The sequence below is a fragment of the Glandiceps talaboti genome, chromosome 18 (assembly GCF_964340395.1).
Source record: "Glandiceps talaboti chromosome 18, keGlaTala1.1, whole genome shotgun sequence".
Lineage (NCBI taxonomy): Eukaryota > Metazoa > Hemichordata > Enteropneusta > Spengelidae > Glandiceps > Glandiceps talaboti.
In genome coordinates this window covers 4,310,537-4,454,715 of record NC_135566.1, presented here as the reverse complement: position 1 = coordinate 4,454,715, position 144,179 = coordinate 4,310,537, and the positions used below count along the sequence as shown (strand labels likewise).

The following is a 144,179-nucleotide window of genomic DNA, read 5'->3' as shown; positions in this document are numbered from 1 at the left end:
ACTCGACTATGAACACTCCGACATTCGCGATCCCCTACATACCCGGGATATGTACACTCGTTTCCACGGCAAATAATAAACAAAATTCAAACCGTCGTAACATCGCTAGTACGCATCAGAAAGTTTACATACTTTATGGTAAACATGATACCACTCTATACTTTGATTGTCATTTACGGCAATGTACCCTTTATGTAACACCAAGTTCAAGAATTTCGCGATGCACGCCACAGTGAGGTGAATTTCCATGGCTCTCAAGTTCGTTTGGTTTCTCAAAATATGACATTCAGATCTGGACAGAAACTTATTTTAACATTTACTTTTCTCATTTGCATTGTTATGATAATATGTTATTTTTTACGAATAAATGCACGCGTTCTGGCAGCAAACTCGCCCTTAGTATCGAAAGATTTATATTAAAACAAAGAGAGAATATTTTCAATTTTGATCGAAGAAAATATCGTATGGATTTATCTTGGCGAATTCTCCAGCAAGAATTTTCGGTAGAAAGCTGGTGATTTCACCTGGTTTGACCTGGTTTGAACGACGATCTCCCATGCATGCTTTCAGAAACAGAAACACGCGCGAGTATCGAACATTTCCCTCTGTCATTTACTTTAAAAACTTCAAGTTTTCCAAATAATTGTATAAAATTATCACAGTTAACTCCCATTGCAACAAAATATAATTGGGAGTCAACTTCTACAGAAAAATTCCAAACAGCTCTACAGCATCCATCAGTTTTAGCCAGAATCCCACAGTATTTATATATGAATTATAACACAGGTGATATTAATGATACTGCAAACAGTCTCAATGAATTTATATACAGTGCTGCTGATATGTCACTGAAAACTAACAATCTTAATAGGAAAATGAAGGAAAAATGGAATAAGAGAGATAAATTGTATGATAAACCCTGTTATATATTAAGACGAGAGGGAAGAGGGATGGGAAAGCTATTAGAAAAAATACCCTTCAGAACCATATGTTAAAAGTAGATATTTCCAGCTTAAAAAACAATATAAAAAATTACTTAAACACAAAAAAAAGATGTTATAAAGAGGACCTTCCAAATAAAATCACTGAGGTAGAAAGCAAACATCCATCACAGTTTTGGAGTACCATTAGAGAACTGAGGGCTAGTAACACATTGACTGTTGATGAGGATACTAGCAGTATTATAACCATCGAGGAATGGATCGATCATTTCTCAAGCCAAAATCTAGAGTACACTAATGAGCATATACTTGATGAAAAAATTAAGAGACTGAAAATATACTACACTAATCTAGAACTCAACAATACAATTTCCACTGAAGAAATTAACTTATCAATTAAACAACTTAAACAGAAAAAGTCTCCAGGACTGGATAAAATTCTTAATGAAATGATAATTAAGGGAAAATCAGTTCTCGTAAAACCTATTAAAAATTGTTTAATTGTATATTAAACTCTGGACAATTCCCTCATAGTTGGCAAATAACATAAAACCAATCTTTAAAAGTGGGGATAAAACTAACCCCAATATTAAACTATAGAGGGGTATAGCACTTTCTAGTTGCATGTCTAAATTATTTACATCTGTTATGAATAGCAGATTACATAACTATGTAGAAAAAAATAAAAATTATAAACCCATGTCAGACAGGCTTTAGACCAGGCCATAGAACAACAGATAATATGTTTACACTAAAAACAATTATTGATAAACACATTAATAAAGGTACTAGTCAAAATAAAAGTAAGCAGAAACGAGGAAATAAACTGTTTGCTGGCTTTTTTGACTTTAGAAAAGCTTTCAATAGTGTTTGACGGAGAGGACTTTATTATAAATTATTGAATAATAATATGAATGGTAAGTTTTATCACCTCATTAAAGACATGTATAATGATGTAAATTACACACTGAAATTAAATGATGGGTTTACAAGACAGTTTAAGTCAGGTAGGGGAGTCAGACAGGGATGTACTATGAGCCCTATACTCTTTAATATATTTGTAAATGACCTACCAGATATTTTTGATGAACACTGTACACCTGTGAAATTGAATAGGTCTTAACTGTTTAATGTATGCAGATAACCTAAATTTTGTCAGAAACAGCAGAAGGCCTCCAGAAGTGTTTTGACAAACTGTCACCTATTTCAATCAATGGAATCTTGAAGTCAACACTGACAAAACAAAAGTGCTTATTTTTAATAAACAAAACAGATTACTGAAGCATCAATATAATTTCTACTTAAATGATCTAGTCATCTAGATAGTTCATAATTAATTGAAAATTTAAACATTAAATTATGTAAGATGCTACTCCAAGTTAATCAATCAGCAAGTAACTTGGCTGTAAGAGGGGAACTTGACAGACATCCGCTGTCAAGTTTTGTCAATAAGATGATTATAAAGTACTGGAAAAGAGTCTGCACTAAAAAAGAAAACAGTCTTATACATGAGGATGTAATGTGTAACACAGATAATAAAACAACTTGGGCAACCAATATTCAGAAGATAAGTGGAATTGAAAACCCCAAGAACTTTGGAATAATAATTCTCCACAAACTTTACATAAATTAATAGATAAATGCGATTCAGAATATATATGGAAGTGGAAACAAGAAGTGAGAGCAGATAGGCTCTCTAACAGAGAGAACGATAAGCTGCGTACATATTGTAAATTTAAAACTGAATTTAAAATGGAAAAATATTTGCAGAATATTAAAAATCCAGAATATAGAAAATTTATATATAAAACCTATATAAAATAGACAAAATGTAACGTTCAACATCTATATAAGATAGACTAAATGTAACGTTCAACATCTATATAAGATAGACTAAATGTAACGTTCAACATCTATATAAAATAGACTAAATGTAACGTTCAACATCTATATAAGATAGACGAAATGTAACGTTCAACATCTATATAAGATAGACTAAATGTAACGTTCAACATCTATATAAAATAGACTATAAAATAGACTAAATGTCATGTTTAACATCTACATAAAATAGACTAAATGTAACGACAAGTGTATATTGAAACTGGTCAAGTTGGACGATAAAACCTTAAGAACCTGCCACCTACGGCAGCACTGCCATCTGACGTGCTTGTTAAAAATCCCATTCACAGTGGCACACAACCTGTATGGATTTTATTTGTTTTATATTACATTTCGACATGCTGATTTTTATTTTATTTTTTAATTATACATTGTATCTGGCATTTGTGAAGGGTTCTTGCCTTGAATTCAAATGTAATAATGTACAAAACTGAGTGAGCAACAGCGTCGTACACGTTAACTTCAGCCCCAACCCTTGGTACACCTTAAATAAATGTTTGCAACGCAATAATTCAAAAACTCTAAAACATGTGTAAAAGGTTTGTTTTCATTCTCTTCCTGTAGTGCAATAATTCATGTTGATAGTTTTTCCTTTGCAATTATTGAGTTACAAATACAGATTTGGTCTATGTTGTTTTAATTTATTTTTTTCAAGTAGAAAAATATCATCTGACATTTATTCAGCAGTTTTATATTACACACATGTATACAATACACTTATGTACAAAATCTAAAGTGGCCATACGGATGACAAATTTGTATTTGTTTTGGATTTTTTCATCCATAAAAAAAAACTCTACTATGTGTTCCTACTTGAAAAAAAAACATATATATACCAAGTTCTTGTTTGTAAATATAAATGGTGAAGGGTCTATGGTTTACAATTATTCGTTCCTGCCGAGTGCGTCGCGCAGAACATGCGCAATGGCCAAACGAGCGGACGTCATTAAATTAGTACACTTGCAATGATTCCTGCTTTTATTTTACAAACGATTTGGGTTATAAAACAGTACCTTGATAACTTATTCAAATTTTGAAACTTTGTAAAAAACCTCTACAGTACTTGACATGTGTTCAGCCATTTTTGGGGATTTCCTGCAAGGATTTATGGGAAAAACTCTAGTGATGACATCATTCCTACAAGGGTTTATGGGAACCTCTGCTGATGATCCTAATCTCTTTGTCGTGATACTATTTATATTTGAAATAAGAAATGAGTCTGACTGGACTTTTTACTGTTTATATTTGAACTAAGAAAGGAGTCTAACTGGACTTTTTACTGTTTATATTTGAACTAAGAAATGAGTCTAACTGGACTTTTTACTGTTTATATTTGAACTAAGAAATGAGTCTAACTGGACTTTTTACTGTTTATATTTGAACTAAGAAATGAGTCTAACTGGACTTTTTACTGTTTATATTTGAACTAAGAAATGAGTCTAACTGGACTTTTTACTGTTTATATATGAACTAAGAAAGGAGTCTAACTGGACTTTTTACTATTTATATTTGAACTAAGAAAGGAGTCTAACTGGACTTTTTACTGTTTATATTTGAACTAAGAAATGAGTCTAACTGGACTTTTTACTATTTATATTTGAACTAAGAAATGAGTCTAACTGGACTTTTTACTATTTATATTTGAACTAAGAAATGAGTCTAACTGGACTTTTCCTTTAAAGCATACACATTTACACGATCAGCTAAAATAATGGTAATTCAAGCAATTTAAGTAAAAGTAACAATATAGGTTTGATTTTTGTCCTGCCAGACGATGAAATGAGAAATGAAGCAATTTTTAGTTAAAACATTGTCGAGTCAGACGACGACCAGTTTCAGGTTTACTGGCTTCAAGTGTATGTTCCGGTAAGTAGTAAATATTCACATTAAACAAAACAAAAATAACTGCAATACATCTAGATCTGGAAAGCTCTGCTATCATTGTTTCATCAAGTGGCATCATTGTGACCTCTGACCTGATAAATTGATTAATGAAAGAGGAAGTAGGTCCGTTTTTCAAGTTCTGTTTGTGCATTCTCAAGTTTTTAACACCTCGAAATTTAGTCGCTTTTTAGCCTGCAGATGATATGATGAGTTATCCTATCCCAAATATACACCATGTCACGTGATCATCGCGGACACGTAATGATGTATCCCATTACAGAGAGCGCATGGAATATTTCAACGACTGTGAAAGATTCCGAAAATTAATATTATTTTTTAACATCGTCCTGTGTCAATTGTAACGAGTACGTCGGTTTTCGTGTATGCTTGAAGCTAATTCTAAATTCTATCGTCTTGCACGTTTCACTTGTAACTCGGGATTTTAACTCTCGCCATTGTATCTTTACGTTTAATAATTTACTGAGAAAGATGAAGAAAATAGTATAAACGAATACATTCAGTGTTTTTTTATTTTAAACCAGTTAGAAGTTAACACTTATTAGTCGAGAATAAGTTAGTACAGGTATACTAGCACTGTACTTTTTGCGATCTCCTCATAGTTGTTTAGTCGTACAATGGAAGTCAGTTGAGTACAAACAAATCATCAAACTCGATACAAATCTTGCTAACACCGCTACATTTTATCGTCTGGCCTGACAAAAATCTTACTAACACTACTATACCTCTTTTCAACATCTGGCGTACCAAAAATCTAACCAACATTGCTACATTTTATCGTTTGGCTCAACAAAAATCCTCCTAACTCTGCTTCATTTGAACAGCTAGGGTATCAAAAATCTTCGTGTTTATTTTTGGAAATTTCACAATCAGTGCTTCATTTCCACTGTACAGTTGCACTGTTATAGCTAGATTTCGGCAAAACTAAAAAAAAATAAGCTCCCTGTGTTTAAAAGCTATTTCTGCAAGACAGACAAGTTTCGACCTCGTCTTATACCACAACACCTGTTGATCCCAAAAGAGGTCTGAAAATGCTTTTTTTTACTGTTATTTGGGTCAACCAAAATATGGGTGCTAACAATCTAGATGCATAGTGCATACTGGATACAGAACGATTTTGTTGTGAGCCTACTTCTATAAAGAGATTTATGCACAATTTTGGGGGGGGGGGGGTTGTGGGCCTTTCGTTATTGGTTTTGTTTTTATACGATTATAAGATGTTATGATATCACATATAGGGTTTGGCAAACGATTACAGCTATCATTTATGGTGATTTGTATACATTAATACAGTAAGTTAATGTAACAAAAACAGTTTTGAAGGTGAGTGATATATTAGAGAACATGGTGGAGTCCTGAAAAGTCACTTTCGCATGTCATCCACAATAATGGTAGTTAAGGACGATTTGGTACTTGGGAGAACTTTAGGTGACTCGTGTGTATAGTAGAAACTGCAGTCTCGGATGCGTGCGCTAGATTTGGTGATTTATCGTGTCCGTAACATCATAGACCCTCCACCAGGGTCTATGGTAACATGTAGTGTCCATAACACAAAGTATATATACATAATCTCTCCATACTGAAGTCTTAATTGAGACTTACTTATCAGTTTATATCCTGAACTACCTAGGATTTACTTTTAAACATGTTACGGAACTTTCCATTTTGCTCCTTCAAAGTTTATAGAATAACATAACTGAAGCATTGATTGCGAAATAGCCGTTTGTGTGATGGTACCATTACCTTTAATAGCAAAGCGTCACCAATTCAGTACACTGTAATTATTACAAGGTATACTTTTTTAGGCATTTCAATAGATTGAAATGATAACAACTGAACTTCATTTCAGACAATATTAGGGGCGAAATCGGTAGTTCACTGTTGGATGAAATCTAAATTCTATTATTTTTGGGTGGAATTTTTATAGCCATTTTAGTTCTCAACCTACAAAAACGATTTTTCTTTTAGTAGATCTGTTTTATATGATGGGTGAATGGTTAGCGTGACCGGCTTGGAATCTACAGGTTGCAGGTTCGAGCCCCGTCGCTGTCTGCTGTTTGTTTCTGAGTGGCTAAAGTCCTTGGGCCAGATTTGAACCACGACTGTGTCAACCCAGCTGTATAATTGGGGACCTGGTAGGATGTAGGTTGCAATGTGAAGGCTTTAATCCTATGCGCTTAAATGGCTGCAATGGATTGTATGCTCCCCGGGGAGTTGAGGAAGACTAAAGGGCCGTTGTGCCGTTCTGATCCGAGCCAGGGGTAATAATTGTAAAGCGCTTTGAGCACGGCCTGTGAAAGCGCTATTATAAGAACCCAACATTATTATTATTATTTATATCCCTAAATACAAATATTTCTTTTAAAAATGTTCAAGTGAAAAATTGAAGAATTGTCGCTGTATGCGGGGCACTAAAGAATAGTACAGTGTCAACAAAAGCCTTAGAGCTATTCTCCTCTACATACTGGCTTTGCATTCATAGCACTACATACTACTACATATTAATTTGAAACTGATTGTGCTGGCTGAAACATTATTTTCAATTTTGGCCAAATTAGTTAGAAGTAGGTGGGGATGGGGGTGTGAGGCCTAACTAAAAGAATGTAGCTTTTTATCCTACATCGAACTATTTATCTCGCCCCTAAGACATCGCAGTATTAATACGATTTTTGTTGCGTTACACGACGATTACGCACCTGGCTTTTACCGTACGATAGGAACTACCATCCTGTTGCAACACTACAAGATTAGAAGTTGACAAACTGCCAGAAAAAACTTTAATACACCCGGTGTTGAAAAAAAATCTGACAACACTAATATTCCGCTTACATCCGGTATCCAAATTTAACAGATTTGTCGGCCAGAAGAAATACGAACGAAATAAAACTGTAATGAGCTAGTATTTCAATAACAACACCAAAAAATTATAGTTTTGTCGAAATTTGATATCCATCATTATCGCAAAAGGCACTAGCCCTTTAGTACAAATCCGCACTTTACATGTAATGCACGTCTCGCAGGGAAAGGTGACATCCAATAAGGGGATGTTAACTAGGAGAGAGAGCTCTAGAAGCGCACTCCGGGGTACATACCCTTTTCTCGACGATTTAAGCTTAAAAGATGACGTACTTCTTAAATTATTTCTTGATGAGCTTATTTGGCATCCCATCTTATCATTGTTTCCAATATCCGGGTAATGTTACCAAGTAAGCTTAAGTACCCAATGACGGGTTCTCGCAGCTGTTGATTTTCATAAATGTCAGGGCAAAAAAAAACACGACCCGATCTCAAAATAAACCTTGGAATAATTTCATTAAGGGTACAGGTGAAGAAAAATGTTGTATTGATTTTCATGTATTGAAACATAGAATGTGAAATTATCTTGCTATCTTGTATTTCTTGAGTGAATTTCCTGCAATTTTTTCGTTGACTTGTTTGTATGACTGTTTCGTTAAGTAAACTATGAATATATCGCGAAACAATTTCGTGCTTTTGCCGCACATTTTTATCGCAAAAGAAATCGCTAGTAACATTTTTACTCTGATCAAGTTTGTATCAGAGATAGTCACATTACAAAACTTTGGTATGTAGTCTGTACCAAAAACTATAATTCTGTTGAATCAGCTTTGACTTGTGTTACTTCCTTTTGCCACTTTTCTGTATCTCTTGTGCGTATGCGTTTTTGTTGTTATTATTATGTTATATTTTACAAAAAATAAAATACTATGAATATTATCAGCAACCCTAATCATTATTGTCAGTGCTTGGCTACTTTTACATTAACTTATCTTACCACCACAATTTTTTTTTTTTTGGGGGGGGATTTTTGTAATACAATATGGACATTTTTATATATAAGCTTACTTTAATGAACTTTCGGATAAAAATTGAAATATTATTATGACAAATTGATGAAAAAATTTTTTTTTTTAAATATTCAGCTAACTAACGGGAGAAACTTGGTTCTTCATTTTGTCCGTCAATCATCTTTCTGTGTGACTACTTTGCCGTACCCTCAAATGGCCCATTCTGTACTTCTAGAGTTACATATGAATTCCCTGCCATGGGCTCCACTGCTATCGTGTTCAAGTCAATGGAGTCTATACGGACAAAGAGAGCTCATCCCGCATCCTGGCTTTCTAATCGTTGACATTTCACCGCGTTTTATTTTCTTTCCTTGCGACAAATTTGCTCCAGGGTCAATTTTAATCAGCTTATTATGCACCAACAGGGATGGTTCTTGTCCTCTCTAAGATTAGAGAGTAGAAAACTGACTCTATTTTGACGGTTCCAGATTTGCGGTGATGCCAACTCAGTCGCGTGGATTTGCTGAAATCTCTTGTCAGTAGCTCTTCATCTTAAGTCTATTTGTTTATTAAGATATTGACAGGCGAATCATAATCGCTTTATGTGTATTTTACATCGACGCACACAGGCACCATCATGAAGAATGATTGAATAACCGTGCTATATGTTTTAGGGAAGATGTCGACGCTACGAAAAGTTGAAAAGAAAATTGTGTATTGAACATTGACGAAATTATGATTTTGTACTGTCGCATTTGACAGCGAGAGAGGGGGGGAAGGGAGGGATGAGGGGAGCGAGGGAGCGAAAGTAGGAAGGGAGGGAGGGGAGGGGAAGAGTTGTTGCTGAATCATTGGCAGATTGATTGATTGATTGTTTGTTTGATTGATTGATTGATTGATTGATTGATTGATTGATTGATTGATTGATTGATTGATTGATTGATTGATTAGCAGGGCGATATACAAACAAAGAGAAAGACAGACAGACAGACATTATCACATACATACATACATACATACATACATACATACATACATACATACATACATACATACATACATACATACATACATACATACATACATACATACATACATACATACATACATACATACATACATACATACATACATACATACATATACTCAATATTATTGCTGTATTGTTTCTTTGTCAAGGTAACTGAAATAAAACTCAACAATGGATTTATTTTAGAGAGAGTTAAATCTCGAGTCAAGTCTTGATAACGCCCGCAAACTTGATTTGAGAGTGATACTCCCTCTTGAAAGTGAATGAATGATCCAGTCACTGTCACACGGTTTAGAACTTCTGTGCGCTGCAGAACATGACTAAACTTTAACCCATGACTTTTGTCAAAAAAAATGAATCAGCATAGATCAGCATAACGCCGTCCTTGATATAATTAGTGTAACAATGCAGATATTTTTGTTAATTGGAATTTGCACCCAACACCACCTTTGCAGAAATATAAAATATATATATATATATATGCAACATATCATAAATACGTTGGAATTGGTGTAAACTCAGACCACTATATTGGTCTGAGGTGTAAATAAGTTTTCGTCTAATGTTATACGTTGTTTTTGAAAATTCATATGTAACTGTGCTTATATACTTCTATTGTTACAATTTTTCGTTTGCTGTTTTCAGTCGTGTCAGCGAAAGGACACTATGTGTCATCGTTTCATCTCGTTCTTGTTTTAAAGGTAGTGAACCTCACGCGATCTCTTGTTGTATCAAACTTCGCGAGAGTTGAAACCTACAGCCCATAGTTTAGCGAGAGACATTCGCCCTTTATTCCCGATTTTGAGTCAAGGAAAGAAAATACATTTCTTATTAACGAAGATGGTCATTCAACAGTCCACCCTTGGGACTGATGGCGCCAAATCTTTCGTGGATGCTTCGTCCCAAACGACTTTCTTGATAATAGAGTGTCGACCATTCAATAGAAGTCTCATTTCGTGATGTCATTGCCAGTCGATGAAAAGACCCCTTAAGTCAGTGACCGTTAACCCTTCAAAGGTTTCACTAAAAGACTTTTTATCATACACTGACGTCAGCTAGGTTTGTCACGATCACATTTAATGTGGAAATTGATATTTTCTCATTATCAATGGTCTTCCAAAGAGTCATTTGCATAGTCGTAAATTTTGATAAATGCCACGAGGACAATCGTTTTGACACTAAATTTGCAGTGGCGGTTGCAACGAATTCAGATACATCGAACGCCGTTTGTCTGTCATTTTAAAAAGATGTGTTCGCGGTTTACAAAAACCCGATGCGTATCCAGAGTGCACATACTTTTTTCCGAGTCCATAGACATTAATCTACGCTGTCCGGTATATCGAAGTAAATTTAATGCGCTGTATTATGAACACCAACTTTCAGGTTCAAAATCGTAGTACAGAAAACACTGCAAAATTAAACGTCAGAACCTACTGTTTTGTTTTGATGCTGTATTTTTATTTTCAACACCAAGAAAGATCTCTTACTTTTTGCATACTTCTCAAATAGAACATAAAAGTATGACAATTTATCAAAAATCTACTTTACTTTTCTACAGAGAAAAAAAAGCCCAGCTCCACAATTTTACAATTCAGTGACGAATTTTAGGGGGCGATTTTCGAAAGAAAAAAATGGCGGGAATGGTATTGCTAGATATAACTGGCCCTTTTTCACCATTTCATATCAATACTGCAGAAGCCAAATTTCTATGTTTAGATGCACTGGGGAAGAATATGTAAAATTATTCATATTTCTTTTTGGTCATATTTTGAGTAAGTGATGTAGATTTTTGTAACAATAGCTGCAATGTTTTTAATATTAATTTCCATGTTAGTATAATACTAGTAGTTTCTGTAATTTACGTTAAATCTTAATTTAAAGATTTTTGACAAAAAGTGAGTTACCACAACAGCAAATATTTTTTTTATGTGCACCTATTATTTCAGTTTTCTCTTTCGGACATTCTGGCGTCACAAAGTTATCAATTTTTTGAAAGTTTTTGACAAAGAGTAATCACAATATAAGACGTTTACTCTTGTTTGTCTTTCATTCCATTATCGAACTCAAAACCAGAGGATACAGAAATCCCACTTCTTCAATGCGAAGTAAGCTGAATACTTACAAATTACTTTGGCTAAATATTTACAATGTTGGAAAAAAATAAGGGCCCTAAGCCTAAAGAAAAAAATGTTTGGTTACCCGACCCCATCTAGTTTTTCACTGCCGACCCTAAACTTATGTTTACATATTCGAGAAAAAAATAATAAAATCGCGAAAATTGTGAAGTCTCGCAGAAATAGTGGATGCGGAAACTGACATCAACTTATAAAAAAATTAGAAAACTGATCTCCCTATCTGTAATGGCTGTATATCTGATGGGGAAAAAACCAATAACACAGAGACCGAAAACAACGGAAAACATAACTACCTAAACTTGACACTGACACATGAATAAAAAATATAATAAAATAAAATAAAATATCTACCTACCAACATATTCTAAAAATTGAGCGTAATTCAAACCACACGATTTTTTTATTAGTACTTATATCAAAATCCCATATTCTGAAATATAGCGTCGGTTTGTTCTAAGAATTGACAAAATGTAATAATATCAAAGTGCATTTCAGATATATTTCAAATCGCCTTGTTTTTGCTACTTATTCAGTGATCACAGAAGGTAAAAAAATCTACGAAACAAAATATTGTGCACCAACTGATGGTTTAAATCCGCGATAAACTTAACTCGCAGTTGTCTAACCTGAAAATCGAAACGCTACAACAAAGGTTACTTAGGTGGTCTACTTCTGTAAACCACATCGAAACTAAGATTGATCTTTGCAATGCCGTCACTTGTGAGCTCGAGTACTTCACGTCGACAATATTGTCTAAATAAAGCGTGTGAAAGCTCTCGCTTTACACCCACTACTATCGATGTCCGTGTGATGGCATTGTCGATGAGTTTTTATATTGGACCGTCAACTATATTAATAAATAAAAGCTTTATTAAGACAAGGTGGCTTGTGTCTAGCGTAGAATCGCTCCACAGTAATGCATCCTGACCAGGGCTAATTCCCACTTGACGACTTTCCAATCGCAGACAATGTTTTCGATCATCTTTCTAGCTGTACAGAGAAGTCAATTTAGACCTCCTAGTGCTCAATTATACAGACAGCCTGTGCTCGCCTGTGTTTTTTCTGACTGATTCTATGATTGATTGGGGGTTCAGGCATCCCATTCTCCGTAACTATGGGTCGAACGATAAGACATTAGCCTGGTAAAAAGTCAGAAATTAGAAAGACGGAAATTTACCTTCCACTCATGTTAAAAACATTTTCCCGCCTCTTGCCGTGTGTGTGTGTATGTGTGGGAGGCAAGCGGGTAAAGCAAATCAGGATAATTCGACAGTGTACATTTACCACCGTACTAATTAGTGTTAGCGGGAAACCGCTAAAAATATAAATCACCACACAAACACTTCGAGTACACATACAGCAAGATTATAGATCTGTTCCAACTTTTAATTTTACCTCTTCATTTTTAATACTCGCATATAACTTCTTGCAACTGCCTTGAGTCTATGTTCATGAGAGTCCCCCCCCCCCATCCCCACCATCTTAGTGCTACTAATACGACTGTGGACTACAGATTGTAGCTGTAATTCTTATAATCTAGGTCTGTGACTGATATTTCAAATATCACCCCGACAGACCGTTGGATATTTTCTGTACTTGGCATAACAGTTGTACGACACGACGCATTACTCCTAAACCATGCACAGACAAGAGCATTTAACATCCTAACATTTTTATAATTTGTGTTTTTCAACCAAGTAGTTCAACAGACCAAAAAGTTGAACATATTTGCAAGATAAAAGCCTTTCCTTTCGTTTTAAAGGTAATTCGGTTTTTAGTACAAACCGGGAAGTGAATTTTCTTTTGTTCAGAAATGTTCGATAAAAACGAAGTAAGGACGTAATTATATAGAAACTGACTTTGTCCATGAAAAAGTCACCATTTTCCCTCTAAATATATAGATATATTGGAGAATGTATTTTCACAAATAAATTAAGACACTTTGAGAAGTTTCTTAAAATGTACTGGTTGACAACAAAAGCGTTGTTACGAATGATGGAATTTTAAAATGATAAAAATCGATTGAGAAATAACGTGCGTTGTGATTTTCAACTTTTCAGAAGCTTGAGCAGGAATTGGTCTTTTTTGACTGACACTGGCTTATGTATATTCTGGTAGGACCTAGTAGGATAGAGGTTGCAATGTGAATACTTTTAATCCTATGCGCTTATGAAGGCTGCAATGGGTCGTATGCTCCCCAGGGAGTTGAGGAAGTATAAAGGGCCGTTGTGCCGCTATAGATCAGTACCAGGGGTAATAATTGTAAAGCGCTTTGAGCTGAGCACAGAGTGGGAAAGCGCTATATAAAAACCAACATTATTATTATTATTATTATGTAATATTATTTTATTATTGTATTCTCTCCTTTAGAATATAAAAAAAATCAAGTGAAACTTGACATAATGACCGTGACTATACAAAATGCAATACCATTTGTTGAAAATCAACTATCTTTGTTGTTAATGTTGTCATGGTATTTGCTCATTTTGAACACAAATATGAGCTCATTCTGTTTGGTTTAGCTAAAATACTAAACATTCGACACATTTTTGGCAAAACTGTACTTTGTGATTAACCCAACAATCTGTAAGTTACGTTGTATTAGTTTACAATCAGAAAAAAAACTCTGTGAACTGCAAACTTAAACCAAAAACTTCGCTCGAAAAATGAAACAGCGCGATGATTTAAAATGCCGTTTTCATGTCCCGGGGACATTTGTCTTACAGCGGAGGCGAAATATATAAGTCGTAATAGTATACTGTCATATGAAGAAAGGTCGAAAATCCATCGGGGTTAAGAACAAGTGTGAAGCTAACACGTATTTAAGGAAAATCTGTCCGAAAAATATTCTGCGTTGGAAAAACTTCTGTTATTGTATATGTCTACAGACATGTTAGATATTACAGAGAAGACACACCAATAATAGTATAATAACATTACAGTAATAATTATTGAAAAATACTCTATCATAATCACATTAAATCTTCGAGTCATGCACATCGTTATGAAAACACACTATTAGGTAAACAAATACACGCCAAAACAGCAATGGTTTCCTGCCAAATCACGGCCAATAAAGTGACAAGAGAAGGCATTAGGGAAAAATCGTTCATGAGTTATTATGAGTCTGTGCAATACTTTCAATACTTTCCGCGTTCACACTGCATAGTCGGGCGTTTTCCCCGAAGATATGACTGGGCGGTGGCGGTGATGCAAAAATGCGGTCTACACGGACTCGTAAAGTTAGTTCTGGACTGCGGGGCGGAATGAACCCAACTAATTTTCACACGATAACGGTCGTTAGACGTTGTCAAGTCGCCACGTCTCTCGGTACCTTGCAGTCAATGGTGACACATTTTCCGCATCCCGTTCGATTCTGTATGCCATTAATCAACAAGCAAATGTGAATACTGGTCGTCCTCTTTCAAATTTTATGAACTTAATTTTTATTTATTTTACTAAAAGTGTTAAACGACAGGCAAATTCTGGATATTTTTTCCACGAGGCCGAGATATCACGTGGAAAAGAGTCTCAAGCGATTGCAAAGGAGCAATATGAGTGAAAAACTATGAATAAAAATGATTTTTTGCAGACGTCGCATTACAAAGCTGTGAAAGTGTGACTGTTGGGAATCAGATTGATGAACAAAATGTTGTCGGCTGTCGACACACTGGTGAGAGCTCGTTTACGGCTTTCCTCATTCATACCTTAGAAAATTTGTCATATTTTGTCCTAAGTGTACAAATTCCTAGCATTTTGTGTGGTTGTATCTACGGCTTGCTATTTATTATACCTTGCTATCACTCTTAAATCAGAACGCGTGTGCTTTATCAAACAATTATGTGACTTCATTCACTACTTTCTGTGCAATATTCGTTACCTTGTTTTTGAAATGCACTTTTTTGAAATGCTAATTTCTTTGGTCGTTCTCATAAAAAATACCACAAAGCATGTATTACACTGTGAGACACAATAGCCACTACACTAAAATTAAACTGAAAAATCGAATATTTTACGGAAGAGTACACAACACTGTTCAACACTTAGTTTTCCTTTAATTTGCTGTTTTAGTTTTAAACTGACGCTACGTCGTTGATAACTCCATAACAACAAAGGCGGGACATTATTGGTCCCTGTATTTCCTGACTAAAACTCAATAGTTTCAACATCGGATTTCAAATACCTGCCCTAACCAAAGAAAGTGATGATAGGCCTAAATTTAAAAAAAAAACAAAAAAAACATATAAATAAAAATGTTGTCGGGAAATTCTTTTTTCCGGAGGGGGCGGTAACTGTCATTCGAGGTACGGGAATCTTAACCTGGAATAAGACTGAAATTATTCACACACACATGAGTGTTTTTATATCTCGATAATCCATCCATGCTCACACACAGAGTCAGGTTTGGAAGTTCCGTTGCACGTTTTGTGAATGTTTAGGAAGACATAGGGATAAACTACACTAAGATACTGAACAATATGATAACAATATATTCTACCATCTGCAGCAAGATGGTCGCTGTCCTCATGGTTGTCGTCTTCCACGATGAAACTCAGAAACCAATTTTTAATGTTCCAAACCTTTCAATTATTTTCCAAAATACGGAATCACGTGGTATCCGATCTCTCGACATCATGTTTCATATTACACCTATGTCACGGTTCAACTTATGATACAAATATTTCATCATAATAAATACTTACATATTTACACCAAATCGGACAAGTGAGTAGATAATTATTTATTGCACTTATTTACAATAAACACGATTTTGTGATAGATAGAGTGGTTTAACTGTTTGCCTCATATGCAGAGAGTACTTGTGAAAATCGCTCCACGTTTTCTTCGTTTCGAAATAATTTACTCGCGAAGAGGCGACAGTGTTAATGCCGGTTGGACTTCAGGTAATTAAGTTTTGTATAACTTCAGTTTTGAAATGTATTGGGGGGGGGGGGGGAGGGTTTGAAAATGTCAAATCTCTGAAAAGATAAAATTCAAAACTTTACTATTAAACATTGAGTAATATAAAGATAACGTCAGCTCTCTTTGTACGCACGTAGCTGTGACAAATGAGAATAGAAACCGTTATAATTGTCCGACATTGTTTTCCAAACAAGCAGTCGCCTGTTCGCGAACTTATATATAGTTTGGGTCAGTGTGTTGTTTTCCCACTAAAGTGATACCGCCCGACTTGAGTACAAATAAAAAAAATGGTGTATTTCCGATAACCCGACCGATCCTGGTTTAAGCCACCGACCCTAAACATTTGTATACATTCAAAAGCTTTAAGGTAAAATGGTAATAATCTACTTTTATTTCCATGTAAATTTTCTTGCCAATGTATCTTTGGTCAAATTGATTTTACACAGTACAGTCTGCATATTGTGTTCGTCCTTCATTTGTACTTCTTTTACATCTCAACAAACTGTCACAGAAGTATTGTGGCCAATTGTCTTAGTGTTAAAGTAATTTCTGTAAAACAATGGCATTAACTAAATTCCGACCTACCTAATCTGTATTCTGAAGTCATGTTTCCGGAACCAAAGATTGTATTTGCCTAATATATAGTTAAAACTCATAGCATCAGACTGTCATGTTTGTGTCATGTTTATGTTTATGTTTGTGTTTATTTGTTAAATAAAAATAATCCTTTCCATGATAATAACTAAGTTTCTCTGCCATCCTGATGGAAATGCAAATATCTGGTTGAACCTAAAATCATACAGTCGTCGAAAATCCTTACGTTTTGCCCGACTTAATGTAACTGTACTTCCTATTAGGTTACTGAGTGTTGATAAAACATGTATAAAATAAAATATATATAAGTAATTGTTTATCATTCATCATCAAACAAATTTAAGACGGAAATACATTCACATCTTGTATGTACTCTGAAGGAGTGTCATTCAGCAAGTGACATAGTCAACTAGAGCTGTTTGTTTAAGTTCTTTTACATAGCTATTGCCATGGAAACAATATCCCTCGCAGTTTTTATTCTCAACAGTGAACACCATTACAAATATATAATTCTGTAAAATGACGTTAGTTCATTTGGATGGAATAGTGCATATAACTTGAGAAACGACTCCAATTGTGCACTATATATATATAGGTGTAAATATCAAAGAGGGAGTAAATCACCACTTTGTTGTGGAGAAATTAGTCCTCCATAATCTTAGTCCACAGTTGTTTGAGCCTGTCTCACTAATTACAATTGGAACCATGACACATGAAACAAAACTTCGTCTGGTCTGGTTTGACAAAAACTTACTAGTAACATTGTAAAAAAAACTTACTAATATCGCAACATTATATCGTCTGGTTATACAAAAACCTTACTAACATTATTACATTTCATCCAATGGCTCCACAAAATATTAGTAAATACTGGACAAAAGTCTTACTTACTAACACTGTTACATTTTCTCTGCCTGATATGGTATTTCAAACTGTAGCAAGTGCGATAATTTGGCAAGTAAGTGATATAATGTAGCAATCTTAATACTAAGATCGTTATCAAGCAAGACCAAAACGTGTAGCAATGTTAGTAAGATTTCGTCGAGCCAGTCGAGGCCCTGTTTCAGGTGAAATGGTTTTAATGTATACATGATACAATTAAGTAGATATGGGTAACTTGTATTTCGATTGAAATGTGCCCTAATCTGTAAAAGTTGCAAGGTGAGGGTACAGCCAATTTATCGATAGTTATGTTTGCCGTGGATGACAGACACCGAGGGAAGAGTCACTGAGCGCTAGCGTCCTTACAAACTCACGTGTACTCGGTAGAACATGACATCGTTATAATGCGACAAGTAATATCTCTTCTACCCACTCACGTGTTTAAACGTACACATGATGTCCAAGTCACATTTCACTCCTAAAAATAAATTATACCTTTCTGACTGTGGTTCAACGATCGATATTCCACGATGGAGATGGTTTGTGTTGAAACCATGAATGTATGACAGATGATATAAACCTATACGTCATTAATGTACTAAGCACCTTAGGGTCTAGGATTGATTACTACAGAGGCAATTTCAGGCTTTTCGAGAAAATTTCGGTAAGCCTAATATAGATTCCTGGTCTATATTTTGAAATGGTCATGAAATAAAAAGGTGAGTCATTCACGTTATGGTTTTGAAATTATATCATATATACACACCACAAAACTTGTCATCAATATAACATGATATAATATTTTGGTTTTGAAAGACATTAAGTTTTAATAACAAAAACGGCCACAACAGATAGAAGACATACATATTTCAAAATGTGTTCAGCCAGTTAGAGTGCCAGTTAGAGTGAATGCAGTAGTTTCAATTTGTTACTCTTTTGGAAAAGCTAGACATGAAATTATTACCGATTTATAGTTTGAATTGTTTTGATCGAAATATCACACTTTTGTCGAAATGAATAACTTAGTCACAAAACCGACAGTAAATAAACGAATTTATAAGTTTTTTAGAGTATTCATATTGATCTTCCATTTTTATGAAATTATATGAAATTTTAAATAATGGTATTATACAGAAATGATTTCCTACCTCCAAACGGTTCTATAACTAAAAGCCATGACGAAAGAAATCACTTCTTTGTCGATCTAAGAACTCTGTTAATATTTTATGAAACTCTTTGCAAGATAAAATATGGCGATTCGTGAAAAGTGTGATTTCAGGACGCCATTGAAATAAGTCAACACATGATTGTTATTAGGATTTGTACGTACATTCACAACATATAATTGATATTGAAATAGCCTATGATAAACATCTATAATATAAACGAACAAATAAACCTCTACCAAACAGTCACTGTACCAGCATAACAGTTCTGATTTTGACATATATTCATGTTATCGACAAATATATTTTTTTTCTAAAGTTGTTTGTAAAGGCACTTCCAAGTAACTAAAGCTAACAAAGAGACTCATTTAACAAATTGTAATCAATTTTGACAAATGTGTTCAGTAATAATAGTGGTGGTCAACAATATTTAAAGTCGGTGCTGACACGTGATAGCAAATTTGTATGCTCAATGAATAATGCAAATATCAATATTTCAATAAAGCTAAAAAATCTTTTTAAGTTTTCATCTTTTTTCGATGATGATTGCAGGTTCTCTCTCTTCCCTCTCTCTGCCTCTCTCTATCTATCTTTTCCCCCCTCTCTCTCTCTCTCTCTCTCTCTCTCTCTCTCTCTCTCTCTCTCTCTCTCTCTCTCTCTCTCTCTCTCTCTCTCTCTCTCTCTCTCTCTGACAATTGATAAAATTAAAAAGTAATGTTGGAAAGCGTGCGTATTATTATTCTGACAACATTTACTTTCGCTTCACCCACTGCAATGTCTTCTGAACTCTAAACTACAGCCATCGGCCACACACATTTAAAACTGTTTAATAGAAACATTTTTTTTAAATTCAAAATAGAGATGGTGACTTGAGAGACGAGAATTAAGACAGCCCCCCCCCCACACACACACACACACACCGATGGTCCAATCGTCTGGTTAGTGTCTAGTCAAAATTCCGATCAAAATGCATTTGACACTGAAGGATGTGCATTGAACAAAAAATTGCATAATTACGTGGATTAATTCATCTATTTACTATTATAGCTAGTAATATGTAATAATAGTAATAATATTGGTTGAATTTATGTCTGCCTTATCGTCACACTACCGCATATCACCCTACCTCATATTTTGCTACAAAATATTTTTTTATTTGAATTGAGGGTTTTATATCCGATTGATATACGCAGGATATATTCAACTTTCGTAACTATTCAAGTCGGTATTGTTCCGACACTGCATATGGTTCGGACTTCCTAGATTGTAAGTGCACCTGAAGGACAGTGACCATGTGCTCTGGTGAGTTCGTTATTATCAGAGCCAGTTTGGCATTGTGTAAATTCAGTCTGTTGCGTACATTGTCAGTCGTCTGACCATTGTTTGAAGCGGTGCCTCTGAGTTGCCTTAAGGCGATGAACTCGGAATCGTGTTCAGCAGTCTCGGGGAAATGCAGTCAATCCATGAATGCTGTGTGCCGGAGGGCAGAACAGACTATCGCACTTTTATTTCATCTTTTCGTCATCTATTTCTTTAATATACAAACACAGAATTAAAGTTTTAATAAATAAATTCATATATATCTATTATGCAAAGTGTGGATTGGTTGTTTAGAGGAGACAACGTGAGATCATTTTGTAGATCGTTAGACACCGAGAAATTTACAAAACGGCAGAGAAGTTTGTGTACAAAGAGAATTTACAAGCGAAGAGCTTACAAGTGGTTTCAGCATAATTGGATTAACTTTACCCCTTTTCAGTCTTTTGTGTGAAGACATAAAACGTCGCCACTCCCCACACGAAAGTCGAACTAACTCCCATCGTCCAAAGGCACGGTTTGAGGAAACAAACAACAAACACGACAAAACACAAACGACACTTGGTCGCGTTTACATGCAGCTGATTGGCTGTGATGGGCTTTTACAGAAACAAGTGGAGTCTTCTACGTTTGACCGTGGCGCCCTGGTGTCGGAGAAAGGCGGAGAACAAATTGACACGGCTGTTTGTGATTTTAACTGGTATTACGTAGTTTTTCAAAAGAATTTTACTTTCGTTTATCTCACAGGACAGTATTCATTGTAAAAAATTGATCCGGCTTAGAGTTTCTAAAAAAAACGCAGTTCTTTTTACGTTGGTGGTAAATAGTGTGTCGCCGGGTTCAATCGTTACTTTTAAACTTATGGAACTAAGCGCTCTTTACGCACAATACGTGTTTTACCTTACCTTGTTAAAATAGAACTACCATTATTCAAATTATTTAGTTAGCCGTACATTAGTGACCGATATCAATTTTTGATGAGGTATCCAAATTAAGTTGGTACTACCAAGATATTATCACGGTCTAGCCTCGGGGAAGATACAACTGTCCTACGTACGGAAAGGGAAAAGAGTCCATATAACGCCCAACCTATGATCTATGGAGGAACTGCAATGTTATGACAGTCGGTTAGCAAAATATGTCAGAACAGGCATTAAATTGATGTAAACATGTCAGAAATGGCACAAACGTAATTAGCTACTAATATAACGATATTAATAGATAGTGGACCGGTTGATGACGGAGTCCGCACTTGTTATTCTGTGCTTAGTTCGTCTGTAAAGGTAGTGTTGGTGGTGGTGGTGGTGGTGGTGGTGGTGGTGGTGGTGGTGGTGGTGGTGGTGGTGGTGGTGGTATTTTCTAACACAATGAGACGAAAGTTGTCCAGAGCCTTTTGTCAGTCAGTGAGTGGTAAAAAAATGTCAAAGGGCTTGTAGTTGATTGCTCTTGATCTTTGGAATATATCGTTAATATACGTATTACTTAGATGTGTTGTAGTCACGATAGGATGCTTGTATGATTCGAGAAGTTGACTATCACATCAAAGCGTCACAAGGTTTATGTTTTTTGGGGGGGTGTTTTTTTAGGGGGGGGATATTGTTTTGAGGAACTGACGTTTCTAACGCGGGTGGAATACTAGTAATCTATCGCGCGTCCTACACCTCCACACTTTAAGAACCGTAAATGTTGTTAAAACAGGGAGGATTTTCGAGTTTTAGACCGTATGTGTACTGAAAGCGAGGGAACATTGTGATCTCTGAATCTAGATTGTGTAAGTGCTACTTTCTATGCCAGTGCACCTTAGGAGGACCCCCTATGTTGAAATTAATTCCATCGTCTGTAACAGTCAGTATCCGAAATCTGACTTTAACTCCAACCCTTTGTAATATTTAACAAACAAGACAAGAATTTAAGAACGTATTTGTAGACGGGAACTGGATTAAGCATAGGAAATCTAATATAAATTCATTTATTTGGAATTTGAAATATACCTTCATTATATTAACTTGAATACCCTTCTAGATACGCACAACGAAAAAAACAAAACAAAAACAAAACACAATAGACAATAAAGAACATCATTGTAGAATTTTAATGGTTTAGCTGCGAAGGTAAAATAAAAAATAGTCCTGTTTTGAGCAGGAGTATGTCATCTGAACTTATACAAATTTAATGTATGCAGTAGACAGCAGCCTGTAAGTGCCGCCCTCTGTCGCAGCACAGAAGCGATGGTGCTTGACAAGTGATTGACAGACTCCAATGCCAATTGCATTCCAAGTATAACACAAACAACAACATCGGTTGTCATCAAAGCTATCCTCTAAATAATAGCTCTTTAATTGATGAAAAGTATTTGTAAGAGTGGAGATGCTGTTTTGTTTTCAGTCCCAGAGTGGCAGTGGTGAACAAAACTGACAGACGTTCAGAGAGGCGGACGGACGTACATTTTTTTTACCGTGTACCTTCCCTTCACTGGACATCGGACATTAGAAGCAGTCACGGTGCAACCTTCATCTAAAGAAAAACTTCAATTATTTTCCGAAGTGAGAATTCGTCATTTGTGAGTTGTAGGGTAAAGATTGTCCAAATGATGTACGAAACGGAAGATGTTTTGAGTCACCGTGCTCGTGCTTTTAGTATAAATAGTATCGTGTCTCCTCCACGAGGTTTCGCGTACCATGGGCTTCAAATGCAGCAATGTGTTGGTACGGATCACCTGGCGTTTTCAGGTAAGTTTTACTCTTTTACTAGTATATCGACAGTTTTACGTTTCGTCTTGTCACTCAAAACAACATTGCAACTTTCCCAAATTTCGCTTTAAACAAACCCTTATTTTGTTCTGTATGCCTTCCACAGACCGCGGACGACACTTCGGCGACTTTCCAGGGCTACCGGGGCACGTGGATCACAAACCGCAGCACATGATGCCGGGGACGGCAGGTCCACCTCCGATACCGTCAGCAACGTCGCAAAATAAAGATATTAAAGTGACACTTGAAGGGAAGGAACTATGGGAGAAATTTCACAAGATTGGAACCGAAATGATCATAACCAAAGCCGGCAGGTAAGCGAACTTATCTTAGTCATTGTTTTCCCATTCACAGGAAAACAAAACAGAAATCGCGTATGTACAGATGTCATGTCACTGACTTGTCAATACCATGAATACCCAAAACATTTTTAAAGAGATTTCAGATTTTTCCCAAGATTTTCTTTCATGTTATAACTCCACTACACAGTGTGTTAACGCGTTTTTCTTTTTGAACATGCTTTGTTCAATTGAGTTTACGTTGAGTAATGCAATGTAAAGATTTATTCTGAAACTTCACCATACTTATCAAAAACGTCACTTCTTTCGATAATTATGAAAATTTTAATAGACTTAAAAAAACTATTTTAGGGGTAAATTTTGCCATCAAAAGTATATAAGCTTATGTTTATGTATAGTATACATGGATTTTAAAGTAAATAAATGAATAAATAAATAAGTAAATAAATGAATAAGTACAGATAGGATTACAACTTATGTAAATATTAAGGTGTTTTGTTTGTTTACTTGTTTGTTTGCTACTGTCGTGATAAAAAATGATATTTCTTCATTCGCGAGACTTTTTGAAGAAGTCTTGTCGTTCTGCAATGTGTATGCTACGTAGCCAGAACAAGAATTGTCAAAAAGGGGAAAGCAAGTTTCAAACGACTCCACATTAGGCACCGGTATTTCAAGACAAGAAAGCTAACAAATCGATGTTTTTATATAGGCGTTAACCATCATGTGTTGTGTCCATGTTCCGCTAAAATCAGAACCAATTTTGTAAATACGAAAAATTGAAAGACGAAACAGCAAAACGTTGAAAATAATCGCTTTAGGAAATCAATAGATCTGAAAGGTAGATGTAATTTTTTTTATTAAAACACGAACAGTAATGTCAATGGTACCTTTTGTTTCCAAGTGTTTTGAATTTGCCACCGCCTGAAGTTACCGCAGAGTGCACAGGGCTATGTTGGTCCTCTAAAAAAACAGTCAATTTTGTGAAAGGCGTTTAAAATCCCCCGATCTCTTTTTGTGAAGATGAGCTGAAGAACGTAAGGGGGTTGAGAATGTTGCATTTGATAGACTATGTGGCGCTATGTTAATGTTAGTAGGAACATTTTTCACACCGTTGATGGCTTGTTTTGCCCGCCACACTACGTCTGCATATGGCTTGCCACTGCTTAATGGTTCGTGCAAATGCAGACGGAGACGGAGATCATTTTTACTCGTTCAAAGGGGTATTTTCTGTTCTCTGTGTTAAAATTTTCAATGACGCTTATTCTCCGATTGTACTGTTGTCTTATATAATATTTTTCTCTCCCGAAATTCGCTGTCAAAACTTCGTCGATCTCTTTTTAGCAACAAAAATGGCGACCTCCCACCCCGTTTCGTCTTTTTTTTGCTCTTTTTAATTCACTTTTAAATTACAACATCTCAAAGTTGAAAACTTAGATAGGCAAGGTTGTGCTCTAGTCGTTTGAAAATTACAGAGCGTGGAGACGGGCCGAGTCGAGTTTCTGAATAACCCTCGTTGTCAATACAAGACCCACGACGTATCAGCGGAGTCTGTGTTAATACCGGGTAATTGGCGCTTTTTATTCGTTGCACCGCAGACAAGTAAGAAACCATTGTGAAGTCCGCCACCCAACTAAAAGTCCGCAATTTGGCAAAGTTCTCTCCGCTCCACTAACTTTTGTCATTGCTAGGAACAAATTGACAAATGCGTGGTAATAAAGGCCGAATAAAAACCGTAGAAAGAGCGGTGTAAACTGCTCAACCGGGCCACCTACTGTATACTCTGAAAACAATGGAGACACACTTGAGTTTTGTAAGGAATAGTGCGCGAACACGCCTCAGGCCAAATGTGGAACCGTGTAAAAATACTCGTTCCCTCGTTAACCATGTGTTACTACTGTAACATTAATTCGTACGTACCATATGCACTCGATGCAGGGTGATGTTAATTAATCATGACCCCCTTTTCGACGAGATGGAAACATTAGCTTGGAAAAGCCTGCTTTGCCAAAAGGTTCTTTAAATATAATCCCACTTATTACAAAATGACAAATGAAATTTTACAGCTCCGATATCATTGAAATTAATAGCTTATCGAATTTTTTTCGGCACCCGCACTGAGCACACAGCGATCGCACAGTTTTCTGTTTGTTTACAATATAAAATAAATTCTCCAGCAGAAAAAGTATGTTATTTAAATAAAAACTTATGAATGTTTTCCAACTAGAATTAGACAGATAGCTGACAGATTTTTTGCGCCCGAAAAAATGTGAAGGCGGGAAAAGATCGTTGCCAGTGAAAGTACTATCCGATGTGATGACACTGCACAAGCCCATCAATAAATATGGCCATAATGGGAATATGAAATACCCCAAGATGATGACAAATACTCTTGATAGTTCACACTCATATATCAACGTCAACGAAAGGAAACAACTCAAATCAAAGCTCGGCATATAGTTTAATGGCGTTTGGTTTGAAACGTTTCTGACAAGTTTCCGTTTTGCCCTTACTCTTGCCTACATTGTAATTGCCCTTACTTGAAACCTAACCAAGCTGTACACATGGTACTTGAACACTTCGAGTATTGAGTCAATTTGTACATAATACCCACTCGAATGGTTATTACATTGCAATTGTCATTGTAGAAATCTCCCGCTGGTGTAGTCTGCCATACTTGACTAGATATAGTTTGTATTTTGCGACACTCCTTAACTCCGTGAAGAATCAGTACCCACTTTAACATCAATAATCAATTGTTACTCAATATGTTTCCTGTTAGTTGGCATTTCTTTCACTAGTTCGTCGTTTTTTCTCTATATCCCTATTATATTCAGAAAGAAACGTCTCGGTGTAATTTCATTATTAATTATTCCTTTTCAAACATATTGATAACTCTGTTGAATATTTTAAGTATTGCATACGCAATGTGTTCATTTCCTTGTTATTAATATTAACTATTTTAGATGACATGTCTTACGGCGACTGATAGTCAATTGTCTGTTGGACTCAATCTCAAATTGAAGTACTATAAAGCAGAATTGGTATATTCATGCTGTTCATGATAGGCCTGTAGGGATACAGTTATCTACGATGTGACGAATTCGTACAATATTTTCTATTTTTAGTTTATGATTGAATGCGCTTTTGACGAAATCACAAATTTTACTCGGGTGAAATTTACTTCTAACGACATTAAAACAACTTCGCGGGAATGATGTCTAACCGGCACGTGTGTAATTTAACTAGTAAGAGATGTACTTTTTCCCATCCTCGTGTTTTCTGAATGATTTAATTTTTTTTCTTCTTATCGAAAGTCTGAATTTTCTACTAATAAATTAACTAATATACTTGGCAAACGCTCAGTTAGTTATTAGGATATCTGCATTTTAACTTTTTTTTTCAAAGGAAAGCCGTCGAGAAAAGCGACACATGGCATCGACACATATGAAATTCTCACCTCACTCATAATTTGACATTTGCATCCATTTCTAAAAGTTTACATATTCTTGAGTATTATTGACTTTCTGTGTTAGAATATGAACTTGACATTGCACTTGAGTACAGAGGTGGAGTATTTATCATGACTATGATCAGATAAACTGAAACAGAAAAGGACAAACCGCGTTCAATTTTCATGCAAAGCAAATAAGACAATGTTATAACAGATCCTAATCTTTTACGTGGCTTTTTGCGTTATTTATTTGTTGTTTTTTGAAAATGTTATTATTTATGAACCAGAAGTGTGATATCAGTCATGGAAGAGATTCATGTCTTCTGTGACAAAGTTGAACATATTTTTGGTCAAAAGTGTATATACCTATAGCAACCAACACGGGGGGGGGGGGGGTTATACGGCCTATACATTCACGTTAAAGGTCTCATTCGTCGGAGTGAATATGACAATTATTTCCTTGGAGGCGGGGGGGGGGGTGTAAAGTAGTTATACAAGTATGTGCCTTCTAATCATGTCAAGCCGTTTTTTTTGTCGAGTAGTGCCTAATCATCGCTTTTATCTCACATATCTACAGTAATGTAAACTAGTGGTTTGAGCTTCTATGTAAAAACCTGCCATAGTCCGAGTATATAGTGCATGGTCCTACTGAAACACGACGTGTTACTGACTTAATTCCCCATGTCGTCAGCCTTAGTCGTTTGGGGTTAGGATCAGAGTTAGCATTGGGGTTTAGGGGAAGATTTTGTATGTCATCGTTGTTCTGTCCATTCGTAGCACAATAACGTCACAAAATATGCAACTCTGTAATGTCTTCTTCAACAAAAGAGAGAAGCGTACGTAAAAAATCAACCGAAATTAAGCTTTAAAAAAATTTTCACGACAACAGTTGAGATATTTTACTTTTGGTGTAAAGAGGAAAGATATGTGTAACATTTTGTTTTAGCTTTGGTTTTTCGCATTTCTTTATCTATATCTTAACCATCGGACTTTAAAATGGCGCATTCCATATCAAACAACATAATAAGCGTGATTTATCAGTTTAAGACGTGTGCGTTAAAAAAAACCCACACACAACCGTACTTTAGTCGCACAGAAACGCCCCGCATTTTGATATTTTAAAACTTGTCAGCGAAAGAATGGATTCGTCACCCACAAGTGTACATCAAAATTGCCCCGAAGATTTCAAAACGCGGTAAAATTGATGAGAAATGTACCGAGGACAATAAGATAGGCGATTAACTATTGATGTAAATGTAATGTTAATTAAGAGCATCATCTTCAATTCATTCAAATCTTTATTCATCTACAAGCAATCCCCTAATTACCATTTCGTTGTCTGAGTGAAAACTGCAACCATAATTTTCCACGCACTACGGGGGGTGTAATCTACAGCATACAATACACTGTACCTAGCTACTACATACATGTATAATAATGCATTAAAGTTCGAAATTCGATATTGGTTTCTAATCAGAGAGTGGAATATGGGGAAGTATAGACAGATTGGGCACTCGAGTTCACGGCGTGCTCTTATTGTTAAAAAGGGCCATTTATACAATGATTGTGTCAACTGAAACGACCCCAAGGTAGTAGTCGTGGCCGTGACAAAATAACAGCAATGTTAATGCTAATACTCAGTGAATAAGTGCATTGTTGCTTATTAGTCTGTGTGAAAGATTGGCACGGGGATTTGTCAGGGGATGACTCGAGACCGCAGGATAAGCATAAAGATACATTTTCACGTATTAATTGTTACGAAGGGGGATCTACAGCTATGAAAAAGTACACATCCATATTCTGTGCAACTCTCGTAGTGTGGGCACTACACTGCATGTAGCCTTAGAGGACTCGCGACAGCAGGACAAGCGCACGGATACATTTTCATGTAGTGGGCTGGCTGTTAGTTACAAAGGCTGTCCATGCAGTGGTGGCAAGTACACCCGTATACTCTGTGCAGTTCACGAATTGAACAATAGCCTATGTCTAAGACAACTTGGCAACTCACAGTAGTGGTCACAGTACTCAGCTTTCAGGGGTAACAAGGCCTCTACCCTTTCCAAAAGTAGAATGAATATCAACTATATAAAAATAAAATCGACTCACCTCTACCAAACATATCCTTTTGTCTATAATCTTCACGCCAAACTGTGGCGATGTTATATTATCATTGCCAATTAATCGTGAAAGACGTGTAAACGTATATTCCAATGCCATCTTGTAACTGTTACAAGTACAGTAACACCACACCACTCCATGCCATACCACTTCAAATTAAATTAGAAATCTTCAAAGTTGAAATCTACCTTTTTAGCAAATTGATTTTTGTTACCAAGCAAGTGCTTTATGTAACCTCATCTCTATTTACTAAGGTTACGAAGTTTCGCATCTTGTGTGCTATGATTGGGCATCTGAATTTGAAGTTTTGCTTTGGTGTTTAGAATCATTGTTAGTTGTTTTTAAAAAGTTATGTTTTACTTTACATATATGTGATATTGCTACATACATACATACATACATACATACATACATACATACATACATACATACATACATACATACATACATACATACATACATACATACATACATACATACATACATACATACATACATACATACATATAAACTTCACGATCATATAACTTCCTAATTGGTCTTCAATGACAGTTATATCAGCAAAGTATTGACATCAACAACACAGTCACAATTACTGCAGTGGTTCAGACAATGAAATTGAAAGGAAATATTGACACCAAGAATAACAAGCATTACTGATAGCTGTCAAAATACAATGATACTCAATTATGATATCAACATATAGATCTCAATATATTGCATGACATGGCTTCAGAGAACGGTTTTATTTTCATAATCTTGCATTTCCATAATTGATTACTCAGAACATTTCAAGAATTCAGATTGTTTATTCGACACGAGTTTCTGTAAGGGTTTGAATGAAAGGTTCGTCACCTTTTTTTTATGGACCGAGAACAATTATTATTACGTTTTTGTTAATTCGACAATTTGATATTCCAGATTCTTTCTCTGTTGTCTTATGGTTTTTACCTTTCTTTATCTGTTTGCGTACGTTAACGATTTACATTTCAAAGCTATTTTTCAAAAGTTTACCTTGCTTCAGAATTGAGTATACTTAAAACCGTGGAATTACCTTATAGTAAAGCAAATCGACGATTTCACAGTTGTTTTTCAATAAAATTTTAGCGTTTGGGGAAAAAATGTCTTTGCGTGCCTTTGTTCATTTATCGTAAGATGTTAATAAAAATAAAGCAATGATTCTACAGAGATATATTGATAACAGCATTCCATTTAAACTTAGATGCCGGTACAACTTTGAACAATGTGTGTTAGTTTGACGATATCTCACAATATCGGAAATACAGTAGATAAATGTATCAACATGTTGTAAACCATGTCTATCTTGTGTGTTATGTTTGCTACTACAAATAAGTGTACACAAATTTGGTCATTTCGGAACAGTGTGGCTAGATTTGGATCTTGATAGCAACTTCGGGAATATATCATGACATTTGGCTGACTCTGCCTACTATCCGAACGATTTAATATATCGTCCAAAAGAGATTCGTTTCAAGAACACGGATAATTTGACTGCGGAAATGCGGCGTTATCTGAATGTGCATTTAGTCCAAGAAGACACACTGGATTGCGAAACTACTCCCCTGAAAGGATGTGTTATAAACACTGTATTAATTGTGATCTTGGACATGTAAATACCATCCATATTTCTATATTTTCATTAATTTTTAGGAACACTTTTCAAATTGGTTCGTTTCATACTTATTAATCACTCGGTAAACATCTTTGCCTAACACAACGTTCATAATACATGAATGAGGATAATTCGATTGCACGCATGTATTCCAAAATTACTAACGTTGTCTCATGTCTTACATTTTACTGATGTGGACTTTCAGTTTGGTCGTTTACCTTTCAGTAGCTAAATACATTTCTTTTTAAAAGATTTCTAAAATTCTGTATCTTAATTTCACTCCTCTGTTGCTAAATACTACTGAGTAAGTAAGTTTAGTCGTGCTATAGGATGGGAAAACTTGATAGAGGTGTGTACAGTCATTTCATCAAATTTTTATTTGAAGTGGCGATGGGGATGAGGATTGGGTATTATTTTAATGGCTTCCTACTTGAAAAATCAATGTGAAACAACATATGCCAAGTCCTTGTTTGTAAGATTGATAAATGTGTAAAATGTAAACTTTTTACACATTTTTGAGCTTTTTGCAATGTATTGAGTTACAGACACAGACTTGGTCTATGTTGTTTCACATTGATTTTTCAAGTAGGAAGCCATGATAAAATTGTTTTATAAATCCAAAATCAAAATAAACACCCAATCCCCACCCATATGGCCACTTAAATAGGGTACGCTCTGGGTCTTCTTTCTTCTCCCCCTTGAAAGTTAATTTTGCTTCCTATTGTCAATATCACTGTTATCAATGTTATTTCACTAGAACATTTTTACTTCATCTCTAACAACAGATACAGCTATCACAAAAAAGTCATGAATGATGAAAAATTACTTTATTTCCATTCTCGCAAGCCAGAGCTCATATTTCGTCGCTTCGGCAGCACGTCTTGGATGGTGCCGTAAAAGAGGCAGTGGTTTACGACGATGTTTATTTCGTGTTGAATTACTATTGTACTGTTGACCTCAGTCTAAGGTCACAGGTCAAAATTTTGTTTATTATGTTAATGTTGACTAGATTAGGTCTTGTTAGTATGCAAATCTGCTTATCAACTTGTATTATCTTAGTGAATTAATGAGTGATTTATTGATCAAAATGATTGACAATATTCTCACTGATTAATTTTATATCGATTGATTGATGGATGGATGGATGGATGGATGGATGGATGGATTGATGGATGGGTAGGCGGTTGGGTGGCTGGTTGGTTGATAAATAGATCGAGTGAGTGAGTGAGTGAGTGAGTGAGTGAGTGAGGAAGTGAATAAATATAAATCGTGTTTTGTAGTGGGTAAAATAATAGGTAATAAACGTATCTATAACAGCTATTTTTCACAGACCCAAACAATAATGATACAAACTTGCCCTAAAAATGAAAGGATGGTGAACTCTAACGATACGTTATTTCAGCATCAACACTACTGCAATGTATGAACTAAAAAAACATTCTTTTGTCAGGGTTTCTTTTAAAAATACGATGCGTGTCTAACAAATATCCATTTTTTTGTCGTTAAAATTCGATATTTGTTTAAGAAATGGCGGTCGTACCGAAGTCTGTTAATACCGCCATAATGGTACACATATATGAATGCAAACATATGGACGTTGACGGTCGCTTTAGGCGTTTAAGAGCCAATGTAATGATGTCGCCAACGAAATGAGCTGAAACAGATATGACATTCATTTAATGTATACCCAAAAGTTTCATCTTCTCTCTGCTTTAGTCTATATGGAGCTAGTCTGGTTTTTTTTGGCAAACTTTATATAATTTTGCCACGGGTATGAATCGTATCAATAATTTTACTAACTCTTTTTTTCATGCAGAAGCTCTTTTCAAATATACCAGGCGTTCATTCCTCTATATTTTTAAAGGACTTTTGACAATGTGTAGTTCTACGGTTTAGTTTACATTTGGTTTAATATTTCACAGGCGTATGTTCCCAACATTTCGTGCGAGCGTCACCGGACTTGACCCACACGCCAAGTATATTATGTTGATGGACATAGTTCCTGTGGATGACACCAGATACAAGTACCATAACTCGGAATGGGTGGTTACCGGCAAAGCAGAGCCGCATATGCCTGGAAGATTGTACATCCACCCGGACTCACCTGCAACGGGGGCGGTATGGATGAAACAGGTCGTGACCTTTCATAAAATGAAACTGACCAATAACAATCTGGATCAGCATGGTCACGTGAGTAAATTTTTCCTCTGTAAACCCTTACTAGTAACCGTGTGAGCGAGGTGCAAAATACTCCTGATTACCTTTTTATTGTGTTTTTTTCCTGAGTAGGACATATTTACCTTGTTCACTTTACCTGCTTGTTTGTATTATACGAAGCTTGTTTCATTTTTGGTATGTGGTTTGTAAAGGAAATTGGGACTGTTTCCTAACGCGCTGATAAAATTTAAAATATTTATCAAAACATTGCTTTGTTTTCATTGACTAAGATTATGTGTTGGTCGGGAATTGCTGATTTGTCTGTCTGTCATATTGAATTTGTTCTCAATTGGGGGTTTGTTCTTTTCTTTCGCAGAAGCAAAACTTTGATATTATTTCGATTCGACTCAGGGCCTCCCTTTGGACTCTAATCAATGTTCCCATTTAATCAACTTTGGCCGATGTCATATTCTCTGACTCCCATCTTTTTTCGACGTGTACTGACATGTTGACTCCAACAGTACACAAGCGGCTTAAGACTTCACAGAGGTTGAACACATAATCCGTATCATGAAACCTAAGGTTAGCATGTTCAGTTCTGAGCAGTGAATGTCTTGGACTCCCGCGGAGATCTCTTGGACTAAAGCTAGGCTTCACCGAGAAACCTCGACGGAGCCGCACTTATCCGCTTAGTTGATTCACAGTCGACTAATCGTACATAGAATTATTGCATATATTTGACATATATCCCCTTTTTTAAAACAGGCCCATGCAATTTCACAAATACTCAAAATGATATGAAATGAATTGTTGAAACGAACTTGTTGATTTGTGATAATGAAAATCAACACCTGTTGAAGAAACTATGGATGGTTTGTCGAAATCATACAACATTGATGACAATCGGTTTGTAGCAATGATTGATGTGTAGTAAAAAGTATTACAAATATAAATAGTCGTAAAAAGTTTTTTTTTTAAAAATTAAAAAAAAGACTGTCCATAGTATGATTCCTTCGGCAAATGTATTTTATTGAAACAAAGGTGGAGATATTAATCACATGACAGCACGTGCTTTTTCTGTCAGAATTTTTCACTGTCATACACATATAAGAGAAAAAATAACATTGATATGAAAAAAAAGACAATCCATCTCATTTAACCAATATTTTTTAGACGATCTCATCACTAACAACCCGTTCTGTGATGTGAGTTAAAAAAAATAAATAAATGGTGTTGCAAACATTTGCGTGTCAACTGGAAAAGTGTGAGAACGTTTTTTGGCGGTAAAAGTCTACCTTTTTGGCGGTAAAAGTCAACGTTAAAGTGTTACACGATATGAAGACTTGGGACATTGGTTGGAGCCTCAACTTGATATGTCACAAGTTGTTTTAGGTTCATCTAATAGCTTGTTGTCTGATGAAGCCATCAGGCCCGAGGATGGATTTACTGAAAACTTAAAATATTAATCAGTGCGAAAAGAAAACTAAAATTGTAAATGTGCATTTATCCCATCACACCCCACCCCACTCTAAAAAGGTCCGGCAAAGGTTTACAAAAGCTTAAGTGAACTTTCTAACGGGATGGAAGTAATAGATTTATAAAGAAGATTTAAAAAAGAAACATCATTTAAAATGCCTTTCTTGAATAATATATAAAGGTACGGACACTTTCATATGTTTAAACTGTAAAGCCGGACAACAAACCGTTTTTACACGACCGCCAAAAACACCAATCGTGTGGATTAGCCTCTGCAAATTTGACGAGCGAAAAGTTATTCTTGTTGCGACAACATGAATTCACTTTTTGTGACTTTACCTGTGGCTGCGAGCGGCGAACTGATATAGGTATCTTAACGTAACACGAGCAGTGCTTATTGGGCTCAGCTAAAGTCGCCTAAAGCCTTCCGACACGACACATCAACCACTATAGAGTTACACGAATACTGCATCAGATTTTTTTTTGAAAGTAACAAAACTAGATAAATGAATACTCACTTTGTTCTCATACAGGATCATTTAGCTACGACGGCAATTTTTTGAAGTGTAAATCGCTCGAATTATTTTGATGGTCATTTTTAATCAGTCAATTAAAAAAAATTAGGTTGCACTATTCAATTACAAAACTTACATAAAAGACAATGTTTTGTTTAATGGGCTTCTACCGACATGTCTTATCTTTGTGCAATGTTGACCAGATAAACCAACAAACAATATGTACACTTCATGTATTTTAGGACAAACATACACACTGACAAACGTTCACACACATACACACACACGCGCGCGCACGCACGCACGCACACACACACACACACACACACACACACATACATACATACATACATACCGCAGACAGACAGACGTGTACGTGTGTGTGTGTGTGTGTGTGTGTGTGTGTGTGTTTGTGTGTGTGTGTGTGTGTGTGTAATGAAAACATAGATAAAGGAAGAAGAACAAAATACAATGTACTAACAAAGTGACAAAGACGTTGCAAGAAACCAACATGAATGTCGTCAATATTAATTTAAACGCCATGACGAGTAGACCCCGCTGCGCCTTTGCCCTTTGATCGCAGATATGTTTCCCCCACAAAAATATTCCTTTGGAAGAAAATGACATAGAAGCCGATGTTTGTGAAGACACAGATATGAGTAATACGAGTTGACAAACGAGATACAAATTGAGAATTACAACAGTCCAGTTTCTGTGGCTAAATAGATCTCAATTTAAGTAGACACCCGCCGAAAACACGCCATTAGTCAGAAAAAAATGGTCGACTGATGACGTCACCATGTGACAGAACTTATAACATACGTGTGCGAGTTTGAACAACGCACACACACACATACATGTGTTATAGTATATATATATATATATATATATAAACTATTACGCTCTGCCACTGCGGTATAGAGCACTGTCTTAGCAGATTGATACTCACCGAGTTATATATATATATATATATAAATCAGCGAAAATTAGGTCCCTGTAGAACTACCAATTTCTCTTTTCGGTGAAATTGGAATCCTTACAAAATGTAGTATTCTAGAATACGTACGTGGCTAGGTGAACTGGGTTCTTTAAACAATTATAATTTAAATCGAAGATTAATATTACTCGGTTTTTTGAAACGCCAACAAAGTGTCCGTGTCAAAAACGTTAAAAACTAATAAGAAAAGGACGAAAAATATGCCATCGTTTCAATCAAGATCCCTAGAAGTTGTCGCTATTTTATCTATCCATACGTGAAAGGACAATGTCTATTCCGTTAGTCTGTTGGCATCAACGCTGTATGTATCGGTGCACAAGTTAAGTTAAAAGTTGTGTCGTTTGGCTCGACAAAAGTGCTTTTCGCGCCAAAACTGCCAGTCTTTCCAACCGGGTACTGTCAGTGAAGAAAATCGAGATAGCTGCTAAGTTGTCAGTCCAAGGTGATTTCGTGGGATGAAGCCGTCAATATCGACACCTTGCTGCCATTTTTAACGCTTCTTTAAAAGCACGTACACCAAAAACATGTCCACCATATTTTTTCACTCAGGGCTTTGAATATTTTTCTCTTTTCAATGGAGTCTATCATCATCGTCATAGCCTTTAGATAAAAGATTTTGTAAGTAAGATTTGACATCGAAAATATCTTAGTCTAGGACATGGCGGGGTCCTCCATATCGCAATATCAACAGTCACTGCTACATTTCAGCTATTTTTCGAATCATACAAGAATAGAGTTCGTAGATAGCCAGATTTTGAGTAGGTTAGATTTATCATCCGTTGTAATCTTCCAATCGTGATAGGTAAAGTTTCCGATCTTTAGCCAGGATACCTCGTCACTGCCCCTCTATCTGTCTCTCTGTGTCTTTCGCGCTGTGCATGTCTCCCTGTCTCTGTCCCTGTCTCTGTCTCACTGCGTCTGTCTGCCAGTCCGTCTCTGGGTGTGTCTGTTTCTTTCTGTGTCTCTACCTGTCTGTCTCTCCAGATGTGTCTGTTTCTCTCACCCCATCTATCTATGTGCATCTCTATGTCACTGTATCTGTCTTATGTCTCTGTCCCTCTCTTTCTCAGTCAGTCCGTCTGTCTGTCTGTCTGTCTGTCTGTCTGTCTGTCTGTCTGTCTGTCTGTCTGTCTGTCTGACTATCTTTCTCTATCCATCTATCGCTCTGACTCTCACATTCCCCTCCCTCGCTCTCTTCCTATCTCTTTGCCTATGGTTTGTCTTTTGTCTGACTTCAGACTACAAAAAAGTAACTTCTGTTATCACCCAGACATCGCTCCGATGCACTCCGAGCTGAATCATCAGAAAAGATAGAGCTAAGGGGATCAGAAACTATTTTGTCGTTCTCAACCAATTTTGGGGAACTAAGCGTCCGATACTTAAACGGGGACAGGCTGTTTTCGAGGAGATTAAGAATCGGTAATGTGCTGGTCGCAGGTGGCAGCAAGCTCAGCGACTAGATAGTAGCGGAGAGAGACTGCGTCTTCGAACCTATAAATCATTCTGCAGTGACTAGTAGTAATCTAAAATCAGAGAGCGCTGTCTTCTCGTACGATATGTCTTTTTAGTCTATTTCAGTTCGGCCTCTAATGCTTGCAGAAATCTGTCGCCTTGTCGTACATACTATCGATGCAAGGCTTCTGATAAAAACCAGTCGACTTGATTATTGATTTATATACCACCTCTTAGACGACCATTAGCAGCCCATTTCCACTGATTTTTACCGATAGAGAGTTCCAGGACATTTTTCCGCCCGAACGCGCTTGTGGCAGCCACTGCAGCAGGTCGCCATGAAGGGGACCCGTGGATTTGTTATGTAAAGGTGTCGAAACGGTGGCAGTCTTGGCTCCTATATAATTCTAACCACAGCAAGCCGTCCAACATACGGAATTCATGCCGTCTAAAGTGGGTGAAACTTCTCACACGTTGAACGGCATCTGCTTGCAGCAGATTGCAATAATGTATGTCTTCTTGACAAGTTAGTAGAATAAAAAGTGAGTGCGCTGCCGTGAAAATGTTGGATTCCAACCACTGACAACTGTTATCTAAGTTCGACACTCCTATGTTCTCACCACACCAACGTGATATTAACAGCCAATCTCTCCCCATCCCACCTCTATCCCCTCCCCACCTCTCCAGCCGCTCTGTGAATTTAAATATTAATGCACTTTTGAAGGTTAAACTTTCCCGTCTCTCTTTGGCCGATAAAATAGCATCAAACTCATAGCTTTGTTCATCACAGTCGTCCTGTCTCCAAATTTCGTCGTGTGTTTTTCCCTTTCCCCAATTATCCCAATTTTCCGTCACTAGAAGCATCAATTTCTTCCGTTTTGAACAGATGTTTACTTCTGTGGTCACTTATCAAGAATCGTCACACTAATTACACCATGTTAACTACACGGATAAGTACTTTTCCAAATTCAGTTAAAACGATATCTTTATTTTTAGTTTAAATGTAAAAAGCGTCAACGAACAAGTCCCGAGGATGTCTGTTTTTGTCGTCTGACGCGATTCTCAACCTGGCATGTGAATGACATTCATCTGTACACCAAGTCACTTTATCTGTCGCTATAGCTACAACATCCGCGGTCATCTCCTGCATCCGGCTGTCGTTGATGACGCGTCTACGATTTCACTATAATAAAATAGTCGGGCAATTGACCGATTTCCGTATTTAAAAATTTCATTCTATTACATTATAGAGGAGATGGGAGTCGTCTTTGAATAAACTCACAGTACCATTTCCGTTGCACATGTCTCTTTTATCACCAATGCGTGAGATTGTCGACAAACCTGACTCTCTCATTTACCGAGAAGGTGGCAATAGGCAAGACTTTGCGACACCGTGATTGTTGCAAGGCAAACAAAAAAAATCAATCTCCCATCATATAGACACTTCAACCTTTTGCATGGAATCTGAGTAGATTACAATACGCCGAGTAATTGAAACATTGTTCTAAGAAATGTTACCTAAGAAAAAAACACATCTGAAATGTTATCCAAGAAAATAACATGCCTTGTTGCCAAAATAACAGGATGTATCAGACGCTCCGAATCCTCAATAAAATAGTTTTTGAAAATAGCAAGCTGGGCGTCTTTTTATCCATTAATTAACAATGTAAAATCAAAATTAATAAAAAAAACTATCCTCTTTAACCCCCCCCCCCCCAAAAAAAAAAGAAAAGAAAAAAAGAAAAAATCATTTTGCAAGTGAAAAATGGGATCTCCCGCACTGGGATTTTTTGCGTCGATGCCGCTTTATATCGCCCCCCCCCCCTCCGACAAGCCAACATTGTTATCCGTCTGTACATTTTATGATCATTGTGTTCGTTTGTCCGTATTTAGTTTCATATAATCTAGTCACTGAGATGAGCGGTAACCAAGTCTCGTATCCGCGTCGCCCCTCGGCGCCCACATACTTATAACGATAAATCAGTCTTATGGTAACCCCGTCTATTTTTAATTTGACGTTTTAGCGTTCTCTTACCTCTGTCAGCAGTTGACAATATCTCAGATATACATTTGAAACACACAAACGAAGCATCCCCCACTCATTCAACTTATTTTTCTTCTTTAATTTCAAACGGCTTTGTTGGTGTGGATATTAAAAATTCAAACCATGTTACTTCTAAATTAATATAACATGCATGTTGTCATGCATTAATTATTTACTAACAACAGCAATTTTAATATTTTATTATGGCCAAGAAAATCTGCACTAAAGCCGTTACACTGTTTTTATGCATCTTTGAGTTTTCTATACATTTTAACAGCGTAATCCAATTTAAAGTCGTTTGTCTTGCCATTAAAACATCATTCAGTGATCTCAAGTGACATACACTGGTGTATCAGTTCTAACAAAGTCTAACGTCACCGGTAAAAAGTTAAGCCAAAAAATTAAAATATAGCTATGGAATTAAAATAAATCATATTTCGATCGTGGCTTGACATAAAATAGATATATCAGTGTGGATGAACTAACAATTTGCCATTTTCGCTTCGTACTTTTGATAATAACCAATGTTTTTGTAACAGTTGCTCATAACTACACATATTCGATGGATATGATGAATTGGAACGACTTCGTACATCGACTCAGGCGGTTTTTACAATATTTAATCTTAAATGTGCTTGATCATAACTCTGAACACTTATTGGGCTATATACCTGTTGAATGGTTTGTTAATAAAAGAAAAGAAAAGAAGAGAACAACATAATATTTAAGGGCTTACTGTCTGTGTGTAGGTCATGTTAGTTTGGTTAGGTTTTCAAACCATAACATATTGAATTATAGTTAGCAACTGGTATATATAAAAATTCACCAGGAATTTTTAAATAACATAACTTTAGTTACCAATAAAGTTGATAAACACCAAACTCTCAGTTTTCAAGTCTCTTTGTATGTACTCAAATACCTCTGTGATCATATATTGTGGACTCAGATTTGATTCTAAATAAAAATTGTAATGTGTTGTGGGTTTGCATCATTTCGCACTTTGAGTTTCAAAAGTTGGACCTCAGTTGCAAACCATGTCACTTAAATTAAATACCCCTGCCAAAATTACGCTATCTGTACAGGATTGAGAACAAATATAAATTATATGAAAAATGAAAAAAAAACGAAATATAAAAACTGTAAACAACATGAGTGTAACAATTTACCTCCCCTCACCCCCCGTGTCCCATCCCTATCCCCCTGTCAACAATCAATTCCTCTTCTAGTACAAAATCTTTTTTTTCTGCTGAGGTATCTTTGATATGCAAACGATTTTTATGAAGTAAGCATCCCGTGAACAAAAAAAATACATATTTAATGTACACACAGGCGTTTTCAAGGATGTTGCAATATTCATCATACAGACATAACTTTTTTTCTTCTCTCATCAGATCGTACTCAACTCCATGCATAAATATCAGCCAAGATTCCATATTGTACAGGCTAACGATGTCTTCAGCCTCCGATGGAATTCATTTAGTACTTACGCATTTCAAGAAACCCAGTTTATTGCTGTCACTGCCTACCAGAATGAAAAGGTAAGATTACAATTGACGGACGGACGGATGGACAGACAAATAGATAGACAAAACAGACAGACACACAGACAGACAGACAGACAGACAGACAGACAGACAGACAGACAGACAAACGGCTAGATAGACAGACAGACAGACAGACAGACAGATCGATAGATAGATAGATAGATAGATAGATAGATAGATAGATAGATAGATAGATAGATAGATAGACAGATAGACAGGGTGAGGAGGAAGGGAGACCGTGTGTGTGTGTGTGTGTGTGTGTGTGTGTGTGTGTGTGTGTGTGTGTGTGTGTGTATGTACGTGTGTGTTCTCGTTGTTCTTGTTAGGTTAAAATGGTTGACGTACTCAACCAGTTACTAAAATCTTCAGGTGATCTTTATTTGTATCAACGTTTCGACAATACACAAATTGCCTTCTTCAGGGTAAAAAAAATAGATCGTGTGGTGGTGTCTGTGGATGGTAGCCTGAATGTTCTTGTTGTTTTAACGCAAAGAGAATAAGACAAACACTTGAGGTTGTCGCGGTACTGTAAGGTTATTCAAAACTTTAGCCTTCGTATTCTTGTGCTTTCAAATCTTCGACTACTTGTGCGGGACTGGATGATAAATCATTATTGAACAGACTATAGACGGCTACAATAGTGAACAAGAAAGGAACACTCTCTCTTCCTTTGTTGGTGGTACGCCCCATCGCTATTGTTCTTCGTTAAGATGCGTGGCTTAAACGCTTAAAGCTATTGTCCAGAGTCGAACGATAGATCAATGAGCAGAGAACAATACCAACATCGCCCGTCGGGTTTATCACAGAACGAACGGTCAAAAAGTCAGTAACAAAACCCAAACACACAATCCACAATATACAGACAGCAACAATAGGTGTATCAACAGCCCGAGAACTCTTTTCACGACAAACCCAGTATGTGAAATCGGAACGTGTTAATGGCACAGTAGAATTACCAACACTATTGAAGTGGCCCGTTTTTACTCAGTAAAGAAAACTCCACGGATTATATCGATTGCTAAAAAGACCAATTAAAACTACACCAGTCCTCCGAAGAGCACTAGAATGGAAATATTAGATCACATAGTATACTTGTACCGGAATAACTTTAATATGAGTAATTCTATCGAAGCAATCGACAGTGTGTGATTATTACACAAAACACAAAATATATTGAAACACAAATACAATTGTCTGATTTTTTCGCCCAAGGAGTCCATCTTCACGATCCTCTCCCGCTCAATTGTTGGGCTTACAATTCAATTGATGACACTAGGCGAGGTTTAACTTCGATTGTGAAATATAGATAGAAAAGTAAAAACCTTTGAATTCGATTATTAATATGCAATATGTGAATCCTGCGAACATGTTATATTTCACTCCAACCAGCCGGTAACGCCTAATCAAATAAAGCCTGTATGATGAATTACTCATGAGCAACAAGTTATATTACGGGGTTTTATAGAACTGCATTGCTCATAGTACATGTATAATGAATAAATAAGTATGTAGCTCATAGGCCCAGAGCACTCAATTATTTGTTCGCATCGCTTCGGGTGGTAAATTCGGCTGCTCGGTGATGATTACCTAGCTCATTGTAATAAGCAAAGATATCACACATACTGTTGTTACTAATGTTTTAACGCTTGTACACATCTTAATAATAAAAAAAGATGCTCACATACAAGCTATCCCATTCCGTCTATTTTGAATCCATATACGTTCAAAGATTGGTGACATGTGGTAAATAGACTCACCATGGGAAATGGGGGACGGGAATCAAGTCACCATGTGTCTACTACTAGTAGTTGTACTGTGTATGATGGTGTGTACATTCACCTTGACTATATAATTCGAAAGCAACTGATTGTACAAGGACGGGATAAAATATGGCTGCGATGTGTAGCTTACACAAGAGCTTATATCTCAATTGTTAATAAGTCAGACAAGACGAATGTAACGATTCACACAATTCGAATGGCATAATTTTAAGCACAGTAACCTTCACAAAGCACGTGCATATTATGTATATTTTCCTGTTTTGATATTTGACTATTTTTTCAATAAAACTTCCATTTATCGTACTGATCATTTATGAATGTAAAGTATTACAGAGAATCCAGACTGGGCGAGATGATAGATAAATAACCTACACGTGTGCACCACCACATGGTCATATTACTCATTTTAATACATATTGAATAGTTAGGAAGGTAAAGTTATACGTTTATGATGAATGTTGATTTTGGATGGATGAGTTCCGCGTCAGTTCCGTTTATTTATTTACATTTGCAGGCGTTTCGTCGTTTGTATGACATGGGCCTACTACATCCAAACTATTCTGAACATCTCATTTTTATTAGACATATGCTCGCCCGATTAATATTTGAAATTGTCCTACAGCGCTGTAGTAGCAATGGAGGAAGACATGATACAATGTGATTTGTATGAACTACTATATCTAAATTACTAGCATTAGTGTAGGGGTTACATCGGGTTTTTCTACTTGAAGTTGCGCGGCAATGAATCTCAAATGCGCCTTGCAATCTATGCCTTTTTGTATGTTCGGCACATCGAAGTTAAGTTCCTTGGTTGTTTTTCCTTCGAGGTGGTGTGTAACGTTTAGTTCCCGTTTACTGCCCGTTTTGATATATAGCGTATGTGTGGAACGGGGGTAGTACTCCTGCAACACAGAATACTACGAATTGTTCAACATATATAATAAAAATATCCAACTATTGAGGAATTGTATTTACCATCGTTTAAATCTCCCCTTCGAACAAACTACCAGACAAACACGTTGGTGTTACAATTAGGTGTAACAACATAGGTTAGTCTGATGTATCAACACTCAAACATTCTAACTGATCGATGTTGAGTATCTTCATAACAAGACACTTGGGTCATTTACAATCAACAGAAATATAAGAAATTCATGTGCCATTAGTCTAATTTTCTGAGAATGTCATAATTATGTGGCATCAATGTATTATAAACATTGTTTCGTCATGTGTCGTGGCCTTGGCGGCACTTTCTCCGTGCTTGCAAATTTCAAGGAAAAAACAAACTATTGACAAACAAGTTCAACTGTGGGAGCAAAGCATTGTTATTGTGGTGTCTCTTTGGAGTGGAAGTCTTTTGTAAGACACAATAACATTGCAATATTCATGACATGTACCATTGGTGTCAGACTTTTCGCCTCCAAGTCTCTTAGCAGTGTTTTTGTCGCCAAATTACTGAGCGATATTTGAAGAAACTAAGTGGACGTATGTCGCCAATGTTTGCGTTGTGTCGCTTACCTGCGAGACGCCATTGTCTTTAAATTACACGAAAGAAAGGGACTGTTGGTTTTGTTCACTGTTATTGAGTGCAATGTTTGGCTAGTTAATTGTTGACCACTTCACAACAATGCTACGAAAAAGCACTTTCCATCTCTGTTAATGGACCAAGTTAAGCACACCCAGAGGCTCTCTTCTGTTTGCGAAATTCACCCCTCCCCCTCATATTTCCCGCCAAAATATATACGGTAAAAGTGTTAGTCAGCATAGATCTTATGGTTATACCAATATTCTTAATCCATTTTAAGAGATTTTTTGTTTTTGCCAAAAAAAATTATTAATCTTACTCTTCCTTTAAACAGTGATAGGTAATCCATGAGTGACTCGGCGGTACTACTGCTTGTCAGCCAACCGATCGAGCGACGCGGTAATACGTGAAACTACAAGATACTGTTGAAACTGTTTCACGTACATATTCGGCAGAATATTATTCGATTTTTTTATGTGTAATTTTTTTTTCTCTTCTGTTTCTAATTTAGATTACACAGTTGAAGATTGACAATAACCCGTTTGCCAAGGGATTTCGGGACAACGGACTCTCCAGAAGGTAAGATTCTCCGTCTTTGACAGAAAATTCCTGTAGGGCCAGTTTTCTTTATAATGATGGCTATTGTGTAGTTTATCTCATTTAACCCACACTGCATCGGAAAAAAACAATGCGATGTGTGAGATTGGTGCTAAATTTGAACCAGGACAAAATTCGAATCTATTCGATCAACCATTTTGTCGTTGTTTCTGAATTTCACCGACTGACTTAAACCAGAAAGATCATGATGCTCGTGTTTATGATTTCACGTCGGACAAAAGTTTGCCAACAACATTATGTGCCCGTTTATTTCGGAAAAAAACAGGAGGAAAAAAAACTCGGCAAACTATTTTACGGGTTATCTATGAAACGTTACAAAGGCTCTTGACATCTTTGTCAAACATGTATCCGACAATTTGTGTTCTATCATCTCTGAAGTCATTTTCCCACCCAGCAGACGTACGCTTGCTTTCGTTGCAAGTGTAAGGCAGAAAATCAGTGTCATGCAATTTATTAATATGAGCCTTAATTTCTATGTAATCACACGGCACTCCTACAAACACGTGCACATCACTTGCATGATTTAGAGTGATCACTTGTCCTTCTTTGGTTATTGACTGCTAGTATTTCTACTTCTCTTCTTGTATATGATTTACTATTAACCGTGTGAACACAAAGCGTGACATACGCAACAAGTCGAATACTGGCGCCATTTCAATAAAAAAAGGCCACAGAGTTTTGTTTTTGTTTTGTTTTTATTGCTCTATTGAGCTGAGAACAATTGTAATATCACCTGAATTGTTTGATATTGTTTTAGGCGCTATTTGTAATGGGATCAGAGTTCTGAGTTTATCTTCGCGCCCTTTGTTTGAATACTATACTAATAAACCATAAATAAACTAAACGGTAGAGTTGAGCACTGAAAGAATTCTGTCGAAAAAGGGGATAAGAATGCAGGGTTGATAAATTGCATTTCGTTGAACTCAGAACGAGGTGATTGTGGTCACTAAACGACGTATTTGAAACATGTAAATACTGATAAAAACACGTATGATATATGACGACTTTTCGTCATCCCCTGAAACTATCGAACACAACATCATAGAACACTTCAGTTTCCTTCGTCTGACGTAGATTTCATTTTTGACAGCAATTTCTACCAATAAAAACGCGCGCGCTTGTCAAATGTGGCTGTTCCTGTGAATATTGCTCCACCTTTTCATTACAATTTCTACAAATGAAATCGCGCGCGATAATAAAATTTATTGTGCGTGTGATATCAACTAAACCTTTTGACGATACTTTATGATAAAATTGCGCACATTTTGTCAAATATCGTATATGTTTGACGCTGACCCAACTCAAACGACGATTTCTATCATTCTAATAGCACACATTTATCAATTATTTAATTTGTATGTGTGATATTAACTCCACTTTTAGTTTATTCTATCAATAAACTTTGGCGGGCTTGTCAAATATTATTGTAAGCTTATGCGTTGGCTTATTGCCTGACTACAATAGCTATCGCTAAAATTGGGTGCGTTTGTCTGACATTTTTGTATGTGTGACATCGGCTCTACTTTTCACAATTCTATCCATGAAATCGCGCTCGTTCGTAATGAAAGGAATAAATATTACACCCTTCTCGACACAAAGTATGATGGGAAATGAAAGTGACGTGTGTTGAGATTAAATCGTGATAAAGTACACGGCGGAGTTTATTACTTTAATTTCCATTGAATTACTATCAACTCCTCAACTCTCGAGATAATTGAACGAGACTTTTTTTAAGGAGACATCGCTATTTCGTCCCTGTGAGAGTTGACACCTTCATAACAATTGACAAATTTGTCTCATGTTGTTTTCTTCGCCCTGAATAAATTCTAATATCGGTGTAAAATTGATGATAGTGTAGTGGTTGGAAAGACTTTATCCAGACGGTAAGAGTACGTGCAAAGAGCGCCTAAAGCTTCTGATTGTCTCCGTGTATCTTTTCAAGACACTGTCATTTCGGTAAAGTCCAATTTATTACGGACATTCTATTTTCGCGACTCGGGCGATTTAGAGAAGAAATGTTGATAATAGGTAGATCGATTTTCGCGTATATTCTTTTAGACCAAGGCGACTTATATTAGTTGCACGATGAAACAATTGTAAAGCACGGACCGGCAAAACTTGAAACATAACTACCTAAGCTTACAAACAACTGATTGTAGTATTTCTTGAAATTTTGGTTTTCATAAATATGAGTCTCGAATCATATCTTTAGACACAAGTTCAATAAATAGTTTCGGGTTTTTTTTTGCATAATCAACCTAATCAGTGACTATATTCCAGTGAGAATATGGCCATAATTTAACTTGATTTTTCAAGATAATTTCCCAACGCCTTTTACTCCTTTTTAGATCAGACCTCGCTTTGTAATTATTAACACTACTTCAACCAAATATCTGTTTTTTATTTGTTTTTTATTTCTTATTATTAAGGACCGCTGCCTTCTCCCTAGTCTAAAATAAAGAACATTTACGGGAAAGTGATCTTAATTGAAAAGATTGATCCAACACTGATAATAAGACTTGCAAATCTAAAATAAAGTAAATGTTTCAATGTGAATTAAATTTAGGGAGAATAAAAAATTTGATACGTTGTTTTCGCTGGCAAGTGATTGCATACCGTTGTTTTCGCTGGCAAGTGATTGCATACCGTTGTTTTCGCCTGATGAAAGTAATTGCTTACCGTTGTTTTCGCTGAAAAGTAATCGCTTACCGAAACAGATTAAACAGACTGAAAATAATAAGGCCTATTTCTATCTGTTGAGTCTAAAATCACTAAGATTTTTAATACAAAATTATGAAGAACGAAAATTTGTGAACATTATTTTCGCGGGAAAAGTGATTTTTACCGAAAATGTCAAGCAAACTGATAATAGACACCTTAATGCATTGATATAGTTCGAAGCAGTCATCAAATCGAACAATACCCTGTCTACTATGAGAATGTTTTTATTAGTGACAACTTATCGCCCATTCGCTGTAAATTCTAATGAAGCAAATATCAACTAATTTTTTTATAAGAATGATGCATTCCTCGTAGATGTACCGGGAGTATGTATATGATTTTATCTTAAATTGACAAATTGACAATGTTTTGGGACGTCTTCCGTTTTTAGCGCTGTTTCTTTTTCGTTGGGTTTTTGGCAACATTCATAATCATTTCTTTAGGACAACTTATAATATCTTCATAAAGGCCTCCGACACTTCACAACAGAAGGTTAGCTCTCAAATTTAAATAGAAGACCTTGACAAGTAACAAATTGAATTCTTTTTACTTCGATTAGATAGGAAATATAGTCAGGCACAGTTAAATAATTTCCCCAAATAACTTACCAGCTTGTGGATTTGAGAAAATTGTTCCATTTTTTTCATAATTGATAATGGACATTTTTTTTGCAATTTTGACATGCGATTAGGCTTTATCGTCGGAACAACGACAGATTTCGAACACAAAAAATGACATGCATCCACTATTGTTCACGAAAAACACACTCAAATAGAGGACTTACTATTTTTAATCTTACCACGAGCGATATACATGCAACAGTCGAACACAATCACCAATCTATTGGAAGGTATTTCCTATTCTAAGCAGATGGTCGGATATACCTCAAGCTGTGTGATGCAATATCTACGTTATAGTGGTACAACTAGTATAGTCTAAAACAGTATTTTCATATACACTGACTCACTGTGTCAAGCCCAGGAAATTTAACAGTTGATCGAGACCTTTTTTTTTTACGGATAGCACATTTTCAGTCCACTATTCAATTATTTGGTTTGACTTTCAAAACTTCGCATTTTAAGTAGAAAGGAGGCTGACACGCGACCACTACTGAAATCCAATCCGGGTATGGGCTTGTCACATCAAATGTTACACCTGCCAACTGGGACTGCACAGGATTAGGTTGGCATATGACAAGCTTACCGCCATTTTGCTCAGCCGACTGATCCCCTGATTAAATTAACCAAAGCTAGGATTTAAACTCAATTTAAACCTAATGATATAAAGTAAACAGAACGGCTCGTTATTTCTCTCTGTAACAACTCTCCGTACTTGTGATGTACTTGTACGAATGCATGGCAGCGTGTAAACTGCTATGGGACCGGAAGGGTAACAGTGGAACGAAATGAACTACAATAGTACAATACCCATTTCGAGCAACGCAATATTAAAATTAAATTCGCATCTATTTCGATAATTTAAGTAAATATTCGTTTTAATGGTTATCATTACATTCAATACTGACCAAAATAGGAGACAGATAAAAAATATTTTGGACGAACGGCAAATTTGACAGCTCGTGATTTTCTCGCGTGAAATACCCGGACGTGGCGGGGAAAAGACTACAATAACGCGACGAGGTATAGTCTCTTGGCACCAACCCTACTTTATCACATTGTGTTTCCTTTGTATCATTTCGACAGTTGCGCTAATTTAGCATTAACAGCCAGTGTGGTGCACTCTAAAAGTCATCCCAGACTAAATTGGAAAGAGTTTGATTTCCAAGGTACAATTAATAGTGATGTAGATTAGAATAAAGTCAGATATTATCTCTCGGAAGATAAATGTCGTATCCCTCGTGATCTGTTTACATTTGACTTCACTATGCATAGTCTCATGGGCGGTGCTGCACTTACTTTCATTCTCGTAGCTTACCTGCCAAAAAAGATAACTTTCTATTACCCGACGTTTTTATTCGCTCCATTGTATAACTCTCGCATTCAATTTCCTCTCCTTCGATTAGCAATAAAATGACAAACTCGGGAAACCAGTTCAATAATTTAAGCGATCATTATTCAGGATCAAAATAACTAATTGTTACTCTGATCGCCATTCATAACATTTTATGAGGCTGTACTTTTCAAGACCATTATCTCAAGGTTTGTATTTACTTCCGGTGATTTGTACACCCTCGACAACAAGGTAAAATGGTATTCACGGATAATTCCAGTTTTCAACTGTGAAAAACGAATTTTTAATGATAAAATCCTCCCGACGAGTAAATCCGAGCCAGATGTTGGCTCTAGCTTATGTAGTAGCCTACAACAGTTCGCCATCAATTTGTGCTAAGTTCGTCGACGTTTATGTTGATGACACGGTGTAAATATACAGTGAAAAATCACAGTTGCCTCACAACACTAAAACGTGTGATTTTTTTTCTTTTTTTAGAAAATCCACACGTTGATGTTTAAAATGCATTCCGTCAAGTCTACGTTACATGTTCGCGCCAAAACGTGGAACGATTTCGTGTCCCTGTAAATTAGCAATTTTCAATTTTGGAGACTTAAAAAATTGTCACTTCTCTACTCATTGGCATCGTTATATACGTTTGTGTATGTAAACCATGGTACGTTGAGAACAAAATTAACGCCAAATAACCTGAGGAATTTCCTATCAATCCAAATTTCATTTTCTTGCGACATTTGTAGAGAAGGCACAGTTTTGGCCAAACGACATATAAAGCTTACTATACAGTGTGTTATTACAGTCAGTATAAATTTGTGAAATTCGTTGATCTAAAAATGTCTCACCCTCTTTGCAGGTTAGACCGTGGCTTAAAGAGACCGGGCGGTTGTTTGGATTCATTCGAAGACAGTACAGGTGAGAGAATTTAGATAAAAGATCTCATCTTCGAAGTTTTTAACACACTCGCGCTCAAAATTGCTTATAGTTTTGCCACACGCCAATTTTATTCATACATCAGCAAGTTACTTATTTGTTACTTTGATGCTGTCATATAGACAAACATTCAAATGTTCTTGCTATCGATCTGTTTCTGAAAAAACCAACCGAATTTACAGAAAATTATTATTGTGACATTGCTATTGACGTGAAGTTGCCGAGTAAAATCAAAAATATCAGATAACGCACAGTGTTCAAAAAGACTGCTAAAATTCGCAAAATATGATGGGTGAAATTGATTATAGCCACGTTGGCATCTTTCATCTGTTTCTATGGATACGTAGGGGTATTCTAAAATTGTTATTTTAAAAGTAAAGATTGGATAAACAATGTTAGTTGTATATAGTGTTCCATTAAACTGAAAATGAACAAAACGTACACCCTAAATCAAACACCGTCGATTTTGGGGTATAATTCAGTGAAATACCCACGAATTTTTAAAATATATATATTCGCCTGTATTTTAGTTTTGGTTTTTGGCGGGAAGTGAAGTTTAACATATCAAATAGATAGATTTCCCTGACGGAAGAGGTCTTGAGGAACACGATATTAGAAACTTGTGTATCACAAATCATACGAATCAAATTGATAGGCCCGCTTTACTACACATATGTTACACAAGTGACTCGTGGCAGGAAATGACACTGCGTAACACCTTGGATTTCATTAATGTATGATGTCACTACTAAATTTGAAGCTTACAGTCTGTTCTGTGGGGAAGGAAGAAAAATCAATATTTGATTATTACGTTTGAAATTTTGACGACATTAAAGAGGCATAGTATACAAATTTACGATTTTTTGGGGTTATATTTATTTGTTTCATATTAAATATTATTGTGATATTTCAACTTTTGAAACATATTGACTAATTTCTAATAACTATTAAAGTTCTCTGACACCAGTAATTCCCGTGTTGTATAAAAAGTTGTTGTAACATAATATTTTGGTTCCCAATACTTTTTTTTAAATCACACTCCCAATTCCAAAACCAATCTATGTAATTCTACACGTCTGTTATACTGTGTCGACCCAGGTTTGTTTCTAAGTAAGTTTTTCTGTCACTGTATTGTACAGACCCAAGTTACAGACTGTGTCACTTTAACTTTGAACGTATCTACAAATTTAAAGAAAATTTTCTATACAAGGTATAAATCTTGGTCAGCCTTACCTTGTTTAACTGTAATAATTGTTTACTTGTGATTGAATTTGTAAGATATAGTATTTGTGTACAACTTGATGGCATTCACTGAATTCCTGAATAAAAAAAACATTGCTTTAACAGAAGCACGGTGACCAATTCAGTTGTAATATAAATCATTATTATTAAAATAATTATCAAGTTGTTATTGTCAAAGAGCATTTTGGTGGTAATAAAACGCTTGCGTCACTGCATTAGGATTTAGAATAATTTCTCATTCACGATGGTAAATTGACAACACCGGCTTACCGAATTTGAAACTAAAACTTTTCTCGACAGCTACAAATGCCATATGATGGGCTTGTCCAAAAATGTGACAACTGTAAAGGTGGGCGCATTTTTCGTTCAAAAAGAGAGAGAAATAAAAATCCATAGACAGGTTTCAAATATGCAATGACAATAACTATAAACCTATAGAATGATGAAGAAGCAATTGCAACGATACATCTGCGGGCGGATGGATAACTTCGAATTCAGTGTACTAAAATACGGAGAATATAGAGATGCGGGGTATTACACCATTCCTGTTTGGTGTGTACAGTTTAGGACAAGAGATACGATATATTTAGTCCGATGAGAAGCGTAACAACAGCGATAGTATCAGTCACATGTCGTTGGATGATTCACACCGGACTGGGACAACCAACAAGACAAGACAATAACGTCCATTCAAGAATCGTTCAATGACTGAAAACTGCTCAAAACAATTTGGCAAATCCCGTTAGTAACTTCCTCCCATAATATTACTAATAATATCCTATCGTATTCTCCTTGAAGACAATGAATATTATGTGTATTTTCTTTCTTTCAACGAGGAGCGTCGGATTATGCCAAAATCAATATCCGCTTTTACAATATATTAATTGCATCTCCGTGTCTAGATACAGTATTTCTCATCATCAATTTCCAATCTCCTTTCATGATGCCAAGTTCATGTGTCTGATGACATAGTTTCTTCCAAGTGTATATCGTCCACGATGACGTCACTTCGGCATTGAAAATGAATCTGTATTCTATTTACTTCCGTGCATCGATACGTACTTTGTGGTTTTCTCGTCAGTGCGACCTTTTATACACTCATTACTACATTAGAAGACTCAGTTTTGACAATTTCCTAAATATTCGTGGTTCTTCTACAAGAGAAAATAATTAACGAAAAACAGAAGCGTATACCGTTTAAATTTATGTTTCCATTGTGAACTTTGAATTGATGATGAGTTACCCAAAGCAGTTTAGCGGTGTACAACAGGGATGTCTACTATGCCCCGCTTAATAAACTTCGGAAGCACAGTATTAATAAATAAGCATGAGCCACAACAGACAATAATCCTTCGTGTACTATTTTTCCGTCAACAGTAAACCCCTGAACTGAGAACACGATGAATTATACCTATGCGGATCCAAATCCATATATACAAAATTTGTTGAAGTTTAAAAAATAAAAGAAGTTAAAAAAAATCAAACCGCTCAAAATCTGACTTCAACAAAGGTCAAGGGTCATGGCGTTAAGATGGATCATTTCATCAGATGTAATTTAATAGAAATCCGTAATGCAGTTTGTCGAATGGACGTTGATATCGATAAGTCTACAGGGAGAGACACTCATTCGTTCACTCAGCGACATATATGTACGGACAAAGTCATTACACAGACGGTGAAATGAACATAAATGAACTCAATATAAATATTACATGAAGAGGCTGAGTTTTAGACAGGTTGTTTTCTGTTAATTCACTTTTTTGTCATTTATTACATTCATTGCCCACTGCTTTATTCACATACAATATGTCACTGTTTTTATAGTTTTTATCGTTTTAGATCATATCGGGCTATTGTCGTTTTTTCTCTCTGTTCTATAAATTCATGCGTTATGAGACTCTAGGGTGTTGGGTGTAGAAAACTTGCTGCATAAAATCCATACACGCAAGGCGCAATTTGGTGACTGGAGATGATCAACTGAAACGACTTTTCGAACAACTTTCTAAACTTTTCAACACATACAGCATCGATTAATGATTAGATATAATTCCCCAATATTTTCCTTTGTTCAAACAAGGAAAACACTCATGACTAAGGGGCCCTTGTTACTATGAGTCACTTGACTCGTAGTGACAAGGCCCCTTAGGACACAAGTATTTTCCGGCTGAATGAAGAAAAATATTGGGAATAATATAATTACATCATCGCCAGTAATATACAAAATGTGGGAAAGTAGTGGCAATTTTGAGTGTTTTGACTCATATTTCGAACACAGCAGAACTAATGACGTAGACGCGTGTTGTTGTGACGTAGACCCACCAGAGTATAAATCCATATTTTTTTGTTGAACCTGGCTTGTGCATTGTATAACATTAGTTAAAATAAGGTACATATCAGCGTATCATAAAATATGGCGAAGCAAACATGAAGCATTGTCTGTGTTCAATTTTTTTTTAAAAAATTGCCATCATTCGCATGTTAACATAACATCGTTCCGATCGCATTTTGACAAATTTATTTACATAATATCGCATTTTATCGCATTGATAGCACAGGATAATAAAATATTACATGATAGCTATTTCTGTTGGCAAATAATCAATTGAAGATTTGATATTGTGCACTCAAGGTCTGTCGATAATTCGAGATTGTAAGTTCACCTTGACTGTTCTTGACATTATTTGTTGTTGTTGTCGTCGTCGTCGTTGCTGTTGTTGTTGTTGTTGTTGTTGTTGTTGTTGTTGTTGTTGTTATTATTATTATTATTATTATTATTTATTATTTTATACGTCTTATATAGTTGGTATATTTGTCACCACTGCATAACTCGTCTGATGATCCCATGTTTCTCCGTAAAGCAGTTGATTACAATTAAGTACACTGTATTTCTGGTGCATTATGCATATAAAACACCACAGAACTATAACTTCCGAATTGTTGTATCAATTACTTTTTCTTTACTCCTTTTCCGTCGATTGATTACGGATATATTAGTATCCATGGTAACGCCCGAATTGTCTTCTAACTAAACACGTCATGAACGTGACGTCGAAATGACAGACTAGAGAGTGAAATAGGTTATAAATCAATCAATTTTTCCTGGGTTTTTAAAATCTTTTAGTCGAGAAATCAATTGTATCTCTTACTCTTAGAATAACGACAATATTTACATCCCCTACAACCGTATTCCTGAAATGGATCACATTTTCAAATAAAACCCTGAAACCTGCCATCGATGTGTACAATATATAGAATTACACATGCTCTAAGGATAACTTAATGAAATATTTAAAGTGTATGAATTAAAAGATGCCCGTGATTATAAAGTTTCACTCAGTATCTCGGCGTTTGACTGTAAAGAAAATAGCCTCCTTCAGATCTAGAAATCTAATAGGCTTATTTCCAACTGTAAATATAAAAATCCGTGACAGTCGGCCACTTCATTCATTCCAAGCTATTTCTCTTTTCTCAGACCTCAAGGTATTTATAGAGTGAATTTGGACCAAACGCCATCAAAAAAAAGTCATTTAGTTTTAGCACTGTTTTCCCACCTGAAAAAAGGAGTCTATAAATTTGATGTAAGATTTTTACATGCATGATCATAGTAGATATATCATTCTCAGAAAAAGTGGAGATTTAAGATTTTGCTTCAAGTAGTGCTTGATCTAATATGTTCAAAACGTTTAATTGATTTACAGATCTTATATATACTTTTCTCACTGGTCAACCACACAGATAGAATACTTGTGCTTAGTATTCAACAGATTATGCAATTCTCCAGTTTGAAATTTGTGAAATGGGTCTAAATTTTACGATCAACACAACACAACACAACACAACACAACACAACACAACACAACACAACACAACACAACACAACACAACACAACACAACACAACACAACACAACACAACACAACACAACACAACAACATAACCGGACACAATGCAACTCGATAAAACATAACACAGCACCGCACATGAAATGTACAGCACAACAACTAATTTGTACAGAAACAACAACGTTGACAAAACAGAAGTGCAGTGAGGCCCTGGCGACCATGGCAGTAAAATTGAAATGGGGAATATTCACCTAACAATTAAAAGAAATGACACATTCTTGTTGCATGGCTCATAAATGGATTATATATTACACCCATGTGAAGACACCTAATTCCTTATCCTTCGTTTCAATTAGAATTTGACTGTCTGAATGAACATATATAACAATACTATACTGTCATTATTCAGTCAATAATGCAACCGTATGTGCCAATTTATAGGCCATGGATTTCAATTCGTCGACACAAAACACTAAAATCACGCACATGTGTTTTATAACTCCCAAATTAAAGAATATATATGTATACTAAATTAATACTTAAACCACCCCTTCTGATCTTGAGAGAACTCGAGAACACATATACCTTATTTAAGTTATTTAGGTGTGTAAACTTGAAAGTACCTTAAAATACTACAAAGTGTACGAAATCTTCCGTTTTCGAAATTTTTAAACTGGTGAAATAGAACTACCATTATAATATGTGGGCATCACCACTAACAACAAAAACCGATATCATTGGAGAAAACCTAATATTTCAGCCGTCGCTGTTACTTAATACTTCAACTGTTGCTTCTGATATTAAGAAATCGAGAACTCGTGTATAGTTTGAAGGATAAATTATTCAAACGATGGACCCAGGGTCGTATTGATTCGATATCAGATTGACATATGGATCGGTTTGAGTTACTCTTCACAAAAAGTACAAAACACGACATATTGTACACGACAAGAGACATTTTACAATGATTTGCTAGATTGTAGTTTTGAGAATGATGACAGTTGTTCCAATGGAATCCAATTAATTATAAGTTGAAACAAGGTGGTTGTCTGGCGCGCCATAAATCGTACCAACATTGCTACATTGTATCAGACGTTGGAGCCTCTCTCCAACGTCGATGATTATGTTGACTGCCTTTACAGGTATCTTACGAACAATGCTACATTATATCATCTTGCTTGATAAAATCGTGCCAACATTGAGACATTGTATTGACTAGCTTGACAAATATTTTATTAATATTGCTACTTCTTATCATCTGGTTCGACAAAAATTGAGTACAATTGTTACATTTTATATTTTAATCACTGACATGCCTGGAAAAGTATACGCTATTACAGTGTATAGCATTTGGCGACGATCTTTTAGGACAATGGTATAAATGTTGGAAGAATTCTTGACATGCCAGATAATGAAAAGAAGTATGGTAGTAAGTTTTTGGTTGAGCTAGACAATGATTTGTTTCTCACCAGCTTGTTTACATTTTTTATGCTCGATTACATCGTGTGACATGCAATCTCGATATGTGCCTGTCTGTCACGTGTCTATTTGTCTGTGTGTCTATGTTCGTGTGTATGTCTACATGGATCCACGAGTGTTCACATTATTGTGTGCTACTGGTTTTGGGATTAGCATTCTTTGTATGATGGACAACAAAATTTATCAATATCTATACTTGTTTTATTTCTTCCTTGAGTTTGACACCATTTTGTTTTGTTTTCCTCTAGATCCGACCAAGAAGGTCAATAGTAGCACAGCTTCAGAGAACACTACATCTTTCCTTACATCACCTGGCAAGAAAGAAGAAAAAGAGCTGAACACTTCATTGAACACATCTACATCATCAGACACAAGTAATGCCACTTTGACAATTGATCCTGGAGATCATAACCCGTCAACTAGTCCAATTGGTAAAGAAAAGACACAACAAAATGTAGGAAGACTGTCTCATTTATCAAACGAATTATCACCAACACCAAAAGAAGATGACGACCCATGTAGTCCAAATGGTATTGCAAAGTCAAGCACCTCTATTACCCATCCACTACATAAAAACCGCCATTTTGGAAACCCCATTCCAGAAAACACCATGCCACCCTGTAGCAGACGACCATCCACAACGCATGCGCAGAATTATCCTCAACAACGGCCTGACCCGTTGACGTCATCGTATTTGAGCCCGAGTGACACTCTGAATGAAGGGTCTCCTATGACAACATCGCAACAAGCAGCGTGTATAAGTGTGGGTCAGGGGTCAGGTCTCTCGCGAAGTGCATGCGCAGTTGATAACGCAATGACCAGCAAACCACAGTGCATGGCCATCCAACCACCTCATATGACACAGGGCTACATGCCATGCAACAGCAAAAGTGGTGGCGGTGTGTTTCCTGTCCCCATGTACAGCAGTAGTGACCCACATCCTCATCCACATCATCCCCACCATCACCCAGCAACGGCGTTGTCTCACGTCCACGCACAACCGTCTCACGTCCAACAGTCAAACATCCCGACATGTAATGCGCTGTCAGTCGCCTCCTCTATTCCTGGTCAGTTTTTGCCAGCAACGTACACAAACACCCCGACAATGGGCATGAATGTTAACGTTCATATGACCGGTCATTTCCCCACTCACAGCATGAAATTTCCTGCCTGAATATGGGAAGCCGGTGGACATATATCTTATATATATATTAAAAAGATGGACTTTCTTCAAAAGTGGTTACTATTATAGAAGTATTGCAAACTGTTACTACGAACTCAGACCGCTATGGAGATATGGAGTACACATTGTTGATAATATATATGTACTTAAAGTTATGTTAAATTGTGTCACAAGTGGCTTCGTTCATCCGATTTGTATACCGTAATTTGGTATAAGCTGAGTTTACACGTTTTTGTTTGTTTGTTTATTTGCTTATTTGTTTGTTTGTTTGTTTGTTTGTTTGTATTAAAAGCTACACGTAAGGCATACATCACCATCACTTGCGATTAGTAAATCTCAAACCTTGTGTTAAGGCTAAAAATGTCAATTTGGTGACGTAGTTTAGTATGCGTATACTAAAATGTCAAGTTACTATATTGTCATCAACTGTACCAATAACTAAAACTATGACAGCACCAGAAGACGATTTTATTGCCATCTAAGGCATGTACCGATGCTTTCTGTATAAGCATTTCCATACCAATGAAAAGAATTATACACTCAGCTTGTGTCACTTTAAGTTTACGACAACCAGTACAAAGGGAACGTTGCCAAAGGAAGTATAGAGGGACACTCTGTGATTTCAATTTAGCTTACCTACGTCACTAGTCCAAATGAACCCTCGGCCGTTCAACGGTCCTTCTATCTGAGAATTTGAAGAAAAAAAATTTTACTGTGTACTTGAGTGGTGCAGATATTTATATAAAGTGATAACTGAATTTCAATCACTTCAAAAAGTTTATCCCTGTGTTGTTCATTGTTTCTGTTTCTGTATTTTTCCTTGTCTGAAATTTACATTTGAGTATTTATAAAAGGCATAACATTAAAAATGTATAATAAACACATTAATTCTATTGATGATAACAGCAAGGCAAACTTTGTACTTATTGTAATGGTTTGGTTGACAAATCTAGTCTGTTTTAACAGAAAAAAAAGCTCTCCAGTTTTGCATTTTCTTGCCACTAAAAAGGAATGATTCTGTATGCCAAAAGGCGTTCATCAATGATGTGCATAAGCATGCATTGGGCGTATGTGTTAAGGACTGGCCCAGTATTTCATAGACATTAAACGTATAGCGATTTCGTTGATTACTACGTAATGATAACGGATTGATTTCAAAAGGGACATCTTCCCTCAGATATGTTTGTTTGTTTTCAATTTATCGTTCTAACTTGAAAGAGTTTTATATACTGACGGAAAATCGGGCTCAAATTGTCGCCGATTTTGAAGTAGTTGCTAAAAAACATTACAGGAAGACAGGTTCATTTCAGTAAACGTTCGCCATAGTTTTTACGCGCGCTGCTTTCTAGAACTTTGTCGACATATGATTTTATGAACTTCGGTAATTTATTGTTTTTATGCATTGCATAATGGAAAGTTTGGAAGGTTAAGTACTTTTAGAAGACCATAGGAAGTTTTCCTAGGATGTTATTGTTTGAGAAATAACCATATTAGAGATATGAAGAGAATAGTTCAATTCCTGAGATGTATTCTACAGAATAGTATCTTTATTTTATTAAATTATCCATGTATGTTGATTTCAGTGTTAAATTTTACATCCAGTATCAATATTGGAAGTAAGTTGGATATTCCCAAAAGGGTACTTGTTATGATTCAAAGACAGAGAAGTTGTTGTATACAATGATGATTTGTTTTATGGACTTTTTAATCCGCTTTTTTGTGCAATTTTGTAAGACATGACAATCTGATGTGGTGTTTTTTTTCAATTGTTCTCTATACATTATATTTTTTAAAAAGTCATGTTTGCCATCCATACACGATGTAGCAATCACCCATTCGTAAAGAGCCCAAGTCTTATAGGATCATTTCTGTGATTGTTGCTAAAATGACGACGTTTATTGAAAATAAGACGTCTTCATAGTGTCACTGTCTTTGTAAAGACTTTCCTATGAATTCTATTTCGTGTTGAATGAGTTGTTGAACTAGGAAGTACACGATACTCAGAACACAATGTAGCGTGGGACATTCCATTGCCGTTGGTACACAATAAATCGATTGGTTTTATTGAAATGCATTAGTATATGCTGCCCAAACATCTAGATATTCACAAAACGAATTTGAAGTGTGGAGTCGTAAGTTGATAAATGCACACTTATCGAAATGTACATTCACGCATACATTAAGCCAGTCGTGGATATGTGACTGTCTGACCGTGCCCTTCGATGACAAGTAGTCAAACTCAAGGCTTTACCCATATTTTTCTTTAAAGGTGAAAGAGTTATGTATATTGTTTTGAGTAAAATCAATTCTATAAATGAACATTCTTATCCATGTTTGAATTTTAGTGTTTGTTTTGCTCCGTTTTATGCTGCCCAGACTGCCAATGTATTTGAAGTCCCTGCTGACATGCATGTTTTGACTTATTCAATGTACGTTCATAAGTTCAAATTTATTGTAAGGAGAAATAAAAATGTATCTGTTTATGTTACTACATGCACTATGTTTCTCTGTTTGTTAGAACTTATTATTAGAATGTGTGGTTGTTGGTGTGTTTGGTAGTACGAGACACGTTCAATCAAACGTTAGTCTCAGAGTTAACGCTTGCATTATATTATGAATTGACTTTAGTACGACAAACATGTCGCCCCAAACAAAGGAAAGTCGTATTAATAAATGTTGTTTTCAGCGGTTAATCGCGTGTCTCGAAATTTTGTTTGCCCCAGAAGTTGATATAATCGTTTGCAACACTGTCTGCTCGGTAGGTGTGAATGCCAGATTGCTTTAATAAATCCACCTGTGGTAACCATGACAATGTCTGGCACGCTTATGCATATCTTCAAGGTAGTACTAATAAAGCCTTCTAAAAATATCAAATCTTCTTTTACATTTTTCGAACTTTTTTTTCTGTGTAAGCCTAGGAGTAACTACGTAAGTAACCGATGGATGCAACTCCATGCTGAGGAGAATTGTCTTCGATATGCGTCATCGTGATAAACCTATTAATATGTACGTAGACAGCGAATTCGAAGAGGGCGCCGCCAAAGGGTAAAAGTGGAAATACGTGATTCCTCGGTGTTTTCGATCATATTTGTGAAATGAACCATTTAAGGCGGGGAAATTTTATTTATGCAAATATATACCTTTCGCGTGCAACAAGAGTATATAAACGGTATGACGAAAAATATTAGGCCAGATTAAAATAATCTGGTCGAATTATAGATACAACCATCCACAGAATGACATAAATCCGCACTAGCACCCTTCTAGCATATAATATATATATATATATATATATATATATATAACCCGTTTTATACAAGAGTGATTCAGAAAATTTCAGGGAGACTAATTACAGTTACAAGTCGTACCTGGATACTTTATATCCCATAATGCTAAACAAAATAATATAGGTAGAACTTTATGTGAGCAGAGTTAATCTTTGCAACATTTCTTTCGTCCTTAATTACGTCAGCTTTGCCTTGTTGACAGGATCATCGTCGTAAACCCACACAGACCTGTTTACGGCAACGTTATTTTTCGTTGTGTCATCGGAAAAAAAATTGCCCTGACTTGCGAGAATCTTACATTGGGTATTGTTGAGGTGCGGTAATTGAAGGATAACAACCCTTCAGTTTAAGAGAGTGGGGATCGATCAGGACCAAAATTTTTAAAGGAAAGGCAAAATTAAAGCATTTACTTTCTTATCTGACTTGCTCGATCGCTTGACCATTTTCAGAGCATACTTTTCCATCGGCGCAACACATGAACGTATACATGTGTACTGTTATCGCAAAGAGACCTGTGATTTTACAACGATGTCTTTTGAGTATACAAGCGTCTTCTATCCCCTTTTTACATATTAGATGAAGGGGACATCCAATACTTTTTTTTCGAAAGGTCACAGTTATATTTACTGGAAATACGGCATTTCCGAGACTCACATTTCTTCCGGCTATTCCTTTTGTTTCTCCAGAAATCAAGCGGTTGTAGTAACTCAATCTGTAATCGAATCGTGGTCTTGTATTACAGAAACGCTAATATTTTATTACCAATGTACGTCATATAGCGATGTCTTTGTTTATATTCGAAATCCGTAACTTTGAGCTATAGAACAACATACTTTTACATTTTGTTTCAGGAAAAATATAGTCGTCAGAAAAGTGTCAAGTTGGGAATAAGTCAAAGGCTATTGCAATGAATCAAATTGCCAAATCAATCTGTCAACTTCCATTAAATATATACTCATTGGAGTACGTCGGTAATAATAATTTGCTTGCATTTTTAATTCATTCATTTATGTAGTGCAATGTGTAAGTCAAATGTCATCCTTTGTTCAATCTCAGTCCATCTTAGTCTTAGATGAGAAGCGCATGGGTTTTGTTTGGTTGGATGTTAGGGTTGGTTGCTTGGTTGGTTGGTTGGTTGCTTGGTTGGTTGGTTGGTTGGTTGGTTGGTTGGTTGGTTGGTTGGTTGGTTGGTTGGTTGGTTGGTTGGTTGGTTGGTTTGTTGGTTGGTTTGTTGGTTGCCTGACTTGTTGGCTGGTTTGCTTGATTGCTGACTGGTTAGTGGGTGGGTGTGTGGGTGTGTAGTTGGTTGGTTGGTTGGTTGGTTGGTTGGTTGGTTGGTTGGTTGTCTGGGTAGATGGATATGGATGGATGGTTGGATGGAGGCAGGCAGGGAGGGAGGGGGGTGATTGGCGTACGCTTTCTTTCTAGTTTTCATCTTTGGTAGTGGTATACGTTAGAAGGCTTGTCACAATAACTGCTTCTTTTGCCATACTTATAACTAATAACTACAATCATATCAAATAATAAGTTTACATTTTCTACAAGAAAACATCAAATTATGAACCCTTGTTTCTCGTACGTTTATCTTTTAGACACACTAATAACATACCTTATTTTGTTGATTTATCTAGTCGTTTTTACCTTGCTTACGAATGTACTGTATTAACGTAGAGGCCTAAAAACTTGCGTACCAGCTGACTATGAGACCGTTCGAATATGGTAACGGTGTCTATTCAGTCATTCACCTTCCTTCATGTTCTTTGAATCCCAGTTTTGTCATCTTAGTGAGATTTTTGGAAACGTAAAGTTTAAAACTTTTGTTGTTAATATGTTCAAGACAACTCCTACCCATTCTCTGCATAATCGGAGGTCATCGTGCAAATGTTTGAAGGAGTGGTTAACAATACCATGTCAAATAAACTCATTTTAGAATCCAAAATGGCAATCGAACTACAGCTCCACGTGTAAAAAGAGAGTGTTGGTTTCCTTGGAAACAAGATGGTGAAAAAAGAATATTTTGTTATTTCAAAAGGACCGAGAACAAACTTTCACGTGATAATGTTTGGTGAGCTTTGAATAACCTCGATTTTAAGGTAAATTGGCTGCCGGGACACATTTCACTGTATACAATGCAAGAGGCAGTTTGGTATATATCATCAATACATAACGATTTCTCACTTTCTCTGCAACCTAGATCTTCATATCAGGTTGGTGAGTCAAACTCGCCACCCCAATGAAGTGGAGAAAACACCGCTTCACGTTATACATTTAGCTCCCATCTGTCAATGGGAAGACAAACTGTTGTGATATTTGCCACATACTGGAACCGACAAAATTACTATAAAACTCAATTTTTTACAAATTTTGACACATTTTAAAGCTGGGATTTGATGAACTGTGTATTTTCTATCAAATACCGATTCACTTTATCAATCAGTTCTCGGCCCCACTGTGGCAAATCAATCAGATACAACAACTTGTCTCTTTCGCAGTGGGGGAGTTGTACCTTCTTACCTTAAATATTTTCTCTACGGAAAACTCAAATATCGTTCCCCCAAGCTTTGTACCAAACTTAGACATATTCTGTTGTTCCCTTGTGTAAACAAATAAAAAACAATCTATGGTCTGAAGTGAAATTCAACACAACACGAAATTCTACCATTGGGACTATTACATCTCTCGTTTTGCTTTCCAGTTCTAGAGTTTTATTGTGTGAAGGGTTTGTTTTAGACCGTCTAATAGCGCCAATAACTGTTATCGGATGAACGCTAACACTCATAGTAATTGTAAAATCTTCCCCGAGCGATAAAACTGAGAACTCTGTTTGAATGTTGATGCTGAAGGGTGGCAATGCAAGGCAGTGAGGGGATTTCATAACCATATCTATAAAAAATTATGTGTGTTATGTCTTGTATTTCGCGCTAAACACGTTCTATACGCTGCCCGATTACTTCACGTTACAAAAACAATGAAATAGACATTCTTGTATATTTCACAAGCTTGGTACGTGTATACACATAAGCTTTAAAACGTCACATCTCCTTGTCTGCTGAGTGTAAAATTGATCTAATCGTTGTAATTATTCTTTTAAACATATCAATCCATTTACAACTTTTAGTTTGTCCATTGTAATGCCCTTATATAACCTTCCTGGCAATTGAATTTAAAAACCGTGTCAATTTCACTTTGAAATGAACATTACGAAAAACAGCGATTTTGCAGTTGGCATTGGTTACCAATCTGATTAAAATCTGATGTAGGAATACGGTGACATTTCGTTAGTTTATTATCGTTTGTGTTTGATTTTATGTTCTGGGATCGCGCGCCACATCTGAACATACAAAGGTAAATAAAGAAAATCTAGCCGTATTCCTACATCAGATTGAATCAGTGGTAAGGACTTCCTTGTTCTATGGTAATTCATCGAATGGCAAGGATCAATACTTGAATTCACACAAGAATTTTGTTATTTCAGAGACATCACATGTATGTATGTATTTGTGTATGTTTGTTTGTTTGTATGTATGTATGGAGTCTACTTCCATGATGTATGTATGTATGTGTATGTATGTATGTATGTATGTATGTATGTATGTATGTATGTATGTATGTATGTATGTATGTATGTATGTATGTATGTATGTATGTATGTGTGTGTGTGTGTGGGGGGGGGGTATGTATGTGTACTTCTATATGTATGTGTGTGAACATATACGAGTGTATATATATGTATGTATGCATGTCTGTGTGTCTGTGCATGTGTATCTCTGTGAATCTATACCGAACTGACACATAGATAACGCTTGTTTGAATGCATGGGGTCGGGGATTCTTAAATTTTCGGATAGACAGTTCTACTCATACAAATCAGCTCTCTTCAAACCCAGTACATGCCGTCAGTAAACACACACTGTATAGACCTCCGAAGAAGGAAAGAAAGCTATAGGAAAATCTTCTCAGTCTAAATTAGAACTGATAAGCAGTGCGGAAAGACACCTATCTTACTAAATGACTGCCAGGGACAATAAAACAATGGAACTTCATTAACACCTTAAGCTTTTTAGTCTTTTAGGTGGAACGAGAAAGTGTTGAACTGTGCTTTTAAGCATGGCGCCAACTCAGACAACTTTGATTGCATCCTCTCAACAACTGCTGGCTACGAGATGAAGAATGTGTCCGATGACGTGTATGTATCTTCACTGTACTCCCACGAGACGATTAAAAAGCTGGTTTGGGCGGTTGCAACGTGCCTCATTTAGCAGCTTGCAAGTATCTAGAAGCCGGTAAATGCATCCACACATTTGGTAAATGATTCGTAAAAAATGAAAATGACTTGAACGATGGTAGATCTCTGAGATTAGGGGTGCCATCATACATCAACCTACGTCATGGTGTAGTCTGAAAACGCATGTCGATACGTCATCGATTATTTAACCAGGACTAGACATATCTAGCAAATTAAAATAAAAGGTTTCCATGGTGACACATATAAGTTGCACCATCGCTGTCGTTTTCACGACTCCAACTTTCATCAAACCCCGTATAGTGTACATAACTACCGATGCATCACAATTTTCAATGCGTAGTTATCTATACGCATTTTTCTTCCTGTTTTTATTACAATTTCTCATACATACTATCACAGAGATCAAAATATAAAACCGTTACTTTCCCTTGCTGTTTTGGAAACGCATTTCACTTGTGGTTTTTTTAAGGACACGTGTCCAGAATTGTAGCATTACCTTTTTATCGATCTTACAACAGCAATGTTTTGATATCGTGGGCGTTATATACAGCTGACAAGTGGGTGACATTATGTGAATCGAGGAATGTAGATAGATCGTCCCTAAAACTTAAAGTAAGAGAAATCGAAACACTCGATAAGAAATCATTACCGATTAATTTTGTCCCCTAGAAAGATATCGATACACGACACACTTTGGACGATTTTGATTTTGCATAAAAGTAATGACATCTATGTGTATACAGTATGTCGTCGTTGTTGGCCCGGTCTGTTATTCACTTATTGCATAGCTAGCACAACTAGAAGTATTGACATTGGTCTTAGAGTACGTGTGTACACTTCTGTCGTCTGTGGATGAGAAGACAACGGTGAATTAAATAACTTCCATCTATGTCGACCTTGTATGTACCAATACAATGTATGGAATACTTTATACATACATACATACATACATACATACATACATACATACATACATACATACATACATACATACATACAGACAGACAGACAGACAGACAGACAGACAGACAGACAGACAGACAGACAGACAGACAGACAGACAGACAGACATACATACATACATACATACATACATACATACATACATACATACATACATACATACATACATACATACATACATGTAATCCTTAGCTATTCATAGCCATACTTGGAATCCTTTCAAAATTTTCCAGATAGGTCATAAACAAAATTGTTAAGTGTCCCTTTTCCTTTAAATGGTGGTGTCATCGACTATATTCATTTCAGCAATCATATGTATTGCAGAAAAACACCGTACTGTGCTAGCTTTACTTGATGACACTCTCTGTATCCATGTCAGAAAGAATCAAGCACACTTCTTCACAAACAAACAGACAGACAGACAGACAGACAGACAGACAGACAGACAGACAGACAGACAGACAGACAGACAGACAGACAGACAGACAGACAGACGAACGAACTGACGGACGGACGCGGACATGCACCCTTGTCTGTAGTGTGTTGAATCTGATATGTTTGGATGACAGCGAACGTCACATATATAAAGCAAGCTATACAGCAATAATAATAACAAGACAAGTATGAATACATTTCTATGACTCTGATAATCTTACATCATATACTACTTAGATGAGGAACTGTATTCACCAGGACAATTATCGGTGAAAGTCAATCACATTATTGAACATTAACAGTGATCTGATAAAATGAAATAATTAAAAGACTTCTTAAGAGATATACAGCCGTCATCCCCAATTTAAACGTTCACAGCATATTCGTTATAAATTGCACATTAAGCCGGCCAGACACCGTGTCAAGGTGTTTCAGATATATACTATATGTAGTAAAGTAGTGACTGGAAGTATTCACACTGACTAATCTCAATTAGACGAATTACAAATGGTCAAGGCGTATGCAAACCACATAAAATACACGACTATTGAAGCGATAATGAGATATTTCATATTTTATAGGTACATTTTTTGAATACCAAATCACAATTACAAAATGCATTCCTGTAGAAACAAATCGGACATTCACGTCTATTCGAATATTGATATTAATATTGACATTTGTATTATTTAGCAGATAACAAAATGAATATTCATACTACACTTTCAGTTATTGTATATTTATATATTTTATCTCAGAAACTTTGCGATACTTTTCGCATTATGAATTTGTTAGTTTGTAGCTTTAATAAAGACACACCCTGAGTGTTTTGTGCGTATACTTTTACTTAGTTGTCTTGTCGCCATCATCGTCGCAGTTTTTAATCAACGTTGGCGCCTTCGTTGTATATTTGTCGTTTAGCCTTCTTGTGAACAAAACATGACTGTTTCAGAAATCCAAAATTGTTTTGGGTATTGGTATGCCCAAGACTAACCAGGACTGTTTATTTCCAGTGGGATTTTTACAAGAACAAAGGTGTTACTGTTTACATCGGTTCTTATGGGCGGGAATGGCGTTGATGTATATCATAGTCTCGTACCAAACATAGATGGAGAACACGAAAGACTCCTTTTACAGATTTAAAAAAAAATACAACCAATTTTAAACCAATTTCTTACACAGTTCATTAACAAGCCTTAGTTCTCCTGACGCAAGTCTAAAATTATATCGAAATATACTAGAAAGTTACACAATAAAACGAATTTAGTTCACACTATGAGCTTATTGGCGGGATATGATTCTTTTTGTTTTCCTAGACGTTCGCTTTTACAACACAGTTCTTACACGAATGTATCAGTTAATATTATTTTTATGAATCTATCCTAAAATTACAATGATCTGTTCGAAAAAATACAGACAAACACGAAAATTTGGTCACACAGTTTTGGCGGGAAAATTGTCTGCATCAAAAATAGGAGGCTTAACACTTACTAGCTGCGGTATCAAAGCAAAAGTGTAGTTGTAGTAAGCTTATCATTCAACCAGTTCTATAAACATCGTAGAGTTCATCAGATTCGACTTCAATTCCCTGGAGACTATCTTCCATCCATTCAAGTTGTCATCAGTTCTGCCGCCAGTTTGCATGACAGTACCTGTATATATTCAATGTTCATCAACGGGATGGCGTTTTATTCAGAACTGAAAAATCTGCAGTTCAAATATACAGCGTATTGTTATTGTGTTGTTGGTTTTGGTTAACAATTAAGACTTGTTGATAAAGTCTTGGTGAACTACTAATTTAAAAAAACAACAATTATCTTGAAATATTTTATTGGTAGAGATTAGAAATAAATAAGAAGTATATTGAGCACTATGAGTACGCGTATTCAGGATAGAACTTGAAAATTATCAGATTGTCTTTTGTTTCATGGAGTATCGAGCGACTTCAACACATTAATACAAGTGGACAACTGTTCTTCTAAATAAAGTCGATGTTATACGAGTAAATTTTAATATCATAGATGTTATTATGGAAATTGAGTTTTTTTTTACATTATAAATTCGTTATTCGCAATAACACAAATTAATAAATAAAAAAAATGAAATGAAAATGACAAATGCGACTGGGTGCTGGAAGATAGCTAATGAAAAGCTAGTAGGTGTCCAGTCACCCATTCCCCCCCCCCCCCCGGGCTCATGAAAAGTATAAATTAATCAGAAAAAAAAGAAGAATACGTAGATATATACATGATATATTTGAAATTTATTTGAAATTGATTTAATATTGAAATTGATAGTGACATTGATTTCAAATTGACATTGAAATTTATTTGAAATTGATATTGATATTGATAGTGACATTGATTTCAAATTGACATTGAAATGGGTTTTGAAATTGATTTGATATTGAAATTGATAGTGACATTGATTTCAAATTGACATTGAAATTTATTTGAAATTGATATTGATATTGATAGTGACATTGATTTCAAATTGACATTGACATGGGTTTTGAAACTGATTTGATATTGAAATTGATAGTGACATTGATTTGAAATTGGGTTTGAAATGGGTTTTGAAATTGATTTGATATTGAAATTGATAGTGACATTGATTTGAAATTGACATTGAAATTTATTTGAAATTGATATTGATAGTGACATTGATTTGAAATTGACATTGAAATGGGTTTGAAATTGATTTGATTTTGAAATTGATAGTGGCATTGATTTCAAATTGGGTTTGAAATTAATTTGAAATTGATTTGATATTGGTATCGAAATTAAAGATCAATGTAATAATATTGTATTTACCTTAGCATCCTAAGATTTAAACATAACATATTCCAATCCGATGCAAAAGTTGATAGTTTTTCGATGTGATTGTATTGTCTTTGTTTTTTTAATCATCCTTTTTATTCCATGCATGTTTACAAATCGTCGTCTAGTTCGACAAAAATCTTACTAACATTGCTACATCTTGTCTGGCATGACAACAATTAAAATCAAAGTACAATTGTTACATTGTAATCAATTGATATACCTGAACAAATATTATGTTGTTACAATGTATGTGATTTGGTAACAATTTGCTAAGATAATGGTAACTCACACAAAGACAATGTAGCAATATAATGTTTGTAAGAATTTTGTCAAGCCAGACGATGACATTAAGCGTTAGTAGGAGCTTTTGTAAGACGTTTTGTTTCAAGTCAACTAGCTGCCATTGTATGACTAAATCGAACAACTTCCACATCACATTTTAATACGTATATCTTTATTTTAACTCCGTGCTTCGTCTTCAATTCAACTTACTTTCCACTGACAATACAGTGTACTCTACATTACTTAGAATATAATGAAATACGTCGCTCACTGAGGATACTCTATTTTCAACCTTTGAAGATTTATTGACCCGGTTGTATTTAAATAATTGTGCAAGAGAGAGAGAGAGAGAGAGAGAGAGAGAGAGAGAGAGAGAGAGAGAGAGAGAGAGAGAGAGAGAGAGAGAGAGAGAGAGAGAGAGAGAGAGAGAGAGAGAGAGAGAGAGAGAGAGAGAGAGAGAGAGAGAGAGAGAGAGAGAGAGAGAGAGAGAGAGAGAGAGAGAGAGATATGATGATGATGATGATGATGATAATGATGATGTTATTTTCAGTTCCCATAAATAACAGGGGTACACATACAGTTTCATCCTATAGCTCTGAGCACATATTTTAACATTGCATTACTAAACATCTAAAAATTTGAGATTGAGGCAACATTTGTTGACTCACGAATATTAATTTGTATTGTTTTGTATTTATTTAACTTCTACTCGTATAAGTACCATGGTGGACGGCACAGACTAGGTAAATAGAGAGATAGAGAGTACATGTATTTCCTATGTAATTCGTGAACAGAAAATGTTGTTCCTTTAAAAAGCTGCAGTAGCTAGCTGCAAGTGGAACGTTTTTTAATCCCTTTTGTAAGATATACTAGTAATGACTTCTTTATAGTGTTGCACACGCTACACAGTATTGAATCAACCGTGGTTAAACATATTTGTGTAGTTGTACACATAATGTGATGCAATATATCCAATCAAATTTATTTTGGGTCCGCACTCAACAATCAGTCCCCGATTTATTACTATACTTCATATAAATAAAATAAACCCGTAATTGGCATGTAAAAATGTTTACTTATTGGTATTTTACATGTGTAGTAATTTTCAGTCAATGTTGATTGTCTTCAATGATACACCCCAGTTACATTTCAACAATACACATTCTAGAAATCAGAAGTACCTATACTATTGTCGGTTTCAACTCTAAGTTCAGAAGCAGAGACACATACAATCAGAGAATTCATTGTTTTCATTCGTTTTACACAGTTACAAGTCATCCAACGAATTGGGGACACAAACAAACTCCCAAAACTCATACATTATCCGTATAATTCAAATACTCAATGTCCCTGAACTAAACCACATTATCCCTTCATAATACCCTTTAAATCTCTATGTATAACCAGGAGTGTTACTGGGATATGTACACGTATTTAGATATATGTATTGGGGATTACACTAAGTTTTCCCTAACGACTATTAAATGTATGTTGTCATGTACTTGCCTTATTTTATCAGCGTATGTAATATGCCGAATAAAATGGCAATCGCGCAGAAGTCCGTGTATTCATTCATCCATCCATCCATCCACCCATCCATGCATAGACAGACAGAGAGACAGACAGAGACAGGCAGACATACATACATACATACATACATACATACATACATACATACATACATACATACATACATACATACATACATACATACATACATACATACATACATACATACATACATACATACATACATACATACATACATACATACATACATACATACATACATACATACATACATACATACATACATACATACACACATACATACATACTCTAACACATTATAATCTTGGATTTTAACATGTATAATTACTTTTGCTATTTAAGAGTCACGAGACTTCCTCATTCACTGATTGATTGTCGTAAACGCCGATACTTATAGCCGCCTCGTCTGTGTACTAATATTACGGTATACTTGGTAAATATCTGCACGACTCCTAAAATGGTCGATAATTAGCGATTTCAAAACAACCGACACTAGACGTCTCTGGAATGGACATTCTAGGCGACTTGAAGACGCCATCACGCATTTTACCCTTAACCGCCGATACAAATGCTTAATAAGTGATGTATAAAATGCAACAATAAATTCTCGAAAGACGAGGACACAGAATCTCGATGGATTGCCGAAATAAGAGTATCCTCAAGGTAAATATTTCAGACATACAAAGAAAAATTGTTAATGTTATTGAAATTGTTATATAGTTGTTTTGGCGAATTTAGAAGGGATCCTAAAGGAGCGCTCTACACAGACGCGCCAATTGGTTGCATACTCAAACTGTGGTAAGGCTGGCCTACAGCCTTGAGTCAAGTTCATGGTTACACGTCATCCTTAGCATAGCAGAGCTGAAAGCATATTACAATTGCACATAAAGTGTTCGTGCAATATAGGTCTATTAAAACTTGATGTGCCAGACAGGCGCGCTAGGCTGATATAGAACCAGAGGTGTCTTGCATGGGTATGGACATGCCGCTTTGTCCATATGTGAACACGTGGAAACCATAAAATAAGCTATGAGGGAGTTACATTAAACTGTTTTGTTCACCTCGGATAGGAAGACACAAGACTGAATAAACCATGCGAACGAACAGTGCGGGGTCGTACAGGAGGGTAGTGCTTGGGTACAAAGAACGCCCTCTGTGGATATTTCGCTAGCCTTATAGTATTTTGTTTTTATGGACATGTGCCGTCCGCTGCAGATGTTGATTAGTGGTATGGTAAATGCTATCCGTAGGTGGTGTAGTGACAACAGCTTAGTTTTGAATCTGTCACCATGGTAAAACTCTACTAGTTGTAACTGGAGTATCATATTTCGATCAGACAGACACGATACATTCATTTAGAAATTTTAAAATACCAATAATTAGACATTGTACATGTTAATCAGTGGTCGATATTATCCATAAATAGTACAGAAACAGTTGAAATCATGGTCGCCGTTGAAGGGCACCGATTTTTAGGTGCTGACCCAAAAATCAATTTACCTTGATTTATCTTGTATATTACTACAAAAATATGTTTACCACAGGTGATGCAATACTGTTCAGGGTGTACGATATTACGAGTAAGTTATTGTACCTAGCAAAACATTTTCAAAAACATAGCTTTTATACAATGTACCAAACTGATAGACACGCCTAATAAGTATTTATGTATCAGAAGTAATTGTTTCATAGACCGGTTACATATATACAATTTCCGATTGTGGTCCGTCACTATGTTAAACAAACGAACTGCAATGGTAGACTTAAGGTTCGACGTGTCGGGGCGCCCTCACGCTCACGCATTGGCCAACGCCTTGAGCAGCAGACCGATGAGAGCGAAACGACACGACGTGTCTTCAAGTGCGTGCATGGTTATAGGCCCTACTTTTAGGGATGGACATTTTTCTCTGGTTGGGGGTCGGTGGATTACTCTGTGTGTGTGTGAGGGGGGGGGGGGGGTATTTTGTATTTCAAATTTGAAAATGTTGAGGGGAAGGATATGGGTTTTGGATTGCGATGGAAGAACAATTCATTTCTGTCTTTCCCGTTTGGGAACCACCCTTTGCATATTAAAACAGCAACTAAAATGCCGTAGGTCAAATATATACACCAGTTTCAGAGAGAGAGAGAGAGAGAGAGAGAGAGAGAGAGAGAGAGAGAGAGAGAGAGAGAGAGAGAGAGAGAGAGAGAGAGAGAGAGAGAGAGAGAGAGAGCCAATTGTAGTATTTGTAATTTTTGTGGTATATATCGCGCTCTCATGAGCTCGAACTTGTTGCCAGTTACTAGTATATTGTCTGTAGTCGAGCGCCCGCATCGACCAACCTTGTGAATTTACAATGTCAATGTAACTTTAATAGGTTGAATACACTAACTTTTGATGAGGGAGTTGACAGGCTTCTGCACCTTGAGTTTGTTGGTGGTTAATACCGGTATGTGTAAAATATTATTCATATTACAACAAGTTGTAAGATTATTTACCGGTATATTTAGAAGACGTTCCTGGATTTTAAGATTTAAAGGCGGGGTCAAGTTAGCATTCGATCCGAAGATCGTCACGTGTGTAACCAAAACGATTGTGAAGTTTCATCATTTAGCACATTCTCGCAAACCTGATCTAGAGCTGTTATTTCTTCCGCGAACTTCGAAATAACCAGCGCGTATTGGACGGTGCCATAAAAGAGGCCGTGGTTTACAACGATGCATTTAGCAACACTACCCGACATCAGTTTTGATATACTAAACATACATTTTTCATGGACGCTTGTTTTTAATTTGTGAGGGATTGGACTAAATTACAGTTAGGGGTTGTTGTTGTTGTTGTTGTTGTTGTTGTTGTTGTTGTTGTTGTTGTTGTTGTTGTTGTTGTTGTTGTTGTTGTTGTTTTTTGGGGGGTCGCCATTTTCGATATCCATGGATGCGTTTGAGGAAGGGTTCACTGTTTGTTTTGTGCAATGATATATTTTATTACAGATATTCCAATGACAGAGGAGGGAGATGGCCGATCAGTGATTTTTGTGCACGGTATTAGGGAAGGCCAATCTTTTTCACAAAACAGAAATTTTGACAACCCCTTGCCCTGTAATTTGTGTCCAGTCCCTGGCCGAAAGATTTCGAATTTTTGGTCCTATAAATATTATATTTCCATTAAACATCTCATTGCAAAGTGATTTAACCCCCTTCCCCCATAAAACAGAGGTGTATTTTTCTTACTTCCCCGTATATGGCTAATTTTGTTTCGAAATACCAAACGTGTAGGTCTAGGGAACAAGTGACGCTCGCAAATATTTATTGACACCAAAAAGCGAAATGTAATTATTATTATTCGTAAACAGACCGACAGATCTAGATAGACGAATGCATGAATGCATGAATGCATGAATGAATGAATGAATGAATGAATGAATGAATGAATGAATGAATGAATGAATGAATGAATGAATGAATGAATGAATGAATGAATGAATGAATGAAAATGGTCGAAGCCGAGAGATACAATGCTTAAACGACGGAAGCGATATGCTGCAAAGCATGGGTTACTTCTGAATCAGTACTCATTTAGTTCATTTGTTAGTGAGATTGTGAATTTTGTTTCATGCTATCTTACATGAAAAAGTTTGATTGTCTCATCACACAGTAATTTTTAAGTATTTTATTATATTCATGATTTCTAACAAGCCGTCATCTAAATTAAATCAATCAATCAGAGTACTCAGGCGCCTTAGTTTCCCTACCACAGAGCTAGCGAATCGATGGTAATGGGATAAAAGAAAACACCTCGCAAATACTTTGAAAAGAATGGGAATTTCCTTCCATCTCGAAAACACAACTAATAAAATTGTCACTTGTTGAGTCCTGGATCCTGCATCGGGGAATTTGGTCACCTTAGCCACACCTGCAGTTCCTCGACACAGTGGTTTCTGCTATCAGGAAATGCTAATCAGCTATTGACGTCATTGATTCAAAATGGCGTTGTAAGCGAAGATGACAGATAGCGGCCAGTGCGTAGAAAGCTGATTTTTTTCTTGTAAATTGGGATTTCACTACAACAACTTGTATGCCTAATGGTAAGTGTTACATGGATACATTGTCATAAGCATAGATTAAAAACATGGCATGGTTTTTTTAGTTATTTTATTTCCGAATCGGCAGACTAACGATCGTGATTTGTACGGCAAGCTGAGGTAAACTGTGCACTTAACATGTCTGTCACTCACTCTGTGTTGATGCTTGTCGGGATCATGGAATGGGACCGGGGAATGGGACAGCCAACGTTGACGGAGGAACACAACGAACGGAGATCGTTTAGTACGCCACACAGCCATTTTACAGGCAGACCTTCCATAAATTTCACGCTGTAAGTTATTGAAAGGTCATAAAAGTATAGATAGCAATCGTGTTAGCGAAACATTTTTGTTTGAACCCAAACGTAATGGCTGTATATGACAGTTTCACACGCTTGTATTGCTGTATGCGTAAATTGCTCTATGACTCGGTATGAGTTGTTTCGACGACATGTACTATCAAAGTGTGTGGAATGACCAATTTTAGCTATCATGGACGCATTTACACTTCGTCAACATCCGTCAGACGACCTAAATTATGTACCCAACATGAATGTTTACCAGTGCCTTAATACAATTGTGTGTGTACACAGATTCAATACATTTATTATCGGTTATATTAAAGTCTAATATTTGAACAACTAAGACATGTTTTTACTTTTTCTTTCTTTCTTAATCTAAAATGAGAAAAATCACCATAATTAGTAGAGGTAAATAGATTTTAAATCAGTGTAATTTCAGTGTTTCATTATCATTATTGTTTTAGCTCAAAATTTTATATTTATATTTGAGCCCAAAATGATATCAATAGTCTAAAGTAATTCTTCATTTTTAGTTTATAAATGCAGAGATTTTTTAATATTTTCAATGACTGACTGACAGGGTTGTTGCTGGATCCTTGCATTTTGCATGGAACAAATCCGGCATACCCATCCACAATGAAATACCACATTAACATAATTGGAGAAAGAGATTTGTAATGTAAATGTCGATTAGCTGGACTGTTCATACTAATGAGCAGTATACTATTAGAGAGAAAGGAAAGGATGTGTGCATTCAGTACAGTAAGGCACAACTAGATAACAACTACACTGTAGGTGAAATAACAAAGTGAGTCTGTATTTAAAGATAGAGAATGCATAAGCTGCTTAGTTGCTTTTTTTTCTTAGTTCGTTACGTAAATGTCAGAATGAGTGAAAGTGTTAAAAGTATGCAGCAGTGTTTTTGATAAACAAGATAAGAAAGTATAATCTACTTGAGTTCTATGCTATAGTTTTAGTACATTTTCCCACCAATATTATGGTATTACTGGTATTATGTAAAAATTTTCCATTGTCTCTTACTTAAAGATCTTTAAGCCTTTGCAAATCACTGTAAAAACAGTAAACTCAAGGACTTTAAGTTAGTAAAAGGTACCTTATTTTCCTTTGTACTGTACCGAGAACCCCTTAAAATTATAGTATGATTCATGGAATTTTCTGTTTAGGTTTTACCATGGATTATTATCCCCTGTCACTTTTACTGAGTTCCTAAACTTTTTCAGCAAAATCAGTGTAAGCAAATCATGTCTCGGGTTAGGAGAAATTTTCACAAATTGAATACATAAAAAGGAAAATATTGTTGTAAATAACACATTGTGTTCATATAGCCTTCAGTGATTGGCTTAGATCATACCATGTGGTATAGACTATTGACCCATAACGACTACAATTTGCATAATAGGGCACTATTCACATTCTGTTTTCCCGTGGGCATTATTAATGTAGCATGGAAGTCTTATTTGGGATTTTTTTGCTTTGACCATGGAAAGAATGTGTACCTGAGAATGTGATGTGCTATAAACCACTTATTGCCTTGCCTTATTTGGGCACTAGTAGATGTCATATTGCCTGGCCTTATTCAGGCACTAGTAGATGTCATATTGCCTGGCCTTATTCGGGCACTACAGGGAGTAGACATTATATTACCCCTCATACTGTTATGCAGAAACTATTGCCCTCAGATTTCAGACTCTGGGAAAGAGTTGCTAAATAAGAACACTTGTGGTGATAGATGTCTACTGGTGACCTCATCACCAGGCAATAAGTGTATACTGGTATATATATGGTTCTATTTCAAATGAGATTTTATAAAAACTTGCAACGAAAAACCAAAACAAATTAAAGAAAAACATATAGGAAGAATAAAGCATGCATACATTTGATATATTGCATAAAACATTTTTATTTTGCTTAAATTAGCACATGGCTATTTGCAACTATATGTGGGGAAATTGTAATGGTCATGTGAGAAACTATTAGTCATGTGAGAAATTGTAATACTCTTGTTAGAAATTGAAACAGTCCTGTGAGAAATTGTAACAGTCCTGTTAGAAATTGTAACAGTCCTGCGAGAAATTGTAACAGTCCTGTTGTACTCCTGTTAGAAATTGAAACAGTCCTGTGAGAAATTGAAATGGTCATGTGAGAAATTGTAGCAGTCTTGTGAGAAATGGAAATGGTCATGTGAGAAATTGAAATGGTCATTTAAGAAATTGTAACAGTCCTGCATGTGAGAAATTGTAAAGGTCATGTGAGAAATTGTAATGGTCATGTGAGAAATTGTAATGGTCATGTGAGAAATTGTAATGGCCATGTGAGAAATTGTAAAGGTCATGTGAAAATTGGTGACAGTTATCTGAAAAACTAAGTTATATATGAGGAAGTGTAAAGGTTATGAGAGAAATTGTAATGATTGATATTGTTCCATGGTTGAATTCTTACTGTCATTTAATTCAATAATTGGAATTCAGCTGTAACCATGGTAACATGTTTTTTTTAGATGAATAGTCTAGAATTATATGGAAATTTGTAGTTAATTATACATGTATCATTTCAGAAATGGTGAACCTTTTTTTTAACATTCACAACAAAAAAATGAAACTGTTGTGCTACTGTATGTTGGTACATACAATATACATGTATACTTGCAGGACATGTCTTTTTAATTCATTTTTTTCTCGTGCTCTCATCCACCCCACTCTTCCACCCCACCCCCACCCCACAAAACACCCATTCCCAAATTCATACAAGAAAAACATATAAAAGATACAAAGATAAAAAAGAAATATATTACAGTTTACTGACAATAGATATTATATATTATATACATGTGTTAAAGAGAGCCACATTCAGCTAAATAAAATAAACAGAAACTGTGTTTATATAGATAAGTGTCTGTGATGAGCCTGTGTTGCACAAGCCAGTTGTCTATCAGAATGCATTTTATGAGGTGTCAGTTGTATCAAATTCCACAATAAAGATAAGGTTACATCCATCCATGGGGTTATAAATCAAATGATTATACTGATTTAGAGGTAAACAGTCAGTTCTTGGCAATTTCATTACGATAAATGTATGAACAACACCACATTTCTTCCTATTGCTGTAACTTGTAAGTAGTAGGTAACATACATGTACATATGTAGGATGTTCAGTGGGATCCAACATTTTATGTCCTAATAAGTTTATCAAAACTATAAATTTTCCTTGGCTACAGCCCATTTCATGGTAGTGTTCACCAGCTCTGTTTGATACAACCGTGCAGAAACCAATAAGGCCTTAGGATGAGAACTAAAATAGTTCAACACCCCCCCCCCCCCCAAGTTTTTTTTATCCTATATTGAACTATTTATTTCACCCCTTATAGTTATACATGTGACAAATAAGCAATTAACAAAGCAACTAATCACATGTAAAGGGTTGATTCATATGTTACATTCACACATATGCTAGGTCTTGCAGCATTGCGAAATCAAATATGTTATAGTTTCTGTGATAAGTTGTAGTTGCCCATTACACTGTGTGATCATTTCGTTTGTGTAACCATTGCTGTCACTTGTTGCCATGGTATCACACCCAACCAACAAGTTGCTCTTGTAGTATATGTGTTCATGTACATGAAAGTACCAGGAGAATTTGAAATTTGTTTGTGAATGTGAACCACTGTGTAAAATGGCTATAAAACTGTTCTTCTATCAAATGATGGAATATAATATCAGTCACTGTACTTCAAACATGCTGTGCCAAGTGTTATAAATCCAATTCAGTTGTTGAATGTTTGCCTTCTGCCTGGCTTTATCCCTTCTGACATGTACATTGTATCTTGGCCTGTAGAATTCACGTTTCAGGAGAGACTTGTAAACATAATGTCATTTTTCATAGCAATATGACTTGAACTCATAAACTACGTACTGGTAACAAGGTACTAGTAGCCATTGCAGTGCCTAATGCAGGCGCTATCATTTGTGACATTTCCCACTGTATCACTCGCAAATTCCTTTAATATGTAACTCTTGTCACATTTGTATTTAAGTAACTTGACCCTTAGAAGTTAGGTCTTAAGAAAGGTCGGTAAACGTAATGTTGTTTTAAGTACTACATGACTAGAAGGACATCAGCTGTGTACTGTCACAAGTGACTAGTTGCCCCTGTGGGTGTTATAACTTGTGATGACAGACATCTCCCACTCTATCAGACACAGCAAATTAAGCTGCTTGATGTAAATTAGCTTGTCGCATGGGTATATTGTTTCTTGGTCAGTTGCATTCTGAGTCATATAGACATAGAAACATATCATGTCATTTTTGGCACAACATGTCAGGTGTGTAACGTTGATGTCGCTGTGGGAGATGACATCTTGAAACAAAGGTGTCAACCCATGTGATAGCAAGAGAGTAATTGTGACAGCCACAAATATATCTACTATCGGTTTTAATTTTACCTACAACTACATGTATATTTTTATCATTGATACTAGCCACAATTGTTCTGATATGAGTACATTTTGTGTTTTCAAAGAGATCTTTGCATAATTTAATAATCATGGCTTCTTCACATGTATGTGTCTCATTGTCAATTGATAGTATATTGTATATTTGTTTGAAGGTTCAGTTGCTATGATACAAATAGTTCCCATAAGAAATGTTTCCATGACAATATTTTTGCTTTGATAAATTATGTTATTTAATCTTCTACTAAATATGTGTTGTGTCATAATGAAGATGTTTTGGATCAAGATAATGACAAGAATAAAGAATACATTAACAAAGTAAAAACCATCACAAAAAATAAATGCTCAATACAGCTATGAAATACATTTAAAAAAAGCAGCTGCCACATGCTTGTAGATGCATTTAATCTGTTGGAAATTACAAACCCAACAGAACACAAGCATAAAGATTTTAAAATGTGTGGCCTGTCACTCAATAGGTCATATTGGAAAAAATGCTCTCCCCAAAGTGTTTTTGAACATTATTATTTCAGACCAAATGAAAGAGAAACAGTTGAATAATTTTGAAATATGTCACAGGTTAGGAGGCCACACAACAAACATTCTAAAGTAAGATAATTTTTAGTGTATAACTGCTACAGTGTACATTTTCCTCATTCCAAACCATATTTATGTCAGCGGTCTTATTGAAAAACCTCGCAGATAGTATACATACCAGACTACATGTAAAGTATAATCTATGTATGAGACCTTTGACAGACAGTAAAGCTATTAATCCGCAAGACATTGTTATCAGACTATGAACTATGCCACTTGTTAGTTTTGCTGTCATAGTGAATATAGATGAAATAAATACAGTTAAGTAACATTTTTTGTGGAATTTGTATAATTCATATACAGTATGTTGACATATTATTATTAGGAGACAGGCTGGTAGGGGCTATAGAAATTAATACTCATCCGGCCTGTCTGTGTGTACAAATTTGTGTTTCTGTCAATACACCCATTTGTTGACAGCCGTATTTCTGACCTTCCCAACTCAATTTCAACCAAACCTGGCACATGTATGATGTACGTATGTGTAATCATGCACATTGTTGTGTACATATGTGCCTCAATCTCAATTGATTTTGCAGCCTTGGCCGTTAGGCCAAAAAGTGACCGTATTTCTTACCATACCTTAAGAAGACTTCTTAAGGTGTGGTAAGAAATCAATCTGATTAAAATCCGATGTAGATGGCTAATCGTTCATTGTTATTTTACCTCAGTATTTTTGCTGAATTGACCTTTGTGATACATGTTTACATTTTTGTCTTGATGGCCGCCTCCTTACGAAAATGTAAACATGTATCACGAAGGTCGATGCAAGAAAAAAGACCGAGGTAAAATAACAATGAACGATTAGCCGACATCTATGTTGGAGATTGGGTAAGAAATTTTTTAATTGGTGATGTGTGTGTCGATACTTGATAAGAGTTTCTGTGTATTCTAAGGACTGCAAGTATCAACACACACATCATCAATTTTCAATGTGCAGGGCTCTGCTAGTGCTGATTAGCAGTGGTCAGACCCCAACCAAGTCTGGAAATTGGCAACCATCTCTCTTGGATGCCGCCAACCGTTACCAATTTGAGTGTGCAAGATAGAATGAATATTGATGAGCGAGCAAAGTCACCAGCAAGAGCTTGCCTAAATTAGGTACTTCAGATCACCCAGTTACTAGCGATGATTAAGTATGTTGTAGTAAGGTAGAATCAAGTATTAAATTCTTCTTCATATACATATTGTAAAACTAAAATAACATAGAAAATCTGTCAGATCCAGACTAATCCTCATAAACATCATGTAGAGCTATCAAACCCACATCTTTTAAGTACTGAACTGTGCAGGGCTTCCTGACAGAAATGCCATCAAATTTCCTTTTTTGGGGTGGATGGAAAACCGAGAGCAATGGCCACAGATCTGCTGCACCGATGGGAACTGTTTACCATTACTAATACTAATCATATAAAATTACTTACAATATTTTCAATTTCACATTCACACAATACATTATGGTTTTCAACGTCACAAATTACTTCTGATATCAAATAAGTTATAATTCGATTACAATTAAATGAATTATTTATGGTTGTCATCTGTGTTACATGATGCAGTGAAATTACTTACATTGTAATTGGGTTGAGTAATCATGATAGTCGCAATTGTAGGTAACATCTGTACATGTAGCTTTCGCAGCAGTTTATCAAAAACGTTTAAATCCCAGTAACTGTAACTAGATCCCCCCCCCCCCCCCCCCCGTTTTTTGGGGGCTTGTACACATCACTATTTTGCAACCTATGTATTGCACTTAGTATATGCTGCAGTCATTTTTTTTGGTAAAAAATCTATATTTTATACAATGTCTGAGTAAGTATTATGATGTCTTTAATCATATTTTTGAGCATGAACTTTTCATTTGTATATGAACAAATTGTTTGCTGTTCAAATTGAAGAGTTAAAAGAACAATAAAATACATGTCAAAAGTGACTTACATTCTCAGTGGCATTTGAATTCCATTGACATGGAAGAAAAAATACAAGTATATATATATTTATAATTTGCTTGCTAGAATCCCTATTTTAAAAAGCTGCTCTAAACACCCAGATATTTCCATCCATAAATCCCAGTCGGAATAAGGTTTGGCAAAAGGAGTCTGGAATGATCATGTAAGTAGAGAATGTTGTTAAGATATTAACTGTTAACTTTACTGAAATGATCAAAATAACAAAGTATACTGGTTGAAATTTGACATGACATATTTGGCACAATTTGGGCATCAGAGTTAAACACATATCAGAACTGGCAAGATGTATTCAATTGACCTGATCTACCAGGCTTGATTAGAAATATGATATAATTAGAATAGTTGTCATTTGACTTAGGTAGTAATTTTAAATGCTTCTTCTAACAAGTTTATCAGATATGCATGAAGAGAGCTGTCACTTCGGGTCAAATTTACCTTTGACCTTTGAAGCATAAAAAAATTAAGCTGTCATTTAAATATAGAGCTCATGTTTATAGTATGTGATCAGTGAGTTAATGTCAAATGTCAATTATAAAAACGGATACACAGAAAAGTTAGTCTTGGTTATCCAGACTCTCACCTCTTAGGGCTATACTACTAGACCCTCAGATGAGAGTCGGGGGAAATTTAATCCAAAGATTTCCTCATTGGATCTTTGTCTCAGAGCAGTGCATTCTGGGGGATACTTCACATCCAACATGGCTGAACGTGTCAGGTTCCTTCACATATGACATGTTGTATGTTTCATGCGACCGATACATCATAATTACAAAGTGAGCTTCTTAAGCACATTCCTCGTGACTTGCGGAAAACTTTGTATTACATGTACATTCCCCATAGTTTGGGGGTCTCATAACAATTATTAACATGTAACCAAGACAACAGAAAAGAGTTATTTGGTCAGAATAATGGGATAAGGAAATTACATTCTGAATCCACAAATGTTCATGACTTTTAAGTTTTAAAGCCATACATGTATTTCCTTCAGATAAATAGTCTGAATATTCAGTGTGCATCTAATAAATATTCATGTCTGCTAAGACCTGCAAAGTATGAGGCAATGTTGTTGAAAGAACAATAAATGTAGAACTAGAAGTGAAAAGAGTGTACATTCGATGTTTCTTGGCAACTGCCAACCGTGCGAAGATTATGTGATGTGGAATCATTGAATGACTCTCCAGAACTGTGACCCAGGAGTGGGGTTCTCCTTTGATATCAAAAGTCCTTTATAGCAATGATGCAAATGGCCATAGCAACTTACAGTAAGCAAGATAAGACTATACAATGTATAGTTTGGGTAGAGTCAACTATGCTAAATAACCTTTAGTTATACTGGATAGTTCTTTAAGTTTTGATATACTTGTCTCCCAAGAAATGCATTGGGGGGGGGGGGGGGGGGGCACTCCCTCATAGGTTCAGCGATTTGCAATTGACGTTATTTTCTGAGTATCTAACTTCATTTACATTCACCTCAGTAAAAAACAGATGAGCATGATGTAAACTTTCTACCTAAATGATCACAAATGTACCCAAGCAAGACGAATGGGGGAAAATTAAGATAGAAATCAGACATGCAAGGCATGCTTCAAAGCATACACATCATGTACGAATTGTATTTTTGTCATGCATAGCTTGAATTGCATGGATATAGATAGAGCTAGCTGTCAAACTGTCTGTCCCGATTGCAGGAGAAATATCAGGACTTACAGTTATATCTGTATTTATACCCTGATGTGGACATTTGCTGATGACGATTGGATGATAATTTGCCCAAGTCAGGGTTGATAACATACCAGTCCTAAGGCACAGACATAGTAGGATGTAATATTTTTCTTGCCTGCTTAGTGAAGATTTGAATTATGGGTAAGAAATGTATTTCTTTCTGTATTTTGCTAGCTCCCTAAGGGGAGCTGAAGATGTGCCAAGTGTCTGTCTGTCTGTCTGTCTGTCTGTCTGTCTGTCTGTCTGTATCATCAATATCTTTAAAAACTTGGCTTGTTTGAAATGAAATTTGATATAGAGATTGTGTGAGCTAATGTGGAGAGCTAATTAGGTTTTGGTAAACATGAATATTAATGATGCATTTGTATAAATAAAAATTTCGATGATGCTTCGTGAACAGATGCAAAATTGTTGGAAACCTTTTGAGCTGAATTTATTCGGGCCATTCACTTTCCATTTTATTGTTGTAGTTATAATTATGATTTTTATTCAGATGTATTACGATATTAAAGGAACATGATACAAAATCCCAGTTTTTGATTACCTACTTTCTTTTCCCTCATATTATCCATGGTAACATGAGGTTCTTCTGCCTGACAAGTAATCTTGGTGTTCATACCTAAAACTATGGCAATATATAAGAGTTCGGATTTTCATAATATACTTGCCAGGTCAAATGGACTAGCTGTATGAAAAATTGCCAAACAGAGGAGGATCACTTAAGGATATGACTGTATATATACATGGGAAATGGTAAATAAATGTGTAGGTAGAAAATTCACCTTGTAAAATTCTTCTTTGTTCAATAAGTCATTACACTGGCTCTTTTTACAGCACATGCCCTGATTAAAATGACCTCCTCAACCATGAATTTAATTGAAATTCATTCCGTAGAAGGTTGTTCTCATCATGGCTTTGGACACATCAAGCTGCTGTAATAGCATGCCTAGGAGATTGTCTTTCTGTCTTGCATAACTCTCATTATGATGTGGTTGGTGACAATATGCTTACTTCATTGGGAAAAAATACATCAAATTGTTACGATGTTTGATTCCAAGATAAGTGAAGTGTAATAATTAATGCAGCCTCAAGTTATTTGATGAATGTAATGGGTGACCATCATTTCCAGAATTATCTTAATGACCTCAATTATGTACAGGTGACTGCTTTTATGTTATGAGATGACCTTACAGTGCACTAGTTCTTTTAGTGAACTCTTATTCTTTAGTAAAACGCAATAACTAAATCCAAGATACTTCATTACAGTTAATATCCCATAGGCTTGTTCAGGACCAATCGTCAAGCATAAATACTCCATGTGACCTGTTCAGGACCAATCCTGAAACGTCAACTCTCCATGTGACCTATTCAGGACCAATCACGAAACAGCTATCACTTCAGTGATGACGATGACATGCATGTACTGCCCTGAATTTAGGCACAGATTTTTCTTGGCTTGAAAGTAGAATGTGTCCAATTACATGTACATCCCAAATGTACATTTGCACCGCAACAATAATGCAACAATTAAGGTACATTTAGTGTAGTTGAATTGCCCTAATGATTGGAATATCAGTCTTGCCAGCCATAGCCCAGCCCCAATTTGTGCATATAAACCAGTTCTGTACAACTTATTATGATATTACGCAGGCAAAACACTCTGCTGTAATTCAAAAGTGGAAGCTGTGATGGTAACCGTACATTGTATGTAATCAAATAACTTCCGTCATGTCTCACCATGATTATTAAATCTAATGGACCGCGGTTCAACAGAATGCATGCCTAATGATTGATATGGTGTCAACTTTGTGTCAGAGTCTTCCAACTTTCTTTTGAAAAATTTCTGGAATGATGGAGGATTGTGAACATAGCTTGTGATGTTTGATGTGAAAAGGTCATAAAAGTATGAACACATTTCATAAAGGTGTAGAATTGCATTATTTCTGCATCATAAGATTAATATCCAATTACCAAATGTATGAATTAGTCATTGAAATCATTTCAACATTGCTGCAGTGAGTGATATTGTATTCCCAAAGGCCTATGCCATGACGCTATCTGTATGTAGAATTAGAATTAGTCTAGATACCAACATGGTATCAAATCATCGTAACCCCATATGGCTAAATGAGAAATCATTAACCAAAAGTTGTTTAATGAGAATGACATGCAAATGAGCAAACCCCAAACTGTTAGAACGATGTAAACAATGCATAAGTACTAAAGTAGTGTCCTGAGCTGACAAATGTACCATATTTGGGCATTATGTAACGGCCCCCAATAAACACTACCATATGATGGGTAGAATTCTGTGATTGATTGACATGAATAACAAAGATATGATGTTAATGACTGTGTGAGTGGCTTTGGTTGAATTTGAAATTTTATCTTAGAACCTCATTGAGCTAGACATGAAGAGAAATCTTGAGATTTGATGAAGGACAGCACTAGAATAGTAGAAAAATGTAAGCTTATCCGGGCGACTAACATGTTTCTGTAAATTAGTTTGTTGTTGTGTCTTTGATTACCTGACGTGTCACCCATGTTTGGCATGCAGTCTGAAAATGACTTTTATTTATTTTAGAGTTATGAAAGCGACCGATGATATGTACCAAACTTTCAAAATCTTTCTTAATTTTCCATAAATCCTTTCAATATTTTTGGCAACAAACAATAGTCTTCATTAAAATATACATCAACTGACATGAAATTCTTTTTCATTTCTATTATTCTAGCAGTGGTCATTGTTTGTCTTACAGGTTTTAGCAGACATGTATACACATGTATGTATTAGATGAACAATGGGATAATCATGATTATCTGATAAGCATTTAGGAGTCATGAATATTTATTGATTTGTTACAAGGATCAAGACTTTGTAATATGTAGTTGATGTTCATGATGTTTGTCATCCTTTTCTTAGTAGGCAGTGTAAGATTAGTATTAGCATACATATGTGTTAGGTGAACAATGAATATTCATGACTATCTGAAGGAGTCATGAATATTTATTGTTTATTACAAGGATCAAGACTTTGTAACATGTAGTTGATGTTTGTCATGCTTTTCGTGGCAGGCAGTGTTAGATTAGTATTAGTACACCATGCATACAGCATGTACAGATCAAAGGTGAACGAGACTACGGTGAGCACGGCATGTCTGTACCAGTGTTCCAGGTATTTTAAGGAGATCTCTGCTGTGATGTTGTCTAAACGTGTGGTTGATGCTTCTCTTGGTGTGTTTGTTTACATTATTAGCATATAATTTGCTTTGAAATTCATGGTGCAGAATATTTTGATATTAATTGTGCATGAGAATATTGTTTCCATTTTAGTGAGTTATGTGTACTATTTTCAGTGGTTTTGGTTTGGTTTGTTTTTTGTGTGTTAGTGTTATTTCAGTAGAAAAGATCATTTTTGGTCGGAGGTTAATTAGAGTTGACATTTTGTATTTAGATGTCATGGAAACGAAAAGAAAGAGGATATTCTTATATGAAAGTATTGATTTGACACTCAACACTATATATATATATATATATATATTGATATTTACATTAAAATTACATAAGTCTATAGAGTTCAGTTAGGTACACATGTACATTTACATTAAAAATTGACAGTATGATGAATACTTTGTCATCATTTTATTCCAAAAGTGATGAAAAGATGTCATTTAGATTTATGTTTTGTCCATGTGTAGATTCATCAGTCATAAACATAATAATGTAAAAGTAACTAGATGTTACATATTAGCACAGCCGATCTTAAGGTTCAATAGTGCTATGGTAAGATCATGTGTGTGTGTGTGTACATGTGTGTGCATGCAGGCATACGGGTGGGTGCATGTGTGTACAAATGAATATATGTATCTGTGATAATGAGGTGATTGGCATGTTTGTGTATAATATGAACCACTTTTATACAGTGAACTAGTTGCAGTACAACATGGACCTAATTAATTTTAATAGTAAATTCAACAGTGCTGCAAATACCATTGGGCTTATTTTTCCATACATGCATGGAAATCCTTATTTTTCCATACTGCATATTTCTGTTCAATTAATTCCATGTGAATATAAGCCACCATTGAAGCTATGATTAATCCAAAAGTATTTCTTCCTGGCATGTATGTTATGGAACAGTTAATCCCGCATTTTGCCAACTATGTGACCCTTCTTGACACATTTAGATAATTGATAGATCATGAACATCCATCTAAACAACACAACCATGTTTAATATGTTCTTCCTGACCATTCAGATCTTATGTTACATGCCTGATAACTTTATTTCATTTCTGAAAATTTATGTCTATTTGACATGGCATTTAATGTTATCTTGATGTATCACAGTCTTTTAACTGCCAACTTTAGTATTGACTTGGTATTAATTATTAAAAAGAAAAAAAAAATGATATTTCATCAATTTTTAATAATATGCAACTGATTATGTTTGCCCATGCTTGAGAGCTAGAGAGATATATATACATATTCACCGGGCTCGAAATTAACAGTAGTCCCATGCCCACAGACTACCAATATTCTTGTCATGAGGCTACCATAATTTGCAGCTGGTAGCCCACTCAGGCTACCACTGATTATGCAATGGAAGATTTACAGAAATAAAAATATTTTAATAACATATATTTCCAATAGAGGAACTCTGTTTTCAGTTCAGGAATATGGGACTACTGATTCATAACTTTGAGGGAAATAAAGCTCTAGCTACTTTCACAACAAAACGTGATTGGACGTGATTGCCTTCTGAGGGGTTTCTAACTTTGTTATTAACTTGCACATGAAAATATGATCGATGTCCTTTATAATAATAGCTTAGGACTCGCAAGGTACATGTATAATTATATCAGCCTCACTCTGAAATCTAGTTATTTCTGATAAAATGAATATTGATGAGGGTGATATAGTTTTATTGCTGTGCACAAAGAGATCTGGTGGGCACTGACACTTCACCAGAATTTGTTAGCAACTAGAAAGGTTTCTACCAGCTCAGCTAGCCAGATGTTAACATCACGCTGATACCAGGCTAACAAATTTGATGATACCATACTCAAGTTATTGTCTTTGAACAGAAAATAGGGATTACAAAAATATACCCTGGTCAGTCTACGTCAGAACAAACCACGTCTACATCACAAATTCTAAAGTGCTTAAAATATGAGTCAAAACATTCCAAATCATCATTATTTTTCCAGATTTTTTATAAATTATGCTTTAGGAGGTATAATTATATTATTCCTCAGTACTTTACTTCATTCAGCCAGAAAATACTTGTGACCTACGGGTTTGTCACTATGAGTTGCTACAAGGTGTCCTTAGATCACTTGCATTTTCCTCAGCTGAATGAATACAAATATTGAGAATAATATCTCATTTTTAAGCTGGCTGACATGTACATGTAGAACAGACAAGAAAAAAAATTCTCATATTTTTTCATTTCCGTTTCTCCCTGTATATCGCGTAAATAAGTGGAATAGTGTATACAGGCTTGACACTGGAATGTTGTTGAGGTTATAATTTAGTTGAACTATGTTTGTATTTCAGTGGCGGAACTCCTTTGTGGTTCAGACGACATTTGACATTCAGTCTAGTTCTCAGCTAGAGTTTCACATGTGATGATGTGAGCAGTATCCTGGAGAGGTGACTGTAGTTTACATCTGAGTTGAATTCGCTATCAATCTGAAGAAAACACCATTTCAACACATTGATTTTCAGGTAATAATGTATCCCTGTACATCTTTCAGAGTCAATTTTAAGTTTTTTACTTTGAATTAAGAAATATTCTGGATTATATTTCTCATAAGAAATATGATTTCTAGTAAATGATGACAGACTCTGTTATATGCTTTACAATACAGAAAATCTTTGGTAAGTCAAGACTGATTAGTCCATGGAAAAAATTAATCAGGATTTTTCAAGGATTGCAATATTATAAAGATCATTTGAATCATATATTGAGGTAGTGAATTTAAACCAAGTCTATCTCTTGGCTAACATTAAAAGACAATTAGTCTGCATTTTCACACAATGAATTAATATTCTAATTTCATCATATTACAAAATGCAATTAGTTTAATTGATTGATTACAACATGTCATCAAAATTACAATTTACAATAAGCTCTCAAATCCACTATACCATATATCTAGAGAGATAGTCAACAAATATCAATATTTAGCAATTATGTTGTCCATAGTAATATTATGAACACAGTGACAGGTACTTGTGAAACTAAGTTCTAAAATCTACTACATTGTATACCTTGTAACTGGAAAGACAATCAACAAATAGCTATTCCTAGTAATTGTGTTGTCCAATTAGACATGAATAGTTATTACAAACAATACGAATGCAGTGACCAAATAGACATGATATAATCATAAGAACATTACAAACACCATGACAGACACATGCAAAACTATATTCGGATCAGTAACCAATTGATGAAGAATGTGAACTGACAGATAACAACCACAGTGCATGTTTTATTTAGCATCAAGATTACACAAAGTTTAAGGTTCATTTCACACTTACAGACCGTTTAGCACTTTAAAAAGCAATTTTTATGGCTTATACAATTTCTCAAATCTTTAGATGTATTGTATAGATTACGTTTGACATATACATGCAGTCTGATAACATTGCAGCTGTTCAGCAACTACTTCTGATGTTACATGTCTTCTACAAGATTTACCACAAGCAGTGTTTTAATTTTATCTTGCATATGAATTACTTCATTTTTTATATTTTCAGCTGTTTTAAAAACATATAAGATTATTCCAAATAAAATCTGATAGTTTGTAGATGTATGTATAGTCGTTATTTTAAATTGTTCCATCCATCTAGTTTACAGAAATATATATGATATTATTCTTGCAATAATGAATGTTCTTCATTCTACTCACAAAGTTGAGAAAGTTATTGGAAATTGAATCACCAATTTTTGCTGCTGATGTGTTGTCCGCATTGTTGTAGTAGTATGTACCATAACCCCTGACATTTCTGATCAGATTTAGAAGAAATATGGGATTTGGTTTCTTAACATTTTTTTTTTGCTTTTTGACATATTGTATTATTAAAGTAAGAAAATTATAGGTTGTATAGAATATTTTCAAAGAGAAATATGAAGAATGATTTCATAGAATATGAACAAGTTCCACTGCAGTAGATTTTTTTCTTCTTTTGTACAGATCTTATTAATTTTTAAATAAACCCAGCCAAATCTTGGCATGTTTGAAACCATCCCACAGAAGTACAAGGCACTCAAGCTAACTGCTCATTTGGCCACTGATAACCTATACACATATTTGTTACTCACAAAATAACTGTTGCATAATTTATAAAAGGAACTGTCACATAAGGCAATGTAATAGGATGAAGGAAATTATTATGTTTCATAGGTCACTATAGGTTTATGTTATAACATATCCTTACATCAGTGGCAAAATGGGTGTATTTTAGGAAATGACAACTAGCTGATACTGTAAATGTGTTTATTTTATCACATGAACAATTTGGGGAAATGGCATCATGATTCATAGAGCATGCCAGGTGGACTTTCTTTTTGTAGACAGCACAAGGGGAATTGTAATCATGAACTTTGAATTTGTTCAATATAGTACACGTATGTATGCAGTTTGGAATATTGTTAATTTGTGAGTTGGGACTTGGTGTTCAAAGACATCTGTTTATAGGTAGAATCATCATAAAATCTCTTATGACTTCATCCCTTAATATAGATGTTTGTCAAGATGAAGTTACATATATATATATACGTACATATATAATATTATATGTTGTTGTAGTTGTAACTGTGAGTCAGCTGTTGCTATCACATACTTGTATGCAAATGACTGCCTGGTTGGTCTGTGTACCCAAAATTCTATGAACGCAGAGATCTGACTTTTTTTACAATATGTGTTGCTTTGATAAATATAAATATGTAATAATAACCTATGTGCGTACACGTTTTGTTTGAGTGTTCATAATGTTATATGTATGGCCATCATCGATCCGTGCATCCTCCACTAACAACACAAGTTAATTTTAATACATAGTGTACTTGTATGCGTGCAGTCTGTTCATGCGTGGGAGTTATTTCCATAGAAAATTCACTTAATGTGTAATTTTATTTCAGCTAAAATAGATCTAGCATAGTAATAAGTATGTTCATAGTATAAAAAAATACATAAAATGGAATAAACAAATTGTTATGAAGTGAAATTGAGATACGAAATCAACAGTTACAAGTAAGATATTTTGAGGTCAAGGTGTTTCATTAAAAAATGTTAACGAGAATAGACATTGCATGGTTGATCAAGCTTTAAATAAGTGAAACACTTTGTACATACACTTCTTAATCTACATAGAATGATCTTCATGCAAATAAATGAAATAACAAATTGTCTCAAATATGTACATATTTAGATATCAGTTATTACATACATGTGTGTGTACTAGTGATTTCTGCCGCTTATGCAAAGTAGTGGTATTTGCACTGCCATGTTATACCGATAACATTTAAATTATTATCACATACTTGTATGCAAACAACTGCCTGGTTGGTCCATGTACACAAAATTCTATGAACGCAGAGATCTGACTTTTTTTACAATATGTGTTGCTTTGATAAATATAAATATGTAATAATGACCTAAGCCTTGATGCCTGGGTTCTGATGTGGGTAATCGGGTATTTTTACTGTTGCTTGCAGTGTTTTTGCTGTGGTTGTGAAAGTACAATTGCAGAGAAGTTCCACAAGCATTTGTTTAAATACCTCATGTATGCCACATTTGCACTAAAGTATTGGGTTGGTCATATGGTTCGCAAACTTTACAATGCTAGGAATGTTAAGTGTTACGAGTTTCATCACAATGATTAGTGCCCCCCCCCCCCTCCCATTATTTTATTTTTACAAAATTTGGCACAAACTGTAAACTTGTGTATTTCCTGCAAGTCTCTCTTATGACTTCCTTTCAATAAAGATCAAGGCTCTGTTTTCCTTCAAGAATAAATCCTACTGTTCTAATAAAAAGTGCAATCATTGATCTTTACTTGTAGTGCATGTGGTATCTATACAATTGCATCTTTGTGATCCTGCAACAAAGATTGGTTCTTTTACCAGTCAAAATTTGTAGTAGTAAAATTATGAAGACCCTGGTTATGTCGATTGGAAATACCCTGCTTCTGTATAAATGTTCAAGGCTAAATAATCAATGAAAAGTAGTGATTTTGAAAGACAAGGTTGTAATTTTTTGTTCCATGAAGGCCAGATGGAAAATCAACATTGCTTGAATTCCCTGTGATATTTATAAAATGCTTACAGAAAGTAATCTGCGAGATAAAGCTTGTTAGAAAGTCTGACAACATGATAAACTGTTATATAACTGAAATGGAATGAAAACATTGTATATGTACGATCTCCATTTTTAATTTATGCAAATCATATGCAGGGCTGAAATGATAAAATTTGAGTGTTAGCAATGTTCATTCTCTATTTCAATTTTCTCTCATTTTCGTATTTTTATAAACGCTAACTATACAATATTCAGCATTATCAAATTGAATATTGTGTGGATTTTTGTCAACATTTATTGCTTTTTGCATATATTAACAGGTGCATCCCATCGGACTTTTCTAAGAATCCAAATTAAGATACTTGAAGTTTCTGCAGAGTTTGCACAATTTTTTAAAGAATCATCTTTCATTATTGAGGGGTTTACATTCTTTGTCCTTCATTTGGGCAGTATCGAATTTTGAGAAAACAAACATTAATCATGTTTGGCAGGAGATTTGTCAGTTGAACATGTTTTGTTTGAAGGATGGTTATATGGATTGAATAGATCAATCTTTAATATTGATAATGTAAAGCTTTCACACAAATGGCACTGACATGTCAAATGATTTATTACCAAGAACTGAACAATTACTGGTTTCAGCCCTTTTTGGCTTCGTTGTGAGGGCTGTAGGTGTTGATACCATCTGTTCTGCTGTTTTTTCACCTGTCTGTACCCATTACTCAATTTTGTGCATGAACCAAGGGCAATTAATATTTGTTGTATGTTAATTATTGTAATTGTCAAGACAAACAGATTGTAGCAACTGTGATGTTACCACAAGATTGGAAATCCCTAAAATGACAAGAAAATGTCAAGTGTATCAGTTCTTGCCATTACCATGAGGAAGAGGTGTAGAAAGTTTCATTAGAATTGATGCAGAAGTTTTTGAGATATTGTATCGGCAGATACATACATACATACATACATACATACATACATACATACATACATACATACATACACATGCATGCATGCATGCATGCATACATACATACATACATACATACATACATACATACATACATACATACATACACACGCATGCATGCATACATACATACATACATACATACATACATACATACATACATACATACATACATACATACATACATACATACATACATACACATGCATGCATGCATGCATGCATACATACATACATACATACATACATACATACATACATACATACATACATACATACATACATACACATGCATGCATGTATACACACACACACACACTCAGAGACGGACTGACTGACAAAAGCAGAAAATAACCTTTTATGGAAGGTAAACATGAAAGACTCAAAACTTTTGTAGAAACTGTGAAGAGTTTTGCTTTTCTCTGATAATTTTAATGCTATAGGCATGGTAAAAGTATCTGTCAGTCTGTCTGTCTGTGTAAACAACTTATAGTCAAAAACTGCCTGACCGATTGCCTTGGTATTTGATGGGGACATTATTTTGGGTGTCTCGTTAGGAAATTGTTCAAAGCAAAACGATTGCTTTACAAGTGTGTGAGTTGGGTCAAAAAATTACATACTGGTCAGATTGTCTAGCAACTAAGATATACTGCCCATACGAACAGTACAATGATGACGTATATTGCATAGGTGACAATAGAGTTGGATTTGAATGTGGCTAAACATGTTTTTAAAAGTAACATAAACTATACAGTTGTGCTACAATGCCATCGGCTCTATTTTTGTATGTAAAGAGCATTCTCACACAAAATATGTAAAAAATACTAATTTAGATGCAAGTTGTATGTTTAGGTTAAACTGTATCCATTGAAACAATGAAATAGTAACAGCCTGAAAAATATAAACTATAAGAAAATACACTTATATATATAAATCTGTATACAATGCAGTAATAGGAGAGATGATAAAATTCTAGTGTTCGATACTATCATATCCTGCTTTCCAGTAAGATGACAAATCTACGTATGTACATCATTAAGTATCAAATGAGATTTGAAAAAGGATTGAATATGCAATAAATAGTCTATTTAATTTTTATTGAATTCACTTTTTATGTTGTGTGTATAGACACATAATGAATCCAGTCTTGTTTGAATGGCAGTCTCCTCAGCTAGATTGAGGTCTAAATATAGGTGTATTATGTTTCTCCCAATTGCTGTCAGCCAGACAAATTGTATTGTGTTACCATGTTACTATTCATTTCTACGTATGACCTTATTCAAAATGAAGCATAATTTATGCAAAGTTGGTAGTCTGAGAGAGATCGTTGAAGCAATGAGCACAATCCATCTCTTCCTGCCCGGACTATGTGATTGGAAACAAATGGCGTTATTATCACAACTTCATATGCTCAAATCATTTAGTACTCTCTCTTTAGTCATTACATGTAGTCAAGATCATGAGAGACTTTGCCATAATTTATAATTTGAAATTCATCCTCTTTTCTCAGGATTGTATATGATACTGGCATATAGCATCTTCTATTGGATACGCGTTCTAAAAACAGTGTGACCTGATACACATTGTGTGGTGATATACATATGGGCGGCCAGCGAACCCTGGTAATATCAACAGGTATAGTCAGTCTTTTCATATTTTCCCCTGTACATACAATAACCAATTCCATTGATTTGATATCAAACTATGACAAAGCAATATACAGCGTATGCATTCCTTCTGGATCAGTGCCAGTCAGCAATACCACATACCAATTTTAATAATGTTGTCAGTTCTATCACCGTATTTTCATATATAAACCAAACTCACACTAGAATCTATTATCATAGTGTTCATAGTTTATTGTATATTAGATATTGGTTATTTTCATTACAACATAAATTTTCAATATACTTAAAGAAACATTATTATCAAACTTTGTAATTCACTTTTCAACAATATATGAAATGTAATTAAATAGCATTGTGTATGTTATTTTATTCAATTCAATTAAGAAGTTACGGTATTTGAGATTTGAAAAAGATACCTTGATGTAATATAAGTGTCATTTACCTCTAAATCTGACCATCAAAGTGTAGAAATTTGAATTAAGGTCTTAGAGCTGAACTAGCTGCAAGTGGAACATTTTTTAAAACCATTTTGTTAAATATAATAATTAACTTGTAATATCGTACACCCTGTATTGAATCACCTGTGGGTAAAGATATTTGTGGTGCTGTACACATGATATGGTACAGTAAATCCAGTCAAATTAATTTTGGGGTCTGCAAACTAAATTTGCAGTTATGATGTAAACCAGTTACTTAACTACTTATGGATAAAGCCGACTTCTAATTAACATGTACAATGTCGAATTATGGGTATTTTAACATTTTTCACTGAGTTTACTGTTTGTTGTGTGGTAAAAAAAAACCAATAATCCAGTTGCAGCTAGTCCAGGTTTAAAGATATTTGAAATCTGAAAAAGAATTCATACTCAATTTTTTGAGAGATATATGTACATGTAGGTTACCTGCATTGTTGTAATTCAAGTGTCATTACCTCTAAATTCGACCGTCAAAAGTTTAAAATGCAAATTAAGTACTTAAGATATTTACGTAAAGAGCAAATTCATGCTGCATATTAGAGAGATAAATACAGGTTACCTGACTTGATGTTATATAGTATAAGTGTCATTACCTTAAATTAAACCTGACAGTAGAAAATTTAGATTTTCAGGTTTTTCAGAATGATTGCTGCTGTACAGTTTCTACAAACAACTCATCAACATCCAAGACATGTGTTGGGTAATTAATTAGACTAACATGTTTAACTTTGTCATTCAAAGGAGAATGCTATCATGATGTTTTCTCCCCCATCTGTGCAGCTGAGATCATGTCATTTTGACTGATCCAGGGCTGTTACCGTAATCAGAAAAGTTGTCGCCATCAGGTGGTTCCCATACATGAGCAGACAAACGTTGGTGAAAGTAATCAAATGTATGACTGTTGTACATATTTGTGGCAGCTGTAACAATATATGAACAGGATTGGTATAAAAGAAAAGAAGTAGGTTGCCAGTGGCCAATCCACAGAGCAGTTAGCTTGTGTGCCTTTTACCACTGCAGTCTAGGTTCAAGCTCGCCCAGAGTGAGCTGGGTTTAATTAAAAATTAACCAGATCTGTATATAAGAAGGGTGATGCTCAGTTTGACCCATCAAAGTGTAGCATACTTGAGGTATTTGCACGAGTGTGTAGTGTTCTTTGCAGCAGTACCCTTATGAAAGTGCAGAAAACACTGCAAGTACGAGTGTAAATACCTCTGACTACCCACACTGGCACTCACGTGGCATGGGGTTCTGTTATTATGACATTTGTTTATCCGAAACAAAAATTTCAGAAAAAAATGACACTATGCGATCACACGCTTACTTGTAGAACGAATGATCACATCCTAATTTGCATATCATTTGCATGCAAGGTATTTAATAAAATGCTTTCACTAATGCACTACAGTTCCAATACCACTAGTATACGCATGCAAGTAATCTCTGGTACATACGTATATTTAGTATTGTATTATATTGACAGATGGTAGATCATATTGTACCTGATAAGTCAGCATCAATTGTAGTGAGGGTAAAATTTCAGTATTTTACAACCAATTTCATCATTCAATAAGGGTATCTATAAAAAAAATATCCAATGTATGGTGACCTATTATATATTTATAGTAATGTTACAAATTACTGGTCAGTGAAATATGTTAAATTGAGGGGACTGTTTGTTATCAATTTTTATGTTGAATTTTTTTGATAGCACGCATTAAAAATATATATTAAAATTGTGTTGTCACACAGATATGCCTGTTCAGTATTAAAATGTACATTAAAGGTTGTCCCTAGATGAGTTTAACCATATAATCCATTTATTGGAAGTGACATATAAGAAATGATAACAGGTATGTCATTCTTTATCAGCTAGTGTGCCTTCTTAAATGTGAATAAAAGACAGGTTTATTTTCTGGGTCAAAATGATAAGAAATGTTTTCTCTTGTAAGCTACTACATTAAAGATCAAGAGATAGGTGAACATCGAAATTAATCAGTCACAAGAAACTGCTGTGTAGCAGAAGTGAGTCAGATTGGCTTAGAAGGCACAGTGTTCTTTATTGTTGCAAGGCTTTTATAGAGCATCAAACTGTTGAGGCTATGTATGGTATCTGGTCAAGACTAAAGAACACAGCTATGTATCCTAAGCCCATGGAGAGAACCTCCACTGAACAATGAATGAGGAACAAGTTTCAATTTGGTGTTCTCAGAAATCACACATGTGTCTTAAGGTGATGTAAAAATCATGAAATGACTGCAGAACCCAAGGTTTACAAAACTGTCTTTATTTCCTGGCATGGCATCATATTCTGGGGGGGGGGGGGAGATTTTGTATTCTATGAAGACTTGTTGTCTTTCTTATATGAGCAGAAAAAGAGAAACCATATAGATTTTTAACAGGTAGAAAAAAGTGCAGAGAAACAAAATAATCATTTGTGATATATGAGCTGAAAACTGAAGTAGAGAGAAGGTTGCTATTAAGACATCAGTCATCAGAATTATGCGTGGGTGTACGTTTGTCAGCAGCTTCACAGTTCTCCATCAATCAGCCGTGCATTCTAACCCTTTCAACTAAAAATCAGTAATTCACGTTTGAAAATAAACCCAAGAGAAACTGTCTGTAGTGTTTCAGGCAATACTCTGAACTTAGCCTGACCCTAGTGGATTATTTATCACATACAATGTGTTATGAATCTGCAAATCCATGTCTGCAATCATTTCAGTGGAAAATGTCAAGTTAGAACATTGACCCCACTATCAATTTGATGGACCTTTTTTTTCCTGTGCTTAATAATCGCTAATGGTGCATTCATGGATGAATTTGCCTAATTGTGTATTGAAAGCTTTGCTCAAATTGGGCCATATCAATCACGGTTTACAAGAAAATTGCATTATGGAAACCTGTGATGATACTCAAACTATTTGAGGTCTGTACATAAAACCATTTCCTCACACATTACATTGTTTTATTCGATGTCAGTACTATGTCATCAAACAACAGTGAAATGGATGTGTGGAAATAGGGTAATTTTCGTAATGACATTGTATTACAATATATGAAAGGTCAATACTGTTGTCTGAAAGAGTGTAGTGTTTATAACCTACCATGTATAACAGTTTATAATGGGATTATAATATTAAGTTAGGGAGTCAGGAGAATGTTGTAGCTTTTGTGATACCCCCTATCCGAAAGTATATTTGTTTATTCCAATCGTTTTGAGCCAACTAGACTGACTACATGTACCAGTACATTTGGATGTCCCTAGTGCTATGCAGTCTGTTCTGCCCAGATGTCTAGGTGGCATTTGAAGTCATTACACGGTGCATATGTGTGTGTTTGTATGTCTATACCTCCAGCTGATCTTGAACATCAAATGGACCCAGGTGTGTGATTACCAGAGTCATTTATATCATTTATACAGGGAATGGCCAATTTTACATTTTGTAAGTTCCGAGATAGTTTCTTTCATTCAATCCTACTTGTTTGTTAATTTTTATATTTTATATCAACAGACGAAAAAGAGAAAACAGACGTTTAATCATTTTAATTAATTATTGGTATTTTAACAATTTTCTTTGAATATGTTGTTGGTTGTCTGATAACAAAAAATAGTACCCCAGTTAAAGTTAGTGTAGATAAATCTGTACATTACCCAGGCTTCTTTCTGTCTTGACTCAGATGTGTATCATGGCCCTACCAACATCTGACACAATTTCTATGATGTTCTACAAAAATTACAATATAATTTGTAATGTGGTGTCATGCCTAATACGAAAAGGAGTCTTGTTGAAGTGTACATTTTGTTTATTTATTTTATGTCAAAAATAGGACTTCAGTAACAAACTATATTGTACTCTTCATTAAAGGTATACAATTCACCTTGGGGGTGATTTCCACTGATGATCAAAGTTTGCAATATGGAAGCTTGTTTCTGGTCTTTTTGAAAGAAATTGTGGAAGGGAAGGGGGGGGGGGGGTTTCCCACTAAGTTGTTGTCAAGGAAATCAACAATCTCTTATTTTCCAAAGAGTTAACACAGTATTCAGCGGCCATATTGGATTCTAAAATGACTACATTTTGATAACATTTGGACCTCTATTTCAACTATTTGTACCTAATTTTCTTCCTTGATTTTAATGAGAATGGATTTGAAATATTGTAATAGCAAAAGTTTAAACAGTTTATTTGTGAGGTGGATTCCAGAGATAAATACTTGTTTTACAGGTCAAACAGTTTTGAGATTATCGTATGATTTACTTTGACCTGTGTTATTGCTCAGTGCACACATATCACAAGATAATATTCTCAGTATCGCCTGTACTGGTACTTCTTATTTCATTACGCTAGTTTACTGTATTTATAATTTGCATCATGCCTGATTAAACAAGATAATGATATCAAAATCCATAGTTCCATCTATTGTGTTAAACACTTGAATACCGACAAAGCTACATGCCTTATGGTCGTAAAATGTAGTATCACCAATTTTATAGAAAATCATTGAAATTGCATCAGATGTTGGTTGGTACCTTGATTTAAAAAATGAATATTGCATGCACTTTAATAATGTTTCATCTGAACATGTATCAGTTTTCCTAATAATACTCCTTTATTTGTGAATTTTTCATGGGTGAAGTCCTTTTTTTATTCACTGCCATGGGGTGGGGTACATACACGTGATAGATACTGATACTAAAGAATTGTAATTGTCAATTATTGAATGTTATTCAGATATTTCAGTTTAGGAATATGATTGATGAGCAATTGTTTTTGAATTAGAGATGATATATCAATCTTTTCTGGAAGATTTGGCAACTAATTGATTTTACTCAGGCTACTCATTTTTCATTGTAAAGATAACAGTAATATATTGTCATTTGTTCTGATAAGTTTCAAATTGACATTTTAATTTGCTTCTAAGCAATTTGGGAATGCATATATATTATCATCAAAGCTGCAAGCTATATATGGCAAATTGGGGTATGCAGAATTTATGATTACTGACATTACTGAAAACGTGATATTTTGAGATAATTATCATTACATATATTATAAAATTACATATTTGCAAATTATTACCCCCGTTAATGAAGTTCTACAGTCCATATTTGCATAGAAACAATAGGAATCTACCAAAATTGAATAAAGTTGAGAGTTCTTGAAGCTTATACAGAGATATATTATAAAAACAAGATATTTTTTGGATAATCAATAAAATATTTGCAAGTTATTACATGCCTACAATAAAGTTGAATAGTCCATATTTGCATAGAAACAATAGAAATGTTCCAAAATTTGCTGTTGTCAGGTACTCTTAGCCTGACAAACTCATTGAAACTACTTGCATTTTTCATCGACAACAATTAAGATGAGATTGACACCAATCATTTTGTCTGTACCTCATTTGCATATACCAGCAGTATTTTTATAAGCTGCCCAAAGGGTTATTTTCACCTGGCCTGCAGATATTGTCCAGTTCTATTAAAAGTTCAGTACATGTTTAGTTTGTTAGATTGTACAGGAATATCCTAACATATTGTGTTCTTTAAAAAACAGCATGTTCTAAAAAAAGCTACTTTTTGTAAGCTTCCATAGCTTCATGAAGTGGTTGCAAATCATATGATCAACATCATGTGAATAGAAAGACTCAATTTGAAACCACAGTAGACCTACGCTAGTGAAAGGGAGTCAGCTGTCAATCTTGTTTCCAACTGGCTCTTCTTCAACTGTTGCCTGGAGACCAATCAATATAAGAATACACATTCATATTATCCTAGTAAACTTTGAATATTATTTGCATGTTGCTCCAGATATTTTTTAATTTGTATCAATACTTAGAAGAGTATTTGCATGCACATATCATAATTTGAATATCAGATCCTATATGGATATGATGTATGTATATTTGCATAATATACCCAAAATTGTTTTGGATATAATTTTTAATAGCATACATCAATTACGTCATTATTTGAAAAACAAGCATTGATTAAAAATGTCATAATATTACACAGTTCAATTAATACATTTTACATGTGTTCTCTAAATACAAATGTAATGTACCAATAGTAATAGTAAAGAAGATTTAATGAATTCCTAATCTCTGCAAGCAGAGCATGAGGTGCAGTAGTAAATGGAAAGAAAATTACTGTATGGTGAGGAAAAGTGGATTCACAGACACTGGATACTCTGCAATTGGAGAAGGCTGAGACTAATGTTTAAAGAGATAGGTCTTGAGAGAATGGCAGAAGGATGTAAGAGACTTAGAGTGGTGAAGGTCGAAAGGAAGATTGTTCCATGATGTAGGATGAATGTGAGAGAAAGATCTCTTACCCAAAGTCTTTGTAGAAACCCTTTGAACACAAAGAAGAAGAGAATCAGAGGAAGAGCGGAGTTGTCTTTGTGGAGTATATCGATGAAGAAGGTCAGAGAGGTATTGTGGTCCAGAATGTGCAACTGATAGATCCACAATTTAGATCTTGATCTGTTTGAGACATTAACCTTAGAAGTTAGGTAAAGTCACATTTAGTGGTAAACATTAGCATAAAGTGTCTAGTATTGAATTCTATGTGGTTATTCCAGACTAAAGTACCTCTTTTCGTTTCTGATTGTGTAGTGTCTGCAATGAAGACTTGTTAGTTGTACACCATATAGTGCAGTCCTTTGAGGATTCAAGTACTCCGATATTGGTAATGAAGTAGTTAGTACAACTGCAGTCTATCATATTTTGTGAGAATGAATGTTCATTGACTGTGGGATCATGAAAATTACCACTCACAAGAATCAAAAATTTGGTGAAGCAAATCCCAAATTTTGCTGACACATCATCAGGGGTGTACTGCAAATTGCAAAATTCACCACAGTTGATACTTAACTATACTAAGCTATCTGTCATTAATTTTTGATTACTAGTATTTTAAAAGAAACCCATGACACAAGTGCAACAGCAATGTGTGATCATCCATGGATATAAAACACAATGTATGCTGTCATTTTTATGCAAAAATCATCTAAGTGAATATTTGAATCCAGTCAAAAAATCCTCCCACACGTTATTGAAAATTATAATTCATTTCTTGAGATATTCATCAGCCACAATGTATTTAGCAACTTCTATCGACAGATGACCCTGTCTGCCTGAATGTGTTATTTGTAGAAAATTGAACGTTTGATATCGTTAATATTCAAATACTTCACATCTGGTATTTTAATATACTTGGGGGCAATCATCTCTTCCAGAGCGTAATTTCATTTGTCTGGATGCAATGGGAGAATGTCTTGTTGTCTATAACTCAATCACATCGGGTCGGATTTCGAATTTTAATGACAAGCAAATATCGACTTCCAAAACATTTAACCAGATCGAAAACCTGTTTATGTGAGAACAAAATTGACTCATTTTCTGACACAAGTACATTTTGTATTCTGCTCACTGTCTTTATCGGTGTTTTATGTGAGTATTTTATTTGAAATAAGGAGTTTTCACCAAGTTGTTGTATGTGATGATTTAGAGAGTGATATCATTTTTGTATTTCCTGTAAAGAATTCACATTACCTTGATTTATAAGATTACATGTGATAATATGACTATTTCAAATGGTGAAATCGTGATAATTGATATAATATTCATGGATAGTAGATTAGGCTATGTAATTTGATTATTTAGTGTTATTGCAGCAACTCTAGTCTGAATACCAATTAGGGTATATCTTGACTGATAAAACTGCTACTGCAGTATTGTGTTTTTAAGCTTTGTGTGGATCCAGTTTTATCATTTAATGTTATAAAATGCAGTTTAGAGTCATTCACACAGCATCTTATGTTGAACTATGGATATAGGTATAAAATCTTTTTGTGTGTTGCTTTTTATAAATGTTAAAAACAATATTTCAAATTCACCTGAATTCAGCTACAACTTTCATACAGATGTACATGTAAAAGTAGAAGGAGTTTTGAAAATTTCTTCTTTTTTTTTGTCTTTTGAAGATTTTATAGAGTGCACTTCAAATTCATGTATTAAGTAGAATTATGTGCCAAGTCCGGCCTCAGATTTATGTTTGATGATTCTAGGATTTAGGTGTACACAGATGTAGGTGTAAAAATGTAAACAGGTCTGAGTGTCTTCTATAGACTTCATAGAGTATAGTTCACATTCACTTTATATGTAATACTGTATGTCGAATTCACTCACAAAGTGATTTAAAGATGGAAGTGTATATGAAAATGGGTTTCAAAATGTAAGTAGTTTTAAAAATTTTAATCTTTCTTTTATCTTTTAAAAGTAGTCTATATATGGTGCAGTTCAAATTCAATTACCTTGCATTTTATATTGATTTCAGTTGCAAAGTTTGAATTTAGTGATTCAATGATGGCAGTGTTTATGGACAAATATTCAAGCAGTTTTCAAAATCTAATGAAAATGTAAAGGTGTGGCTTATTGTCTCTTTCCTTCATGCAGGTGTTTCTCAAATATTTGTGTAAGAAACTGAACAAGTAGGATTTATACAGGTATTGTTTTTCATGAAGAAAAAAGGAACCTTCATGACATATTTTAAACATGAAATTGTTTAATACTGCATACATAGAGAGTTAATGAATTTGCTTTTTTATATTATTATTAAACACTAACGATGGCCACTTATTAAATTTTGTTGTAAAATTGTTGCCATAGTGTTGTGTGACCCAGAGGGATGATGCAGTGATAATCCCAAGATACTATCTTGACAGGTCAGGTGCCAAGTTGTTGCCATGACAACCTTTCATCGTCAGCCATGATTCTGGATTTCATCTGAACGGTAGATGAACATAATCAGCGTGAGAGAATGAAGCGTGTGTGGCCTTTCTTCTCAGCCATTGATGCAGTTTTTGCTCTCAGTATACAAAAAATTCAAATGTCCTGTAAGGAAGATATTGTCAGTTCAGTGATTAGACCCTATTAAAATAGGGTGGCAAAGAACTCTGGGTTGTTTTTCTATTGATCAGTATTAATCATCACACAAATTACAAATATTATTCTGTAGAAAAATCAATATGAAAGCAAAATAACATTTTCAACCAATCAAAACTGACCTGAAAAGCCCTCAATCGTAAGCATTATAGAGTTTACTCTATATTTTACATTTGAATTTCAGTCCTTTCAGTAAGTTAACCCTTTTAACTCAAGAATTCACCTACTGGTGAACATTGTTGCTGTTACCCTTATTTTCTAATCAACAAATCCAGTTTTAGCATTTGAAATAAAAGGATCAAACCATAGTAAATTGATGAAAAGATTTTTTCAGTCCAGGACAAAAATAACTAAGTCCTTAAAAATTCACCTTCTGATGAAAGCTGATGCTTTCACCTCCATTTTCAAATGAACAAATCCAACCTTCCCATTTGAAATAAAAGGATCAAACCATAGAACAGTGATGAAAATGTTATTCATTATTTTAAATCATTCCAGGGCAAATATAATTCACGCTATTTCTCAAAAATTGATGGAGTTATCCTTCCAACTAACATATCCAGTCTTACCAGTTGAAATTAAAAGGATTGTACCATGGCATAGTGATGGAAAGGTTATTTTGTTAAAGTGCATGTTATTGCTGTGTTTATTAGCATGGGTTATCATGTTGTGTTTTAATTTGTTGATTCAGCTATCGCTTCCATCTATCCACTTTGCCTGATGTAGGAAGATGTGTCATCCCCAGAGATAAGTCATTGCCTTTTAGTGGATTCTGCAAGTCTTGCCAACACAATCCATAGGAGTGTATCCAATAATGCCACTATTGGCATTCAAGTGAAGCATTCTAATCTTTAGAAAATCAATGACATTTTACCAGTTTACGACCGCAATGAAAAAAAAGCGACCCTGTCCCCTGTATAACAGAAGAGATGAAAAGAGAAAAGCATTAAATAGGTATAAATACTCAAGTAGAGCAGTGTGGTGGTGACAAAGGAAAGAGATATTGCCTGTTTGTGACCTGAATAATATAGAAATTCATACACAGGATAAAGAAAGGAAGAAAAGAAAGAGATCTCAAGCTTGGAAAGAGATTGGAGACCTAAAAGAACAGATTGTCAATGATATCAAAATTTCTTTACGATAGCTAGGAAAATTAGTCAATTTTTTATCAATCTGATAGTAACTTTAGTAATTGTTATGATAATATAAATCCTACTAGTAATACACATTTGATTTTGTTATTTTCAAAGTCTAATCAGAAAATCTCCATCCACATTTTTGATCTGATAAATATTACAGCAAATAACACCATCCATAAGCAAATAACATTATCAACATGCAAAATCATTGGCATGCAAATGGTTACATCGCATGTTCAAAGGTATCCATATGCAAATGATGTGATATGTATGCAAATGAGGACAGTGGTATTGAGATGATATTAATTGTATGCAAATGACTTGATTAATATGCAGATGAAAACAGTGTCAAGTATATTATAAATCAGATTTTCAGTGATACTACAAATCTCCAAAGATGCAAATTTACTGCCTATTTAAGTTTATTATCAAAATCACTCCTGTCATGTCATTCTGTGGACAAGCTGACGAGCCATGAAAATTGATAGGAAAAAATTAGATTCATAGTCCATATTTGAATGTGTTGTGAAAATTTAAAGGGATTGTTTAGGAAAAAATTTGAATTAATACATTTTCCTGCGGTGTAGAAGGAGATTGTACTAGTAAAAATAAAAAGTGAGTCAGACACATTCTGACGTATAAATATTTCAACACAAATATGTCAGTGATCAGTGAATGTAAAGAACAGGACTGCCTGTTTAAATTACAGAATGTGTGTCATGTAGTGTATGTTGTATATACAAAAAAAAATTTCAACAAAACTCAACTGTATAGGTTTCCTAAAGCCCTAATTAGCATTCATCCTGTTCAGAAAAGCATCACCTTGTATAAAATAGTTGTACACAATATAAAAATAAGACAGTCTGTTAAAATTATGGAAAATGCATGGTGTCATTATGTTGTACATGTAAATATATATGTTACTCAAAATTTCAAATTTTAAGCCATCACCTCACACATTTATATCATGACCTCCAATTAACACTTTTGTTGAAAAAGGTTGAGCCACATTAAAAAAATGGAAATTTATGAACATCAGTCATCGTCATCCAAAATTACCAGTTTCCTAGTGTAACAACAAATAAAATCAAACCAATGAATAGGAGATACTAGTATGGTCTTATGTTTTTGTTCTCAAAAAATATGTAACAACAGCTATAACCAGTAAAATTATTTCATCAAAAATGTTTGGTCATTCTGTCATGTGTTTTACAATTTCAGTGCTTGCACTGAGTTAGTATATTATTGATTGAGTTTATTTCATTTAATGTATAGCACAGGAAGTCAACTGATCACTGTAGCTGTTGCTATTGTTACGTTGTTTATACAGATTGTCAAGGTACATTAACTCTTCGTCTATCACACTGCCTGAAAGCCTTCTAGAAAAAAGAAAGTGTCTTTAATCAGCTGATGTATTAGCAAAAAGGTATTGATTTTGAGAGACTAATGAAATTTGAAACCAATGTCAACCTTATGTTTGAAGGTCAAGGATGTAGCATTGACACTGCAAGCTATGGACAAGAAAGTAGTAATCATTATCACAAGTACAAATTGCAGTCTTGTGAGAACACACTGTTGCTGTATGCTGTACTCAATTCTCCTTTATACTCTGCCATATTAGAATATATTTGCATACATTATCCATATATGGAGGCAATATGGAAATGTTTTCCATACATGGTCATTTCATTTGTAGCAATCCTGAGAGCTGGTACATTTTAATTGCCTTTACCTTATTTGCACAATTACTTTGTATAAAAAAGAAATAAAAGACTTTTCCACCATGATTAAATATCAAACCTGTTTTATCCTTTGGTGGATCAACATATGCTCCGTATGCGGTAGGTTGTATAAAGTGATTTTCATATTCGTGTACACATTTCCTTTGTAACCAGTCACACCTGTCACAGGTTTATACAATTCTATAATTTGAAAATCTTTGTTAGAATTCCAGGTGAGTTCAACGTTTCCAGAATTTGCAGTTGAGTGAGTTTCATTAATCAAACAGTATGCTGAATGCGTTTTAGTGATCAGTCTCCTTCAGAGTAAATATTTGTGTATCAAGAAACGTCAAAAGACACCACAGAATAGTGTGTTCAATTAAGTCTCATAGCAGTAAGCAAACACAGTCAGGACACTTATCAACCTATTCTGTCACACATCTCAAGAATATTCAAACACATCAGCTACTGTATCGTATTGTGAGTTGAGTACTCCAAATTTGACAATTTTCATTGTAGTTGGCAGTATGTTAGCTACGTATGCATGCTTCTCAGTTGTTAGGCTGCAGAAGATAGGAAATATCTTGTGAAAATGAATGTTCATGGACTCTGCATACTTAGTAATGAAAATTTCAATTCACAAAAATTTCATGGAAGCATATCCCAGGAAAAAATTGAGATTCACTTCCAAGAAATTGTTTGACTCTGTGAGGATAAATTTTCATTACTGAGTATGAAATATCTTATTTATGATAAGTTCTAAACATAGAGCACAACAAATAATTTACCTAGTATATTTCCATATATAGTATGAATCATATACAATGACAGTTGAAAGGACAGAGTGATTTTGCCAAAATATACTAACTAAAGGTAAATTGTTTGCACACTGAGTTTGACACTACTACGATATATTATTCCAGAACAAGGAGATGGTTGAAATATGGTATGTTTAGTTAGGGTGTCAAGGTAATTTTTTGTTTGTAGAGTGTATATATATATATATATATATATATATATATATATATATATATATATATATATATATATATATATATATATATATATATATATATATATATATATATATATATATATATATATATATATATATATATATAAACTCAGTATATGTAAAATGGCTATGCTGGAATACACAGTACTCAATACATAGAGCAGTGTAAATAACACAGTATCAAGCAAGATACTCGGGAGCTGTTACACAGTGTTTCATGCTGTTGCGAACCATCAGACGACTAACTATATATATACATACATATATTTATTACAATTACTGTGCCTAATGCTGACACTAAGAATTGCTAAGAGTCATTCATCTTGTCTTGTGATAGAGGAATTAAGACCTCAAGTAATTCTATCTGTGTTATATAGACATTGAGTGTTTTAGAATAGACATGGTTTCCAGCTAGTGCTGTGTAAAGATGCTACAATTCTACATCTCTGTGATTTGAGACAGAATCAAATTAAGGAAAGTGATTACTTCAAGGTCTTGCTTCTTTTACGTGGATGTGGTGAACTAGTGATTTGAAGTAGAAATCTCACCTTTGAAAACATCATGATCAAAGTCAGAAAGATATGGTGTAGGAATATTCTCTTGTTTTCATAGTGTTGTGGTGAGATTCACTTCTTGTAAATGCCAAGTTCAAAGTCAGAAAAATTTAATGGATGAATAATGTATGAATATTCTCTTGTCTCGTCTTGTAGGGCTTTGGTGAGCCAGACTGATTCACTTCTTGTAAATGCCAAGTTCAAACTCAGAAAGATTTTATAAATTAATGACTATTCTCTTGTTTTTACAGGGCTTTGGTGACCTAGACTGATTGGATGTGAAATTTCCACCTTGTAACTTCAAGATGCTAACCAAAGAGTACCGCATAGCGGTACCAATGAGTGTGGAAGAATATCGAATAGCACAACTTTACATGATCCAGGTATGTGTATACAATAGCCTCATTAAGTACATGAGTATATGGATATGCAATACCCTCCTCAGACCCCCATCCCCCAGGGAGGAGATACTAGGGCCTGATGACGTACATACATACATATAATGGCGCATGTGAAAGATTTGAATATTAGAAATCAGTTGATCATGTTATAAGACCAAAAACATTCATGTGCTTCATATATGCATAGAATTCCAAAGGTTAGAATGCACCAGTTCTAATTAGTACAATATATTGAGCTACAAATTATTCAAATTACTACTCATTTCTGTTTATTATATTTATATATATAAATCACAAGAGTTAATGCAGGTAAATTAGACATTCATTTATGTAGATTTTATTCATATATTCACATCAATATTAAAGTCTGTAAAATTACGCGAATGAATGTTCATGGATGCTTGGTCAATAGGAGCAAATGAAAAACATTTTTCAGGAAATTAGCCAGCGAAAATTTGGGCTTCTGAATGTAAATTAAGTATTGCCTATATAGATTTCATTTTAACATCAACATCACCAGATTTGTGACAGCGACTGGTCTTACAGTATCTAAAATTTCATTTATTTAGATTTTACTGATATATTCAAGTGCAAAATATGTAAAGTAATATTTATTTATGTAGATTCTAGGAACAAATCAACATCACGAGTATTTAAGCTTAGTAATTGTTATGTAGATTTCATTCATATAGCCAGTAAAGTTACCATGATCAAAATGTGCAAATTTACAATTGTTTATGTAGATTTTATTAATATATTCAAATTAGTATACAAAATATGCAAAGTGTTGTTGATTTATGCAGATTCTTTTAACAAACTCTAGTGATGTGGATATTGGAATAAGCTCTCAAAGTGTATATGTAAAATTAGCAATTGTTTTTTTTTTTGTATACTTTATTCACATATTCAAGTTGCCATAGTTTCAGTGTGTAAATGTAGTATGGATTTATGTAGATTTTGTTTAAATGCATGTGGATTTGTAGTACAGTATATGACAGTGACATAAGTGTCAATTTATATAGACTTGATTACTAAATATGATTAATTTAGTCAAAAGTGTACGATTATGTAAAGTTTATATTATTTGGTTATTCATTTATTTGAGTTAGCAATTGCGCATTACATTAGCATTGTCAATGTAACGAGCTAATTATCTAACTCAACAAATGTAATGTCTACATCTTATTCTTACTCACCGTTTTACATATTATGTTTGTAAATGTAGTAGACAGTCAATTCTGTCTTAATGTCTATAATGGAAATATCAGAGTCAGATAAAATCAATGTTTGATTACATATGTCTCAAAGTTCACCTACCCTGCAGAATCAAGGAATCAGACTGAAGACATTGTTGAATTACGTACCGGTATGTCTTAAAGTACATCAACCTTTAAAAATCACCAATATCTGAGTTCATCAACACTGTTTAAATTAGATTTGACAAATTTTGGAGAAAAAATGTCAACAACAACAATAAAATATAACCCATACAAAACTGGTAGTGGTAATCTTTAAAAAAAAAAATTAAATCTAAAAATGTTTTTAATAATTTAAAGCAATATTTTGACTCGTGTAAACCTACCATAGATTTACTCAAGATATAAAAGTTTAAGAATTATTCCAACTGTCAAGAAATTTGGAAAAAAAATACTGTTTCAATACTATAAACTTAGGAATGGCATAAAAATACATGTAATTATATTATGACATTGAATAACAATATGATAAATATTCCTGTTTTCAGTTTGAAAGCTACAACATGCCTTGATATAGGGACTCAGTTCTTTGAAAGTTACAACATGCCTTGATATAGGAACTCAGTTCTTTGAAGTTACAACATGCCTTGATATAGGGACTCAGTTCTTTGAAGTTACAACATGCCTTGATATAGGGACTCAGTTCTTTGAAAGCTAACAACATGCCTTGATATAGGGACTTGGTTCTTTGAAGTTACAACATGCCTTGATATAGGGACTCAGTTCTTTGAAGTTACAACATGCCTTGATATAGGGACTCAGTTCTTTGAAAGTTACAACATGCCTTGATAAAAGGGACTCGGTTCTTTGAAGTTACAACATGCCTTGATATAGGGACTCAGTTCTTTGAAAGTTACAACATGCCTTGATATAGGGACTCAGTTCTTTGAAAGTTACAACATGCCTTGATATCAGGACTCAGTTCTTTGAATATTCAAGACACGAGTACATGTCAAAATGATATGCAACATTGCTTCAGGCCGTTGATGGTTCAGACGAAGTAACAAATTAATTTCTGTGACTTTTGTTTGAACTTTGTACTTTATCTATTCCTGAATTTTTACATTTTTAGGTATAATTTTTTGCCGCATATCCAAAGGTACTCGCACTGAGTCGCAGTATTGTACATACTGAAACATACATAACAAAGTGCAATCAAGTAAATTCAAACCTGGTGTTAAGATAAACAATCTAATGATGTAATTTGTTATGTATGAACAATTTGTCAAGGAAATTTATTCTATGTAATCCACAATTCTAATGATGCCAGAAGATAATTGTAATCTCATAGAAGACATGTAGTGACATATTACCTTAACTAGAATAAATCAAATATGGAAGTATTTACCCTAGTCTTGCTGCTAAACATTCGGACTTTCTTCCGATACAATAAGCGAACGAAGTTCGCAGTGAGGGCTTCCTCGATAGCGATGTTTGGTCGTGTGTCGTAAATTTTATCAGAAGAACATCCGAGGCAGATAGACTATATTTTCACTTGAGTGAAAATTTTATAAACTCAGTTTGTGCCTCTAAAAAATGTAAAAAAAACAGCAATATAATCACCAAACTTTCAGGAAAAAATGTTCAATTTTAAAGGAGAAATGATCAAATCAGCATTATCATCACCAAATTTTCATAAATAAAACTTTGATTTATAAGTATGAAAATTATTAAACGATGTAATACATTTTCTAAACGAGACATTAAAAATATAATGACATTTTCAGAAACACAATACTTTAATTTGTAAATGAGAAATGAATATGATGATGTTATAATCATGAAACCCATCTTTAAACCGAGTTTCCAATATCCCCGTGTATGTGATATATGATACATCTGCCATTTTGTGATGAATTTGAAGCTCCTATGTGCTTTCTTTGTACAAATTGCATTTTTGCCAATGTTTGCTAACCCTGGTGATGGAGGGGAAATGTGATTAACTTCCAAATATTGTTATACTTGGGGAACTCTGGAATGGAGAAATCTGGTAAAATTTGCATAGATTTTTATACCCTGCACCATGATTTTGGTGGGTAACCCAGGTAACAGCGGTAGGAAATCAGGTAAAATTTGCATAGATTTCTATACCTGCAATGTACCATAATGTTGGTGGGTAACCCTGGTTACAGAGAGGGGAAATCTTGTAAATTAGCATAGATTTTCATGCCTTGGTTGTACCATAATGTTGGTGGGGAACCCAGGTAAAATCCTTCTTTGGGAGCTGTGTAATACTAATAATAAACACACTTTAATGAATTTCATGACATTCCATGTATTTTACCATTCATGTTGTTTCCTTGAAACTGAGAGACTTGGGCACCATAACTTGCCAGTTAATGCAACTATTTATTATATTCAGACATTGAAATATGTCTTAAAGTAAAATGAGGAATGATATAGAAATATTATCCCGTCATATTTCACGAAAATGTCTTGTAACATGATATGATTAGATTTATACACAGCATAGAAATGATTTATATGTAATATTAACATCTTTTAAAGTCCTTCCATACTATTGAGTAGTTATAACGGTTACTGTATTATGTTTCCAGTATTTTTTTTAAGCAGCACTTTACATATAATACTTTCAATGTTTTTTGTGTTTTCCTGTTTTATGCATATATATTAACCCAATGCTCAAACTCAACAGATGTCCAATAATATGGGAGGAGGGTTTGGAATGGGGGGAGGGGGAGGGGGAGGGGGAGGGGAATATAAATTTGTTTGTATGTTGTTAAACATGGAGTTGTGTATGGACTTTAAAGAATAAGTGGATATAATTTATAGAGATCGCACACTCTTCTTCACTGTGCAGCTGCCATGTTTGACAAGTAATAATTTAAGCTAATTAACAGAATTTAATGAATGCTTTGAATCATTTTTCACAAGCAGTAAAGTGTCTATGACTTCAGATCAGTATAAACTATTACGATGGAAAGGCACATTATCCTTAATGTTACACTTTTTATGTGTCATCCTATATCAAATCTACATGCATTTACTTTTACCTTTCTTTTTCTTAACCCCACAAATGTTTACCTTCAAAATGTTTGTGGAAAGCAGAGCTTCAGCAGTTATAAAAGATAGTCCGATAACAAACAGATCAACATTCAAAAAGATAGACAGACTACTACATTTGCTGACCATCAGCTACCTGTCTTTCTCAAATATTTGTCTTTTAGACATGTTTACTAAGATGCATCAGCAGTATACCTAGTTATATTAGATAAAGGTGGCACATACAAACAGATCAAGTCAAACGGGCAGACTACAGACAGACAGACAGACAGACAGACTGAGTGCATAACCACATTGGGGCTTTCTCACTGAACTAAAAAAAGGCATATTGACATGAAATTCTAGGCTTGCATTTGTGGAAAGGAAGTAAATCAAAGCAATTGAAAGTACTGAGCATAGAAGGGGTCTGTCCATGAAACACCAGGATAACATGCCAGGATAACAGAAGGTAGTATAATAAAACAAACGTATCTGACGTGTGTGTGTGTGTAGATATGCAGTGTGTGGGCGTACTCAGCAGACAAAAGCAAATACTCCATATTATTACAACCTACTTTGATGGACCTGAGTATTTTATGCCTGATTAGGTAAAATCTAGAGCAAATATAACACTCGGAATACTTCACTGTGCCATGACAACCAGTGTAAAATGAGCTAAGGTGTGACTTCAGGTAGATTATTAGTTGCAATGATGTTCATATTGCAACAATCAATTTGATCAAATATCTTAGAAACAGCCTTGGTCATTACACAGTGTGCTGTGTGTTATTAAATATAACTGGTAATAGATATTTTAATACCACTTTTATTACATTATATCATTTCTCAGGAAGAGTGCCTTTGGAGAATGATAAAATTTTATGGCTCTATTTTAATACAAAGAATATCTGAGAGTCGTTAGAAAGATAGATAATGAATAATTCTCCACCAGCATATTTTTTTTCAGAAACTGAAATATAGAGCATGTTATTAAACAGTGATATGATGTATCTCCTCATTGATGGACTGTTAAACCTACAAAAATGTTGCTGGTACGTCAGTAACAACAGATTGATACATATTAAACTGCGAGAAAAGATAACATGTAAAGGCGACCTTTTCATCGCAGGTCATAAAGAAGTGAAGTGTGGGGGTGGGCTGTTCACATGCAATGTGGACGGCGCCATAGTAGTGATACTAAAAACACTCCAGTTTCCTGAATGTCATTAATCATGGCAAGCAAAGTGAAGTGAAAGCTGGTATAAATTGTATGATTCTATGAAAATGTATACATACACTGATACAGTCAATGTACTTTTTTCATGTAGCTGATCTCGACAACCATATGTGTGATGGTCACAGTCTATAGTGGATTACTACTATTGTTTGTTTATTGTACTTGTGCTTCAAAGTAGAAATTAAATTATCTTCCAAAATTATAAACAGCAATTATTGATGTTCAAATCAGCATAATTTAATAACCCATTTATTAATTTTCAAAAAAAATAGTGTTCTACATAGATATACCGTCTCATTCCTAAACATATTTATGTAGTTTTGAAATATTGGAATGTAGTGAAAATGGCATAAAAAATAGAATTTAAAAAAAAAATGTATGATAATAAAGATGTAAAGACCACCAAAACTAAGAATAACAAAAAAGTATCAATGGCAACCTGTCTATTTTTCAGAAGTATGTTATCAGACACACATGATATTATCTGGACTGCACTAGCTGTTGCAAAAACTGGGCATACATGTCTTGAAATCTGAAAGGCTGAACCAGTACAAGGAATGACCTACTTAATGTATAATGTGTGACATCTGTTAAAGATATTTTAGAGGTGTACTTAACTTGATATCATCATAAATCGTTTTGGATAGCATCAAAATTATTCATTGTTTGGAAATTATGGCATTTACACTTTTACACAGATTTAATTATAGTGTATGGAAGTACAGAAATGTAGTACATATATGTTGATATAGTCTGCACTATCGTAGAGGGATAAATTTGCTAATAGCTTCCTATCCTAATGGTAATGTTTTATCACATGGCTTTATATGATAATCTGTAGTTTTTTCAGGGAATGGATCATGAGCCTGTAGTTATTTTAAGAGGGGGGCGGGTGGATCACACATTAAAAATAGAATATCCCAAAAGTATCAAATCAAAAAAATCTATGAAACCTTTCATAACCATTCAAATTATTCTTACTACTATTCTTACACCATCGAATATGTATTTATATTTTTAAAAGTTTTATTAATTTATTTATCTACTTAATTTCATTCTCTTCTTTTTACAGAAAAAGAGTCGCGAAGAAAGTCAAGGTGAAGGCAGTGGTGTTGAAATCCTAGAGAATAATCCATATACTGATGGCCCTGGTGGCGCTGGACAGTATACTTATAAAGTTTATCATATTGGAAATCATCTTCCTGGTTAGTATCCCACTTTCTCCATCATAGTCAGTTTTCATTGGATGATGAAAGTTTGTTACGTATTGTAATCAACCAATCTTAAATTTAATAAAAATAGTGTCTTTACTAGGTGTGGATGTCATGTACTAGTACTTTCAATCAGTGTAATGCTTCAAAATTTCTCAATTTTCATTTTATGATTGAAGTTTTTATGAATGTAAACACAAAATGTGGGACTGATTTCGATTAGATCACATCAAATGATAACTTCATAAGTACTTTTGTTCATTTGAATATAAGAAAAATTTGGGGAGGGGGGTCTAATTATAAAGTGACAAGGAAAAACATAAATTTATTAAGTGATAGAAGGGTTTTGTTAATATGAGGCAGGATGTGATGTCACAAAATGTTATATTTGGAATATTTTCCTATTTTATTACATTGGCAAAGTTTTTAGAATTGTTAACAAATGTTGGATGATGTAAAAAAAAATGCTTCAATACAAAATTTAAGCTCTTAAATAGGTTATTTGATGCCATATCTATTTTTTCTTCTACAGGTTGGTTTCGTGCCATTCTTCCAAAGTCAGCCCTGCGAGTTGAGGAAGAAGCGTGGAACGCCTACCCATATACTAAAACTAGATACACTTGCCCATTTGTGGAAAAATTTTCTTTAGAAATTGAAACTAAGTACCTACCAGATCCAGGTACCACAGAAAATACATTTGATTTGTCTGCAGCAGAATTAAGAAGTCGGATATTAGGTAAGAGTTTGGCATGGAGTTCTCAAAGTAAATGTACAAGCGATCAATTTGTAACTTTTCATCGCAAAGACAAAATTCAGTAATCACTGTTCAGCACATTCAAGTATTGAATCACACCACAAAGTCTATGTACCTGTATCACACACTATCAGTGTTTTGGCTAAAGATGGGAAACCCCAGTATTAAACAGAAAAGGGGAAGAGGTAAAAGTTACGTAGTCTTCCATAGAATCTACCTTAATTCTGTTTGAGAACCCCAGTAAAACGACAGGGGAACTCCGGTAACAGAAAAGGGGAAAGAGTTTTGTAAAAATACAATAGTCTATCATAGAATCTACAATAACTCTGAGAACCCCATAAAATGACAGGAATGGTGGTAGATTTTACCTACTTGCCTCCCTTAGCTAAAATACTGTATACGGTGATGTTTTAAAATTTGAGAAAATGACAGATACCTGTGCAGACTGGATGTAACGAAGTGATTACTTGTCTTTTCACACAATTTATTTACAAATCATTCCTTACATACAGTAACAAACCGTACTCATTTTTGTAGTTTTTCGAAGTTATTGAGTTAGAAAGACAGATTTAGTCTGTTGTTTCACATTGTTGTTTAAAGCAAAAAACACATAGTAGAGTTGTTTTATTGGTGAAAAATCTAAACAAATAGTCATTTCTCATCCTTATTGCAATTTTCAGTAAATGATAAGGTGCTTGTTGTATTCTAATGACCTTTATGTACATGATTGTATATTATTATCTTTATCATAGATGCAATTGACATTGTGAAAGACCAAGTGTCAAGTAGTGAGTATAAACGAGAAGAAGACCCAAAACTGTACATCTCCAAGAAGACTGGACGTGGTCCACTGTCTGACGACTGGTTAAAAGAATACACACAGAGTTACAGAAAAAAGATACTTGATCATAGTAAAGTTATGTGTGCTTACAAACTGTGCCGAGTAGAGTTTCGCTATTGGGGAATGCAGAACAAAATAGAAAGATTTATACATGATGTAGGTGAGTGCTTCACAAAACCAATGAGAGATTTTGGAAGTACATCAAATATGACTGCAGAAACCGAGCTATCAGCTAATCTTCACTCTGTATTGTTATAAAAAGAATTGTCGATAAGGCCAAGGCTGGCTAGGCTACTAGCTGTATCACATTTACACACATGTCCATACTGTAAACTACAGCTTAAATAGGCAGTGTTCACCAGAAGAATATACATTTATGGTCAAAATTGATCATTTTGCAAGTTTTATGTTGTTGTTTTACTTGATAGATAGCAACACTTTTATAGCTGAAAACAGCATGATTATTACCAAGGGAGGGGGGCAAAGCAAAGAAATTAAACAAAGTCCCTCTCTTCAATCACAATCCTGTTGTGTTCAGCTATAAAAGTGCTCTTGCCTTAGTAGCAAGTAAAACAGCAACCTCAACAAATGATCAGCATTGATCATTAAATGTATATGATATGCCTGTATACAGTCTTTTGGTGAACACTCCCTGTTTTACCTGTCACAGCTTCACTGAAATCTGTGAACTCGGTGCATGCGTTGGTGTTCTATGTCATGTAACAAGCTATGTGAGAGGGTTTAGGAATGGTGAGATTTATTTGATTAAAAAAAAATTGTCTTTATAGTGATTAATGGGGTAGTATTGATTACTTTTAAAACAGAACTCATCACAAGTTGGTACTTTAAGCATAGCTTGTGACAGACAAACTCAGAAGGATGAAAGAATGTCGTAGTATGCCTGTAAAAGTGTCTGAATTTTGGTTGTTTACTTTGAAATGCCTGTAGGGATGTTCATCACTAAGAATTTGATAGGCTAAATACATCATCTTGTTATTGTCTGCCAGCACTTAGGAAAACCATGGTGAGAGCTCATCGTCAAGCTTGGTGTTGGCAGGATGAATGGTTTGGACTAGATATTAGTGATATCAGAAAACTAGAAATGGAAGCACAGAGGGAATTAGCTGAGAGAATGGCTGACACTTCTGAACATGACAAACCACCAAGTGATGAAGAAATCCCATCACCAAGAACCAGTGTTGCTAATCTGGAAAGTTTAGGGTCACTGTCAGAGGATCAACCCAGTACTATGGATCCAGCACCAGAACCAAACATTGCACCAACAGGGAAACGGAAATTGTCTGGGAGACTGTCCACTGATAGTCATGGTAAGTTTTAGTGCAAGCACACCAAATGATTCTTCATGTGAATTGAAATACTAGTAATTCTGTATATTCAGATTGAGCATGTCAAGTACATACAGTGATCGTGAATTTTTCCTTTCACTTGTACAGTGTGAGAACTGATCAAACTATTAAGAATATATAGGGGTTGGTGATGGCCAGATGGTTAGCGCATGTACCTCTTACTACTACAGCTATGTACTTGCTGGGTTTGAGATGAAAAATCAAACATGTCTGAATGAAAAAAGGGTGTTGGTCAGTTTGGAATAATGGTGCAACACAGGTTTTCCACAAGTACACTTGTTTCTGCAATACACAATGGCAACCATAATATCAAATTTTATTCAGATAATCCAGGACAAAACTTTTTCAGAATTAGTGCACTGTGAATGTATGTCCTTTTGGCTCTAAACTTATTTTAGTGGAGAATTGTAATGACCAAAAGAAAGTTTGCAGCAAAGTATATAAAATCAGCATTAAAATGTAAGAAATACAGATTGATTTAAGTGTTTCAAGACATGAACATACAAAAATAATGTTGCTATAACTTAATAAGTACCGTTTTGTCAAAAATAAACAACCAAAACAAAGTGAAACTATTAAAAATGTGAAAAATTTTATTTTGGCAAAGATGTTTGTGCTTCAAAATAAAATTCACTCACTGTATGACATTTGTTTGATTTGGTTCCTTACACCAGGGTCTGCTGTAGCCAACTTGTCTGAATGGAGAATGAATTCAATAGTTCGTGAGTCAGACAGCTCGGATGATGAATTCTATGATGCTCAAGGTATGTATGCGAGGCCAAATAAAAAGATACACTTATCCATAAAACATGGTAATTCATTTTTGGAATCAGGCAAAAACATTTTTAAAAAGAGAAGACAAGTACACAGATACAATATTACACAAAGGTGTAGTTCAACAATGATTGAAATGTGTGACTAGTGCTACGTAAAATTTACTTAAAATCAAATAACATTGAAAATTACAGTTACTCTTTGACAAATCTAAGTTTTAAAAGTTTCACAGCGGATGGGATAAAAGATTTCTTAAAAACATTCTTCCAAGCCCTGTGTCTCAACCAGGTGGTAAGTATTGGAATTGTTCATGTAGTGGATGGGAAGAGTCGTGTAAAATAGTTAAGCCTTGCCTATGTAGTGTTATATGTAGAGATCACCAAGGTCTTTCTTCTTAGTACCTTAATCCTACTCAAGATATTGACTGTTCTTGAAAGCCTCCTCTTTGAATGACAGGTGTCTGAACCAAGATAAAATGTTAAATGTGAGAATATATTTTCTATGCACTTGCAGTAGACTGAAACTAGAGTGTGAGAGCCGGCTTACATTCGTTATCTAACTCATATCCACATAGACACAGTGTAGAATGCAATTATTGTACAGGTGCTATGACAACCTACACTACTATGCACAGATCATTTCAGCTCCACCAACAATTATATTGTGCTGTCTCGTATCCTAGTTTATGCCATTTGTCAATTTTAACCTTTTTTCAGTCTGGCAAGTTTGATTCTGTTCAAGACAATATGAGTGCTTTGTCCTTGTAAATCTCTTTTCTGAAAAATCTGTTATTTGAAGGATTTTGTGAAAATTACAGGGTAGTTTGTTATGCTTCGTGGGCAAGTCAGCTGGTTCAAATGAAAAATGGTAAAAGCCACGATAGATATACATAATATATGGCATGAATGTTGTCATAAAAGATTTTTAGAAGGAAATAGCAGTTTGGGTAAAGTAAATGTCCAGAAACCAACAAAAAATGTACTAGGGTTTATCCTCTCTACATTATCATTGAAGGTCATTTCAGTCACTGTTTTTATTATTCATTACTGTACAGCGCAATTTCCTCCAATTTACATCTGTTGCAGAATTTACAATGGAAACTATAACGGCAGAAATAAAACATTGCCTGGCTCAAAAAAATTAAGGTTATTAAGCGACAGATCGTAAATGACATCAAGTGATTTTCAACATGAAATGTTAACAGTGAACTGCCATGTATTTCCTGATTTTTATACTAATAGTAGACTTAATATCAATGAAATATTTACAGAGGATGTCAACATTCATCTACCAGCTGGGCTGACCAAATGGAGCTCTGAAGAATTATTGATGAGGGATATTTCTGAGACATCAATAGATGAAGGTATTTGTGATTTTCTTTCCTGTCTGTTGGTAGAATTGGAGCTGAAAAGGGGTTAAAAAAGCGGGTGCACCATCTGGTGTGATAGAATGTCTTTGTTGGTTTTGTCATAATTTTTAAGTCCCAACTGAAATTAAATGAGTTGTTCCATTCAACCCATGTACATTATGAGGTATTTGTTTGGATTGATTGAAATTTCACAACAGGTGTTACAGGATTTGTATTCAACAGACAACATAGGGAACACTCTTGAAGTATTTAACTGAAGTGATAGACATGTAAAACTTCCGATTTACGGATGGAGATATTTCAGTGAATGGGAACGCTTATATATCATTCTTCTGTACATTGTCATCCATAGGAGATGTTTCAAGTCCTACTTTATACAGTAAGAACCGAGTCTCTTCACTACGACAGACTAGTATGGATGCTTCACTGCCAGGATCACCAACACTATCACGACATGACCACCACTGTAACATTCACTGGTTGTTCCTAGTCTTACACGGTGGTAACATTCTGGATGGTGGACAAGACATTAATTCCAAACAGATAGACTTGAATACTTTCGGTGCTGCTTTAGATGCTGTTGTGCGTGCACATTTCCCTGCCGCTAACGGCCGCATAGCCATCAAGTTGGTTAACTGTCCATCCACCTGTACTGAAGCACTCAACACACTTACAAGGTAAGCATATATATGTTAATATATATATATATATATATATATATATATATATATATCTCATGCGAGATGGGTTTGATGAGTATTAGTAACTGCTATCAACCAGGATATGATCTTGTCAGATATGTTAGGAGACTAAAGAAATTGTATAAAACTAAGAAACTTTGACTGGTTGGCATGTGTTTATAATGTGGTGTATGTGGAAAGGAACAGTACAAACATCAATGTAAAGACATGTCAATATGTATCTCTCATATTAGATGGGTTTGATGAGTAATAAAAACTACCATCAACCAGCATGTGATCTTGTCAGTTAGCATGACAGGAGATTGAAGATCGTGTCTAAAACTAATAAAATTTGACAGGTTGATGCTATACAGATAGCTGTATTTTGAAAAGAAGATAAGAAACATCAGTGTGGTGATATGTCAATCTCTTTCTCTTATATTAGATGGATTTGTCGAGTAATAACTGCTAACAATGTAGCATGTGATCTTGTCAGCTAGTATGACAGGAGACTAAAGATTTTGTGTTAAGTTCTAAACTGACAAAATCAACTGACATTTTGATTTGATTGCATTTCCAGTATAATCTATGTGTCTTGCCGCTAAGTAATAAATGTAATTAAGAGAATTCATAGCCGTCACTCAAATCTAAGGATGCAACAGGAGTGATCATGGGGTCTATCCAGGGTATTAGAGTGGTCATGTCACTGTGATTCTTAAAACATCACTATAGCTGCAACTGGAATGTTTTTTGAAACTCTTTCATTAGATATATTAAATTACTTCCTTATATTAATATTAAATCACTGATAGGTAAACATATTTGTATAGCAGTACACATAGTTTTGTATAATGAGATATAGACAGTCAAATTGATTTTTGAGTCCGTACGCAAAAATTAGCAAAAATCTTGATGCTAATTCAAAGAGCATTCACTTTTTATTCATATCTAAGAATTGTCCTGAATAAAGAAATGTATCTTGTTATATTTCAACTTTCACTTATTCTAACAATTAATCAATGTGGGTACTAGTATTAAAATGGAAAACAAACACTCAGTCTGGTGAAAGCTATATTCCTGTTTCCCACTTAGCAACTATTTTTTTAAAGCTGCAAAATGGATAACTGGATTGTTTTGAAATAAAGCAAGGATGAATCCCAGACATGAGATGTACGCGAGTCACGACAATGAAAATGTGTTCTTCTTTGTCAACAGTATCAGTCCATACAGCTATGATACCAAATCTCCACTAAATGAGAACAGTCAGTCTACTGGTTGTGGTGATTTCCTACCACTCGGAGCTCTACCAGTCATGGCAACATCCAGTCCTGAATATGTGGATATTGTGACTACTACAATTAACAGAGCTAATGCTGTGTTTAGTGACTTCATTAAGTCTGAAGAAGGCATGGGTTTCACTGGACAGGTTGGTGGTATTTTTTAGCCAGAGATGAACACAAGTAATGTGATGTTACCCATTTTGTAGGTGTTGTGGAAACCTATGAAATGCGTAACTGTACTGTTTTCAAATGAAGCATTGCATGAGTGAATATCAGATGACGAACTTGTCCTCACATCAGCAAAAATTGGGATTCATTTCCCGAAAAAATGGTTTGACTATGTGAATAGAAATTTTCAAGTTGTGACAATGAACCCGGAGTTCATGAACATTCACCAACAAGGGAAAATCCTATTACCTAGCAAACTTTATTTTATTCCAAATTTTCTTCAGATCAATTTGTCAGCATGTTTAAATGTATTAATCTATTAATTATATACAGGTGTCTATGATTGGAGACAGCATGGGTGCAATTTTAGGCTACGACATCTTATGTCGACCTCTGTTGTTGCACCGTAGAGACAGTCAGATGAGTATTGTTGAAAGTGAATCAAGTGAAAATCAACAAGACGAACATTTACAGACTTCGCGTCAACTAAGTTTTAGCAGCGGAGACCTACAGCAACTAGACACAACCAGTCCACTCCCCCAGAACTCAGAAGTGGTCAAGCGATCGACAACAGGGTCTACTTTTCACAGAGAAAGCAGTTTTACATTTGGCACAAAAGGCCACCAGCAGTTGACATGCACAAGTAGTAATGATTCTAGGCGTACTAGCACTGGAAGTCAACCTTTATCGGATGGTCACTTTTCTAAGTTAGATTTTGAAGTCAACGATTTCTATATGTTTGGGTCACCACTAGCTATGGTATTAGCATACCGTAAATTACTACATTCGGATGACAAACCTCCAGGTAAGATCAAAATATTGGCTGCTCTAATAACCTTTGACCTTCAACCTTTGATGACCCAAAAAGACAGGACCTCTAGTTGTTATATTTCATTTTTGTCCTGTGAATCAATTTTGACATTTTTCTTTCCTTTTCATGATAAAGATTTGTCTTATATCACGGTAGTTACTGTTTATCTGAAATCATGTGACATCAAAAATTACAAATGGCACAGTCTGTATCGGTCCCAATCTTAGCTGAAGTCTGTTTAAAAAATGCACATCCATAACGGAAAGTGAAGCTTATTGAGAAGCAGCATTGCATTGGCACAGCATGATACAGTTAATATGCATAAAGAGACAGTCATGAGACTCTGTATTTACTGGTTTTAATATACAACATAGATTATGTCATAAATGTCAATTTAATCACATATCTAAATAACTGGTTAGCGCTATACCGGTTTCGAGACCAGATTCAATATTTGAATGATACAAGAATATTTCAAAACAAATAATAAAAAGTTAAAATGAAAAATGACAAATTGCAAACATTCTTCTTCTAATTATGTCATGTAGAATTGGTACTTTCATAATATTGTCATCACGGTAACACTTTTTTTTTTGTCTTTTCCGTTACATTTCAGTGATACCACGGCAACCATGTTGTACTCAAATCCATAACTTGTTTCACCGGACAGATCCATCAGCTAGTCGCCTTGAACCATTGCTGGATCCTAAATTTTCTCTCCTACCACCGTCTAATGTTCCAAGATATCAGAAGTTTCCTCTAGGGGATGGCCATTCTATAAATATAGGTATTTCATAAATTTTATCTCACGTAGTATACACCTCAGAAATAAAATCTTAAACTTTAGCTGTTACTTTCTTTAAGAAAACCCATTGTGGCTTAATTTTGATATCTCATTTTGTATCTATTTCAAAAATCTGATTTTTTTTTTATTTCAATTCATTTTAATATGATGCCAAATAGTGTTGTTAACTGTATGGCCATGGGAAGATAAACATTGTCAATTTCTTTGAAAATAAGATGGTTAACCCCCAAATTTCATGTATCACTTCAAGAACAAACTTTCAATTACAAGATTTCAATATAATTTAAGAATTTTCTGGGAAATTTGTCATTGAGGTGCATTCTATCTTAATTCAATATTGTTATCAGTTTGTACTAAGTTTATGGTATATTTTGTAGCATCAGTGTTTCCATGTTAAAGTTTACAAGTTCCATGCTATCAATGAAAGTGACACAGTATATCTTTAAAATGCCACTTTTCTATATCACTTTTTGTACTTCGTTATTAAGAATGTTGTGTTTCTTTTTTGTTTTTCAGGTGATATAGTGCAGAGTAACTCTTTTTTATTTGGTGAAGGTGGCGGTAATCTACAACGCCATCCAAGTCAGGGTAGTATCACCAGTACAGATTATACTGCTAATTCTTCCCATCTAACGTCCAGTAAGTTTACACTACTTTGATTATGTAAATATACCTTTCTAGGAAAGAGTGCCCTCTAGTGGTGTAATCAGGGTAGTATCAGCAGTACAGATTATACTGCTAATTCTTCTCATCTAACGTCCAGTAAGTTTACACTACTTTGATCATGTAAATATACCTTTCTAGGAAAAGAGCGCCCGCTAGTGGTATAGTCAGGGTAGTATTAGCGGTACAGATTATACCACTAACTCTTCTCATCTATCTTCCAGTAAGTTTACACTACACTGGTCATGTAATATACCTTTCTAGGAAAAGAGCGCCCTCTAGTGGTTTACTCGTGTGAGTATCAGCAGTACGGATTATACTGCTAACTCTTCTCATCTAATGACCTATAAGGTTATACTACTTTCACCATTTAAGAGCTCCCTCTAGTGGTATAGCAAGAGGCATATTACTCATCCATCTGCTGGACTTGTATATATCCCTTATATCTTTCGGGATAATTTTGAATTTAAACATATATACAGTGATAGTGTTTGCATATTTGAGATTTCAAATATTGCATATTTGAATCTCTTTGTTTTCACCAATAAATGTTATATTCATTGCTGCAATGATAGTTGTCATATAGTCTTGAAATAGTTGCTAAATCATTTAATTACAGTTGTTAACCGATGGTGGGGCACCAAAAGATTAGATTATGCCTTGTACTGTCCAGAGGCTTTACAAGCATTCCCTACCGGGGCACTACCTCACTTATTCCATGCCAGTTACTGGGAATCCACTGATGTAGTGGCCTTTATACTTAGACAGGTAAGTACAAATTCAATCTTATTTCACATACAATAGATGCCAGTTAATGTGAAACGGAACATCGTCTGGCTCGACAAAAATGTTACTAAACTACAAATGTACATTTTATCATCTGGCCCCTTAACAAAAATCTTACTAACATTGCTACATTTTACCATCTGGCATGACAAACTTTAAGTACAATTGTTATAATTCTATCCTGTAAGGCTGTTTTTCACCCAAAAGTAGCCCACCCCAAACAAAGTAGCAATATTGGTAAGAATTACGATACAATGTAGCAATGTTTGTATGATATTTGTTAAGCCAGACAATACAATGTAGCTATAATAGATTTTGGTCAGGGCAGACAATGTTCTGTTTCAGGATAACTGTCTTCTAATGTAATTCCCGTTTGATACAGAAAGTTGACAGTATAAAACCTGTAGATGTAGTTCCTCTGCTCTGCTAGATTTGGATTTTCCTATAGTTTGTGCTGTGAATATAATTCTTACAGTGAAATTTGATATTTTTCAGTGTCAGTCAAAATAGCCACTTGTCTTTTTGTACCCCTTTCCTCCACTATCACTGGACTAACCTTTATATTGTCTGTGCACAGCAATGTCGTACAGATCCATCCTTCTATTTAGGGTCAGCTTTCCCTCCTTTTCACCTCTCCTCTTTTCTAGACTACATAAATTTTCCTTCTTTTCTGTTCTGAATACTGTAAAACAATATGAATTAATGAAGTGCTTTTTTTGTACTAAAGGATAATTTTTTTTTGTCAATTAGTGAGTTTTTTCAGACTTACTTAACTCAAAAAGGAAATGATTTATTCATATTATGATGATAGAGAAAATGTTTAGTATATTTCAGTTATATACACTTTTCGAAGAAGGTAACGATAATTCCAAGTAACTTTTTTCCCCACCAAAATTTTACCTTAAAAGTTTATAAAATTACTGAACAATTACATATCAAAATTAACCAACCAGAAAAATATGTTTCAATTTCCCACCAAAATTCAATGAACAGTAATTTAAGTTCTTATTTTCCCACCAAAATGTACCAAGCAGAAATCTTTGCCTGTAGCGATGTTTATCAAATTTTTGAGTTCATTTTATATAAGATATATAAATATGTAAAAAAAACTTTCTATGATATGACTAATTTTTTTACAGTAAACAAGAAATAGCTGAGAAATAAAGTTTCACTGTTTGAGTTGAATGTTCCTTAGTTTCGTAGTTTGCCAAAATACAAGCATGATGACTAAGCAGAGTTGTTTTACAGTAACTTCTTTGTCCTCACTTCCTCAGCCCATCATTTCTGTCATTGCTTTCAGATTATACTACAGTCCGAAGAATTACTGCCAATTTTTAAGGTGAACAGAATTCATCATGCTTGAAAATTAGGCTGTATTCATTGTGTTGTCTTTAATACCATTGCTTTGCTATGCTTTGCTCTCATCAAATAATATCGATTTAATATGACTGTTTGTTTCAACTACAACTAATGGCATGATATTTTGTCTTATTTTGTCATGTTTTAGCTTTAACACATACTAGAAGCATGACTGCCATGTGAATGCCTCAAAATCCTCAAAAAATTGTCATTGCACAAAAAAATTCAACTCAAAAAATAGTTTAGATGAAATCACTTTTAGCATAGATTTTTAGATTCAAATTATTTTAGTTTGTCTTCTTATTCATGTCTGACTTTACTTTGACATATATGTCAATATGCTTGTAGCTTAAATCTACAACACATAGATGCATCAAATTGGTAGTTTCTATACGTTTCCACATCGCACACGTCCAAAAATGCACACCTTCTGGTCACAAACATTTCACATTTTCACAGTCTTCTCCAGTATAGTGATATGATGATAGAAACAAAATCTTGTCACATTTTAAACTACATACTGACATATCATTATTGAATATTTTTAAATATTCAACAAGTTTCAAAATGAAAGTTTAGAAGTCTCATGCAGTCAGAAGTATCATGGTGGCACTCTTTAAAGGGGACTGCCACTCCGGAAATAGAGGGATTCTGTAAACTTTGTGTTCTCGAGTCATTTAATGATGTTCTCATTACATTTTGAACTTGTCCATCAGTCATTGTTCTAATTTAGGTCCTTGTAATGGACAGCAATGCATTGCCTCAAAGAAATCAACAGAGGTGCATATCTAATATCAAAACATAAACATTCATGACTCCCGAGGGCTTACTACCTTCAACTAACATATTTCATGTACCGGTTGTAAAAAGCATGAGAATGGCAATCACTTGGTAGACATGTTACAGCTAATAGAAAGAGAAACTAAATGTAGACATAGCCATCATATCAGTTCTGTAATGTTCTGTTGTCCATCATTGAACTGTAACTAACCTCTCTCAACAGTAGTACACAAGTGGTAAACATCATTATACAGTCACTGTGGTTAACACCCTACATGCATGTACATGGCAATTATGTCATTGATGGCTAGTTTGGCAGAAAGTGACATTATTTTTCACATAACTTGATTACATAAGTCAGTCGTTATCGTTTGCTTTGTGAAGCTAGATAATCTCTAGATGATGACTTTTAGTTAAAAATTATACAAATGGATTGTAAGAATGTTACATATTTTTATTGTCTTATTGATTCTTGGCACTATGACTAATATATTCTCCAAACATGAAGTTAAAAAAAAAAAATAAGAATGTGAAAAATAATGTCACTCTCATCCATATTATCTTCAGTTTAATAACAATGATTTTAATATCATGTAAAAACATCATTCCTGTATTAAATATTCCTTCATAGAAAATTAAATATGCCATCGTAGAATTGTAACAAAGCCCTAAACTTTCATTATAAAATTTAAAAAATAATCATGATAATATTAACCTAATGGCTATGCATGGTAAATTCATTTTCATAAACATTAATTACTGCTCACCTCTCCTTTCCATTTCAGCTAGCTGTTTGAACATTTAGTCAAAAATAATAATAGCAGTACTATCATTATGTAAGGGGTCATGTAAAGGTCAAGTTGATAATAGTGGTTTCATCATGTAAGGGGGTCATGTTAAGGTCAAGTTCAAATTGCATCTGAATGCCTTTATTTTGATTTCTTTTCTTTGCTGAAGTAAAGGGGAGTGTAGTCTGTCAGATAAGCCTTGATAGGGCGCCCTCACACATCAGTCAACCCCTCTCACAATCACATCTATCATTCTATGTCTTTGATTTCTACACTACATGATGACCTCTGCCTGACCTTCTAATCACCAGTTCAAGTTTGGGCCTGAATCGTGTGAAGTAGCCACCATAGTTTGACATTCTATACGACAAATTCAAGTCGTAATAGTCAAAAATGGTCTAGGTTGCAGGTTTGAGCCTAATCATTGTCATTTGTTTCTGAATGGTTGAAGTCCTTGGGCAAGATTGGAACAACGATTGTATCCCACCAGTCAATCCAGCTGTTAATTGGGGACCTGGTAGGACAGAGATCACAATGTGAATGCTTTAATCCTATGCGCTTACAGAGGCTGAAGGCTGCAATGGATTGTAAATCCATGCCAGGGGTACTGAAGCGCTTTTTGGAAAAGTACTGTATAAAAACTAAAACATTACCATTATATTACCAAATAATGGTTTATGAGATCTACCAAGTTCAATTTCATGAATATGTGGGTTTTGTCTCCAAAATTATATTTTCAATGTTGTTGATAACTTCAAAGTGCTTCTTGGGGAAATGAGAATGCATGTACCTCAGTATCATTAGATTTGTTCATTTCACACTCACTTATAGTATATCTTCAAATTTGATTATTAAAAGTAGAATTCTTTTGCAAAAACTGATCATTTTCACTGATCATTTTCACTGCAGACACTGCAGTTATGATTGTTCATAAGAATCTGACATAGGTCCTTGTTCCAGACAAATTTAAAACATTTGTAAAAATTAAATTCAGCAGTATTAAGAGTGACTGAATTTTTTTTTGAAAATTCAGTAAGAGCGAAGCGGATCCTTTGTTGCTTCACAGTAAGTATGGACAGAATATGATGCTACACTAGCTATATGTCCTGTGCTTTAGTTTAACATAATGTTATGATGAGTTGTGTAATGTTATGTCTTCTAGGTAATGCACCATGACAGTGTTAGTGTACAACTTGGTGAAGAGTCTAAGATGCCAACATTTACACCTGTCCAGCCTCGTGAGAAATGGCAGAGAAGAAGAACTAATGTTAAACTTAAGGTAGGAGTAAATCATAAAATTATAACAGGTGCAGGGGTTCTGTTGATTACCGCCATGCTTTTGGTGTTTTCTGTTTCGTTTTCACTTTTTTTTCACTCTTACAACCCTTTCAACTACATACAGAAATGCTGCTGATCAGAACGTCATTTTATCAGTGGTAGACAATTTAAGACTGGCTTTATGGATGCCAAAAAGTTTTTCACACTATCTGACATACAAAATACAAAACAACATCTGGTGTCTGTGATGTAGGGTCATGTCATGCATTTATCAGTTTGTTTTTGTCTGTGAAAGTAGGTCATGTTGCCATATACAATATGACTAACTTTCATATTCAAATGAAAATGATCACATCAAAGATGTGTGCTTTGGGGCGGGGCTTCGGGTCAAAATACCGTTGTCCACATAAGTGTAAAAGTACTATTTGATAACTAAATGTTCTTTGATATTTTGTTTTTCCTCGTAGAATGTTAGTCCTAATCACCGTAGTAACGACATCATAGTTACCGAAAACATGCCACAGACATTACTAGCAAGATTTATGTATGGACCCTTGGACATGGTGACACTCACAGGAGAAAAGGTCTGTTAACTTCCCTGTTGTCGACATCCTGCAATGAAATCAGCTAAAAGTCAAACTAAGCTAGACATAAACTAAAACTATTATTGTTGCTGTGGTTGATTTACATAAGTGGGTGTGATAGTGGTACCTTGGTTTTGTGGATAAGATCACCTTGATAGTGTTAACACTGAATGAGGTTGAATGTGTGGCCACTTGAGGAAATCTTGCTATCAGAGATGCCACCCTACTGTGAGTGTAATTACATCAATGTTTGTTTCTAGCTTATATCAACACATGACAACACTAGCTTTAGTTTGTGTCTATCTTTGTTTGCCTATAGCTTGATTTCCATAGCAGTAGTTATGTAGAAAATAATAGTAAGGAACTCCTCAGTATTTTGCAGTCAACTTATTTTCACTAATTAATTTCATCGAATTATAAGAAAAGTGTCAAGGCCATATTAGGATAATTTTGACATGTGATCAATACTTGGCTTTGCTATCCAAGTGAACACATCTCAAACAATTAGAGTTATCCCCACATGTCCTTACAGAAAGTGGTTACTGAAATGGAAAAATCAGTTTGGCTTAATATTTCTACCATTATTACACTCAACAATGTACTGATTACTGCTATCAACTTACATATTACTTTGGGGTGATAAAATAGCATCTCAGTAACTTATTCAACTTTGAAAACTTGTAAAGAAGTCCTACTGCACTTGACATGTGTTCAGTCATTTTGGTGATTTTCTGCAAGGGTTTATGGGAAAACCTATAGTGATGACATCATTCCTGCAAGGGTTTATGGGAAAACCTATAGTGATAACATCACATTTACCACAATATCTTTGTCTTGGCACTCTTTGCATTTGTGGAGACAAACAAATTAATGTATTCGTGATGTCATCACAAAAGGGCTTCCTGTAAACAATAGACAATTTCTGATGCCAATCAAACTTCTAAGACCTGAATTAACATCAGAATCATACCAAAATAGTTTTATCAAGATTGTAAATATTTTCACCAAGGTGATAACACCTACAAATCCGGCTTGCACCAATTTAAATCTGTACTAGCTGTCACAGGGATATATTATTGATCAGACAACCAACAATATATTCATTGAATATTACTAAAAGTACTAATGATTACTAGATGTTGGATATGTCAAGTAGTGGTCTATTTCATCTATAAAATGTATTGTAAAAACTTGATTCATTGCAGTGCTGATTTTTGGGTGCTGACCCTAAAATCAATTTGACTAGATATATTGCACCATACTTTGAGTACTGCTATACAAATATGTTTACCCACAGGTGATTCAATACTGTGCAGGGTGTACAATATTATGAGGAAGTCAATTATATCTAACAAAAGAGTTTCAAAAGTTGTTCCAGTTTCACCTAGTGCTATTTAAATTCATCATAAAATTTAGAGGCTATGTACATCAAATATTATTTCAATTTATTTCCATGTTTAGTCAGGTCATAACAGCTGTGATCTCATCTACTATAAATTGTCTTCCATTGTACATTGTACTCATCAATAGAGACTTTTATTTGATCACCAGCTGGTCACTAAGTATTTGAAACAGACATTTATTAGCTATTGTTATGGTGTCATCATATGTTGTGTCTTTTGTTGATATATTGTATGATTGTTACCCACTCGTCAACAGTTGTGACTTTGTTGATGTATTGTATGATTGTTACCCACTCGTCAACAGTTGTGACTTTGTTGATGTATTGTATGATTGTTACCCACTCGTCAACAGTTGTGACTTTGTTGATGTATTGTATGATCATGAATCATAAGAAATATGACATGATATGCTATATTGCAAGGTTAACATATGACTTGTATAGCCACATGGTTTTTGTAACATGTAAATTTACATGTCAACGTTTATTGTAGACTGTAAGTAACAGGTGGTCAATATGTATTTGTGATCCAGTAACAAGAAATTAATCAACTCTGCAGTTTATTTGTGTCCAATACAAAGAGTATCAAGACAAAGAGATTATATAAAGGCATATGTGTTGTCACAAGAGGTTTTCCCATAAGCCATTGCAGGAAATCCCCAAAATAGGTAAACATATATCAAGTGAAGTAGGGCTTATTTTACAAGATTTCACTATTGAATATGTTTACTGGGGTTTTATTTGATCACCTAAACTCATATGTGTACATAAGTTGATACAGTAATAAAGTATTCTTCTAAAGGCAGAAATGAGTCTGACTGGAATCCTATGTATATGTCGTATATTCGAAAATTTCATAGTGAAGTAGTGGAAGTCACCAACTAGTGAATACATTTGAGTAGATATATAGTCTAGCTGCTAGACCACCTCTGGCTTATTCTGCTTACTCTAAAAATTACCGATGGTCAACACTGAGGGCACCCAAACAGAGGTACTCACTACCTTTATTCAGCAACCCCCAAAGTGTACGTATCCAAGTTCTTACTGCAAGACTAGTAGAATTATAAAACTATATCATTGGTATTTGATATTTTCAGGTTGATATCCACATAATGACTCAGCCACCAGTTGGTGAATGGGTATTCTTTGATACTGTGATAACTAATAACCATGGCAGGATATGTTACACTATACCAGAAGCACGTAGGCTTGGACATGGACTTTACCCAGTCAAGATGATAGTGAGGTAAATATTAGCTAAGATTGAAGCAGTGTGACACTGACATCTAAAGTCAACTTGATGTACAACTTGTCTGCTCACCACACTTTTTTTGTTGGTATGTATAGAATGGGGAGGGGGAGGCTAAGCGTTAAGTGCAATCTTTTTAAAAAACAGACCTTATCAAGCAACAGCACTAGGTCCTTGTCCAAAGTGAGGGCACTAGCACAGCTAGGTATGTTATGTTGATTTCAGGGGAGACCATACCTGGGCTGACAGCTACCTGTCTGTGTTACCACCACATACACAGTCTGTACTATTTGGCATAGATGGTTCCTTCATATCATATCTTATCTTATCTTATCTTATCATATCATATCTTATATTGTATATCATATCATGTTGATTTCATATATTTGTAATATATATGATCATGTTGATTTCTGATTTCAGAGGCGATCACACCTGGGCTGACAGTTACCTGTCTGTCTTACCACCACGTACAGAGTCTGTAGTATTCAGCATAGATGGTTCTTTCACTGCCAGTGTGTCTATAATGGGTAAAGATCCAAAAGTCAGAGCTGGGGCTGTAGATGTCGTCAGGTAATGTAGATTTCATAAAACAAGTAACTGTCTTCACTGACATGTTTCTTAACTTTGTTTGTCTCTCTATGCAAATAAGCTTCTTATAAAAGTAATATGACACACAATCATATTTATATATATACTTAAATGTCATGTGTATTGCATGGCATCAGTGGTCTTAACTTGAGACCTGATACAATGTATATAGTCATTGCCCATATTTTGAAATCACACTCTACATAGCTGTTGACCATATTTGGTAATCACACTCTACATAGTCGTTCACCATATTTGGTAATCACACTACATAGTCATTGACCATATTTGGAAATCTTCATCTTAGCACAGCCAATGACCATATTTGATTATCTATGCACACTATCAATGTCTACATTTGGAAATCTTAATTTTTGCACAGTGAATGACCATATTTGGGGGTCTTCATCTTTGCATAGTCACTGATCATATTTGGTCATCTAATCGACATTTTCTATTTCCTTACAATCTTTTTGCAGACATTGGCAAGAGCTAGGCTATTTAATTCTGTATGTGACAGGACGGCCTGACATGCAGAAACCCAAAGTGTTGGAATGGCTAGCACAACATAACTTTCCACATGGCATGGTGAATTTCTGTGATGGTTTATCAGCTGATCCATTGAGACAGAAGGCAATTTACCTGAGAAATCTGATTCAAGATGTGAGTATACACTGTGTTTAATGATAGGCAAGTTTTGAAGTTTTATAAACTTTCAGATGTCATTGCTTCATTTACCATGTAATATGTATGTTCATGTTTGAACTTTTACATCGGTGTCAAGGCCAATGTCAAAGTCATCTACTTGGTGTAAATTATACATTGCAGCACTGTTGTGGATGGAGTAACTAATCTGGGATGATATCACCAGATTAAACCACTGTAACGACAGTCAAACATATGTCATCATCATGGCATTACACAGATATCAGTTTCACTTCATGAATACAATGTCAAAGATGTCACCGTAGATGTCACAGTCTTCGCATGGAAGGCATAGTTTCAATCTGTGTTCATAAAATAAGTTTTAAAAATGGCACAGCCTTATGCTGGCATTGGTTTCACTGTATGAACAATAATGTCATAATTTATGTCAGCTACATGTTTTATTTAATTTGATCATTGTGGATTACTTTACAAAAAAACTGTAGTAGGGTTTATTTCTGTCTTTAGTACACTTGTATTGATTACTGTTATAAACTTACACAACATTGAAATATTGTATAAAAAAGCACTACTGCACTTGACATGTGTTCAGCCATTTTGCAGATTTCCTGCAAGGGATTATGGGAAAACTTCTGTGATGACATCACATTTTCACAATCTCTTTATCTTGACAAATGCAACAGCAAAACAAAGAAGTGTCTTAAAATAGCTAATTTTTTTATGTTTTTTGTCTTTTAGACAAAGTTGGTCATTCATGCCGCATATGGTTCAAATAAAGACATAAGTGTGTACAGTTCCATTGGGTTACAATCACATCAAATCTTCACAGTTGGTAAAGCATCCAGAAAGAGTCATTCATTGGCACAGGTCAGTAATTCAACAATTAATAGGAATAATTCTCATAACCTGTACTAGCATTTTACCTCATGCCAAAGGGTCGAAATAGAACAAGAAAGTTGACTTATTCTCAGTACCTGCAATAGCAGGGTCAAACTAGACGTTGACTGACTCGCATGTATCTATACATGTACAGTGTTCTTACCAGGCCACAAAATTATGAAAATCTTGCATATTCATTTCATTTTGTTGTGTATTTTTCTATTTTGTTGGAAAAAATGTCGCCCTAGAATATTGGTTTAGTACAAGCATAATTCTACTTTGTAAGTTGATAATTCACAATTCACAAGTTTGAACTGTTGATGGCGCCCTTGTGTGAAATTGAATAGCTAGAGGGGTGTACGTAATTGAAATATGATCTAGTAGCTCATGCTCAGGTCACGTTCACAAGCATACTTATGTTGATAAAGGCTAGAAAGTCGTGACATATTGATGTGACAAACTGATGTCAGGACTGTTGAGAATTCTCTCCTATGATCATAACTGGTCTTTATTTCACCAACTTATATTCTTTGTACTCTATCTTTCCACAACAGGTACTTACTGAAGGATATGCAGCACACCTTAACATCTTAGGCACATCATCGCGCCCAGCCGTCGGAAACGCTCGAATGGTGTTACGAAAGGGGACCTTTAGTTTGCCAGGACAAAGCAAAGTAAGGAGATCAGTTTCTAAACAGCCAGCCCGCCGTGTAGCCTCATATCAAGGTACAATCACTACAGGACAGGGCCACAGTTTAGCGCCCGCTAGAACGCCCTCACAGAGACCGTCCCCGACTGCACATCGGGCATCAACCAGTGGTGTGAAGTTTGAGTCTGGCGTATAGGGTTGAATGCTGCCCTCATACTATTGGTGATGTACAGTTTGTAGGTGTATGTAATACTCTGTAGCCTCAATATTAGAACATGAAATATCTGCCACATCAATGGTCAACAAAGTGTGATAGTCTAGCACTGATATCATCTTATCAATTTACAAAGTAAAAAAAAATGACCTTGTCTCAGGCAATATGTCCATACATGACCCACACTATGAACAAATCCAATATTATGGAAACAAACTACCACTACGTACAAAACTATACCTACCTACTACCTACCTATTCATTCGTACACACACACACACACACACACACACACACACACACACACACACACACACACACACACAAAAACACACACATACTCACATAAACACACACACACACACACATAAACACACACACACATACTCACATAAACACACACACACACACACACACACACACACACACACACACTCATCAATCACTTTCAAGTTATTTCCTTTACAGTTACTGGTGTGTTGTAATATGAAAATAATTGCAATCATACCATATGACATTAGATACATATCATTTGAATGTAACAGATTTGTAGATATTTGGTACCCTGTGAGTGTCTGATATGTAATTGTTGGTCAGCCCTTTAAACCACAAACAACTGCAATGTGGAATCAAATTGAAAAGTTACAAAATATACATGATCTCTACATATGTTGTTATAAACTATACAAACATTATAATGTATTCAGTAGTTATCGTAATGTAGAGAGTAAAAGATTACGACACACTCTGTTTCGGTAAAAGATTACGACACACTCTCTTTCGGTAAAGGATTACGACATACTCTGTCTCAGTGAGTATCATTTTCTGCATTTGCTAAAAGTACAGTCACTTAAATTTAACAGAGAAAGCAAATTTATTCAAAGTCCAATTTCAAAATTGTCAAATTAAGTGCAGTGTCACATGTGGGTATTTAACCATACCAACTCTGATGTACACTTTACACTATATCTGTTTAGTATGATATTGTGCAAATAAAAGAACTCTATTTAGGGCCACCACATCCTCAAAAAAAAACCAGATTGAATAACATAGAAGCTAGTTCTGAATACTTCAATAATACAAATATCGGTAGTACGAGTCAAAGCACATTTTATAGTTGAACATCTATGTGCAAACTGCAAACTCGACATATTGAAATATCCCATTTTTAAGGCCACCATGTCATAAAAGAGTACTTTCACAACTTATGGTCAGTCGTATGTAGTGTGAGAGTTATATAAACTTGATTTAGAATAAATTTTGTAGCTTATTATAAATACCTATGTGCAAATTTTAAGCTATCACACACTTAATTTGGATATATCTCTGTACTGAAATAACACTGAAATTGTATTCCCCAATTTATACAGTATTCTATGTTCCCTATATTGAGGCTGTGTTGTATTTTTTAGAGTAAACTAAGGAGTGTGTTTTTTGTATTTCTATCGAAAAAAATGATATGAAAAAGAGAAACCCATCTTTTTTGATGTACCTGAACCTCTAGCTTTAATCAGACAATGCCACCCCTAATTTTTCATCATAATGGTTGAGTCCATTCATGTCCACATATAGCATGTTTCATCTTGTTGGAAGCAAAGGGGTGACGTAATTAGGAGAGGGGAGTATGTAATTGAAAAGTTTTATTAATATTTATCATAATTGTAATCTTTCTAATAATGTGCAAATAATTGATTGTACTTAGAAATATTGAAATAATTGATGACAGTCAACATATTTATTTATTCAGAGAATGAAAAAATGTTTAAAAGGTATTTATCAACACTTATAAATGTTTATGGTTAAAGTGACAATGCAGGGAGATTTCATTACTATATTTATTTTCAGTTAAAGGGGCACAGTCCAGCATTTTACCTTTTGCTATATTTGTACATGAAACATTATTCAAGTCATTTTACAAATGATTGTGATGTATATTCATCAACTCCTAGTGCATAACAACAAGTACATTTCTTGCCTCATGTTCGTGATCAGTGGTCATGCAAGAATTACTCGATGACATAATTTTCTAGAGCAAAGATATTACATCATTGAACCTTTAATGCATTTTATTGTTATGGGGAACAACAGTTAGACAGATTTTATCTTTATTAAATTCATTTCATTGTGCGTATGACATAGGAAAATCATGTTCACCGATTCTGCATCAGATTACTAAAGTTATGAAAATTGGCAAATCATGTTTTAATAGAAGAAGCCTGCTGTTAACTACTACATAAGTAATATAGACAATTGAAAGAACTGAGGAAACGCAGTGAAATGCTTGACTGTACCCCTTTAAAACCACAAAGAAGAGAACATTTCCACAAATGCAGTGTAAGAGTATGTTATAGTTGTATAAATATTTGTGATTCAGCAAAAACATAACATAGTACCAGTAAAGCTTCAATATATACCGGTACCTTCAGTGGAATCATTTTAGGATGGGTATGCACAGCCTATTTTTCACAACACAGAGGATGGAAACTTTCTATAAATGCTAGCATTTTATGTGATACTTTTGTCTGGTCATTTCACTTCCAAGATATAAATATAGACTGCTTGGTTATTTGCAAATAGACTTTTTTTTTAGATAATATGTGTTAATTTCTCAGAAAAGATATTTTCAATTATTCTTTTGCCTATTGTATATGTCTGGTTATGTATATACAGTCCATATTGTGTGTGTGTGTGTGTGTGCAAATGCTTGGTATTTACAAGCGCTATAATTACGACGTCATACAAGTGTTTTGAGGGTGTGAAATTGATAGCCACAATTAGAGTACATTGATCACAAATATTTTCGGAGCCATAGAAAACTGATACCAGCTACTGTTAGAATATTTGTGGTATCCTACACATTTCTACAATTTCTCATTAAGTATATCTGATATTGGTTCTGTCATTGTTGCCATACATTTAATACTTAGATATTTTTCATACTGAAACTAGTATTTGAATGTGAAAGGCAGATTTTGGTGATGAAATTACAAGTAAAGAGCTGAAATACATTGATCTTAGTAGATTGCTCAAGGTGGTTTCATATTTCGATCTGCTGTTTATGTATGTTTCCAATATCATCACAAAGTCATAACAAGTTTCTGCCCATGCGTGGGCTGTTGTATTTTGATCTACAACATTTGTTATGATTTTTTGTTTACTCTAAGTATTGAATAAGCTGATAGAGAATTATGCACAGCATGATTTTTACACTTTATTAAGGTTTAAACTCCATTGAGCTTGTCTAGGTGAATTATTTTTGTTTGTTGACTCAATGTGATTAATATGTTCCAAAAAGTTCTCACCATCATAATATTCTAGCTGCAAAACCCTTGAGCAATTCTGCAGACTGCAAAAGAGACTTTCAGCATTTGTTCGACAACATTCCGAGTTCAGATCCAAGGTCTTTCTACAAGACTTATGGCTGATTGTCATGATGTCATAGTTCACTTGGACAACAAAATCTTTCTGAAAGCAACTAAATTTGTGCTCAGAACCAAAGCACCCCTAGTTACTGACTAGGTTTTCATAGCATGGGATACTGGGACATGTATGCATGAAATGAACAATAGCTGCACTTTAAGCAAGTTTCTACTCTGTATGTCTTTGCCCTCAAATATTTTCAATGTCAACCATGTCAGGGCACTTTAAAGTGGCTATATGGATGAAGATTGGGTATTTCATTTGGATTGTTAATTTATAAAACAACTTTATCATGGTTTCCTACTTGAAAAATCAATGTGAAACAACATATGCCAAGTAAAGTCCTTGGTTGTAACTCAATACATTGCAAAAGATTAATAAACGTGTAAAATCTTTGTTATTGTATGTACACGTACAATAACAAACTTTTTACACATTTTACAGCTTCTTGCAAAGTATTGCGTTACAAACAAGGACTTGGCATATGTTGTTTCACATTGATTTTTCAAGTAGGAAACCATGATAAAGTTGTTTTATAAATTAAAAATCTACAGTAAATACCCAATCTTCATCCATATGACCACTTTAAAGTGTCATTTTATAAATGAGTATGTCATTTAGTATCCATACAGTTTATGAGTATACTAAGTCTTTGTATACACCATAGTCACTCATTTTTATATGTTTTATATCAGTTATCCAGACATGAATAGCCTCCAAGGATGGTCAAGCTTCGTGCCACCCAGCCTGTGAACTCAGTAATGAAAACTTTATTTGGACCACACCTCATTATCTGCTGCAACCATTAACTGTGAGGAAACATTAGCATAAAATTAACATATAACTTGTTGACATTCAAGGTTATTTGTCCAAAGGTCACAGACAGCCATCTAGATGACATCCAGGTAACTTGACCTAATCAACATACAGTAGTATAAGCATCACTGTAACTTAATTAACATTTTATTGGCATCATGTGACTTATTCAACCAATCAGCTGTATGCATGATATCCATGGAAATTACTGAGTTTTTTTTGCAGGAGAAAGCCTGCCAAGTTGACCATCCAGACTGCCACAGAGGCTATATGTGGTATAAATAAGATAAAAATGATACCGGTAATGGTGACTGTGAATCAGAAATCTATATCCATAATTTATACAAAAATATAATCCCTACGTCTGTACACAACCTTTTTAAACCAGGGAATAAGAGTACATTTGCCAACTGACTTTCATGATCCATTTCAGATGTTTACTATCTACAACAGTCTAGGTGAATAGGAGGAATGCTGTGGGTATGACAAATATGAAGTCTATGTAACTTTTCAAATGCAGCTGAATTAGATGGTAAATCTCAAATTGATGGGACTTTTACTTAGTGTGCTACCTTTACAGACATTTTAGGATTTCAGCTTGGCTATAAATGTCACAAGTTACACCTTGGCAGTTATCTTTGTGAAGTGCCACTGAGTGTTCAGTATGATTGTATGCTGTTTCTTCAGTAAGAACCCCCTTACTTCAAAATGTTATGAAATCCAACAATATTTACTTTCAATAAAACACTAGTTTAATTACTAGATGCATTAGATCTGTGTTCTCAAAACACTTGCTCCCACCTCTATAGCAAAAAGCAAAGGAAACATGTATAGTTAAAAACAAGAGAATTGTGTGTTTGTCCATAGGTGGCGCTGTGTGCAAGTATTCAGAGTGATGCATACGTGTACTTCATTTCAGACATTGCGGCAAACGTCATATTCATGATATATTAGTTTCATTTCATAAGTGGATTTATGTTTCACACATCTTAGATGCTTAGTGCATGTGATGTCAAAGGTCATTCTGTGTCAGAGGTCAGCAAAACATCACAAAGTTGAAACGTAGATTTCTTCTCTTCATATTTGTTAGTCTATTTTACAGTTTTCACTTTCTGTAGTTCTAGCATCGAAAACGTGACCTTTGCACTGGAGCATTAACATTTGAAGACATTTCATTGCAAAGAACACTGGAGTTGTGCAATTTTAACAACTTACTGGCCAGTCCAAAAGATGGTAATTTGAATCAGTGACATAGCTGTAGAAGAAATCAACCAATGAATAAGATTGTAGATTTAGCACAGTGATCAT

At 34.9% G+C, this 144,179-nt stretch overlaps 1 protein-coding gene across 1 annotated transcript; it reads left to right on the top strand.

Moving 5' to 3' along the window:
• Positions 1 to 75,884: 75,884 nt before the first annotated feature.
• LOC144449618 (membrane-associated phosphatidylinositol transfer protein 2-like) lies at positions 75,885 to 138,812 on the top strand. Its single transcript, XM_078140190.1, has 23 exons — positions 75,885 to 75,972; positions 90,587 to 90,757; positions 96,819 to 96,943; positions 111,042 to 111,173; positions 117,760 to 117,892; positions 118,431 to 118,634; positions 119,405 to 119,653; positions 120,501 to 120,821; positions 121,535 to 121,624; positions 122,905 to 122,997; positions 123,356 to 123,680; positions 124,899 to 125,109; positions 125,465 to 125,936; positions 126,559 to 126,729; positions 127,264 to 127,386; positions 128,030 to 128,178; positions 132,286 to 132,402; positions 132,869 to 132,985; positions 135,485 to 135,633; positions 136,060 to 136,209; positions 136,707 to 136,890; positions 137,632 to 137,760; positions 138,327 to 138,812. Exons 4-23 carry the CDS (start codon positions 111,096 to 111,098, stop codon positions 138,615 to 138,617), a joined length of 3,756 nt encoding a protein of 1,251 aa, XP_077996316.1. The 5' UTR covers positions 75,885 to 75,972; positions 90,587 to 90,757; positions 96,819 to 96,943; positions 111,042 to 111,095; the 3' UTR covers positions 138,618 to 138,812.
• The last annotated feature ends 5,367 nt before the right edge of the window (positions 138,813 to 144,179 follow it).

Bases quoted from the DNA above. Each gene is read 5' to 3' on its own strand.
- LOC144449618 (XM_078140190.1), top strand. From the start codon at position 111,096: ATGCTAACCAAAGAGTACCGCATAGCGGTACCAATGAGTGTGGAAGAA. The intron at 127,387-128,029 runs GTAAGTTTACAC...ATTTAATTACAG, and splicing joins TTCTTCCCATCTAACGTCCA to TTGTTAACCGATGGTGGGGC. The intron at 135,634-136,059 runs GTAAATATTAGC...TTCTGATTTCAG, and splicing joins CCAGTCAAGATGATAGTGAG to AGGCGATCACACCTGGGCTG.